Consider the following 104,736-nt stretch of genomic DNA (forward strand, 5'->3'; position numbering starts at 1 on the left):
ATTCGTCTTTTTTCAGAGTTTAATGAGTATTGCGAAATTAATACAGTAAACGATTTTGTTGAAGTTGGTTCCCCAAACGGGAAAGTGACCCGTCTCCCATACTGAGAGCATTTGCAGACGGCAGCGATCTTCTGAGGCTTTCTTCGAAGCACATGCGCGGTAGAGTTTCTGTAGTGTAGTGGTTGTCACGTTTGCTTACCACGCGAGAGATCCTCGGTTCAAAACCGGGCAGAAGCATTTTTGGGCTGGCTCCATGAGTCGATCTCCTTTTTGGTCCCGAATCAGAGTCGGGTTCTTACTACCCGTTTAATGTTTACATGCCTGTGGAAGAGATTTGGATTCGCTTTTATGTTGGCCGCCAGTCGATTCTCATCCTCTCTCTTTGGCCCTCTCATTTCCGCTTTCAGTTCTCCTCTGTCCTTTCTGTATTCTGCCTGGTGAATGAACAAACAAAAGTTAGGATTTCCGTCCGCCTGCAACAGAAAGTTATGAGTTGATTAATGGCGATTTGAACAACTATTCGTCTTTTTTACAGAGTTTAATGAGTATTGCGAAATTAATACAGCAAACTTTTTGGTCGAAGTTAATTCCCTGAACGGGAAAGGAACCGGTCTCCCACACTGAGAGCATTTGCAGACGGCAGCGATCTTCTGAGGGTTTCCTAGAAGTACCTGTACAGCAGAGTTTCTGTAGTGTAGTGGTTATCACGTTCGCCTCACACGCGAAAGGTCCCCGGTTCGAAACCGGGCAGAAACATTTTTGGGCCAACCCCTCCGCCTCCATGAGTCGATCTCCTTTCTGGTCCCGAATCAGAGTCGGGTTCTTCCGACCCGGTTAATGTTTGCATGCCTGTGGAAGACTTTTGGTTTCCCTTTTATGTTGGCCGTTCGTCTCATCTCATACTCTCTATTTGCCCCTCTTATTTCCCCTTTCAGTTCCCCTCTAAACTTTCTATATTCTGCCTGGTGAATGAATTAAAAAAAAGTTAGGATTTCCGTCAGCCTGAAACAGAAAGTTATTAGTTGATTAATGGCGATTTGAACAACTATTCGTCTTTTTCAGAGTTTAATGCGTTTTGCGAAATTAATACAGTAAACGATTTTGTCGAAGTTAATTCCCGAAACGGGAAAGGGACCCATCTCCCAAACTGAGAGCATTTTGCAGACAGCAGCTATCTTCTGAGGGTTTCCTGTAACAACGTGTGCAGCAGAGTTACTGCAGTGTCGTGGTTATCACATTCGCTTCAAGTTATAACGTTCGCGAAAGGTCCCTCGTTTAAAACCGGGCAGAAACAGTTTTGGGCTGCCTCCATGAGTCGGTTTCTTTTCTGGTCCAAATTAGAGTCGGGTTCTCACGACCCGTTTAATGTTTACATGCCTGTGGAAGACTTTGGGATTGCCTTTTATGTTGGCCGCCAGTCTATTCTAATACCCTCTCTTTGGCCCTCTGATTTCCCCTTTCAATTCAAAGAAGTTTAGAATGATAGAAGTTTCCAACATGGAAACAAGCCCTTCGGCCCAACATGTCCATGTCGCCCAGTTTTTACGACTAAACTAGTCCCAGTTGCCTGCACTTGGCCCATATCCCACTGTACCCATCTTACCCATGTAACTGTCCAAATGCTTTTTAATGAAAAAATTGTACCCGCCTCCATTACTGCCTCTGGCAGCTTGTTCCAGACACTCACCACACTTTGAGTGAAAAAATTGCCCCTCTGGACATTTGTATCTCTCCCCTCTCACCTTAAATCTATGCCCCCTCGTTACAGACTCCCCTAAATTCCCCTCTGAACTTTCCATATTCTGCCTGGTGAATGAATGATTAAAAAAAATGTTAGGATTTCTGTCAGCCTGCAACTGAAAATTATTAGTTGATTAATGGCGATTTGAACAACTATTCATCTTTTTTCAGAGTTTAATGAGTATTGCGAAATTAATACAGTAAACAATTTTGTTGAAGTTATTTCCCGAAACGGGAAAGGGACCGGTCTCCCACACTGAGAGCATTTGCAGACGGCAGCGATCTTCTGAGGCTTTCCTCGAAACACATGTGCGGTAGAGTTTCTATAGTGTAGTGGTTATCACGTTTGCTTCCCACGCGAGAATCCTCGGTTCAAAACCGGGCAGGAGCATTTTTGGGCTGGCTCCATGAGTCGATCTCCTTTTTGGTCCCGAATCAGAGTCAGGTTCTTCCTACCCGTTTAATATTTGCATGCCTGTGGAAGACTTTGGGATTGCCTTTTATGTTGGCCGCCAGTCTATTCTCATACCCTCGCTTTGCCCCTCTGATTTCCCCTTTCAATTCTCCTCTGAACTTTCTATATTCTGCCTGGTGAATGAATGATTGAACAAAAAGTTAGGATTTCCGTCCGCCTGCAACAGAAAGTTGTTAGTTGATTAATGGCGATTTGAACAACTATTCGTCTTTTTTCAGAGTTTAATGAGTATTGCGAAATTAATACAGTAAACTATTTTGTAGAAGTTAATCCCCTGAACGGGAAAGGGACCCGTCTCCCACACTGAGAGCATTTGCAGACGGCAGCGATCTTCTGAGGGTTTCCTATAACAATGTGAGCAGTCGAGTTTCTGTAGTGTCGTGGTTATCACATTTGTTTAACACGCAAAAGGTCCGCGTTTCGAAATGAGGCAGTTACGTTTTGGAAACGTTACCCTCTCAAAATCAATAAGTCTGAAAAAAAGCAAGAATTCAGTCTGTGGTTGAATGTGAATAAAATAACACACTTCACAGAACCGATATATTTTCCATTCTCTGTTTAGTTCAACACAAACTCAAACACTACACATATACAGACAGTGTTTCACACTCACTCACGTTTCCTGCACTGACGGTGCAGAAAGTCCCTCTCAAAGCTGCGCATTGCGAATAATTTCAGCTGATTTGTGAGAGATCAATAAAGGCTCCTGCAGTGCAGCTTCGGTTAATAACCACAGTTATGGACAGCATTGCGGCCGCGGCAACAAACATCAGTTTTTCGATGTTCGATATTCCCCAGCTCCCGGATTGATTGAGGCCACGACAGACACAACATTCAGCCCCTCTTTCGGCCCCGCTCTCTCCAATCACACGTTGCTGGCGGGAAGCTGCAATTCCCGCTACAGACAGCGCATTACTGCCCATCCCTGGGAAACAAGGCACCACCGAAGCTTTGACGACACATCACAGGCATCGTCTGTCCCGGAGCTGTTGCTCCGCAACAAAGGCAGAACTTACCAGCTGTTTCAAAATTTATAGCTTGAACACTGGACCCTGATATCACTACCCGCTTTAAAAGTTTGATGCTTTAACGACTGAGCTACCCAGGCTCGCTAGTCGTTAAGTTCCCATCTTACATATTCATAAGAGGGCTCTGAATTATCCCTCGAAGACGTCGAACGGGGGTGAGGGTCACTGTTCTAAAATTTTCAGTCACGTGCTGATGGGTATCCTTGATTTTATTGAACATGATCGAAGAAACATGGACAGCGAACTCGTGAGTTTAAAATCCTTCTTGTTTGTGCCAAATGACTTGTCATTCGTTCGCACCAATTAAAATAACACTTTACCCAGTGGCCCAAAAGCTGAACTTGTCCCACACGGGAGTTGGAAAAGGCCTCTCGATCTTTCAGTCTATTAACATCTGTAAGCTGAATAATTTCACCCGTGACACAGTGACACCAGGCAGCAAATTTCCCTTCCAAATTTTCCACACACGGAACTTCCAACCGATGAATATCCGCTTAACGAAAAGAATAATCGTATGTTTGGTTCCTTCGATTTAAAGATCTCATTCCGGCCCCTTTGCCATATCAGCTGACGCAGAGATCCCCCTCTCCCTCGAAAACAACGAAACTCGCATCTGCTCAAGCAAGACGGAAGGCCAGAGGAACCCAAGTGCCCACATGGGAACACTAAGAAGTAGATGCATCATGGAACATACCAGTTGCACTTTGGACTCCGGTCAAAATGCCCGGAGTGAAATGTTGGATTGTTGAAGGTGAGACTGAAACTCACAACCTGAACACTTCCAGAGCCCATACTGCTTTCATCAGTACCGAAATAACAGTGTTTCTGACAAACAGCTTGATTTTCGGCCTCTCAGTGATCGCTTCGGAATCTTAATCAAAGAGAAGCCGCCAATCAAGAGGCGCTTCGTCAAATATCCACAATGATCTTTAAAAGCCGTGGAATCTGAACAAAACCCCAAAAGATTAGAATTTTTATTTATAATATTATTAACTGAAGGACATTTTTGCATGGTACTTCATGGAGGATTGAGGCAAAGTGGGACCTGAGACTCAGAAACTCTCTCTGGGCTGTCCGTGACTGAAGAAATGGAAGTTATTTCATTTGAAAACTGAGGCACTGAACTTTCTCGTGGAGACGTGTGACACAAGATTGCAGTTGGTTAGTGGTCGTTGCCGGGGAGATATAGAGGAGAGGGAGAAAAGTCAAAGTCACAGCTGTGACTGCTCAAGTGCTCAGCTTAGCTGTAATATTTAAAAAGTAGTGTACAGTACAGGGCAGTGTCCGAGGCCCAACCATCTTCAGTTGCTTCATCAATGGCCTTCCCTCCATCATCAGGCTATAAATGGGGATCTTCGCTGATGATTGCACGGTTCTCAGTTCCATTCGCAACCCCTCAGATAAAGAAGCAGTCCGTGCCCGCATGCAGCAAGACCTGGACAACATCCAGGCTTGGGCTGATAAGTGGCAAGTAACATTCGCGCCAGACAAGTGCCAAGCAATGACTGTCTCCAACAAAAGAGAGTCGAACCATGTCCCCTTGACATTCAACGGCATTACCATCGCCGAATCCCCAACCATCAACATCCTTGGGGTCACATTGACCAGAAACTTAACTGGACCAGCCACATAAATACCGTGGCTACAAGACCAGGTTAGACGCTTGATATTCTGCGGAGAGTGACTCACCTCCTGACTCCCCAGAGTCTCTCCACCATCTACAAGGCACTAGTAACGAGTGCGATGGAATACTCTCCACTTGCCTGGATGAGTGCAGCTCCAACAACACTCAAGAAGCTCGACACCATCCAGAAAAAGCAGCCCGCTTGATTGGCACCCCATCCACCACCCTAAACATTCACTCCCTCCACCACCGGCACACTGTGGCTGCAGTGTGTACCATCCATAGGATGCACTGCAGCAACTCGCCAAGGCTTCTTCGACAGCACCTCCCAAACCCACGATCTCTACCAGCTAGCAGGACAAGAGCAGCAGGCACATGGGAACAATGCCACCTGCACATTCCCCTCCAAGTCACACACCATCCCGACTTGGAAATATATCGCCGTTCCTTCATCGTCGCTGGGTCAAAATCCTAGAACTCACTACCGAACAGCACTCTGGGAGAACCTTCACCACACGGACTGCAGCGGTTCAAGAAGGCGGCTCACCACCACCTTCTCAAGGGCAATTAGGGATAGGCAATAAATGTTGGCCTCGCCAGCGAAGGTCACATCCCACGAACGAATTAAAGAAAAACCTCAAACAAACAAACAGACCTTTTGGATGGGTTCACTAATTGGGAATCGGATTTAACTACTGTGTTTGGGCACACAGTCCCACACTGCTAAACTCCCAGCCCCTTCCATGAGCACTCGCTTTCTTTCACACACCGAATGGATTTCAGCCTGTTGCTGTTCCATCTGAAATCCATCAACGGACTCTCTGCCAAAACATCGAGTGAATCCTAATGCTTGGTATCCTGGCAATTCCCCACGCTCACCATTAGTCTTTGGTCCTTCCAGCATGCTGCATGCAGTGACAAAATCTGTTCTTCCACCGAGGTTTTCTGCTGACTGGATATTTTCAACATTCTCGATTTGGGTGCATGGGCAGGTCATATCGTCCGGTCAGACTTTCTTGTCCTCAGAGTCCAGGGCTTTACATTCAAAAAAAGAAAAAAGAAGCGCTTTTACTCTGACTCAGCTCAGACGAAAGGTCATCGACCTGAAACATTAACTCTCTTTCTGTATCTAAAAATTCTGTCTGACCTGCTGACGATTTCCAGCATCGACTCTTATTATTTCAGATTGGCAACATAGCCAGTATTTTCATTTTGAATAAAAGAGCTTTCCAATTTCTGCCCATGTGACGCGATGGCCCAAAGGTTAAGGCAATGGATTGTTTATATATTGTGCTCTGCACGCGTAGGTTTGAATCCGATTTTTGTGTTAAAGTCTTGTTTCTCTCATTCACTCCATCCAGAAGGTATGGCTGTCAGTCCCATGCTTCTCGAAACGACAGACGGAGCTTTTTGCGTTGTTTGCTGCAATCAGCAACATTTCCTTCCACGAAGGTGTTGAGATTGTGAGATCGCGACGTATCAAACGGACAGCGGTGTCCTGGTAAAAAGAGTCGATCTTATGGTCAACGTAAGAGAAACTAATCGACCATAATTGTGATTTATATCCCGGATCATTCCGGGTCTGTGTCTGTTTAAATGGGATGTGCTGTAAGTCCCGGATCATTCCGTGTCTGTGTCTGTTTAAAAGGGATGTGCCGTAAGACCCAGTTTATTCTGTGTCCGTATCTGTTTGAAAGGGATGTGCTGTCAGTCCCGGATCATTCCGTGTGCATTTCACCCGATTTTCTTGATACCTTTTTCCTTCTGACCTGAAATGACGATCCTCTCTCGAGAAGAAGGTTCACCGCCTGCTTCGGGCAACTGGTAGGAAAATTAACAAAACTGATGAGACCAAGTTCATTCTGCTGGGCTTCCAGTCCAATCTCCGCACTCTATCCCCCATTCAGTCCCACCCCGCCTGGACAGTATAATCTGCGATATTGGTAAGGGAATGGAGAAGCCGAATATCATGGTTATAATTTTCTTGGTTCCTCAACACTGAATAGCATCAATTGTAATGATTCAGAAGGTAATCATAGAATCATAGAATCTTACAGCACAGAAGGAGGCCATTCCGCCGTGATACCTGTGCTTGATCTTTCGAAGACCTGTCCAATTAGACCCACACCCAGATTTTTCCCTGCAAATTAGTCCTCTTCAAGTACATGTCCAATTGCCTTTTGAATGATTCTATGGAATCTGCTTGCACCGCCCTTTCAGGAAGTGCGTTCCTGATCTTAACATCCCTCTGTGTTAAAAAATTCTCCTCAATTCCGCTCTCGTTCTTTTCCCAATTGTTTTAAATCTATGACCTCTACTTACCGACCCACTTGCCAGAGGAAACAGTTTCTCCCTACTTTCTCTTTCAAAACCCCTCATTATTTTGAATATCTCAATTAGGTCTCCCGTTAACCTTCTCTGCTGTAAGGAGAATAATCCCAGCTTCTCCAATCTCTCCATATAACTGAAGTCCATCATCCCTGGTATCATCCAGGTCAACCTGCTCTGAATCCCCTTCAATGCCTTTTCATCCTAAAGTGTGGTGCCCAGAACCCGACATATAGTCCAGCTGAGGCCTAACCACTGACTTGTAAGGATTAGTATGACTTCCTTTTTTTGTACTCAATGCCCCTATTTACAAAGCAAAGTATCCCTTATGCTTTCTAAACCACCTTATCAACTTGCCGTGTTTTGTGAATATGCACCCCAGGTTCCTCTACTCTTGGACCACCCTCCCCCCCATAAATTGTTCCATTTAGATTATACTGCCTCTCCATGTTCTTCTTCCAAAAGTGCATCACTTCACGCTGATCGGCGTTAAATCTGTCACGTGAATGCCCATTTCACCATTCTGTCCATGTCCTCCTGAAGTCTGCTACTATCTTCCTCACTATTTACGACTTTGTCAAGTTTTGTAATGTCCGCAAACTTCGAAATTGTACTCCCTATTCCCACATCCAAGGCATTTATATGTAACAAGAAAATCAATAGTCCTAATACCGAACCCTGGGGGAATCCCACTGCATGCTTCCCTCCAGTCAGAAAAACATCCGTTCACCACTGCTCTCTGCCGCCAATCCCTTCGCCAATTTCGTGCCCGCATTACCACTGGTCCTTTAATCCCACGTGCTTCTAGTTTTCGAATAAATCTGTTCTGCATTAATTTCTAAAATGTGACCTGAAAATACCTGCAATCCCGTTATCTTATTCTTGAGCAATGAGAATACAGATATTAAGACCGAGTGATAGATCAGGTTCATTCCAATTACCCGAAGGTGACGGGACCTGAGGAGGGGAAATCCCATCTGGGTTTATATTTTCCGAAAACGGAGACGGAAAATCGTAAAGATCATCCCGTCGAAATACAACATTTGACTGAAGATCCGTCAGCCACATCCCTTCCAGACCTGGCCGTTCAAGGAAGCCTGATAAGTCCATCAGGGGAAAACACAGAGAGAGCAGAAATGCAGTTAGAGTTAGAGAGTAGCACGCAAAGAAAATAATAGCATAAATCTCCACATTCGGTGATTAAGCTGAATTTAAGGTGCAACTTAAATTAAATCCCATATCGTGAAATCTTATAGGTAAACATTTGGCTGGATTATCTCTTTATCTCTGAGCGAAGTACTGCCTGGTAATTACAGTTCTTATCTATTTGAGCATTTCGCACTATGAGTGTGAGTTGGTTTTGAACGCCCAGTGAATTTCAAAGTCCACGCCTTGCCTCATTCGCTGGTTAACCCACAGGTACCGCGCGGCTGCAAAAGCAGGCTGCACAGGAGCTTTGCAGACTGCATATTCAAGACATATATCACACGCTACACGTGAAACCTGCAGCTGTGTGTGTATTCGCGGTTCAGTGGTGGAACCCTCGTCTGCCGGTGGGAAACCAGCGGTTTGGTTCCAGGCCAATGCAGCATTCTTTACCTTTTCATTCTGCACACATGAGATCGCCTGAATTGGGATAAATTCACGTGCCGGCTTCAATCTGTAAAACTTCTTGAAAGATTATCTTCATTTCGTCTACGTGTGTTACGTGGACAAACCCTCTGCATTCTGCCCTCTGGTGCTCAAACATGCTCTGCTGGAGATAAGTCAAACCTGCCTTCTGCACCGCTGAAAAGATGTGAGAAACCAATTGGTGATTTTTTTATTAAACATGGGGACACAACGGGGCTCATCCGGTTTGAACCAGTGAAACTCCCTGAGCGAGAATCAGACCCAAAGGTAACGGAGACGTTCAGCCAGGGTAAAATTCCGCTCCCATATACCCGATCCGCCATCCTTTCAGAACGCTATGTCCATCCAATCTCGCTTTCTTGTACTATGTACGATGTGGAGCAATATCAGGTTCTGCACCAATTATTTCAAATCAAGAATATTAGTCTCTCTTTAACAAATTCGTGTGGAATGTACGACTTGTAATATCAAGTAACACTTTGCCGAATGAACTGCGGTAAAACGACATTATCGTCTGTCGCTGTATCGTCACAATATGGACTCGACCAGAAGTAAACTTTCCTCAAATTGCTGCTTTCATTCACTATGAGAGCGAAGAGACGTAAGTGGACATTTGCAACTTGCAGGCGTGCCAGCATTGGTGGTTCAGTGGTAGAATTCTCGCTCCCACGCGAGGGACTCGGGTTCGATTCCCGGCCAATGCAGGGTCATTTTGCATTTTGCACCAATGAGCAACTTGGGAACTGGATTCGGCCATTTTGCCCCTCGAGACTGTTCCGCAATTCAATGAGATTATGGCTGATCTGTGACCAACATCCAGACAACCACCTGAGCATCATGTAATTCCTTTTGTTCACAAAAACCTATCAATCTCAGGTTTAAAATTAACAATTAAGCTTGCATCAACTGCTGTTTGCGAAAGAGATTTCCAAACTTCTACCTCCCTTTGCTTGTGGAAGTGTTTCCCAACTTCACTCCTGAAATTACTGACTCCAATGTTTATGCGACGTCCCCTCGTCCCAGGCACCCAACGAGCAGAAATAGTTTCTCGCCATCTACCCCAACAATTCCCCTTAATATATTGAAAACTTCGATAAAATCAGCCCTTAACCTTCCAAATTCCAGGGTAAACAACCCTAGTTTGTGGAATCTCTCGTCGGAATGTAACCCTTGGAGTCCAGGTATCATTTTAGTAAATCTACACTGCACTCCCTCCACAGCCAATATATCCTCCCTCAGGTGCGGTGCATTGAACTGAACACAGGTGTTGTCTAACCAGAGCTTTCATTAGCTGTAGCATAATGTCTATTCTCTAGTATTCTATTCCTCTAAATATAAAGGCCAGCATTACATTAATCTTTTTGATTATTTTCTGCGCCATGACATTCTAATGACTATGTAGCTGGACCGCTCAGTCCCTTTGGACCTCCACAATTTCGAGCATTTCATTATTTAGAAAGTATTCTGAAATAACCTCTTTAGGCCCAAAGTGGATGAACTCACACTGGACGAAATTGAAATCCATTTGTCACAGTTTTGCCCATTCATTTATTATATTAATGTCTCTCTGTAATATTGTTCATCCATCTGCAGTGCGGACAATGCTGCCCATCTTGGTGTTATCGGCTAACTTGGATATGTGGCTTTCTATCCTGTCATCTAATATCAATGAAGCCGCCTGAACGTAAATTCACATCGAGCTTCAATCTCCTCATCAGCTTGAGACATTTAGTTACTTCACACGTGCTTCGCCTTGGAAAGTTCAGCACTCTCTCCTCTGGGTCTTAAAAATGCTCTCGATATAATTCAATTCGACCAACAGCAACACCGAAAAGGTATCAGAATCCAATTGGTGACTTTTCACAAAAAGCCTTGTGGTTGTCAGTGTCGTCGTGGATTCGAACCCGGGACCGTTCGTATCATTAATCAATAAAATCCCCAAAGTGATAATCATACCCCAAGAACAACAAACCACTGTCGCTGACGTCGTGCAGCCAGTTTTAATGTCCACAGCCGATCAGCCATCTTTCTGATCGCTTCTGTCCATCCCATCTCGTTTTCTATTCTGGTGTACAGCAATATCAACTTGTACACTAACTATTTCCAGTCACCAATATTAGTCTCCCTTTACCAAAAGGTTTTGACTGTACGACCTGTATTATCAAGTAAGACGTTTCAGAATTAGTTGCTCTGAAACTACCTTGCTTGGGAGGATACTGAGAGGTGTAGATGAACATAGGGACCTTGAAGTGCATGTCCACAGATCCCTGAAGGTAGAAGGACTGGTAGATAAGGTGGTTAAAAGGCATGCAGGATAGTTTCCTTAATTAGCAGAGGCATAGACTATAATAGCAGTGAGATTATGCTAGAACTGTACATAACATTAGTTAGGCCACAACTTGAGTACTGCGTGCAGTTGTGGTCATCACATTACAGGAAAGGTGTGATTGCACTGGAGACTCGTGATTCCCCAAAACCTTTCTAACATCTACAAGGCAGAAGTCAGGAGTGATGGAATACTCTCCACTTGTCTGGATGAGTGCAGCTCCAACAACACTCAAGAGGCTCGACACAACCCAGGAAAAAGCAGCCCACTTGATTGGTACATCATCCACCACCTGAAACATTCACTCCCTCCACCACCAGCGCACCGTGGCTGCAGTGTGTACCATCCACAAGATGCACCTCCCAAACCCGCGACCTCTACCACCTGGAAGGACAAGGGCATATGAACACCGCAACCTGCACGGCCCCCTCCAAGTCACACACCATCGTTACTTGGAAATATATCGCCGTTCCTTCATCTTCGCTGGTTCAAAATCCTGGAACTCCGTGCATTGCAGCACCGTGGGAGAACCTTCACCACACGGACCGCAGCGGTTCAAGAAGACGGATCACCTCCATCTTCTCAAGGGCAATAAGGATTGGGCAATAAGTGCTGGCCTTTCCACCGAAGCCAACATCCCATGAATGAATAAAAAAAATGTTCGGATTTCCTTCAGTCTGAAACAGAATGTTGCTGGTTGATTAATGACGATTAGAACGAGTATTCATCTTATTTTTACAGAGTTTAATGACACACTAAATGAAATTAATACAATAAACTATTTTGTAAAAGTTAATTCCCTGAACGGGAATCTGACCCTGCTCTCGCACTGAGAGCATTTGTAGACGGCAGCTGTCGTCTGAGTTAAGCATATATGCATTTACACAGTTGATTTTTCGTCGTGTATTATTATCACGTTCGCCTAACACACCAAATAAACCCGGTTTGAAACCAGGCGGAAACATTTTGTAAACGTTATCCACTAACATTTAATTAATATAAATAAAACAAGAATTCACTCTGAAGTTAAATATGAATATTTAACTACATAGAACCTCTGCACAGTTCTGCACAAACTCAAGCATTACAGAGATACCGACAGTGTCTCTCCCACTCACTCCCGTTTCCTGCCCTCACGGTGCAGAAAGCCCCGCTCAAAGCTGCACCTTGCGACTGATTTCAGTTGATTTGTGAGAGATCATTACAGAATCCTGCAGCGCTTCCTCGGTTAATACCGACAGTTCTAAACAGCACTGCGTCTGTCAGTTTTTCGATGTTCGATGTTCCCCAGCTCCCGGATTGAGTGAAGCCACGACAGCAACAACATTCAGGCCGCCTGGCCGGCCCCGCTCTCTCCAATCACACGTTGCTGGCGGAAAGCAGCAAATGCCGACGAAGAAAGCGCATTTCTATCCATCCATGGGAAACAAGATACCACCGAAGCTTTGACAGCACATCGCAGGCCTCGTCTGTCCTGCAGTTGTTGCTCCGCTGCAAAGACAGAACTTGCCAGCTGTTTCAAAATTTACAGCCTGAACCAGACTTTGAACCTTCAGATAATTATCGGGTTTAAAAGTCCGATGTTCGCCCGACTGAGCTACCCGGACTCGCGATTAGAAAAGTTTCCATTATGCAGATTCCTGTACTCGGAATTATCCCCAGTTGACGTCGAACCATGATGAGGATCCCTTTTTGAAAATTCTCAGTAACGTGTTGAGGAGAATCCTTGTTTCTGTTGAACATGATGTGAGAAACATGGACAGTGAACTCGTGAGTTTACAATTCTTCTTGTTTGTGCCAAATATCTTCTCATTGGTTAGCACCAATTAAAATAACACTTTACCCAGCGGCTCAAAAGCTGAACTTGTCCCACACGGGAGCTGGAAAAGGCCTCTCGACCTTTCAGCGTATTAACATCTGTAAGCTGAATAATTTCACCCGTTACACGGTGACATCAGGCAGCAGATTTCCCTTCCAAATTTTCCCCACACGAAACTTCCAAGCGATGAATATCCGCTAAACGAAAAGAAGAATTGTATGTTTAGTTCTTCAGATTTAAAGGTCTCGTACCGACCCCTTTGCCATCTCAGCTGCCGCTAATCGCCCCCTCTCCCACTGTAAACAAGTAAACTCACACCTGCTATTGCAAGACGGGAGGCCAGAGGAACCCAAGTGCCCACATGGGAACACTAAGAAGTAGATGCTTTATGGAACATACCAGTTGTACCTTGAACTAGGTTCAAAATGTTCCACTGTTCGAGATGAGGCTGAAACTCACAACCTGGACATTTCTGGAGCTCATAAAAGTACCGCACACTGACCGCTTGCGGCACAAGAGCAGCGCACAATCGGTAACATCTGTGCTCCCGTCAAACAGCTTCATTTTCCGTCTCCCAATTATCGCTTCGTGATCTTTCTCCGATTTCTCCAAGAAGCTTCCAATCAAGATGCGCTTCGATAAATATCCGCAGTGACCTTTAAAAGTCGTGGAATCTGAAACAAAGCCCCAGAAGATAAGACCTTTTATTTATATTATTATTAACTAAAGGACAATTTTTGATGGTACTTTAAGGAGGATTTGGATAAAGTGTGAAATGAAACTGAGAAACTCTCTCTGAGCTGTCGGTGATTGAAGAGATGGGCGTTATTTCATTTGAAAACCGAGGCTCGGAACTTTCTGATGGAGAAGTGTGACAGAAGATTGTGGTTAGTGACAGTTACCGGGGAGATCCAGAGGAGAGGGAGAAAAGTCAAAGTCACAGCTGTGACAGCTCAAGTGCTCCGCTTATCTGTAATATTTAAAAAGTAATGTACAGTACAGGGCAAACCGATTTGGTATCGGTTATCAAAAATACTGAAGGATACAGGTTCAAAGGGGGATTTGTGAAAAGGGAACGGATTTAACCGTCAGACCGTAATCATTCCACATGAATCTGAAGCGTCTTGAGGAAAACGGCAGCGCGAACTGTTATGTTCGTGTCACGACTTCAAAGACCCTCCAATTAACGACAGTATCTTTGAACGAGTTGTGCAGCAAAACCGTGAGTGAAGCCGCTTTGCATTCATCAAACGTGCAGGTGACGATATTGGCGTTAATAAGGGTCGATTTCAATTATTTGAAATCTCACCATACCTCTTGACCCGAAAATCGACGATAAAATCGGGTTTTTCCTGTAGGTCGTGAATGGAAGGGAAAGCCGCATCAAACAGATCGGAGAAATGAAGAGCAGAAAATGTGGATGAAATTTGCACGAGTGAAAATTCCTGTTTTTCGGAAGACTCTGTCCCCAATGGTGGAGAGGATTGATATTTCGAGCTGTTATTCACCAGCCTTAACGTTAGTAATTTCCTGTTTGCTGACAATGAGATGAGACGGAATGAACAGGTCTAACGAGCCGGTCTGTAACACAGGACAATGATTCAGTGCAGCTCGTTACCCAGTCACTGGGCTCCGTTATAGCCGCTCCTGTCAGTCACACACAAAGATAAATTGTAAATCGGAAACAGAAAGAGTTAATGTATAACACTTAATATCAACCACGAGTTTTTCCCTCTTTCCGGCTTTTAAAACAATCTGTTTCACAGTTTGTCAAACCCAAAACAGCCTCTGGGATTTGCTGATCGAGAATTTCAGTGGAAATTGGGACCGTCACTTAGTATCGGAACAAATATACCCGCTGAGGTTTCGGGGTTGTTACTGGTTTATTTATATCAGTGAGTGACTGGTTTTAAACTAGGTGAGGATCTAAGCCTGAGGTAAGAGCCTGGGATAGACAAGAGATTCTACAATATATCAAATTAAATTACATTGATTCCACCAACACTGTACATCACATCCCTTAAATATTGTTACCTTTTGCTATGTAAAACTGGTGTGGGTGGAAATGGGAAATAACTGAAAAAACCTTCATTGTATCAAACTTATTATTATTATACAAACAACGTACAGCCTATCCCATTAAAAAGACTCAATGTAAAACCAGTCGCCAGTTCCAGAGCTGCTGTGCCGGTTATGTGATTTGCATCCGATTCTGACTGACTGAGTATCAGACGCGCTCCCGTCAACAGTAAACGGATGGGGCCGGATCCTGAAGAGAAAAATGAGGACCGACGTCCGCATAACCTGTCATCATAATTTAACCATTTTAGCCCCGGTATCATTCTGGTGAATCTGCGCTGCAGCCCCTCCAAGGCCAATATTTCCTTCCTGATGTGTGGTGCCCAGAGCTGAATGCAGTACTTTAAATGGGGTCTCAGCAGATATTTCTACATGTAACATTCTCCCCCTTTGAATACCAGCTTCTTTGAGATAAAGGCCAACATCCCATGAGACATTTAAATACATTTTTCGACCATTCCACTGGCTTTTAGCGAGTTCTGTACTTGGACCCCTAAATCTCTCTGCTCCTCCACAGTTCCTAGCTTCTCACCTTTCAGAAAATACTCTGATCTATCTTGCTTCAGTCCAAAGCAGATGAACTCACACTTCTCCATATTGAAAGTTTGAACAGACTGGAACTCTTCTGTATGGAAAAGAGAAGGCTGAGGGGTGACCTGATATAGGACTTTAACATTATGCAAGTGTTTGATAGGTTAGACGTAGATCAGGTGTTTGCATTTGTGGAGGTGGGGACTCCAAATCATTGAGGCAATTAATATAAGGTATTCACAATTTAATTCAATATGGCATTCAAGAGGAACACATTCACCCAGAGAGTGGTTAGAATGTTCAATTCGCTCCCACAAGGAGTAGTTTAGGCTAATAGCATGGATTCGTTTACAGCGAAGCTAGAAAAACAAATGGAGGAGAAAGGAATCTAAGGGTTTGCTCATAGGGTTTGATTAAATGGGGTTGGCGGAGGCTTGTTTGCAGCATAAACACCGGCATTGTCTAGTTGGGCGGAATTGCCTGTTTCCGTGATGTACTTTCCATGTAATTCTATGTTGCTCCATCTGCCACAGTTTTGCCAACTCTCTTAATTTATCAATTTCCCTTTGTAACTTTATGCTTCCATCTACACGACTCACTGCGACACCTATCTTGGTGTCAGCGACACACGTGGATACACGGCTCTCTATTCCTTCGTCTACGTCATTTATATACCGGGTCTCTGTCTCCCACCTTCTAACCAACTCCCTACCAATTTCATTAGGTTGCCTTAAATTCTACGCACTTTCATTGTCGTTAACAGTCTCTTATATGGTACCTTATCGAATACCTCTGGAAGTCAATATCATTTAACAACCATGGACACTCCATTATCTACCACGTTAGGTACATCTTCATAAAGTTCAACTAGTTTTGTTAGACTTGACTTACCCTTTACAAATCCATGCTTGCTCTCTCTGATCAATTCATGTTTATCCAAGTGCTCAATCTTTCTTTCCCTAATAACGGATACTGGCAACTTCCCCACAACGGATGTCAGACTAATGGGTCTATAATTTCCAACATCATCTCTGCTACCCATCCTAAATAATGGAGTGACATTGAAATTGTTTCCATCAAAGGAACAATTCCTGAACCAAGAGAGTTTGAACGATCATGACTGAAGCATGTACAATTTCCTCACCTAGTCCTCTCAGTCCCCTGGGATGGTCACCATCAGGTCCTGGAGATTTGTCTATCTTTAATCTAATTATTTTCTCCATTGCCATTATTTTACTTATACTGAAACCCCTTGATTTATTTACAGTTTTCCTCATATCTCTGATATGTTAGCCTCATTTATTTCTGTGACGAACGAAGCAAAGTAAATATTTAGCAATTCTACATTTCATGATTTTCAATTGCAATATCACCTCCATCTGTCTTTAAGCGGCCCACATTACTCTCAGCCTCCCTTATTTCACTTAATATACTGGTAAAAATCTTGACTGTTGTCCTCATTTTCCCTAACAGGTTTATCTCCTTTTCCCTGTTTGGACCTCTTACGGTTTTTTATTTTCAGCACCAAAATAAACAAAGTAAAGTGCGTCTCAGTAGTTCTTCACTTTCAGAGCGAGAATTGTCTAAACCGGTAATTTATTTAATGTAACAAACATAAGTACACATACTCATCCGCATATCAACGCATTGATGGAGACACAAAGAGAAACAAAACAAGATATGTCGGCAGCATCGGGATGCACAGGTGAACGGACAAACCAAACAGACAAAGATGAAACGGTCTGAACCCCAAACAGACAGTGACGTATCGCTGATAGATATTAGTGAGAGGAGGTAGGGCTGAGCTATCATGAATGGGCGCTGTGGCTTAGTTGGTTAAAGCATCTGTCTTGTAAACAGGAGATCCTGGGTTCAACTCCCAGCAGTGCCTTGCATAGCTAATTATTTTTATCTAATTTGTGGAATTTAGCGACAAAATGGCACTTTGGAATTGGTATTTGTTCAGGTTTGAGGAGGAAACGGATATCAAATTGACTCTTCTAAAACGCCCTTTCATTGTGCAGTCAGACCTCTCATAGAATGTGTCAGCAACGGGTTAACTTAAAGACACGTTCTCGTTTTTGGGCTCGTTGAGGTCAGGGTATAATTCACGATTTGACGTTCAAACCCGGAAGTAGTCCTAATTTGGACCGAGACTTGTGATCTTGACCTGCGGTGAAAATCTTTGCAAAGAGGAAAATGAAGTCCGCAGATCACTCCACCTGAATCTCCAGACCCCGATGAAATATATCCCAGGCTGTTAACAGAAGCAAGGAAGGAAATAACGGAGGCTCTGACCATCATTTTCCAATCCTCTCTGGTTACAGGTGATATGCCGAAGGATTGGAGGACTGCTAAAGTTGTACTGTTGTATAAACAGGGAGAAAAGGATAGATCAAGTAATTACAGGCCGGTCAGGCTGAAGGTATTCTATTAAATCTACTCTGCACTTCCTCCACTGCCAATACACGGAGGAGAGGACTCTTGACTGACAAGCCTCAGCTCTATTAGGAGAGGGAGACTGACCCACGCTCTCTCTTGCTTCTGGGATGTACCACTTTTGAAAAAAGAAGGTGAATTTCTCGATATCTTTAAACGCTCTGTCTCACTGCACATGGTTTAAAGTGTATTGTGGGACGCTGTGAGTGTCTCTGTACCTGTAAACTCTCTGACTCACTGCACGGATGTTTAATGTGTACTGTAGGATAGTATGTAAGTAACTCTGTATCTTTAAACTCTCTGTCTCTCTGCACAGGTATTGAAAGTGTATTTTAGGATGGTGTGTGTGTCTTTATACCTTTAAACTCTCTGTTTCACTGCACAGCATTGACAGTGTATTGAAGGATGGTGTGAATGGGATGAGGGTCTGTGGGGCGAAGTGTAGCCGATTGGGAGCAGCGCCCGTTTGCGGGGTGAGTATTGCACGCTTGATTTTCTCTCTCCCTTCTATCATTCTTTCTCTCTCTCTTTCTTTCTTTCACCTCCCTCTCTCCCATTCTTTCTTTCACTCTCTTTTCATTCCTCTTATTTCGTGCTTTTTCTTTCTGCCCCAGCACCTTTTGTCTTTATCCTGTTTTTGTTCTCCATGTGTCTCTGCTGGATGATCCATAATTCAGACCTGCCGCTTCTTCCAGCTTTTCCTTCCTTCTACGATCATGGTCGATTTCATTGAGACTTTCCTGCGGCCTTGCCTACTCTAACATTCACTTTCACATTCTTCCGGCTTTAAGTTTGCTCTCCATCGACCGCTGTTTCTCGGGGCCACATGTCCCGTTCGCATCAATGTTCATTTGTGCCTTGAAACCAGTCGATACATTTCGATCTGCTCCAGAGACAAGCTCTAAGAAAGCAGGGCTGGCATTCGGTAGGACAGCGCATACTTTTCCGTGAAATTTCCATCTTGTGACACGGGGGATGTTATCTGAAGAACTGGGTTTTGTTTTCATGGTCGTTGGCGCTTTTCCCCGAACAGTTGATGTGCGGGAGAGACGGGCGGCGCTACACAGCTGCGAAAGACGGCTGAAATGTGCATTTTTGGCAAACTGGGCGGTGCAGGAAAGTCGGAAATGTTCCGCTTGATCTTAATAGGTCTGTGGAAATGTCCGATTGAAAAGGAATGAGGAGAAATGAAAAGAGCGGCAATGGTGAAAAGGTGTCGATGACAGGAGGTTGGCCGTGAGCGAAAGGTCCTTTGAAAGCTCGGCGTGGAGGAGATTTAGTTCGGAAACGGCAGACTTTAAGCGCGTGAGGAAAGTAAAGTGCGAGCTGCGTCCTTGGGTCAAATTGGGTGTTTTCAGGAAAACAGCCATTGTGAAATCACAAAAATGAAAATAGAAAATGCTGAAAACGCTGAGCAGGTCAGGCAGCACCTGTGGAGAAAGAACCAGAGGAAACGTTTCAGCTGTATGAGCTTTGTCATCCGATCTCAATGGCTTACCATGTGCGTGAATAACTGCGCTGTTTCAGATGCTGGTTTCCATCTCTGAATTATGAGGGTTCGAATCTCACTGCTGCCAGAATTTGTGCACCCTTCCATTTTCGCCGCCTCACCAAAAACCCTTCATTGATCGGAAGTGCTTTTCCGCATTGCTGGTTTACACCTGTTTGCACAATTCAGCAAAGTCTGGATTGCCACCCAACTGTTTCTTGGACGGAGGTGTTGGGAGTGTGAGGGGTAATCTCGGCGAAGTATCAATCAATGTGCACAATGGCGCCCTGGTGAACCGAGTACCTCTTATAGTCAGTATAATATAAAAGATATGCACCATAATTATGAATTTCTTCTTTGCATCACACAAGGATTTATTATCAGGGAATGTACATGAGCAGGTCGATTTACGTCACGCTCCGGTCGCTTCGCATCGCCTCCCACAAATAGAATAGAATCAGAGAGAGGTCACAGCACGAAAAGAGGCCATTCGGCACATCGAGTCCGTGCCGGCTCTCTGCAAGTGCAATCCAGACAGACCCACTCCCCCACCCTTTCCCTGTAGACCTGTATTATCTTTCGTTTCAAATACTTATCCAGTTCTTTATTGAACACCATGATTGAATCTGCCTCCACCACCCCCGAGGGCGGTGTGTTCCAGATCCTAAACACTCGCTGTGTAGAAAAGTCTTTCCTCATGTCACCTTTGGTTCTTTTGCCAAACACCTTAAATCTATGTTCTCTGGTCCTTGAACCTTCCGCCAATTGGAACAGTTTCTCTCTATCTCCTCTGTCCAGATTCTTCATGATTTTGAATACCTCTATCAAATCTCCTCGTAACCGTCTCTGTTCCAAGCAGAACAACCCCAGCTTCTCCAATCTATTCATGAAACTTATACCCCTCATCCCTGGAATCATTACAGTAAATCTCTTCTGTGGGGATTCGTTAGTAACATCGCCGAGTCCCCCACCATCAACATACTAGTGGTTATCATTAACCAGAAATTTAACTGGACCAGCCACATCCATACTGTGGTTGCAAGAGCAGGTCAGAGGCTGGATATTCTGAGCCAAGTCACTCACCTTCTAATTCCCTAAAGCCGTTCAACCATTTACAAGGCGCAAGTTGAGTGAGTTGGAATACTCATGTGATGGTCATCGACCTGAAACGTTAACTCTGTTTCTGTGTCGAAAGATTCTGCCTGACCTGCTGAGGATATACACATTTACAGTTCTTATTTCAGATTGGCAACATAGCCAGAATTTTAATTTTGAATAAAGGGGGTTTCGCATATTTCTGCATGTGACGAGGTGGCCGAAAGGTTGAGGCGATGGACTGCTAATCCATTGTGCTCTGCACGCGTGGGTTCGAATCCCATCCTCGTCGTTATTGCGTTTAAGTTTTGTTTCTCCCATTAAGTCCACCCAGAAGGTCTGGTGAAAGTCCCATCCTTCTCGAAACGGCAGACGGAGGGTTTTGCATTGTTTGCTGAAATCAGCAACAGTTCCTTCCAGGAAGGTGTTGAGATTGTGAGATTGTGAGATCGCGAAATATCAGAGTGTACATTGGTGTCATTGCAAAATGAGTAAATCTTATGGTCAACGGAAGAGAAACTTACGTCCCATAATTATGATTTATGTCCGGATCATTTCGTGTCTGTGTCTGTTTAAAAGGGATGTGCTGTCAGTCCCGGATCATTCTGTGTGCGTTTTACGCGATTTTCTTGATACCTTTTTCCTTCTGAACTGAAATGACGATCCTCTCTCGAGAAAAAGGTTCACCGCCTGCTTCGGGCAACTGGTCGGAAAAATAACAAAAACTGATGAGACCAAGTTCATTCTGCTGGGCTTCCATTCCAAGCTCCGCACTCTATCCCCCATTCAGACCCACCCCCGCCTGGACATTATAATCTGCGATATTCATAAGGGAATGGAGAAGCAGAATATCACGGTTATAATTTTCTTCGTTGCTCAACACTGAATAGCTTCAATTGTAATGATTCAGAAGGTAATCATAGGATCATAGAATCTTACATCACAGAAGGAGGCCATTCGGCCGTCGTGCCAGTGTCGGCTTTTTCGAAGACCTGTCCAAATTAGACCCACACCCCAGATTTTTCCCAATAATCATGCAAATTAGTCCTCTTCAATTATGTCCAATTGCCTTTTAAATGATCCTATGGACTCTGCTTCCACCATCCTTTCTGGAAGTGCGTTCCTGATCTTAACAACCCTCTGTGTGAAAAAAATTCTCCTCAATTCCCCTCTAGTTATTTTGCCAATTATTTTAAATCTATGATCTCTGGTTACCAACACACATGCCAGAGGAAACAGTTTCTCCCTACTTGCTCTTTCAAAACCCCTCATTATTTTGAATACCTCTATTAGGTCTCCCGTTAACCATCTCTGCTGCAAGGAGAACAATCCCAGCTTCTCCAATCTCTCCAAATAACTGAAGTCCCTCATCCCTGGTATCATCCAGGTCAACCTGCTCTGAATCCTCTTCAATCCCTTTTCATCCTAAAGTGTGGCGCCCAGATCTGTACAATATACTCCAGATGAGACCTAAACACTGATTTGTAAGGATTCGTATGACTTCCTTTTTTGTACTCAATGCCCCTATTTGCAAAGCAAAGTATCCCTTATGCTTTCTAAACCGCCTTATCAACTTGCCCTGTTTTCTGAATATGAACCCCCAGGTTCCTCTGCTCTTGAAACCCCCCATAAATTGTTCCATTTAGATTATACTGCCTCTCCATGTTCTTCTTCTAAAAGTGCATCACTTCACACTGATCGGCGTTAATTCTGTCACGTGACCGCCCATTTCACCAGTCTGTCCATGTCCTCCTGAAGTCTGCTATTATCATGCTCACTATTTACTCCGTTGCCAAGTTCTGTATCATCCGCAAACTTCGAAATTGTATTCCCTATTCCCACATCCAAGACATTTATATATAACAAGAAAAGCAATAGTCCTAATACCGACCCCTGGGGGATTCCACTGCATATTTCTCCCCAGTCAGAAAAACATCCGTTCACCACTACTCTCTGCCTCCTATCCCCCAGCCTATTACTTGCCCACGTTACCAGCGGCCCTTTAATCCCACGTGCTTCTAGTTTTCGAATAAGTCTGAATTTCTAAAATGTGTCCTGAAAATAACTGTAACCCCGTAATTTTATTGTTAAACAATGAGAATACAGATATTAGGACCGGATGATAGATCGGGTTCATTCCCATTATCCGCAGGTGACGGGACCCGAGCAGGGGAAATCCCATCTCGGTTTATATTTTCCGAAAACGGAGACGGAAAATAGCAAAACTCAACCGGTCGAAATCCAACAATTGGACGAAGAACCGACAGCCTTTTCCCATCCCGGGTTTGCAGACCTGGCTGTTGAAGGAAGCCTGATAAGTCCATTAGGGATCAACAGCGAAAGTGAAGAAACGCAGACAGAGATAGACAGATACATGCAAAGAAAAATAGTATAAATCTCCAATTCTGTGATTGAGCAGAATTTAGGTGGCAGCTTAAAGGAAATTCGTCGCATGCCGTGAAATCTTAGACGTGTACATAGGGCTGGATTCTTACATTATTTCTGAAAAAAGTAAACGCTGCCTGGTAACTACAGCTCTTATTTATTTGACCATTTTACAGTGGCGGTTTGAAGTGATTTCGAATCTCAGTGAATTTCAAGACCATGCTTGACCCACTCGTTTGGTCACCCACAGGTAGCACGCGGTTGGAGACTGCGCAGGCTTATCACAGGAACTCTGCCAGACTGCATGTTCCAGACTTGTATCCAACGCTACACGTGCAACCTGCAGCCGTGTGTGGATTGGCGGTTGAGTGTAGAACCCTCGCCTGCCGACGGGAAACCAGGGGTTTGGTTCCAGGCCAAAGCAGCTTCCTTTACCTTTTGTATCTGTACCCATGAGATCGCCTGAATTGGGATAAATTCATGTGCCGGCTTCAATCTGTACAACTTCTTGAAAGATTATCTTCATTTCGTCTCCGTGTCTTTCGTGGACAAACCCTCTGCATTCTCTCCTCTGGTGTTCAAACATGCTCGGCTGGAGATAAGTCAAACCTGCCTTCTGCACTTGCTTCAAAGATGTGAGAAGCCAATTGGTGGTTTTTGACGAAAAATGGGGACGCAAGGGGGCTCATACCGGGATTTGAACCAGTGAAACTCCCTGAGCGAGAATCAGATCCAAAGTCCAACTGGTAACAGAGCCGTGCAGCCACTGTAAAATTTCGCTGCCACGCAGCCGATCCGCCATCCTTTCAGAACACCATGGCCATCCAATCTCGCTTTCTTGTACGATATACGATGTAGAGCAATATCAGGTTCTAAACTAATTATTTCAGATCAACAATATTCGTCTCTCTTTATCAAATTTGTTTTGAATGTACGACTTGTATTATCAAGTAACACTTTACAGAATGAATTACTCTGAAACGACATTGTCGTCTGTCTCGGCATCGTCATAGTTTACACTCCACCATAAGTACACTTTACTCAAATTGCTTCTTTCATTCACTATGAGAACGAAGAGCCACGGATGTGGAAACATTAGCTACGAATTTATCAGCTGGGTTGCACCTTTCCTTTTCCTACTTCCTCAGTCTTTTTTTCTTTACCCTTCTCTGCTATTGTTGCAGGTTAGATCAGCCATCGCCGTTCAAGGAAGCCTGAGAAGTCCATTGTGGACAATACAGAGAGACAAGAGACGGAGACATGGAGAGATAGAGAGATGCAGGCAAAGAAAATAAAGAGTATAAATGTCAGGTTTTGCAAACTAGCAGAATTTATGTTACAGATTGGGAGAGATTCCTTCTTGGGTCTTGAAATCTTGCAAGAGAAGATTGGACACAAGTTAAAAGCTGGAGAATCTCTCATTCTGGGAGAGAGATAAATGCGGACAATTAACTCCAATTAATCTATTTCAGCACTGAAGGGATCTTTAAACAGGAGCTCTGCGAGCAGAATTCAAACCTGGGCAGGAAAACCTCAATTGAATTTTGAGTCCAACGCTTTAAACACTCGGCCACCGCAGCTGTAAACGGCATGTTCGTTCAGATCGGATTCCACATGGACACTTGCTGCTGTTACAAACGCGCGCATTGATGGTGCTTAGAGTCGAATTCTTACTTGTTACGCTGGAGACCTTGGTTCGATTCCCGATACAATGCAGGATCATTCTGTAACAATGAGGAACTGAAGAACAAAAGTATACTATTTCGCCCCTCGAGCCTTATGCGCAATTCAGTGTGATCCTGGTTGATATGTAACCTAACTGCATATTATCGCCTTAGCCCCATGTCCCTTAATGCCTTTGGTTGACAAAAATCTATCAATTTCAGTTTTAAAATTAACAATTGAGTTCGCATCAACTGCCGTTTGCGGAAGAGAATTCCAAACTTCTCCCTCCCTTTGCTTGCAGAGGTGTTTCCCAACTTCACTCCTGAAAGTCCTGACCCCAATGTTTAGGCTGCTTTCCCGAGTCCTGGACACGCTAACGGGCGGAAATGTTTTTTTTTTCTATTTACCCCATCAGTTCCCCTTAATATTTTGAAATGTTCGATCAAATCAGCACTTAATCGACTGAATTCGAGGCAAACCCGAGTTTATGTAATCTCTCCGCGTAATTTAAACTGTGGAGTCCAGGCAACATTCTAGTAAATCGACGCTGCACTCCCTTCATTGCCAATATATCCTTCCTAAGGTGCGTTGCCCAGATCCGAAGGCAATACTCCAGGTGTGGTCCAACCAGAGCTTTGTATAACTGCATCATAATGCCTATCCCCTTGTATTTGAGTCCTCTGGATATAAAGACCAACATTCCATTAACCTTTTTGATTATTTTTTGTACCTGTCCATGACATTTTAATGATGTGTGTTCATGGACCCTTAAGTCTTTTTGGACCTCCACTGTTTCGAGCTTTTCACCATTTGGAAAGTACTCTGATTTATCCTTTTAGGTCCAAAGTGGATGACCTCACACTTGACGAAATTCATATCGATTTGCCACAATTTTGCACATTCATTTATTATATTAATGCCTCTCTGTAATTTTATGCTTTCATCTGCACTGCTTACAATGCTGCCCATCTTGGTGTCATCGGCAAACTTGGATATGTGGCTTTCTATCCCGTCATCTAATGTCCGCCTGAATTGGGAAAAATCCAAATTCAGTTTCAATCGCCTCATCTTCTAGAGACATTTTATTTGATTCATGTGTATTGCGTCGACGAAACTTCGGCATTCAGTCCACTGGAGCTCAAACATCCTCCGGATATAATTCAGTTCCACCAACAGCAAAACTGAAAAGATGTGAGAAGACAATTGGTGACTTTTCACTAAAAGGAGAAACACATGAGGGCTCGTCCGGGACTTGAACCCAGGACCTCTCGCATATCACTCAATGAAACTCCCTAAGCGAGAATCATACCCCTAGACCATCAAGCCGCTGCTGCTTTAGTTGTGCAGCCAGTGTAAATGTTGGTTGCGTCTCACAGCCGATCGGCCATCCTTTCAGACCACTTCGATCCATCCAATCTCGTTTTCTGTTCGGGTGCACAGCAATATCAAGTTGTGCACCAACTATTTCCATTCACCAATATTAGTCTCCCTTTACCAAATTGCTTTCGAGTGCACGACTTGAGTTATCAAGTAAGACGTTTCAGAATTAGTTGCTCTTAAAATACATTGCTTGTGAGGATACTGACAGTCGTGTCGATTTATGGCACGCTCTGTTCCCTTTGCATTGCAACCGACACGTAGAATTGAATCATAGAAAGCTGACAGCACGGAAAGAGGCCATTCGCGCCATCGAGACCGTGCGAGATCTCTGCAAGAGCAATCCAGCTAGAACCACTCCCCCACCGTTCCCCGAAGCCCTGCATTTTTTTTCCTTTCAAGTACTGATCCAGCTCCCCTTTGAAGGCCATGATTGAATCTGCCTCCATCACACCCTCGGGCGGTGCATTGAGATCCGAACCTCTCGCTGTGTAAAAAAGTTTTTCCTCATGTCACCTTTGGTTATTTTGCCAATTACTTTAAATCTATGTCCTCTGGTTCTTGACCCTTCCGCCAATGGGAACAGTTTCTCTCCATCTTCCATGCCAAGATCCTTCATGATTTTGAATACCTCTATCAAATCTCGACAAAACCGTCTCTGTTCCAAGGAGAACAACCTCAGATTCTCCGGTCTATCCACGTAAGTCAAGTCCCTTATCCCTGGAATTATGATAGTATTTTTTTTCTGCACCCCCTCGAAGGCCTTCACGTCTTTCCTGAAGTGCGGTGTCCCGAACCCCACACAAAATTTCAGTTGTGTTCGAACCAGTGTGTTATAAAGTTTCATCCTGACTTCTATACTTTTGTACTTTTGTACTCTATACATCTATTTATAAAGCCCAGGATGCCGTATGCTTTTTAACCGCTTTCTCAACCTGCCCTGCCACATTCAACGATTTGTACACATAAACACCTCTTTGTTCCTCTACCGCTTTTACATTTGTGCCCTGGAGTTTATTTTGCCTCTCCTCGTTTTTCCGACCGAAATGTATCACTTCGCATTTTTTTTGCGTTAAATTTCATCTGCCCCGTCTCCGCCCATGCCACCTGCCTGTCTATATCCTTTGAAGTCTATCACTATCCTTATCACTGTTTACTACCCTTCCAAGTTTTGTTTCATCTGCAAATTTTGAAATTGTGCTCTGTGCACTCAAGTCCAAGTCATTAATATATATCAAGAAAAGCAGTGGTCCCAGCACTGATCCCTGGGGAACACCACTGTACACCTCTGGCCAGTTCGAAAAACAACAGTTCACCAGTAATCTGATTCCTGCTGTTCGTCAATTCAGCATTTATGTTGTTTCTGCCCCGTTTATTCCATGGGCCGCAATCTGAATGATAAGCCTACCATGCGGCACTTTAGCAAACACCTTTTGAAAGTCCTTATACACCACATCAACTAAATTGCCCTCATCTAACCTCTCTGTTACCTCATCAAAAAACTCTAACAGGTCAGTTAACCACGATTTGCCTTTAACAAATCCGTGCTGTCTTTCCCTAATCAATCCACCATCGTCCAAGTGGCTGTTAATTCTGTCCCGGGTTATGGTTTCTAAACGTTTCCCCACCACTGAGCTTAAACTGACTGGCCTATAGTTGCTGGGTTTAATCGGACACCCTTTTTTGGACAAGGGTGTAACCTTTGCAATTCTCCAGTCCTCTGGCACCACACACATATCTAAGGATGTTGGTAGATTATGGCCAATACCTCCGCACTTTCCACCCTTACTTCCCTCAACAACCTAGCATGCATCCCATCCGGACGTGGTGTTTTATCTACTTTAAGTACAGCCAGCCGTTCAAGTGCCTCTTCTTTATAAATTTTTCGACCATCCAGTATCTCAACGATAACTTCCTTTGCTGAGACTCTGTCTTCTTGGTAAAGATAGATGCAAAATACTCATTTGTTACCTCGGCCATCCCCTCTGCCTCCATGAGTAGATCTCCTTTATTGTGCCTAATCGGCCTCACCCCTCCCCTTACTACCCGTTTCCTGTTTACATGCCTGTCGAAGTCTTTTGGATTCCCTTTTATGTTGGCCGTCAGTCAATAGTCATATTTCTCTTTGCCTCTCATTTCCTTTTTCACTTCCCCTCTGAACTCCCTAAATTCTGCCTGGTGAATTAACGCATAAAAAGTTCGCATTTCTTTCAGCCGGAAACAGAAAGTTACTGGTTGATCAATGGCGATTTGAACAAGTATTCGTCTTTTTTACAGAGTTTAATGAGTTTTGCGAAATTAATACAGTGAACTAATACAGTAAAGTTGAATTCCTGATCGGGAACCGCCTCAGACGGCTCATTATTGCCCATCCCTGGGAAACAAGATACCAGCGAAACTTTGACAACACATCTCAGGTCCCCCTACAAAGTCACAGCTTGCCAGCTGTTCCGAAATTTGGAGCCTGGACAGGGAGTTAAACGCTGGACCTTCAGCTCACTGCCCACTTTAAAAGTCTGATACTCTACCGACTGAGCTACCCAGGCTCGATACTACATAAGCTCCCATCGTACATATTCATGGGAGATCTCTGAATTATCATTGCAGCCGTCGAACGAGGGTGAGGTCCGTTTGATAAAATTCTCAGGAACATGTTGAAGAGAATCCTTGTTTCTGTTGAACATGATGTAAGAAACATGGACAGTGAACTCGTGAGTTTACAATTCTTCTTGTTTGTGCGAAATGTCTTGTCATTCGTTAGCAGCAATTAAAAATAACACTTTACCCAGAGGCTCAAAGGCTGAACTTGTCCCACACGGGAGTTGGAAAAGGCCTCCCGACCTTTCAGCGTATTAACATCTGTAAGCTGAATAATTTCACCCGTGACACAGTGAAACCAGGCAGAATATTTATCTTCCAAATTTTCCCAACACGAAACTTGCAACCGATGAATATCGGCTGAAAGAAAAGAATTGTTTTTTGGTTCTTTACATTTAAAGATCTCGTACCGGCCCCTTTGCCATATGAGCTGCCGCTAAAAGCCTCCTCTCCCGCTATGAACAAGTAAACTGACATTTGCTATTGAAAGACGGTAGGCCAGATGAACCCAAATGCCCACATGGGAAAACTAAGAAGTCGATTGTTGACCTCCATACGTTTGTCCCACAAGGGCGTATTGTAAAAACGACTGGTTGTTAACAAGATGCGTTATTGAAGATACCATTTGTACCTTGAACTCCGATCAAAATGTTCGGAGTAAAAGGTTTGATTGTTTTAGGAGACGCTCGAACTCACAACCTGGTCATTTCTGGAGCCCATGCTGCTATAAATAAGTAACGCACGCTTAACAATTGTGCAACACGAGAGCAGCGAACAACCGACAGCATCAGCGCTCCTGCCAAACAGCTTTATTTGCGGTCTCTCAATTATCACTTCGAGATCTTTCTCAAACAGAAGCCTCCAATCAAGATGCGCTTCGTTAAATAACAATTCCTAAATCAAGAGAGTTTTGATCGATCATGACTAAAGTATGTACAATTTCCTCACCTGTTCCATTTCATCCCCTGGGGTGGAAACCATCAGCTCCTGGAGATTTGTATATCTTTCGCCTCCTCTTTTTCTCCATTGCCATTATTTCACTTGTACTGAATCCCCTTGATTTATTAACAGTTTTCCTCGTGTCTCTGGTATGTTAGCGTCATCCATTTCTGTGACGACCGATGCAAAGTAAAAATTTAGCAACTCTGCCATTTCCTGATTTTCAATTACAATATCACCTCCATCTGTCTTTAAGCGGCCCACATTACTCTCAGCCTCCCTTCTTTCTCTGAATATACTCGTAAAAACCTTGAGAGTTGTCCTCATTTTCCCTCACAAGTTTTTCTCTTTTTCCCTTTTTGTTCCTCTTACGATTTTTTTAGTTTCAGCACCACAATAAACAACACTCCGCTGTAAAGTTCGGCTCAATAGTTCTCCAATGTCAGAGCGAGAATTGTCTGAAGCCCTGATTTATTTCATGTCACAAATACAATCACACATAATCATCCATGTATCAACTCACTGAAGGATACACAAAGATAAACTCAGCGAGAAATGCAGTCAGTGTCGGGATGCACAGGTGAACGGACAAGCGAAATGGACAGAGACAAAACGGCCTGAACCCCCAACAGTGAAGTGTCGCTGATCGATATTAGTGAGGAGGTGGGGGCACTATGTTATCAATTGGCGCTGTGGCTTAGTTGGTTAAAGCATCTGTCTAGTAAACAGAAGAACCTGGGTTCAACTCCCAATAGTGCCTTGTGCAGTTCATTATTTTACCTAATTTATGGAAGAAAGCGACAAAATAACATTGTGGTGTTCGTATTTGTTCAGGTTTCAGGACGAAACGGATAACAGAATGACTGTTCAAAAACGCCCTTTCATTCCACAGACAGACCTCTCAGAGAATGTGTCTGTAACACGTTAATTTAAGGACACGTTCTTGTTTCTGGGCTCGTTGGGATCGGGGTATAATTCACGATTTGAGGTTCAAAGCCGGAAGACATCCTAATTTGGACCAAGACTTGTGATCTTGACCTGCGGGACAAACGTTTGCAAAGAGGAAAAAGAAGTCCTCAAATTGCTCGACCTGAATCTCCAAGCCCAGATGAAATAGATCCCAGGTTGTTAACAGAAGCAAGGAAGGAAATAGCGGAGGCTCAAACCATCATTTTCCAATCCACCCTGGCAAAAGGTGTCGTGCAGGAGGATTTGAGGATTGCTAACGTTGTACCATTGCTGAAAAAGGGGTAAAGGGATAGATCGAGTAAATACAGGCCAGTCGGCCTAAACTCGATGGGAAGTATGAATCGTCATTTAGAAAGGCACGGATTAATCAAGGACAGTCAGCGTGGATTTGTTAAGGGATGGTCGTTTGAATTGAATTATTTGAGGAGGTATCAAGGAGGATCGATGAGGGTAGCGCGATTGATGGAGTCAACATGGATTTTAACGATGCTTTGACAAAGTCCTAAAGGGCAGATTTGTCAAAAATGTAAAAGCCCATTGGATCCAAGGGACATTGGCAAGTTGAATCCAAAATTGGCTGAGCAGCAGGAAGCAAGCGGTTGTGGTCGACGGGTGCTTTTGTGACTGGAAGGCTGTTTCGAGTGGGGTTCCATGCGGCTTCGTACTAGGTCCCTGCTTTTCGTGGTACAGATCATTGATTTAGATTTAAATGTAGGGGGCATGATGAAGCAATTTGCAGATGATACAAGAGTTGGTCCTGTGGTTGATAGTGAGGAGGAAAGCTGTCAACTGCAGGAAGATATCCACAGAGCGGACAGGTGGATAGAAAAGTGGCAAATGCAATTCAATCTGAAGAAGTGTGAGGTAATGCATTTAGTTGAGGGGGGGGGGCAAAAGGCAAAGGAGTGTACAATAAACATTGTAATTAATTTGCCATTTACACTCCCATTCTGCAAATTTACTCATGTCTTCCTTTATTATTCGCATTTTTCCTTTGTATTAACTTCAGCTCGCAATTAGGTGTCGTCCCTAAATTTTGAAATTGTACTTCCGATTCCAGTGTACAAATCATAAATGTAAATTGTGAACAGCAGTGGTCCCAGCACCGATAAATTTTGAAAAACAGTCGTCCCAGCACCGATAAATTCTGAAAAACAGTGGTCCCAGCAGCGATAGATTTTGAGCAACAGTGGTCCCAGCACCGATAAATTGTGAACAACAGTGGTCCCAGCACTGATAAATTGTGAACAGTGGTCCCAGCACCGATAAATTGTGAACAGCAGTGGTCCCAGCATGTATAAATTATGAACAACTGTGGTTCCAGGAATTTTGAAATTGAACTGCAGTTGAAACTTTTGCATAAAAGGAAATAACGTCCCCAAATCGCTCGACCTGAATCTCCAGGTCCAGATGAAATATATCCCAGGATGTTAACAGAAGCAAGGAAGGAAATAGCGGAGGCTCTGACCATCATTTTCCAATCCACCCTGGCAAAAGGCGTCGTGCAGGAGGATTTGAGGATTGCTAACGTTGTACCATTGTTTAAAAAGGGAGAAAGGGAAAGATCGAGTAAATATAGGCCAGTCAGCATAAACTCGATGGGGAGTATGAATCGTCATTTCGAAAGGCACGGATTAATCAAGGACAGTCAGCGTGGATTTGTTAAGGGATGGTCGTTTGAATTGAATTATTTGAGGAGGTATCAAGGAGGATCGATGAGGGTATCGCGATTGATGTAGTCAACATGGATTTTAACGAGGCTTTTGACAAAGTCCTACAGGGCATATTTGTCAAAAATGTAAAAGCCCATTGGATGCAAGGGACATTGGCAAGTTGAATCCAAAATTGGCTGAGTAGCAGGAAGCAAGCGGATGTGGTCGACGGGTGCTTTTGTGACTGGAAGGCTGTTTCGAGTGGGGTTCCATGCGGCTTCGTACTAGGTTCCTGCATTTCGTGGTACAGATCATTGATTTAGACTTAAATGTAGGGGGCATGATGAAGAAATTTGCAGCTAATATAAAAATTGTTCCTGTGGTTGATAGTGAGGAGGAAAGCTGTCGACTGCAGGAAGATATCCATAGAGCAGACAGGTGGAAAGAAAAGTGGCAAATGCAATTCAATCTGAAGAAGTGTGAGGTAATGCATTTAGTGGGGGGGGGGGGGCAAAAAGGCAAGGGAGTATATAACAAATATTGCAATTAATTTGCCATTTACACGCCCATTCTGCAAATTTACTAATGTCTTCCTTTATTATTCGCATTTTTCTTTGTATTAACTACAGCTCGCAATTAGGTGTCGTCCCTAAATTTTGAAATTGTACTTCCGATTCCCGTGTCCAAATCATGAATGTAAATTTTGAACAAAAGTGGTCACAGCACCAATAAATTGTGAACAACAGTGGTCCCACCACTGATGAAGTGTTCACAACAGTGGTCCCATCACTGATATATTGTGAACAACAGTTGTGCCAGCATCGATAAATTGTGAACAACCGTGGTCCCAGCACCGATAAATTGTGAACAGCAGTGGTCCCAGCACCGATAAATTGTGAACAACTGTCGTCCCAGGAATTTTGATCTTGAACTGCAGTTGAAACTGTTGCACAAAAGAAAATAACGTCCCCAAATCGTCCCACGTGAATCTCAAATGCTTTGGGAAGAAGTTCAATCGAAACAATCAGGACTTTAAAGGCACCTCAACGACCTGAACTTTCGTTGAATGAATTGTGTTAGCCATTGCATTCGACCGTGAAATCGCTCTTGACTTTCATTTCACTGAAGCAGAGTGTGGCCGCTTTGTATCTGTGATCATGTCGGTGGCGTGTTTAGCTTTGATATTGATCGCTTCCAATTTGTAAGATTTCATCAATCGTCAGGAAAAAGAAACCGAGAATCGAATTGTCCCTCTAAGTGATGAGCTGAAGGGATTGGTGATCCAAGCAGATCTGGAAAATGCGTGGTGCAATCGGTCAGGAGTTCCAAATCCACCCTCCAGGCACTCGGCAATTATATTGAATGAACTTTCCTCTGGCCCAGTGTCGCCGCACTGAAATCGAGTATTTCTCCGGCATGTTTTTCTTCATAGTTGCTGGTGTAAGAGTGAAGACTGGCTGGTTGGATTTTCACTCCTACAAGCTTTAATCATTCATTTTTCACTGACTGTAGACAGTTGTTATATTGGCCGCTGCAATCTCAAAGTTTAGCCCAGTGAATTATTGGTTTAGCAGGTGATCTCTTCACCTGTTCTCGGCGGTGTTATCCGTTAGTGTGAAAGTTTGATTGTTCGAGCCCTTATTTTATTTTTCCTCAGGATTCATCGCCTCAAAGTTCCAGGGTTTCAACGCATGTTTTGGAATCAAGAAAATGTACCGGAATCATTGCCAGCTGAGCAGGGCTGATATTCTACCATTTACCCTGCGGTCGGGAATCAGGCACATGAATCATATAAAGGAATGGAACATTGGCTTCACGGTAATTACAATTCTCCTTGACAGACAAGCCCGCGAAAGGCCCGAAGGGAGGCCGCATTCGCAGCAGGAGAGCTGGTTCGCTGTGACATGGAGATTTCTGTAGTGAGTGAGACCAGACTGTTCCTATGTTCAGAGAATAAATTTCACACCCTTTATTTTGGAAAAGCAAAACGGTGGGGATTTTTGTCATAGCCCGATGCCTCTCCTGTTGCATCAGATGTTCCTCGTTGCGTTACTTTCATCTTGATCGGAGAACCAGTTCGGGCGTCCCTGTGATAAATAGCGACAATTGCCAGTTAATGTTAAATTTAACAACGACTCCACTGCGTTTTTAATCCCACTCTTAAGATGCAGTCTATAAAATGAAAAAAATTCATCACATTCAAAGCATAAAAATCTTATTAAAGTTTTGACTGTCTCTCGGTAACCACGTCAACATCTCCTTCAGTCTGAAATAGAAAGTTATCGATTGATTCATGGTGATTAAAACAGGGATTCAACTACGAACAGGATTTAATTAGCTTCATATAATTAATTTAATAAGTTCATAACTCTTTTTAAAGTTAATTCCCTAACTGAGAATCGAACCTCGCGGCGGTGAGAGTACCGAATTCTCACCACCAGGCCATTGGGGAGCTCCCAAGATTGCGCACGAGACAAAGTGGAACTGATGACATTATTTTTTCTTTCGCTCTTTCATGATTCATTCAGCTCTGTGTTTATTCTCAGGCCTCTTATCTCTCCTTCTTTTCAGCTTCTGACCGCGGATATTCCTGTGGCTAAATATCAATAATATAGAACATCTCACAGCCCCGGTATATTTGCTGTTTCTCTGTGCAGTTCTGTGCAAAATCAAACTGCACGCAAATACCGATAGTGCCTCTCTCTCACTCCCCACAGAAGCAGCAGGAGATGCCACTTTAAACTGCCAGTTGCTTCAAACGATTCATGATGGACCTGCGTGGCCTTGCAGTTTTCCAAGGAACTGTATTCAGTGCGTGAATTTTGGAAATAGGACCATGTCCATCAGCAGCTTGTGGGAGTATTTTACCTCACTTTCCATTTCATGTACATGCCTACTTGCACTTGGTGATGTCATTGCCTGAACATCACCTCTGTCGCGATATTATTTCGAACAGAAAATGCCATTTTGTGCGAGCAGTTTGTCTGGCAGGAAAATGACCTGAATTACAAAGGGCCAAGTAGGAAAGGCTGCGTTGCTCTGCTTGTTCGCAGCAAAGAATTTTCAGCGTTTCCTTGGGGTTTAGTGTTTAGGATTCGGCGCTTTCATCATCACGGCAATGGTTCGATTGTCGGTCTCAACATCCGCATATTATACACTCTATCATAAGTGTACTGTACTCAAATTGCTGTTTTTTCATTGTGAGGGGAAGAAACATAAATGTGTGGACATTAATTACGAATTCATCAGCTGGGTTGCACCTTTTCTTTTCCTACCGTCTCAGTCTTTCCATCTTTACCCTTCTCTGCTGGTGTTGCAGGTTCCATCATTCTTCGCTGTTCACGATGCCTGAGAAGTCCATCAGGAGAAAACAGGCAAAGTCAAGAGACAGAGACAGGGAGAGATTAAAACACAGAAATAAATTGTATAAATGTCAAGTTCTGCGAACGAGCAGAACTTAGAATGGAGCTTGGGAGAGATTCCTTCACGTGTCTTGCAATTTTGCAAGAGATCATTGGGCTCCGAGTTAAAAGCGTCGTTGGCGATGGAGCACCTCTCTGAGGGAGCGAACAAGGTCCGTTCGTTCAAGTTCATATTCATTTGAACACTGAACAAACTTTAAAAAGTAGCGCTGCGAACAGGATTCGAACCTGTGCAGGGAAACCCCATTGGATTTCAAGTCCAACGCCTTAACCACTCGGCCATCGCAGCTGCAAACATCGCTGATGCACAGCTATAAATCAGAATGCGTAGGGTTATCACAAGAGATCTGTGACACTTTGTTCTCTCAGACAGGTTTCCAATTGGAAACTTACAGCTTGTTCATGTGCTGACTTTGCTGTCTCGGTGATAGAATTCTCATTTATCACGTGAGAAACCGGGGTTCGATTTCCGGTTCGTTTCAGATTATTTTCATTCTCCATTCATAAGATCGCGTGAATTGTGCGACATTCGCCCTCAGCTTAAATCTGCGCACCATTTCGAGACATTTTCCATTCTCCACGTGTGTTGCGTCGAAGCTGGGTGGGAAAATCACATTGCAAGTCTAACGCCTTAATCATTGGGTCATCGCTGCTGCAAGCGACAAATCCGACACGGCTGCAGAAGAGAATGAAGAAAGTTATGACAGGAGAATTCTGAGACTGTATGTTCTTTTAGACAGGTTTCGAACTGAGCGCATACCACCGGCTGCTGTGCGGACTTTGTTATTTCAGTGATCAAATTCTTGCTTTCTGCGCGGGAGGCCCGAGTTCGACCACCGCTCAATCGAGGAGCATTTTTCATTCTCCATTCATGTGGTCCTGTGAATTGGGATACGTTTACATTAAACTGCAATTTGAACACCATCTTGTGACATTTTCCTTTCTCCATGTGTGTTGTCGTCGACAGAACCTCTGCATTCTGTCCTCCATGCACTGGAATTAAGACAATCCTGCCGACTGCACAGCTGACAAGACGTGAGAAGCCAATTAGTGATTTTGAACTAAAAATGTTAACACCGCAGGGCTCGTCCGGGATCTCTCACATAACAATCAGCAAATCCCCAAAGCGAGATATCATACCCGAAGACCAACGAGCCACTGATAACAGAGGTGTGAAACCAATGCAGAATTCTGTGCCACCCACAGCCGATCGGCCACCATTCTGTCCATCCTACCACTTTTTCTATTCCGATGTACGGCAATGTGAAGACGTACATTAACTATTTCATATCAACAATATGAGCCTCTCTTTACCACATTCGTTTCGAATGTGCGAGTTGTATTATCAAGTGAGACTGCAGAATTAATTGATCTAAAGCTACATTGTTGTCTGTCTCGGCATCCGCAGATTATCCACTCTCCCACAAGTATAACAGTGACCACACTTCAAAAATACTTCATTGGCTGTAAAGCGCTTTGGGAAGTCTTGAGGTCGTGAAAAGCGCTTTCTAAATACAAGACTTTGTTTTTATACTGGGCTAAAAGTACTGATGTTTTCACTATGAGGACGAAGAGACATCAATATGTGGACATTGGCTACGAATTCATCATCTGGGTTGGTCCTTTACTTTTCCGACCATCTCAGTCTTTCGATCTTTACCGTTCTCTGCTGGTGTCGCAGGTTCGATGAGCTTTGGCCGTTCAACGAAGCCTGAGAAGTCCATCAGGGGAAAACAGAGAGGGACAGAGACAGGGAGAGATAGAGAGATCTAAGTATAGAAAAAAAGCTTGATTATCAAGTTAGCAGAATTTGAAACGAAGCTTGAGCGAGATGGAATCATACATTCATAGAATCGTTACTGCACAGAAGGAGGCCATTCGGCCCATTGAGCCTTCCCCGGCTCCCTTTAAGAGCAATCCAGTTCGTCCCATTCCCCGTTCTTTCCCTGTAGACCCGCTAATATGTTTCCTTCAAATACTTATCCAATTCCTTTTAGAGAGTCACGATTAAATCTGCTTCCACCACCCTTTCAGGCGATGCATTCCAGATTATAACTACTCGCTGATTTAAAACGTTTTTCCTCATATCGCCTTTGGTTCTTTTGTCAACCACCGTAAATCTGTGCCCTCTAGTTCTCGACCATTCCGCCAACGGGAGCAGTTTCTCAATATTTACTTTATCTGAACCCGTCATGATTTTGAACACTTCTATCAAATCTCCTCTCAACCTTCCTGCCCAAAGGAGAATAAGCCCAGCTTCTCCAGTCTATCCACGTAACTGAAGTCCCTCATCCCTGAAACCATTCCAGTAAATCTTTTCTGCGCCACCTCTAAGGCCTTCACATCCTTCCTAAAGTGCGGTGCCCAGAATTGGACACAATTCTCCAGTTGTGGATTATTGTGAAGTTTCCTTCACGCACCTTGAAGTTTTGCAAGAGACCACTGGGCTCCCAATTAAAAGGTCTGCCGCGGTGGAGGATCTGTCTGAGAGAAGGAAATGCGGCCCGTTATCTCCAGTTCATATTTATTTGAGCATTGAACAAAACTGTAAAAAATGGCCCCGTGAGCAGGATTCCAATGATTCACCGAAAGACCCCGTCGAGTTTTAGATGTAACGGCTTAACCACTCGGCCATCACAAGCAGTGAGTGCTAGGAATGCACGGCTGTAAATCAGAATGCGCAAGGTACTCAGAGGAGATTTGTGAAATTATATGTTGTTTCAAACAGGTTTCCAACTGGACACAGAGAGCCCGATGCCATGAAAACGTTGCTGTTTCACTGGTAGAATTTGCACTTACCACGCGAGGGAACAGGGTTCGTATTCCCGACCAATTCAGGCGCATTTTTATTCTGCACCTCTGAGATCGCCTGAATTGGGATAAATTCACCTTCAATTTCAATCTGCACACCGCCGTGAGGCATTTTACTCTCTCCGTGTGTGTTGCGTCGACAAGCCGGCTGCATTTTGGCCACTGGACCTCAAACATGCTCGAGGATTAAATCAATCCTGCTTTCTGCAACGCTGAAAAGATGTGAGAAAGAAATGAGTGAATCTTCACTGGAAATAGTGAAACAGGAGGGTTCTGGGATTTGAACTGGGGACCTCTCGCATATCAAACATTGAAACGCCCAAAATGAAAACCATAATCCGAGAACAAGGAGCCGTCAGTAACACAACCGGACAACCAGTTAAAATATCCCTGCGACCCACAACCGATCGCCCATTCATTCAGACCGCTTCTGTCCATCGAATCATAGAATGGTTACAGCACAGAAGGAGGCTGTTCGGCTCATCGAGCCCGTGGCGGCTTCATACAAGAGCAATCCAATTAGTCCCCTTTCCCGGTGCTCTGTATTTTTCCCCTTCAAATTCCTTTTTTAAGTCACGATTGAATCTGCTTCCACCACCCTTTCAAGCAGCGCGTTCCAGATCAGAACTTCTCGCCGCGTAATTAAGTTTTTCCTCATATCGCCTTTGGTTCTTTTGCAATCACTTCAAATCTGTGTCCTCTGGTTCCCGACCATTCCGCCAATTAAAACAGCTTCTCTTTATTTACTTTGTCTAAACCCTTCATGACTTTGAACACTTCCAGCAAATCTCTTCTGAACCTTCTCTGCTCGAAGGGGAACAACCCCAGCACGAGGCAAATGCGGTCAATCAGCTTGAATTAATTTGTTTGATCATTAAACAGACCTTTAAAGACTGGCCCTGTTTTGTGGCAGTGTGAGCTGGTGGTTTAAATCGCTGGTTTCAATGTCTGGTGCGTTTCTCGATTCGAATTTTACCATTGACAGAATTTCTGCAAATATCCATTTTGACCTGTTCACAGAAAACCCGATTACAGTGCGATGGAGCAGAGGATGCGAAAGAAGCTGAACGTGGAAGTGCAGATATTATTTTCATCACGGGGACAGGTCACGTTTCCACAGGTAAGGACCTCTCAACTTAAGATTCTTTCCAGCAGAGTGGGACAGGTGATCAGAGTGACCGGGCTCTAGCGGCGCAATCGGTCCTTATATGAGTTACAGGCTCGGGAAATGCCGAGGTTTTTTAATTCGAGTCTCACCGAGATCAAACAATCCTTTTACTTGTGAACATTTCGAACGGAGTTGAAGGCACAATTGGTGTGTTCCAAAATTCATTTAATTATCTGAATTGCCATGTGGTTCCTCCGGTCCATTGTTGCAATAGCAGATGAGATGTTTAGTATTACTTGTTTACAGGAGGGAGGCTGCAGTTTTGTAGAAACAAACTATGATTTTGATCCATCTTCAAATCGTGGGATTTAACTGGAGCTTTAAACCAGCGCCAGAGGCCGCTCAGCCACGATACTTTCCATCTTACACTTCAGGAGCTAGTTTTACAGGAATAGAATTACTGCAAGCAAGAATTCTACCCCTGAAGCACCAATGCTGCCACGGCAGCAGGATGAATGTGTCCAGTTAGAAACGTGTCTGAAGGAACATGCAGTCTGAGAGAGCCGGAAGTCCAGCAGATTGACTTTCGGTCTGAGCAGGTGTTGAGTCTCCTTCTTGAGAGAGTTTCGCCAATCCAGCTCAGAGTGGTTTAAGAATCATAAATTCGGATGTGACTGGAGCCACTTGTGTAAGATGAAGTGTAGGGGGCAGTTTCACATCCTTGACAGACATTAATGATCCTGTTGCGGTTTTGCTGCAAAATTTCACTTCCCAGCTCCCGAACTAAAATCCAACGCCGTTGCAACTCGAATCCACAACCTTTGAATGGCTTATCAAACAAAACAAGGAGAAGTCCAACACACTCGCCATTGCGTTACAGGGTCAGTTACGAAAAAACCCGAATTTAAAGAAAGACGTGTTTCTCCGGTCCAGGGGCAAAGTGACAATGGATGTTATTCAAAAAACTGTCCCCGCGAATCTGTCTTTACTTATTTTTTTGTAAAGCTTCGATTTTTAAAGTTATCAAAAGCCGAAATAAATAAAGTAAATTATAAGAATCGAATCGGTGATTAAGGCGTTACAATACACTCTAAGCAATTGAGTTAACCGGCCGTACTGACGGTCCATTAGACATTTTAATTAATTTCTGTACCTGTATGCTAGTTGGCAGCGCTTTCTGCACTTTGGACCCCTAAATCTCTCTGCTCCTCCATAGTTCCCAGTTTCCCACCATTTAGAAAACATTCTGATTTACCTTTCTTAGATTTAAAGTGGATGACCTCGCTCTCCCCCACATTGAACTATATTTGCCGCAGTTTTGCCCACTCACTGAATCAATCAATTCCCACTTTTCAACTTCCTGCTTCAATCTTCATGAATTATTGCGTCACCAGAAGGCTGCGTGTTCAAATCACGGGGTAACCGTTACTTTTCGAGCTGATCAGATTCTGGATCGTTCCGGAAAGAATATTTTATCTGCTTTTTCTCAATAAACAGAACCTTGCTCTAAAATCTGCTTCCCTGGCTCTCAAATTTCAGGAAGGCGTCTCATTCCGCCCTCGACTTTTGATTTTGACCTGCGGTTGAAACTTTTGCAAAGAGGGAAAAGAAGTCCCCAAATCGCTCCACGTGAATCTCAAACGCTTTGGGAAGAAGTTCAGTGCAAACAATCAGGAATTTAAAGGCAGCTCAATGACCTGCACTTTCATTGAATGAGTTTTGTTCGCCATTGTATTCGACCGTGAAATCGCTCCCGGCTTTCATCTCACTGAAGTGAAGAGTGTGACCGCGTTACATCTGTCAGAGTGTCAGTGACGAGTTTGGGGTCGGTATGGGTCGTTTACAACTTTTGAAATCTCACCAAGCAGCAGAGAAAAAGAAACTTGGAATCAAATTGTCCCTGTCAGTGATGAATTGAAGTGAATATCGCTCCAAGCAGATCTGGACAACTCGCGGTGCAGCCGCACAGGAGTTCCAAATCCACCTTCTCGCCACTCGGCAATCGCATGAACTGAACTTTCCTCTGACCCAGTGTCACCGCGCTGAAATCGAGTATTTCTCGGCCACACTTTTTCTGAACATCATTGTTACTGGTTTAAGAGTGAAAACTGCCGTCCGCTTCACTGTCAGTGCAAGAGACAACTTTGTAAACACCGAGTCGTGTCACAGACCTGCTCGTCGGACCTGCTCATTTCATCTCATCTCATTTTCAGCAAACCTGAATATTACTGGAATAGAGAATGGCGAATCACAGCTCGAGAAATCAATCCTCTCGACCACGAGGGGACTGAGTCTTCCAACATCCAGGTGTTTAATGGCAAAGTGAGTTTAATGTTCAGGAATAATAGAGCACAGATTTTCGGTCGTGCAAACTTCACACACTTTATTTTGGAAAAGTAAACTGATAGCAGAGAGAATTTATTTTGATCGCTGCAACCTGAATTTTTAGTTCGTTGAATCAATAGTTCAACAGCAAACGTGTGTTGTCTCTGTGGCGCAATCGGTTAGCGCGTTCGGCTGTTAACCGAAAGGTTGGTGGTTCGATCCCACCCAGGGACGGTAGGGAAACTTTTATCTTCATGGTCTCGCATTTCCTGGTTCTGATGTTTGTTTTGGCTGCAAAACAAATGCCCGCTTTCGATGGACAGCTGAGTGCGGCCGATCTTCCATCATTTCACCTGTGATTGGCTTCGCCGAAATCTGAATTCTTCTTGACAGACAAGGTCTGACATCGATATTTCTGCAGTGACCGACACCAGACTGTTTCCACAATGAATGTCACTCCCTTTTGTTTTGGAAACGCAAAATTGTATTCACATTCCGAACGGTTTCAGTTGATTTGTGAGAGATCATGAAAGGATCCTGCAGCGCTGCCTTGGATAATAACAACAGTTCTAAGCCGCATTTCAGTCGCGGCAACAAATCCTCACATCCGAGTATCTGCACCCTTAAATCGGAGTATCTGCACTTTTGCAGCAGAGTATCTGTACCCTCACACAGGAGTATCTGCACCGTTGCACCGGAGTATCTGCGCCCTTGCAACCATTAACTCATCAACTGTCCCCAATCATCTTTATCAGCGTCAGGAGCCCGAAACAAAACCCAACAGTGAAGAAATTGGCTTTATGATTCTTCACTAATGCACGGACACATTTTTATTAACGGAACTTTGAAGGAGATTTGGGGAAAGTGGCCGCTGATACTCAGAAACTACTGCTTGTTTTTTTTGCTCAGCGGGCTCGTTGGTCCAGGGGTATGATTCTCGCTTCGGGTTTGTTGTTTGAAATATGTGAGAAATCCCGGACAAGCCCTCATTTTTTCCACCCCGACTTTTGATCTTGAGCTGCTGTTCAAACTGGCAGGGTGTTTGGACGTATCTCAATGATCTCACGTCCTCTGAACGCATTCTACTTGCAATTGCAATTGACCTTGAAACCGCTCTCGGATTTCATCTCACTGAAGCAGAATGTGGCCGCTTTTTGTTTCAGCGTGGAGGTGACGAGGTTGTGGTTGATAACCGCGGGCACACCTGTCCGGACATTGGTATTCAGAATGTACAAAATGCTGTCTCAAATATTCTGTTGTCATCCAGGGAGCTCTAGTTTTGCATGCCCAACCTTTCCCCGAGTAAGAATGTGTCCAGTCTGCACCCGAACTATCTCCTCACTCAAAGCCTCCCATTGCTCATTTAATGTTTTGCCTGCCAATCTTTGATTCCAATGCACCTGGACCCGATCACTTTTCAACTCGCTGAAATTCGCTCTTCCCAGTTCAGTATTTTCATGCTTGATATTTCCTTGCATTTTCCATAACTATACTAAACCTGCTGCAAATGCTCCCCCACTGAATCATGCTCCACTTGCCCCACTTCTTTCCCCTAAATAAATCCAGCACTGCTTCCTTCCTCGTTGGGCTGAAAACATACAGATTAAGAAAGTTCTCTTGGACACATTTCAGGAATTGCTCGCCCTCTTTGAATTTTGCACTGCTCTTTCCCAGTCTATACTCGGATAAATGAAGTTCCCTTTTATCAATGCTCTAAAATTATTGCATCTTTCTGCAATTTGCTGCCAATTTGCTCCTCCATCTCCTTCCCACAAGTTGGCCCCCTATAGTCTGCAAACAGCAGCGTAATAGCTCCTCAATTGTTCCTTAATTCTAAACAAATAGATTCTGCCTTTGAACCTTTAAGCATGGCGACCCTTTCTACCGCTGTAACAGTATTTTTGATCAATAGTGCCTGGCCCACAACCCCCCCCCCCCCAACTTTTTTCCCCTGCCTTTCCTGAATACGTTGTAGCCAGGAATATGTAAGTGGCCACTCCTCCGCTTGTTTGAGCCAGGTCTCCATTGTTGACACTATAACATAATCCCATGTTACCACTTGTGTCTGCAGCTCACCAACCTTATTTACCAAGTATGTTAAACACAACATCAGGGCATAAGTGTAGGACAAGTTCTAATGCCCAATTAAATCTTCTATACACTAATGTCCGTAGCATAAGAAATAAAACAAGGGAATTAGAAGCGTAAATTGAGCTTATAGTGCATGACTTAGTGCTCATCACTGAGACCTGGCTGCAAACTGGGCATGACTGGGAGATAAATATTTCAAGTTATAAGCCGTTTAGAAAGGATAGTGACATTGGAAAAGGCGGTGGAGTAGCGATATTGAGGATGGATACTATTACTGCATGAGAAAGAAGACATATCAGTAAAGGTGAGCACGCAGTAGAAAGGCTTTGCGTGGAAATGAGTAACAGAATAGAATGCAAGACTTTTGTGGGAGTTGTTCATAGACTTCTGGACAGCAGTGAAAAAGTAACAGGATACACAGAAGCGGACAGGATGTTAGGGGTCTGGAACTCACTGTCTGAAAGGGTGGTCGAGGCGGAAAACCTCAACTCATTTAAAAAGTACTTACATGTGCATTTGAAGTGCCGTAACCTACAGGGCTATGACCAAGTGTTGGAAAGTGCGATTAAGTTGGATAGCTCTTTTTCGGCCGTCATAGACACGATAGGCCGAATGGCTTCCTTCTGTTCTGTAACTTTCTATGATTCTATGTGTGTGAAGGGACTCGTTCAGTCATCACACGTGCTGAGACACCAGCGAGTTCACAAGTGACTGCAGGGGTTGGATTCTGCTGTTAATCCCATCCAGGACTGAACCATATTCATTCTGACATTTGGGGTTTGTTTCTGCTGATGTTAATAACCGCTATAACTGGGCTGGAGTTTAAGATTCTGGATATGTTAAATAAATCAGCTATGTTTTAAACACCTTGTTGTCGATTTTGGTCTTTCCCACCTGAGTGTTTAGCATCACCTGACTGGAGCTCAGAAAGCACAATCTGGGGGGAGGATCATCCGGTGGGAACAGAACTTCAGCCTGGACACAGTCCTTCACGGCCACAGTGAGAGGGGCAAATGGCACTTTGGTCTTTCCCGTCGCTCGTCACTGACATCAAAGTCACCGTGCGGCGTCCAGTCTAAAAATGACTGTGGTAATTATTCTATGTTTGTTTGACAGTCCTCAGTCTACCATTTAAAGCAGGCGTTAACTGATTTAAAGTAAACCCGCTTAAAAAAAATGGGTTATCAGTTGTGATATCCCTGAAGCCAATGTTCCATTCCTTTGTATGATTGATGTGCCTGATTTCCGACCGCAGGGTAAATGGTGGAATATCAGCACTGCTCAGCCGGCTGTGATCACGGTACATTTTCTTGCAAACCAAACACAGATTGAAACCCTGGAACTTTGAGGCGATGAATCCTTAGAGAAAAAATAAATAAGGGTTCGAACCATCAAACTTTCTCGCTAAATGAGAGCACCACCGAAACATACAAAGAGGTCACCTGCTAAACCAGCAATTCACTGAGCGAAACTATGAGATTGCAGCCACCAATATAACAGTTGTCTACTGTCAGTTTACTTCTCCAAAATGACTGGATTTTTACTCCTGCAAGCTTCAACCAACGAGCTGGTCTTCACTCCGGAAACAGCAACTGTGAAGTTCAGAGAAACGTGTTCGATTTCAGCGCGGTGACACAAGACCAGTGTAAAGCTCAGTTAATGAGATCGCCGAGTGGCGAGAGGGTGGATTTGGAATGCCTGAGCGCCTGCACTGCGCACTTTTCAGATCTGCATGGAGCACCAATCCCTTCAATTCATCACTTACAGGGACAGGTCGATTCTCTGTTTCTTTTCCTTGAGGCTTGGTGAAATTTTAAAAATTGATAGAGACCAATGTTAAAGCGAACCTCGTCAGTGACATGCTCACAGATACAAAGCGGCCAGACTCTGCTTCAGTGAGATGAAAGCCCAGAGCGGTTTCAAGGTCGAATGCAATTGCAAGCAAAGCTCGTTCAATGAAAGTGGAAGTCATTGAGGTGCCTTTAAGGTCCTGATTGTTTGAAATGAACTTCTTCTGAAAGCGTTTGAGATTGAGGTGGAGTGATTTGGGGATTTCTTTTCCCTCTTTGCAAAAGTCTGAACCGCCACTAAAGATAAAAAGTCAAGGGCTAAATTGGGGATTCTACGGGATATGGACCTCGAATCGAGAATTATACCCCGACCTCAACGAGCCCAGAAACAAGAACGTGTCCTTACATTAACGTGTTACGCTCACATTCTCTGAGGGGTCTGTCCGCAAAATAAAAGGGCATTTTGAAGAGATATTCTGAGCAGTTCCGTATTGGACCCCGAACAAAGTACAAACACCGCACGATGCTTTTGCTGGTCAAATTCACTAAACATCATAAATTCCACAAAAGCACCACGGGGAGTTGAATCTGTGACCGGAGTACTTTAAGCAATTAAGCCACGGAGCCAATTCACGGGCACGCTTCTCACTTCCTCATTAATATCTGTGCTACACATTCTGTTGGGGGTTCAGACCGTTTTATCTTTGTCAATTTCATAGAAAATAAAAGCAAGAGTCGATCATTCTGCTCTGCCATTCAAAATGATCATGGCTGATCGTCTAATTCAGTACCCTGTTCCCGCTTTTTCCCCATATCCCTTGAGCATTAAGAAATATATCTATCTGCTTATTGAATAAGTCTAATGACTTGGCCTCCACTGCCTTCTGTGGTAGTGAATTCCACAGGTTCACCACCCACTGAGTGAATAAATTTCTCCTCATCTCGGTTCTAAATGACATACCCCGTATCCTGAGACTGTGACCCCTGGTTCTGGACTCCCCAGCCACCGGGAACATCCTCCCTGCATCTAGTCTGTCTCGTCCTGTTAGAATTTTATATGTTTCGATGAGATCACCCCTCATTCTTCTAAACTCGAGCGAATATAGTCCTGGTCGACCCAATCTCTCCTCATACGTCAGTCCTGCCATCCTCGGAACAAGTCTGCAAAACCTTCGTTGCACTCCCTCCATGGCAATGACATCTTTCCTCAGATAAGGAGACCAAAACTGCACACAATACTCCAGATGGGGTCTCACCAAGGCCCCGTACAACTGCAGTAAGACATTCCCTGTTCCTGTACTCAAATCCTCTTGCACTGAACGCCAACATACCATTCGCCTTCCTAACTGCTTGCTGCATCTGAATGCTCGCTTTCAGCGACTGGTGTACAAGGACACCCAGGTCTCGTTGCACCTCCCCATTTTCCCAATCTATCACCATTCAGATAATAAACTGCCTTTCTGTTTTGACAAAAAAAGTAGATAACCTCACATTTATCCACGTTATACTGCATCTGCCATGTTCTTGCCCACTCACCCAACTTGTCGAAGTCACATTGGACCCTCTTTGCATCTTCCTCACAGCTCGCATTCCACCCCAGCTTTGCGTCGTCTGCAAACTTGGAAATGTTACATTCCGTTCCGTTCCCTCATCCAAATCATTGACATATATTGTGAATAGCTGGGGTCCCAAGCACTGACCCCTGCCGTGCCCCACTAGTCACTGCCTGCCACCCGGGAAAAGACCAGTTTATTCCCACTCTTTCCAGTCTGTCAACCAATTCTGAATCCAGGCCAGTCTATTCCCCGAATCCCATGTGCTTTAATTTTGCACACGGTCCTCTTCTGTGGGACCATATCAAAGGCCTTCTGAAAATCCATGTATACCACACCCACTGGTTCTCACCTATCTAATCTACTAGTTATATCCTCAAAAAACTCCAGTAGATTTGTTAAGCATGATTTCCCTGTCATAAACCTATGCTGACTTTATCAAATCCCATTAATGCCTTCTAATTGTTCTGTTATCACATCTTTTAAAATAGACTCGAGCATTTTCCCCACTACTGATGTGAGGCTAACTGGTCTTTAATTCCTGTTTTTTCTCCCCCTCCTTTTTTAAAAAAAAAAGTGCGGTTACATTTGCAACCCTCCAATCTGTAGGAATTGTGCCAGAGTATAGAATTTTGGAAGATGATCACCAATGCAGGCATTCTTTCCAGGGCCACTTCGTTTGGTACTCTGATGTAGATTATCAGGCCCTGGGGATTTGTCAACCTTTAACACCATTAATTTCCCAAGAATTTTTTCTTTAAAAGTAATACTGGATTCCTTCAGTAGAAACTTGGTTCCTGACATTTCTGGAAGGTTGTTTGTGTCCTACTTTGAGAACAGAACCAAAGTATGTTTTTAATTGTCTTCACTAATCTTTTTCTCTTGACATTTAGAGAAACTTTTACAGTCAGTTTTTATGTTCCTGCTTGTTTACTCTCATACTCTAATTTTTCCCTCTTAGTCAATCTCTGTCCTCCTTTGCTGAATTTTAAACTGCTTCCAATCCTCAGGCTTGTTGCTTTTTCTAGCAATTTTATATGTCTCCTCTTTGGATAAATACTATCCCTAATTTCTTTTGTAAGCCACCATTGCTGTTTTATTTTTGTGCCAGACTGGAATCAATAATTGTTGTAATTCCTGCATATGTTCTTTAAATATTAGCCATTGCCTATCCACCGTCATCCCTTTGTGAAGTTCCCCAATCCATCCTAGCCAACTCACACTTTCATAATTTCCTTCATTTAGATTCAGGACCCCAGTTTCGGATTCAACTACTTCAGTCTCCATCGGAAATAAGGAATTCTATCATGTTATGGTCGCTCTTCTCTAAGGGAGCACGCAAAAGATTGTTAATCAATCCTTTCTCATCGCACAATACCCAATCTAGGATCGCCTGTTCTCTAGTCGGTTCCTCAAAGTATTGGTCTAGAAATCAATCATGTGCACTCCAGGAATTCCTTCCCCACAGTATTATTGCTAATTTGGTTTGACCAAACTACATGTTAAATTAAGTCAGCGTGATTACAGTTGTACCCTTCTTACATGCGTCTCCTATTTCCTGTTTAATGCCCTCTCCTACATCACTACTGTTTGGGGGGCAATAGACAACCCCCACCGTTTTCTGCCCCTTGGTATTTTAGCTCCACCCATACAGATTCCATATCGTGATTTTCTGAGCCAATATCCTTCCTCACTATTGCGTTGATTTCCTCCTTCACTAACAACGCTACCTCACATCATTTCACTTTTTGCCTGTCCTTCCTAAATATTGACTACCCCTGGATGTTCAGTTCCTATCCTTGGTCACCCTGCAGCCATGTCGCCCAAATCGTAACTTTTTCATACCCATTAATCTCTGCTGTTAATTCATCGACCTTATTGCAAATGCTCCACACATTCAGACAATGCCTTCAGACTGGTCTTCAAGATTGCTAGTTATCTAGTATTTTTTTTGCACTATGGCCCTATTTGTTTTTTTGCTCTGGTTTTCTCCGCCTGCCACTATTGCTTCCTCCCTTTGTCTTGTTTCTATCCTTGTTTTCCCCTCCTGTCTCCCTGCTCAGGTTCCCATCCCCCTGCCATTCCAGTTTAAACCTTCCCCAACAGCACGAACAAACTCCCCTGCGAGGACATCGGTCCTGGTCCGGCTCCGGTGTAACCCATCCCACTTGTACAGGTCCCACCTTCTGCAGAACGGTCCCAATGTCCCATGAATTTAAATCCCTCCCTCCGACACCATCCCTGCAGCCACACATTCATCTGGTCTATTCTCCTGTTTCGATAGCCGGAGAGACCAGCAGCCAGTGGTCATGCGAGGAGAGCCCAACACTCGCCAGGCTTGGCAAATTGGTCAATCGATGCAGTCAGGGAAGAGCCAATTCCGGCGACATGTGCCCAGGACCAGTGTTCGAGGCAAATGAACCAGTCATTCCTGACCGACACCATTTTGCTACAAACCCACCACAGCTTTGCCCTGGATCTCAATGCGAATCGTTGGGTGGGGGGGGGGGGGCGGATTGTTTGCTGCAAAAACAATTCTCAAACCAGATACCAAATTAACTCACTGCAAACAGTACAATCCAGCGAGCATTTGAAAGATAATGAGACCAGCAAAGGTCTATAACAGGAGTTTATTATCCAACAGACACATCTACAGTTCCATGGAGCTGCACTCGGAGCCCACCCTGCGGCCCTGCTCCATTTTCCACAAAGCAACAGTCCCGACCAACAGGGCCACGGAGAGCAACGCTACCCCAACCGCTAATCCAGGAACACGGGAGGGGGAATCAACAGCAGTATCTGTGGGGAGAAGCCAGGGTTAGATGGGCACCAGTTACTCCATCACGAGACACAGGTGGAAGCTCCCTGTTTACCTTTCTCATCCTGTCGGATCCGAGCAGCCAATCTCTACTCACCTTCCAGGAAAAGGATGGGTCCACCAGCGGTCACCAAGGCCCCAGACCGGTTATCGGCGCTTCTTCGCCTCTCTGGGGGCGAAGGAGAACAAGAGACAAGAGTTGATGGTGAATAATTAAATCTTCAGTTGTCTGCAAATCCTGAATCAGATGGCCTCATGCAAAAAACCATCAGGGCCCTGGGTACCGGACAGAATTTAGAATTCCGGCTATAATTGCATCTGGTTCTCACCAAACCGATTCTCAGAAGGACGCACCAACTGAGCAGAGTTTGCAATTGCTGCCGCTACAATGGCCAGTCTGGTCTCCTGGTGAAGGAGACACTGTTTGATGCATTACTTTGACCCGCAATTGGCCGGGTGTCCGGCCCCGGGACATCCTTTCAGTTGCACCCTGAATTCCCAGTGTCAGAAAGAGGACAATTAGATGCTGGTTAAACGTTCTCCAATGCCAAGGGTGGACTGTTCCGAACCGGATGCGGAACACACCCGTGCCAACAATGGGAGGATTCTGCTCTTCAGCGGTCGGCAAGTAGGGCAGCTCAGCATCCGGGCAAGTAGCAAGAGCCAAAAATACTTCATTCATCCCAGCTCAAGGGTCAGAGCATCCTTCACAATTGCTGACCTGGTGCAAGATGCGCTCAGACCCGCTGCCCTACATTGACATTCTAAATGGAAACCTGCACCGAATGCAACTGGGCAAGTTCCCAGAACCGCCAGATTCAGGACACTCCTCCTGTTCCCAGTGTTCGGCCTCTTGCTGAGGGATCCCCGTGTCCAGATGTCCCACACCCACCCCTCCCCATCAGGAATTAATTTCTGGTCAGATCAGAGGTACTTACTGGAGCTGCAGGGAGCAGTGCAGTTCTCTCGGGTGGAAGGGTAGCAAACCTCAGCACTGCAATGGAAATAAACCTGCAAAGGGACAGTGCGGTACAGTCAGTCACACAGTTACCAGTCAGGAGATTAATGCTTCTAGTCAACCGACCAACAGGGGGCCTACTCACTTATTAAGAGCCAGGGAACAAGTGACACCAAGTGACCGGGAAAGAAGCACTGAAGGAAACTCACCTCCCCGGTCAGAGCCCGGCCCAAAACTCGGTCCCAGAAAGCGAATGTGCTGACTACAAAACGATTATGGTGAGTTGGGAACAGCAAATGGGAAGCAGCGGTTACCGGGAGGAGGCGGCTTTTGTAGTTATCACCAGCAAAGGGGCACCTGGAACAGAGAGGGAGTCACACGGTTATAGATTTACATCAAACCAATTATACCAGCGTCTGGAACACAATATCAACTTCGAAGGACTATTTCCCCCCGTCATTAACTCGGACTCCAGTAACGATTTCTGTATTAATCCCCGCCGATGTCGCACGCTCCCCAATCCCCACACGGCCTCAAGCTCCCTCGCTCCCTGACCTGTCCACCAGGAGGTCCCATCGGAGCCCCGAATACGGCTCGGCGGTGGGGGTCGCCCAGCAGTCATTGAGCACCAGCACAAGGGACGGATCGTTCCGGTTCAGAACACGAACCTCCACAAACACGGGCTCCCGGAGCACACTCAGGATCGGGTAGTCACTGGCCACGTACCAGCTCCGGTAACCACCATCTGAAAAGAGAAAGATGACGGGTGGGCACTATTTGGAGAGCCTGAAGTTGGACACTAGCCATCAGCGAGCACTCGTTACCTCGCTATTCTCAGCTCCAGAAGCAGGATCCCGGCCTCAGTGGCAGGCAGTGGTGGAGAAAGGGTGTAAACTCTGGGCTTCACCTGCAGATCAGACTCCTGGCTTCCCTTGTAACTGCACTGGACATGGAGCCTGCAAGAGAACGGACACGGCTGGAGAATTCAGCTCCTCACTGTCTCTGCCCGCTGAATGTGCTCCTATTCTCACCTGAAAGGGCTGTCCCGGGTCACCGATCCCAAAGCGCCATCCAAGATCTCAAACTCACCCAACACATCCGTTTCATACAGAATGTTCACCCCGTCCAGCTACAAGAGAAAAGACCATCAGTCCCGAACTGAGCAATTGATGGGACTCCCAGCCCGCAATACCGACCCGCTGAGTAGCGCCACATTCAGTGACTGCGAACTGAAAGAGCACAGTGTCTGCAGAGGCCACGATCGGATTGCACTCAGCTCCGTCTCCATTCTTCAGATGGACCGTTGTTAGGTATACAGGAGGCAGAGTCAAATCCTTGGAGATGGCGATCAGGACCCGCCCATCCTTGGTGCAGACTGCAAGAGAGGCAATGAAAGGCGGTTAGTTGCCCCACGGAGAGGGTCAAGGGAACCGTTATCGGGAGGGGGACAAACCCCATCCATGTTTCAGTTTCTATCCCGTCCCATTATCTGTCTAATGAAGACCAGTGGACCAATCAGAGCTCATCACCACGATGGTCGGATTTAAATTGCTTGTATCTCCGATCGAAATTAAATATCAAATCCAAATGGTCAGTGGCAGCTCTTCCTCAGTGTGACTCCCAAGTCACCGAACAACAGTAGAATGATTCGAACTGCAGATATTGGATCAAAGGGGGATTAACTATTGCCCTTTCTGTATCTGATTAACAGCACCCCCAATCCCACCATCAAATCTACTCTGCGGGATTGGAAGCTCAATCCCACCAGCGGTTCCACTCTCCGGACTGGAAAAGTTTGAATCTCCAACTGGCGTTGTAGGACAGGAAGGAAAGAGATGAAACTGTCCATGGAAACCGCGTGCAGCTTGGTGGCGGGTGACCCTGGAAAGTCCTGGCCCAGAATATAGACAGACCAAGAATACACCCACCTGGCAGATTGTTCAGTGAATAGAAACACGGCGGCGCATCCCGGTTCACCGCATCGAAGCAGCAGCCTCTCTGCACACACTCACTGGCTTCAATTCCCGGAAATCCGCAGTCTTTGCGGTTTTTAGGAGACAACCAACATTTATCGGCGGGGAAAAGAAGAGAGGGCGGCTGAGCTGAACAGATTACAACAAATGACAAAACAAGAATCCCCAACTCCTCCATTATAACAAGCGAACTCTCCTAAGGAAGTAATAATGGAAAGCCGACTCCCCCTTTTTATAGCAGCGCTGTTCAACCCGCAGTAACGGAATGTCCCAATCAGCCTGAGGCAGAGTCCGTGGCCCACGGGCTCCCGAACATCAACCCGCATTCGCACGGCTCACACGGATGGGCCTGTTTTTAATGGCAGAATAAAGGTGAGACTGGGTCCAACGACAACTTTATTTCTTCATCACAACCAAACTGGAACCAAATCGCATTATTTGGGGTTTTTTTTGCTTTTTTAGTCACCTTTATTCTTTAGACCCAACGTCACCTTTAATAGTTTATTAAAAATAGGCCCCATCTCCGTGTGACCGGTGGGAATGCGGGTTTTTTAATACGAATTAATAAACAGAGTGAAATCAATATGTTGTTGTCCACATACGGTACGGTAGCAGAGTGGTTATGTTACTGAAATAGTAATCTCACAGTCCTGGCTGAATAATCTCCAAGTCATAAGTTCAAATCCCGCCACGGCAGCTGAGGAATTTAATTTCAATTAATTAAATAAAATCTGGAATTAAAATACTGGTATCAGTCATGGGTTGCCATGAAACTACCGGATTGTCGTGAAAACACATCTGGTTCACGAATATCCTTCAAAGAAGGAAACCTGCCGTCCTTACCCGGTCTGGCCTAAATGTGACTCCAGACCCACAGCAATGTGATTGATTCTTAATTGCCCTCTGAAATGGCCGAGCAAGCAACTCAGCTGTGTAAATCTCGCTTAAAAAAAGTCATAATAAGAATAAAACCGGACGGACCACTCGGCACGGGACACGACAAAGGTCAAAACAAGCCCAGTTGACCCCGCAAAGTCCTCCTCACGAACATCTAGAGACTTGTGCCAAAATTGGGGGAGCTGTCCCACAGACGAGTTAAGCAACAGCCTGACACAGCCATGCTCACAGAATCATGCTTTTCAGCCAACGTCCCAGACTCTTCCATCACCATCCCTGGGGATGTCCTGTCCCACCGGCAGGACAGATCCGACCAGAGGTGGCGGTACAGTGATATACAGTCAGGAGGGAGTGGCCCTGGGTGGTCATCAACATTGAATCTGGACCCCATGAAAACTCATGGCATAAGGTCAAACATGGGCAAGGAAACCTCCTGCTGATTACCAGCTACTGTCCTCTCTCAGCTGATGATATCAGTCTTCCTCCATGTTGAGCACCACTTGGAGGAAGCACTGAGGATAGCAAGGGCACAGAATGTACTCTGGGTGGGGGACTTCAATGTCCACGACTGACCGAGCTGGTCGAGTCCTGAAGAATATAGCTGCGAGACTGGGCCTGCATTCGGTGTTGAGCGAACCAACACGAGGGATAAACTGACTTGACCTCGTCCTCACCAATCTACCTGTCGCAAATGCATCTGTTCCATGACACCACTGCACAGTCCTCATGGAGACGAAGTCCCGTCTTCGCACTGAGGATACCATCCAACGTGTTGTGTGACACTACCATTGTGCTAAATGGGGAAGATGCAGAACAGATCGAGCAGCTCAAAACTGGGCATCCATGAGTTGCTGTGGGCCATCAGCAGCAGCACAATCTGTAATCTCATGGATCAGCATATCCCTCACTCTACCATTACCAACAAGCCAGTGGATCAACCCTGGTTCAATGAGGAATGTAGAAGAGCATGCCAGGAGCAACACCAGTCCAAATAATGAGGTGTGAACCTGGTGAAGCGACAACTCAGGACTACATGCATGCTAAACAGCGGAAGCAACATGCTATAGACAGAGCTAAGCGATTCCACAACCAACGGATCAGATCAAAGCTCTGCAATCCTGCCACATCCAGTCGTGAATGGTGGTGGATAATTAAACAAGTCATGGGAGGAGCAGGCCCTGTAAACCTCCCGATCCTCAATGATGGCAGAGCCCAGCACGTGAGTGCAAAAGACAAGGCTGAAGCGGTTGCAACCATCTGCGGCCAGAAGTGCCGTGTTGATGATACATCTGGGCCTCCTTCCGATATCCCGAAAATCACAGAAGCCAATCTTCAGCCAACTCGATTCACTCCACGTGATATCAAGGAACGGCTGGAGTGCACTGGATACAGCAAAGGCGATGGGCCCGGACAACATCCCGGCTGACGTGCTGAAGTCTTGTGCTCCATAACGAGCCGCCCCTCTCGCCAAGCTGTTCCAGTACAGCTACAAGACTGGCATCTACCCGACAATGTGGAAAATTGCCCAGGTATGTCCTGTCCAAAAAAGCAGGACAAATCCAATCCGGCCGATTACCGCCCCATTAGTCTACTCTCGATCATCAGCAAAGTGTTGGAAGGTGTCGTCGACAATGCTATCAAGCGGCACTTACTCACCAATAACCTGCTCACCGATGCTCAGTTTGGGTTCCGCCAGGACCACTCAGCTCCAGAACTCATTACAGCCTTGGTCCAAACATGGACAAAAGAGCTGAATTCCAGAGGTGAGGTGAGAGTTACAGACCCTTGATATCAAGGCAGCATTTGACCGAGTGTGGCACCAAGGAACCCTAGTAAAATTGAAGTCAATGGGAATCAGGGGAAAACTCTCGAGTGGCTGGATTTATACCTAGCACAAAGGAAGATGGTAGTGGTTGTTGGAGGCCAATCATCTCAGCCCCAAGACATTGTTGCAGGAGTTCTTCAGGGCAGTGCACTAGGCCCAACCACCTTCAGCTGCTTCATCAATGACCTTCCCTCCATCATAAGGTCAGAAATGGTGACGTTCGCTGATGATTGCACAGTGTTCAGTTCCATTCGCAATCCCTCAAATAATGAAGCAGTCCGAGACCGCATTCAGCAAGACCTCGACAACATCCAGGCTTAGGCTGATAAGTGCCAAGTAACATTGGCGCCAGACAAGTGCCAGGCAATGACCATCTCCAACAAGCGAGAATCGAACCACCTCCCCTTGACATTAAACGGCATTTCCATCGCCGAATCCCCCATCATCAACATCCTGGGTTCACCATTGATCAGAAACTTAACTGGACCATCCATATAAATAGTGCGGCTACAAGAGCAGGTCAGAGGCTGAGTATTCTGCGGCGAGCGACTCACCTCCTGACTCCCAAAGCCTTTCCCCATATACAAGGCACAAGTCAGGAGTGTGATGGAATACTGTCCACTGGCCTGCATGAGTGGAGCTCCAACAACACTCAAGAAGCTCGACACCATCCAGGACAAAGCCGCCCGCTTGATTGGCACCCATCCACCACCCTAAACATTCACTCCCTTCACCACCGACCCACAGTGGCTGCAGTGTGTACAATCTTTGGGATGCACTGCAGCAATTCGCCAAGGCTTCTTCGACAGCACCTCCCAAACCTACGACCTTTTCCACCAAGAATGACAATGGCAGCAGGCACATGGGAACAATACCACCTGCACGTTCCCCTCCAAGTCACACACCATCCCGAATTCGAAATATATCGCCGTTCCTTCATCACTGCTGGGTGAAAATACTGGAACTCCCTACCTAACAGCACTGTGGGAGAACCTTCACCACACGGACTGCAGCGGTTCAAGAAAGCGGCTCACCACCACCACTCAAGGGTGATTAGGGATGGGCAATAAATGCTGGCCTCGCCAGCGACGCCCACATCCCATGAACGAATATATATTAAAATACTTAAATACTGTGGCTACAATAGCAGGTCAGAGGCTGGGCATTCTACGGCGAGTGAATCAGCTCATGACTCTCCAAAATCTTTCTACCATCTACAAGGCACAAGTCAGGAGTGTGATGGAATACCCTCCACATGCCTGGACGAATGCATCTTCAACAACAATCAAGAAGCTAGGCACCATCCAGGACAAAGCAGCCCGATTAATTGGCACCCCATCCACCATCTTTAACATTCACTCCCTCCAGCGCACCGTGGCTGCAGTGTGTACCATCTACAAGATGCACTGTAGCAATGCAATTCGCCAATGCTTCTTCGACAGCACCACCCAAACCCGCCACCTCTACCAGCTAGAAGGACAAGAGCAGCAGGCGCATGGGAACAACACCACCTGCACGTTCCCCTCCAAGTCACACACCATGCTCACGTGACGCTGGGTCAAAATCCTAGAACTCCCTGCCGAACAGCACTGTGAGAGAACCTTCAGCACACGGACTTCAGCGGTTCAGGAAGGCGGCTCACCGCCACCTTCTCAAGGCCAATTAGGGATACACAATAAATGCTGGCATTGCCAGCGACGGTCACTTCCCATGAAATCATAGATTTCGGAGAAAGGTTGCAGCACGGAAGGAGGCCATTCGGCTCTAATATAACAGCAATCCAGCTCGTCCCACTCCCCCACCGTTTCCCCTAAGCCGTGCAATTCTTTTCCTTTCATTTAATTATCTAGTTCCTCTTTGAAGGCCATAATTGAATCTGCCTCCACCACCCCCTCGGGCAGTGCATTCCAGGTCCTAACCATTCGCTGTGTAAAGAAATTTTTCGTCATGTCACCTTTGGTTCTTTTGCCAGTCACCTGAAATCTATGTCCTCTGGTTCTCGACCCTTCTGCCAATGAGAACAGTTTCTCTCCATCTACTCTGTCTAGACCCATCATCATTTTGAATAACTTGATTAATTCTCCTCGCAACCGTCTCTGTTCCAAGGAGAACAACGCAACTTCTCCAGTCTATCCAAGTAACTAAAGTCCCTCATCCCTGGAATCATTCCAGTAAATCTCTTCTGCACCCTCTCGAAGGCCTTCACATTTTTCCTAAAGTGCGGTGCACAGAACTGGACACAATACTCCAGTTGTGGCCGAATCAGTGTTTGATTATGGTTCATCATAACGTCCATGCTTTTTTACTCTATGCCTCTATTTATAAAGCCCAGGATCCCGTATGATTTTTAACGGCTTTCTCAACCTGCTCTGCCACCTTCAAAGATTTGTGCACATAAACCCACAGAACTCTCTGAACCTGTGCCCCTTTTAGATTTGTGCCCTCTAGTTTATATTGCCTCTCCTCGTTCTTCCTACCGAAATGTATCACTATTCATGTTTCTGCGTTAAATTTCATCTGCCGTGTGTCCGCCATGCAGCCAGTCTGTCTATCACCTCTGGAGGTGAATCACTATCCGTCACAGTGTTTACCGCCATTCCAAATTTTGTGTCATCTGCAAATTTTGAAGTTGTGCCCAGTACACCCAAGTCCAAGTCATTAATATATATGAAGAAAAGCAGTGGTCCCATCACTAACCCCTGGGGAACAACACTGTACACCTCCCTCCAGTCCACAAAACAACCGCTCACCACTACTTTCTGTTTCCTGTCCCTTAGCCAATTCTGTATCCATGTTTCTATTGCCCCCTTTATCCATGGGCCGCAATCTTACTGATAAGCCTACAGTGGGGCACTTTATTAAATGCCTTTTTAAAGTCCATATACACCGTATCAACTGCATTGCCTTCATCTACCCTCTCTGTTATCTCATCAAAATATTCCATCAGGTTAGTTAAACTCGTTTTGCCTTTAACTAATCAATCCACACTCGTTCAAGTGATTGTGAATTCTGTCCCGGATTATCGTTTCTAAAAGTTTCCCCAATACTGAGGTTACCTGACTGGCCTCTTGTTTCTGGGTTCACCCTTGCACTCTTTCTTGAACTAGGGTGTAACATTTGCAATTCTACGCTCCTCTCCACCACCGCCGTATCTTTGGATATTTGGATGATTATGGCCAGTACCTCTGCAATTTCCCCTCTTACTTTTATCAGCAACCTAAGATGCATCCCATCCGGATCGGGTGACTTATCGACTTTAAGTGCAGATAGCCTTTCAAGTACCTCTTTTTTATCAATGTTTCGCCCATCTGGTATCTCAACTATATCTTCCTGTACTGAGACTCTGGCAGCATCTTCATCTTTGTTAAAGACAAATGCAAAGTATTCATTTAGTCCCTGAGCCACCCACTCTGCCTCCATGAGTAGATCTGCTTTATGGTCACTAATCAGAGTAGGGCTCTTACGACCCGTTTAATGTTTACATGCCTGTGGAAGACTTTTGGATTCCCTTTTATGTTGGCCTCCAGTCTATTCTTATTCTCTCTCTTTGACCCCCTTATTTCCTCTTTCACATCCCCTCTGAACTTTCTATATTCTGCCTGGTGAATGAAGACATTAAAAAAAGTTAGGATTTCCGTCAGCCTGAAACAAAAAGTTGTTAGTTGATTAATGGCGATTTGAACAACTATTCGTCTTTTTTCAGAGTTTAATGAGTATTGCGAAATTAATACAGTAAACTATTTTGTAGAAGTTAATCCCCTGAACGGGAAAGGGACCCGTCTCCCACACTGAGAGCATTTGCAGACGGCAGCTATCTTCTGAGGGCTTCCCATACGCTCGTGTGCAACAGCGTTTCTGTAGTGTAGTGGTTATCACGTTCGCTTAACACGCGAAAGGTCCCCGGTTCAAAACCGGGCAGAAACATTTTGAAAACGTGACCCACGAAAATTCAATAAGTGTGAAAAAAGCAAGAATTCAGTCTGTGGTTAAATGTGAATAAAATACCACACCTCACAGAACAGGTATATTTTCCATTCTCTGTATAGTTCAATACAAACTCAAACACTACACATATACAGACAGTGTTTCACACTCACTCACGTTTCCTGCACTGACGGTGCAGAAAGCCCCTCTCAAAGCTGCACATTGCGAATAATTTCAGCTGATTTGTGAGAGATCATTGAAGGCTCCTGCAGTGCAGCTTCGGTTAATAACCACAGTTATAGACAGCATTGCGGCCGCGGCAACAAACATCAGTTTTTCGATGTTTGATGTTCCCCAGCTCCCGGATTGATTGAGGCCACGACAGAAACAACATTAAGCCCCTCTTTCGGCCCCGCTCTCTCCAATCACACGTTGCTGGCGGGAAGCTGCAATTCCCGCTACAGACAGCGCATTAGTGCCCATCCCTGGGAAACAAGACACCACCGAAGCTTTGACAACACATCACAGGCATCGTCTGTCCCGGAGCTGTTGCTTCGCAACAAAGGCAGAACTTACCAGCTGTTTCAAAATGTATACCTTGAACACTGGACCCTGATATCACTACCCGCTTTAAAAGTTTGATGCTTTAACGACTGAGCTACCCAGGCTCGCTAGTCGTTAAGTTCCCGTCTTACATATTCATAAGAGGACTCTGAATTATCCCTCGAAGACGTCGAACGGGGGTGAGGGTCACTGTTCTAAAATTTTCAGTCACGTGCTGAGGGGTATCCTTGATTTTATTGAACATGATCGAAGAAACATGGACAGCGAACTCGTGAGTTTAAAATTCTTCTTGTTTGTGCCAAATGGCTTGTCATTCGGTGGCACGAATGAAAATAACACTTTACCCAGTGGCCCAAAAGCTGAACTTGTCCCACACGGGAGTTGGAAAAGGCCTCTCGACCTTTCAGCGTATTAACATCTGTAAGCTGAATAATTTCACCCGTTACACAGTGACACCAGGCAGCATATTTCCCTTCCAAATTTTCCTTACACGAAAATTGCAACCGATGAATATCCGTTTAACGAAAAGAATAATCGTATGTTTGGTTCCTTCGATTTAAAGATCTCATCCCGGCCCCTTTGCCATATCAGCTGACGCTAAGATCCCCCTCTCCCTCGAAAACAACGAAACTCGCATCTGCTCAAGCAAGACGGAAGGCCAGAGGAACCCAAGTTCCCACATGGGAACACTAAGAAGTAGATGCATCATGGAACATACCAGTTGTACTTTGAACTCCGGTCAAAATGCCCGGAGTGAAAAGTTGGATTGTTGAAGGTGAGACTGAAACTCACAACCTGAGCACTTCCAGAACCCATACTGCTTATTTAAGTACCGAAATAACAGTGTTTCTGGCAAACAGCTTGCTTTTCGGCCTCTCATTGATCGCTTCGGAATCTTAATCAAAGAGAAGCCACCAATCAAGAGGCGCTTCGTCAAATATCTGCAATGATCTTTAAAAGCCGTGGAATCTGAACAAAACCCCAAAAGATAAGAACTTTTATTTATATTATTATTAACTGAAGGACATATTTGCATGGTACTTCATGGAGGATTGAGGCAAAGTGGGACCTGAGACTCAGAAACTCTCTCTGGGCTGTCCGTGACTGAAGAGATGGAAGTTATTTCATTTGAAAACTGAGGCACGGAACTTTCTCGTGGAGAATTGTGACACAAGATTGCGGTTGGTTAGTGGCAGTTGCCGGGAAGATCTAGAGGAGAGGGAGAAAATACAAAGTCACAGCTGTGACTGCTCAAGTGCTCTGCTTAGCTGTAATATTTAAAAAGTAGTGTACAGTACAGGGTAGTGTCCGAGGCCCAATCATCTTCAGCTGCTTCATCAATGATCTTCCCTCCATCATAAGGCCATAAATGGGGATGTTCGCTGACGATTGCACAGTGTTCAGTTCCATTCGCAACCCCTCAGATAAAGAAGCAGTCTGTGCCCGCATGCAGCAAGGCCTGGACAACATCCAGGCTTGGGCTGATAAGTGGCAAGTAACATTCGCGCCAGACAAGTGCCAGGCAATGACTGTCTCCAACAAGAGAGAGTCGAACCATTTCCCCTTGACATTCAACGGCATTACCATCGTCGAATCCCCAGCCATCAACATCCTTGTGGTCACATTGAACAGAAACTTAACTAGACCAGCCACATAAACACTGTGGCTAAAAGAGCAGGTTCGACGCTGGATATTCTGCGGCGAGTGACTCACCTCCTGACTCCCCAAAGCCTTTCCACCACCTACAAGGCACTAGTCAGGAGTGTGATGGAATACTCTCCACTTGCCTGGATGAGTGCAGCTCCAACAACACTCAAGAAGCTCGACACCATCCAGAACAAAGCAGCCCGCTTGATTGGCACCCCATCCACCACCCTTAACATTCACTCCCTCCAACACCGGCGCACAGTGGCTGTAATGTGTACCATGCATAGGATGCACTGCAGCAACTCGCCAAGGCTTCTTCGACACCACCTCCCAAACCCACGATCTCTACCAGCCAGCAGGACAAGGGCAGCAGGCACATGGGAACAATACCACCTGCACATTCCCCTCCAAGTCACACACCATCCCGACTTGGAAATATATCGCCGTTCCTTCATCATCGCTGGGTCAAAATCCTGGAACTCACTACCGAACAGCACTCTGGGAGAACCTTCACCACAAGGACTGCAGCGGTTCAAGAAGGCGGCTCACCACCACCTTCTCAAGGGCAATTAGGGATAGGCAATAAATCCCGGCCTCGCCAGCGACGCCCACATCCCATGAACGAATAAAAAAAAAACCTCAACCAAACAAACAGACGTTTTGGATGGGTTCACTAATTGGGAATCGGATTTAACTGCTGTGTTTGGGCACACGGTCCCACACTGCTGAACTCCCAGCCCCTTCCATCAGCACTCGCTTTCTTTCACACACCGACTGGATTTCAATATGTTGCTGTTCCATCTGAAATTCATCAACGGACTACCTGCCAAAATATCGAGTGAATCCTAATGCTTGGTATCCTGGCAATTCCCCACGCTCACCATTAGTCTTTGGTCCTTCCAGCACGCTGCATGCAGTGACAAAATCTGTTCTTCCACCGAAGTTTTCTGCTGACTGGATATTTTCAACATTCTCGAGCGGAGGAAGGAGATCCAGAGGTTCGCAGGCCCGCAGGCAACATCACGGCGAGGGGCACGGTGTGGCAGGCTCAACCGAAGACAACAAGGCCGCAACCGCAGCCCTCCACGAAGATCGACCACCCACAACAGCGCCTTACCGCATCAGCGAACTCCACCCAACTGAAGAACCGAGCCGAGCGGAGGGAGCGTCCGATAAAAGGCGGGATTTCAGAGCGCTGAGAGGAGCCGAGCGGAGGGAGCGTCCGATAAAAGGCGGGATTTCAGAGCGCTGAGAGGAGCCGAGCCGAGCGGAGGGAGCGTCCGATAAAAGGCGGGATTTCAGAGCGCTGAGAGGAGCCGAGCCGAGCGGAGGGAGCGTCCGATAAAAGGCGGGATTTCAGAGCGCTGAGAGGAGCCGAGCGGAGGGAGCGTCCGATAAAAGGCGGGATTTCAGAGCGCTGAGAGGAGCCGAGCCGAGCGGAGGGAGCGTCCGATAAAAGGCGGGATTTCAGAGCGCTGAGAGGAGCCGAGCGGAGGGAGCGTCCGATAAAAGGCGGGATTTCAGAGCGCTGAGAGGAGCCGAGCCGAGCGGAGGGAGCGTCCGATAAAAGGCGGGATTTCAGAGCGCTGATAGGAGCCGAGCGGAGGGAGCGTCCGATAAAAGGCGGGATTTCAGAGCGCTGAGAGGAGCCGAGCCGAGCGGAGGGAGCGTCCGATAAAAGGCGGGATTTCAGAGCGCTGAGAGGAGCCGAGCCGAGCGGAGGGAGCGTCCGATAAAAGGCGGGATTTCAGAGCGCTGAGAGGAGCCGAGCGGAGCTGCGACCGAGTTCGAAGTGACGTCAGGAATCAGATCGGGACGCGACACAGGGGAGGCACCTGATTGGTGAGTAGGTTCAGGTGAGTATTTCTCCTTATCTACAGTAACTGAAGTAAAAGGAAAGGGAAGGTCTGCAGGTCTTATAGGAAGTAGCGTTTATTTTTTAGTGAATCAAGGTCCCTAGTGTAGTTAACATTCTCTAAATTGAGAACAATTTAAAGGAGTAAACTCCTTAAAGGGAGTGGTAAGTAGTTTTTCTTTCCTTTTTTTTTCTCTTGACACTGTAGTTGTTCTTAAGCTAATTTAAGGGTTAAGTCATGGCAGGAGATCCCAGCGCCGTGTCATGTTCCTCTTGTGGGATGTGGGAATTCAGGGCTCCTTCCTGTATCCCTGATTCCTTCACCTGCGGGAAGTGTGTCCAGCTGCAGCTATTGTTTGACCGCTTGACGGCTCTGGAGCTGCGGATGGACTCACTTTGGAGCATCCGCGATGCTGAGAAAGTCGTGGATAGCACGTTCAGTGAGTTGGTCACACCGCAGATAAAAATTACTGAGGGAGATAGTGAATGGGTGACCAACAGACAGAGGAAGAGTAGGAAGGCAGTGCAGGGGTCCCCTGCGGTCATCTCCCTCCAAAACAGGTATACCGTTTTGGATACTGTTGGCGGAGATGGCTCACCAGGGGAAGGTGGCAGTGGCCAGGTTCATGGCACCGTGGCTGGCTCTGCTGCACAGGAGGGCAGGAAAAAGAGTGGCAGAGCTATAGTGATAGGGGACTCGATTGTAAGGGGAATAGACAGGCGTTTCTGCGGACGCAACCGAGACTCCAGGATGGTATGTTGCCTCCCTGGTGCAAGGGTCAAGGATGTCTCGGAGCGGCTGCAGGACATTCTGGAGGGGGAGGGTGAACAGCCAGTTGTCGTGGTGCATATAGGCACCAACGATATAGGTAAAAAACAGGATGAGGTCCTACAAGCTGAATTTAGGGAGTTAGGAGTTAAACTAAAGAGTAGGACCTCAAAGGTAGTAATCTCAGGATTGCTACCAGTGCCACGGGCTAGTCAGAGTAGGAATGACAGGATAGCTAAGATGAATACGTGGCTTGAGAGATGGTGCAAGAGGGAGGGATTCAAATTCCTGGGCCATTGGAACCGGTTCTGGGGGAGGTGGGACCAGTACAAATTGGACGGTCTGCATCTGGGCAGGACTGGAACCAATGTCCTAGGGGGAGTGTTTGCCAGTGCTGTTGGGGAGGGTTTAAACTAATGTGGCAGGGGGATGGGAACCGATGCAGGAAGTCAGTGGGAAATAAAGTGGTGACAGAAACAAAAGGCAGTAAGGGAGAGTGTACAGAACATGACCGGACAGATGGTCTGAGAAAGCAGGGCAAAGACCAAGGGAAGACTAGATTAAACTGCATTTATTTCAATGCAAGAAGTCTGATGGGCAAGGCAGATGAACTCAGGGCATGGATGGGTACATGGGACTGGGATGTTATAGCTATTACTGAAACATGGCTAAGGGAGGGGCAGGACTGGCAGCTCAATGTTCCAGGGTACAGATGCTATAGGAAAGATAGAGCAGGAGGTAAGAGAGGAGGGGGAGTTGCGTTCTTGATTAGGGAGAACATCACGGCAGTAGTGAGAGGGGATATATCCGAGGGTTCGCCCACTGAGTCCATATGGGTAGAACTGAAAAATAAGAAGGGAGAGATCACTTTGATAGGATTGTACTACAGACCCCCAAATAGTCAACGGGAAATTGAGGAGCAAATATGTAAGGAGATTACAGACAGCTGCAAGAAAAATAGGGTGGTAATAGTAGGGGACTTTAACTTTCCCAACATTGACTGGGACAGCCATAGCATTAGGGGCTTGGATGGAGAGAAATTTGTTGAGTGTATTCAGGAGGAATTTCTCATTCAGTATGTGGATGGCCCGACTAGAGAGGGGGCAAAACTTGACCTCCTCTTGGGAAATAAGGAAGGGCAGGTGACAGAAGTGTTAGTGAGGGATCACTTTGGGACCAGTGATCATAATTCCATTAGTTTTAAGATAGCTATGGAGAAGGATAGGTCTGGCCCAAAAGTTAAAATTCTAAATTGGGGAAAGGCCAATTTTGATGGTATTAGACAGGAACTTTCAGAAGTTGATTGGGAGAGTCTGTTGGCAGGCAAAGGGACGTCTGGTAAGTGGGAGGCTTTCAAAAGTGTGTTAACCAGGGTTCAGTGTAAGCACATTCCTTATAAAGTGAAGGGCAAGGCTGGTAGAAGTAGGGAACCTTGGATGACTCGGGAGATTGAGGCACTAGTCAAAAATAAGAAGGAGGCATATGACATGCATAGGCAGCTGGGATCAAGTGGATCCCTTGAAGAGTATAGAGATTGCCGGAGTAGAGTTAAGAGAGAAATCAGGAGGGCAAAAAGGGGATATGAGATTGCTTTGGCAGATCAGGCAAAGGTGAATCCAAAGAGCTTCTACAAATACATAAAGGGCAAAAGGGTAACTAGGGAGAGAGTAGGGCCTCTTAAGGATCAACAAGGTCATCTATGTGCGGAACCACAAGAGATGGGTGAGATCCTGAATGAATATTTCACATCGGTATTTACGGTTGAGAAAGGCATGGATGTTAGGGAACTTGGGGAAATAAATAGTGATGTCTTGAGGAGTGTACATATTACAGAGAGGGAGGTGCTGGAAGTCTTAACGCGCATCAAGGTAGATAAATCTCCGGGACCTGATGAAATGTATCCCAGGACGTTATGGGAGGTTAGGGAGGAAATTGCGGGTCCCCTAGCAGAGATATTTGAATCATCCACCGCTACAGGTGAGGTGCCTGAAGATTGGAGGGTAGCAAATGTTGTGCCTTTGTTTAAGAAGGGCGGCAGGGAAAAGCCTGGGAACTACAGACCAGTGAGCCTGACATCTGTAGTGGGTAAGTTGTTAGAGGGTATTCTGAGGGACAGAATCTACAGGCATTTGGAGAGGCAGGGACTAATTAGGAACAGTCAGCATGGTTTTGTGAGAGGAAAATCATGTCTCACGAATTTGATTGAGTTTTTTGAAGGGGTAACCAAGAAGATAGATGAGGGCTGTGCAGTAGACGTGGTCTACATGGACTTCAGCAAAGCATTTGACAAGGTACCGCATGGTAGGTTGTTACATAAGGTTAAATCTCATGGGATCCAAGGTGAGGTAGCCAATTGGATACAAAATTGGCTTGACGACAGAAGACAGAGGGTGGTTGTCGAGGGTTGTTTTTCAAACTGGATGCCTGTGTCCAGCGGTGTGCCTCAGGGATCGGTGCTGGGTCCGCTGTTATTTGTTATTTATATTAATGATTTGGATGAGAATTTAGGAGGCATGGTTAGTAAGTTTGCAGATGACACCAAGATTGGTGGCATTGTGGACAGTGAAGAAGGTTATCTAGGATTGCAACGGGATCTTGATAAATTGGGCCAGTGGGCCGATGAATGGCAGATGGAGTTTAATTTAGATAAATGTGAGGTGATGCATTTTGGTAGATCGAATCGGGCCAGGACCTACTCCGTTAATGGTAGGGCGTTGGGGAGAGTTATAGAACAAAGAGATCTAGGAGTACAGATTCATAGCTCCTTGAAAGTGGAGTCACAGGTGGATAGGGTGGTGAAGAAGGCATTCAGCATGCTTGGTTTCATTGGTCAGAACATTGAATGCAGGAGTTGGGATGTCTTGTTGAAGTTGTACAGGGCATTGGTGAGGCCACACTTGGAGTACTGTGTACAATTCTGGTCACCCTATTATAGAAAGGATATTATTAAACTGGAAAGAGTGCAGAAAAGATTTACTAGGATGCTACCGGGACTTGATGGTTTGACTTACAGGGAGAGGTTAGACAGACTGGGACTTTATTCCCTGGAGAGTAGGAGGTTAAGGGGTGATCTTATAGAAGTCTATAAAATAATGAGGGGCATAGATAAGGTCGATAGTCAAAATCTTTTCCCAAAGGTAGGGGAGTCTATAACGAGGGGGCATAGATTTAAGGTGAGAGGGGAGAGATACAAAAGGATCCAGAGGGGCAATTTTTTCACTCAAAGGGTGGTGAGTGTCTGGAACGAGCTGCCAGAGGCAGTAGTAGAGGCGGGTACAATTTTGTCTTTTAAAAAGCATTTGGACAGTTACATGGGGAAGATGGGTATCGAGGGATATGGGCCAAGTGCAGGCAATTGGGACTAGCTTAGTGGTATAAACTGGGCGACATGGACATGTTGGGCCGAAGGGCCTGTTTCCATGTTGTAACTTCTATGATTCTATGATTCTATGATACTTCTATGATTTGGATGCATGGGCAGGTCATATTGTACGGTCAGACTTTCTTGTCCTCAGAGTCCAGGGCTTTGCATTCAAAAACAGAAAATAAAAACGCTTTTATTCTCACCCAGCTCAGACGAAAGGTCACCGACCTAAAACATTAACTCTCTTTCCATATCTAAAGATTCTGTCTGACCTGCTGACGATTTCCAGCATCTACTGTTATTATTTCAGATTGGCAACATAGCCAGTATTTTCATTTTGAATAAAAGGGCTTTTAAAGTTCTGCTTATGTGACGCGGTGGCCCAGAGAGTAAGGCAAAGGATTGTTAATCTATTGTGCTCTGCACGCGTAGGTTTGAGTCCGATCAATGTCGATTTTTGTGTCTAAGTCTTGTTTCTCTCATTCACTCCATCCAGAAGGTGTGGCTGTCAGTCCCATGCTTCTCGAAACGACAGACGGAGCTTTTTGCGTTGTTTGCTGCAATCAGCAACATTTCCTTCCAAGAAGGTGTTGAGATTGTGAGATCGCGACGTATCAAACGTACAGCGGTGTCCTGGTAAAAAGAGTCGATCTTATGGTCAACGAAAGAGAAACTAATCAACCATAATTTGATTTATATCCCGGATCATTCCGTGTCTGTGTCTGTTTAAAAGGGATGTGCTGTAAGTACCGGATCATTGCGTGTGCGTTTCTCCCGATTTTCATGACACCTTTTTCCTTCAGAACTGAAATGACGTTTCTCTCTCTCGAGAAGTTTCACCGCCTGCTTCGGGCAACTGGTAGGAAAAATAACAAAAACTGATGAGACCAAGTTCATTCTGCTGGGCTTCCATTCCAATCTCCGCACTCTATCCCCCATTCAGTCCCACCCCGCCTGGACATTATAATCTGCGATATTCATAAGGGAATGGAGAAGCCGAAAATCACGGTTATAATTTTCTTGGTTCCTCAACACTGAATATTATCAATTGTAATGATTCAGAAGGTAATCATAGAATCATGGAAGCTCACAGCACAGAAGGAGGCCATTCCGCCGTGGTACCTGTGCTGGATCTTTCGAAGACCTGTCCAATTAGACCCACACCCCAGATTTTTCCCTGCAAATTAGTCCTCTTCAAGTACATGTCCAATTGCCTTTTGAATGATTCTCTGGAATCTGCTTCCACCGCCCTTTCAGGAAGTGCGTTCCTGATCTTAAAAAATCCTCAGTGTGAAAAAATTCTCCTCAATTCCGGGCTAGTTCTTATCCCAATTATTTTAAATCTGTGACCTCTGGTTACCGACCCACTTGCCAGAGGAAACAGTTTCTCCCCACTTGCTCTTTCAAAACCCCTCATTATTTTGAATATCTCTATTAGGTCTCCCATTAACCTTCTCTGCTGTAAGGAGAATAATCCCAGCTTCTCCAATCTCTCCACATAACTGAAGTCCCTCATCCCTGGTATCATCCAGGTCAACCTGCTCTGAATCCCCTTCAATGCCTTTTCATCCTAAAGTGTGGTGCCCAGAACCGGACATACACTCCAGCTGAGGCCTAAACACTGATTTGTAAGGATTAGTATGACTTCCTTTTTTTGTACTCAATGCCCCTATTTACAAAGCAAAGTATCCCTTATGCTGACTGAACCGCCTCATCAACTTTCTTGTTTTGTGAATATGCACCCCCAGGTTCTTCTGCTCTTGCACCCCCCGCCCCCCCCCCGCCCCCCATAAATTGTTCCATTTAGGTTATACTGCCTCTCCATGTTCGTCTTTAAAAAGTGCATCACTTCACACTGATCTGCATTTAATCGATCACGTGACTGCCCATTTCACCATTCTGTCCATGTCCTCCTGAATTCTGCTACTATCTTCCTCACTATTTACTACTTTGTCAAGTTTTGTAATGTCCGCAAACTTCGAAATTGTACTCCCTATTCCCACATCCAAGGCATTTATATATAACAAGAAAAGCAATAGTCCGAGTACCGACCCCTGGGGGATCCCACTGCATGTTTCCCTCCAGTCAGAAAAACATCCGGTCACCACTACTCTCTGTCTCCTATCCCTCAGCCAATTACGTGCCCGCATTACCACTGCTCCTTTAACCCCACGTGCTTCTAGTTTTCGAATAAATCTGTTATGTATTAATATCTAAAATGTGACCTGAAAATAGCTGTAACCCCGTTATCTTATTCTTGAGCAATGAGAATACAGATATTAAGACCGAGTGATCGATCAGGCTCATTCCCATTACCCGCAGGTGACGGGACCTGAGGAGGGGGAATCCCATCTGGGTTTATATTTTCCGAAAACAGAGACGGAAAATCGCAAAGATCATCCCGTCGAAATACAACATTTGACTGAAGATCCGACAGCCATATCCCATCCAGACCTGGCCGTTCAAGGAAGCCTGATAAGTCCATTAGGGGAAAACACAGAGAGAGAAGAAATGCAGACAGAGATAGAGAGAAGCACGCAAAGAAAATAATAGTATAAATCTCCACATTCGGTGATCAAACTGAATTTAAGGTGCAACTTAAATTAAATCCCATATCGTGAAATCTTATAGGTAAACATTTGGCTGGATTATCTCTTTATCTCTGAGAGAAGCACTGCCTGGTAATTACAGCTCTTATTTATTTGAGCATTTTGCACCATGATTGTCAGTTGGTTTTGAACGCCCAGTGAATTTCAAAGTCTATGCCTTACCTTTTCGCTCGTTAACCCACAGGTACCGGGCGGCTGTAAAAGCAGGCTGCACAGGAGCTTTGCAGACTGCATATTCAAGACATATATCACACGCTACACGTGCAACCTGCAGCTGTGTGTACATTAGCGGTTCAGTGGTGGAACCCTCGTCTGCCGGTGGGAAACCAGGGGTTTGGTTCCAGACCAATGCAGCATCCTTTACCTTTTCATTCTGCACACATGAGATCGACTGAATTGGGATAAATTCACGTGCCGGCTTCAATCTGTAAAACTTCTTGAAAGATTATCTTAATTTCGTCCACGTGTGTTGCGTGGACAAACCCTCTGCATTCTGTCCTCTGGTGCTCAAACATGCTCTGCTGGAGATAAGTCAAACCTGCCTTCTGCACCGCTGAAAAGATGTGAGAAACCAATTGGTGATTTTTGATTAAAAATGGGGACACAACGGGGTTCATCCGGTTTGAACCAATGAAACTACCTGAGCAAAAATCAGACCCAAAGGCAACGGAGATGTTCAGCCAGGGTAAAATTCCGTTCCCATATACCCGATCCGCCATCCTTTCAGAACGCTGTGTCCATCCAATCTCTCTTTCTTGTACCAAATACGATGTCGAGCAATATCAGGTTCTACACCAATTATTTCAAATCAACAATATTAGAGTGTCTTTATCAAAATCGTTTTGAATGTACGACTTGTAATATCAAGCAACAATTTGCAGAATCAACTGCGCTGAATATTGTCGACTGTCTCGATATCGTCACAACGCACACTCGACCATCAGTCAACTTTACTCAAATTGCTGCTTCCATTCACTATGAGAGCGAAGAGACCTAAGTGGACATTTGCAGATAGTAGATGTGCCAGCATTGGTGGTTCAGTGGTAGAATTCTCGCCTCCCACGCGAGGGACTCGGGTTCGATTCCCGGTCAATGCAGAATCATTTTGCATTCTGCACCAATGAGCAACTTGGGAACTGGAGTCGGCCATTTTGCACCTCGAGACTGTTCCGCAATTCAATGAGATTATGGCTGTTCTGTGACCTCCCTCCATAAAACCGCCTGAGCATCATATACCTCAATTCCTTTGGTTCAAAAAAACCTATCAATCTCAGGTTTAAGATTAACAATTAAGCTCGCATCAACTGCTGTTTGCGAAAGAGAGTTCCAAACTTCTACCTCCCTTTGCTTGTGGAAGTGTTTCCCAACTTCATTCTTGAAATTGCTGACTCTAATGTTTAAGCGATGTCCCCTCGTCCCAGGCACCCAACGAGCAGAAATAGTTTCTTTCGAACTACCACAACAATTCCCCTTAATATCTTGAAAACTTCGACAAAATCAGCCCTTAACCTACCAAATTCCAGGGTAAACAACCCTAGTTTTTGTAATCTCTCGTTGGAATTTAACCCTTGGAGTCCAGGTATCATTGTAGTAAATCTACACTGCACTCCCTCCACCGTCAATATATCCTTCCTCAGGTGCGGTGCCCAGAACTGAACACAGTACTCCAGGTGTTGTCAAACCAGATCTTTGATTAGCTGTAGCATAATGTCGATTCTCTAGTATTCTATTTCTCTAAATAAAAAAGGCCAGCATTACATTAACCTTTTTGATTATTTTCTGCACCTGTCCATGACCTTCTAATGATCTATGTAGCTGGACCCCTGAGTCCCTTTGGACCTCCACAGTTTCGAGCATTTCATCATTTAGAAAGTATTCTGAAATATCCTCCTCAGGTCCAAAGTGGATGACCTCACACTGGACTAAATTGAAATCCATTTGTCAGTTTTGCCCATTCATTTATTATATTAATGTCTCTGTAATATTGTTCTTCCATCTGCACTGCGTACAATGCTGCCCATCTTGGTGTTATCGGCTAACTTGGATATGTGGCGTTCTATCCTGTCATCTAATGTCAATGAGGCCGCCTGAAGGTAAATTCACATCGAGCTTCAATCTCCTCATCAGCTTGAGACATTTATTTACTTCACATGCGTTTCGCCTTGGAAAGTTCCGCACTCTCTCCTCTGGATCTTAAAAATGCTCTCGATATAATTCAATTCGACCAACAGCAACACTGAAAAGGTATCAGAAGCCAATTGGTGACTTTTCACAAAAAGCCTTGTGGTTGTCAGGTTCGTCGTGGATTCGAACCCGGGACCATTCGTATCATTAATCAATATAATCCCCCAAGTGAGAATCATACCCCGAGAAAAACAAACCACTGGCTGTGATGCAGCCAGGATAAATGTCCGCTGCCTCCCACAGCCGAGCAGCCAACTTTCAGACCGTTTCTGTCCATCCCATCTCGTTTTCTATTCTGGTGTACAGCAATATCAACTTGTGCACTTACTATTTTCAGTCACTAATATTAGTCTCCCTTTACCAAATGGTTTTGACTGTACGACCTGTATTATCAAGTAAGACGTTTCAGAATTAGTTGCTCTGAAACTACCTTGCTTGGGAGGATACTGAGAGGTGTAGATGAACACAGGGACGTTTGAAGTGCATGTCCACAGATCGCTGAAGGTAGATGGACAGGTAGATAAGGTGGTTAAAAGGCATACCGGATACTTTCCTCAATTAGCCGAGGCATAGACTGTAATAGCAGTGAGATTACGCTTGAACTGTACATAACATTAGTTAGGCCACAACTTGAGTACTGCGTGCAGTTGTGGTCATCACATTACAGAAAAGGTGTGATTGCACTGGAGACTCGTGACTCCCCGAAACCTTTCTAACATCTACAAGGCATAAGTCAGGAGTGTGATGGAATGCTCTCCACTTGCCTGGATGAGTGCAGCTCCAACAACACTCAGGAGGCTCGACACAACCCAGGAAAAAGCAGCCCACTTGATTGGCACATCATCCACCACCTTAAACATTCACTCCCTCCACCACCAGCGCACCGTGGCTGCAGTGTGTACCATCCACAAGATGCACCTCCCAAACCCGCGACCTCTACCACCTGGAAGGACAAGGGCAGAAGGCACATATGAACACCGCAACCTGCACGCCCCCTCCAAGTCACACACCATAGTTACTTGGAAATATATCGCCGTTCCTTCATCGTCGCTGGGTCAAAATCCTGGAACTCCCTTCCGAACAGCACCGTGGGAGAACCTTCACCACACGGACTGCAGCGGTTCAAGAAGACGGATCACCTCCATCTTCTCAAGGGCAATTAGGATTGGGCAATAAGTGCTGGCCTTTCCACCGACGCTGACATCCCATGAATGATTAAAAAAATGTTAGGATTTCCTTCAGTCTGAAACAGAATGTTGCTGGTTGATTAATGGCGATTAGAACGAGTATTCGTCTTTTTTACAGAGTTTAATGAGTTTTGCGAAATTAATACAATAAACTATTTTGTAAAACTTAATTCCCTGAACGGGAATCTGACCCGGCTCTCGCACTGAGAGCATTTGTAGACGGCAGCTATCATCTGAGTTATGCCAATATGCATTCACACAGTGAACTTTTCGTCGTGCAGTAATTATCACGCACTAAATAACTCCGGTTCGAAACCGAGCGGAAACATTTTGAAAACGTTATCCACCAACAATTAGTGAATATAAATGAAGCAAGAATTCACTCTGTAGTTAAATATGAAAAAAACACAACACCTCATCGAACCTCTGCACAGTTCTACACAAACTCAAGCATTACAGAGATACCGACAGTGTCTCTCCCTCACTCCCGTTTCCTGCCCTAACGGTGCAGAAAGCCCCTCTCAAAGCTGCACATTGCGACTGTTTTCAGTTGATTTGTGAGAGATCATTAAAGAATCCTGCAGCGCTGCGTCGGTTAATAACTGTAGTTCTAAACAGCACTGCATCCATCAGTTTTTCGATGTTCGATGTTCCCCAGCTCCCGGATTGAGTGAAGCCACGACAGCAACAACATTCAGGCCGCCTGTCCGGCCCCGCTCTCTCCAATCACACGTTGCTGGCGGAAAGCAGCGAATGCCGCCGAAGAAAGCGCATTTCTGTCCATCCCTGGGAAACAGGATACCACCGAAGCTTTGACAGCACATCGCAGGCATCGTCTGTCCAGCAGTTGTTGCTCTGCTGCAAAGACAGAACTTGCCAGCTGTTTCAAAATTTACAGCCTGAACCAGACTTTGAACCTTCAGATCATTATCGGTTTTTAAAGTCCGATGTTCTCCCGATTGAACTACCCGGACTCGCGATTAGAAAAGTTTCCATTATGCAGATTCCTGCACTATGAATTATCCATCGTTGACGTCGAACCATGATGAGGATCCCTTTTTGAAAATTCTCAGTGACGTGTTGAGGGGATTCCTTGTTTCTGTTGAACGTGATGTGAGAAACATGGGCAGTGAACTCGTGAGTTTACAATTATGTTTGTTTGTGCCAAATGTCTTGTCAATCGTTAGCACCAATTAAAATAACACTTTATATAGTGGCTCAAAAGCTAAACTTGTCCCACACGGGAGTTGGAAATAACCTCTCGACCTTTCAGCGTATTAACATCTGTAAATTGAATAGTTTCACCCGTTACACAGTGACACCAGGCAGCAGATTTCCCTTCCAAATTTTCCTCACACGAAACTTCCAATCGACGAATATCCACTCAACGAAAAGAAGAATTGTGTGTTTGGTTCTTTAGATTTAAGGACCTCGTGTCGGCCGCTTTGCCATATCAGCTGTCGCTAATCGCCCCCTCTTCCCTTATAAACAAGTAAACTCGCACCTGCTATTGCAAGACGGTCGGCCAGAGGAACTCAAGTACCCACAAGTGCCTACATAGGAACACTGAGAAGTAGATGCCTTATGGAACATGCCAGTTGCACCTTGAACTCCGGTCAAAATGCTCGGATTGGAAGGTTTGTCTATCCAAGGTGCGACTCGAATTCATAACCTGGGTATTTCTAGAGTCCTCTAATTACCGCAGGCTGACCGATTGCACCACAACCTTATACACCCGGAAACGCTACTCACTGTGATATCTAATTTGATGCTAGCGACAAACGTGGCGATACGGCTTCCTATTCCTTCACCTCCGTTATTTATACATATAGTCAAAAGCTAATGCCCCAGCACTGATCACATCCTGCCAATTTGAGTACATACCTTATTATTCTGGTTCTCTGTCTCCCACCTTCTAACCAACTCCGAACCCATTTCATTAGGTTGCCTTAAATTCTACGCACTCTCATTGTTGTTCACAGCTTCTTATGTGGTACCTTATCGAATGCATCTGGAAGTGAATATTATATAACACCCAAGGAAACTCCATTATCTACCACGTTAGTTACACCTTCAAAAAGTTCAACTAGTTCTGTTAGACTTGACTTACCCTTTACAAATCCATGCTGGCTCTCGCTGATGACTTCATATTTATCCAAGTGTTCAGTCATTATTTCCCTAATAACAGATACTGGTAACTCCCCCACAACAGACTTCAGACTAATGGGTCTTTAATTTCTAACTTTATCTCTCCTACCCATCCTAAATAATGGAGTGAGATTGACAATGTTTCAATCAAAGGAACAATTCCTGAATCAAGAGACTTTTGAAAGATCATGACTAAAACATGTACCATTTCCTCGCCTAATCCTCTCAGTCCCCTGGGATGGTAACCATCAGGTCCTGGAGATTTGTCTATCTTTCGTCTCATTATTATCTCCATTACCATTATTTTACTTATACGAATCCCCTTGATTTATTTTCAGTTTTCCTCGTGTCTCTGGTATGTTAGCTCCATCCATTTCTGTGAAGACTGATAAAAAGTAAATATTTAGCAACTCTGGCATTTCCTGATTTTCAATTACAATATCACCTCCATCTGTCTTTAAGGGGCCCACGTTACTCTTAGTCACCCTTCTTTCTCTTAATATACGTGTAAAAACCTTGATTGTTGTCAATAATTTCCCTCACAAGTTTATCTCCTTTTCCCTTTTTGGACCTCTTACGATTTTTTAGTTTCGGCACCATAATAAACAACACTTCGCTGTAAAGTTTGGGTCAATAGTTGTCCAATGTCAGAGCGAGAATTGTCTGAACCCCTAATTTATTTAATGTAACAAACACAAGCACACATAATCATCCGTGTATCAACGCACTGAGGGATACACAAAGTTGAACACAGAGAGAAATGCAGGCGAAATTGGGATGCACAGGTAAACGGACAAGCGAAATAGACAAAGATAAAACGGTCTGAACCCCAAACAGACAGTAACGTGTCGCTGATAGATATTAGTGAGAGGAGGTGGGCGCACAATGGTATCAAGTGGCGCTGTGGCTTAGTTGGTTAAAGCATCTGTCTTGTAAACAGGAGATCCTGGGTTCAACTCCCAGCAGTGCCTTCCGTAATTTGTTATTTTCACCTAATTTGTGGAATTAAACGACAAAATAAGAGTGTGGAATTTGTGTTTATTCAAGTTTCAGGAGGAAACGGATATCAGAATGACTGATCAAAAACGCCCTTTCATTGGACAGACAGACCTCTCATGGAATGTGTCTGTAACACGTTAATTTATTTGTTTTTGGGCTCGTTGGGGTTGTGGTATAATTCACGATTTGAGGTTTAAACCCAGAAGTGGTCCTAATTTTGACCGAGACTTGTGATCTTGACCTGCGGTGCAAACTTTTGCAAACAGAAAATAGAAAGTACCCAAATCATTCCACCTGAATCCCCAGGCCCGGATGAAATATATCCCAGGTTGTTAATAGAAGCAAGAAAGGAAATAACGGATGCCCTGACCATCATTTTCCAATCATCTCTGGTTACAGATGTGATGCCGGAGGATTGGAGGACTGCTAAAGATGTACCGTTATTTAAAAAGGGAGAAAGGGATAGATCGAGTAATAACTGGCCAGTCAGCCTAACCTCGGTCAGGCTGAAGGTATTCCATTAAATCTACACTGTACTTCCTCCACAGCCAATAATGGGAGGAGGGGACTCTTGACTGACAAGCCTCAGCTACATCAGGAGAGGGAAACTGACCCTCGGTCTCTAATATTCCTGGGATGTGCTACTTTTGAACAAAAAGGTGAGTGTCTCCATACCTTTAAACTCGCTGTCTCACTGCACATGTATTGAAAGTGTATCGTAGGACGGTGTGTGAGTGTCTCTATACCTTTAAACTCGCTGTCTCACTGCACAGGTATTGAAAGTGTATCGTAGGACGGTGTGTGAGTGTCTCTCTACCTTTAAACTCGCTGTCTCACTGCACAGGTATTGAAAGTGTATCGTAGGACGGTGTGTGAGTGTCTCTATACCTTGAAACTCGCTGTCTCACTGCACATGTATTGAAAGTGTATCGTAGGACGGTGTGTGAGTGTCTCTATACCTTGAAACTCGCTGTCTCACTGCACAGGTATTGAAAGTGTATCGTAGGACGGTGTGTGAGTGTCTTTATACTTTTAAATTCTCTGTTTCACTGCACAGCATTGACAGTATATTGTAGGATGTTGTGAATGGGACGAGGGTCAGTGGGGCGAAGTGTAGCCGATTGGGAGCAGCGCCCGTTTGCTGGATGAGTATTGCACGGTTGTCTTTCTTTCTCCCGTCTTTCTTTCTTTCTTTCTTTCTTTCTTTCATCGCCTTCTATCCCATCCTTTCTTTCACTCTCTTTTCATTCCTCTTAATTCGTTCTTTTTCTTTCTGACTCTAGCACCTTTGTCTGTGTCCTGTCTTTGTTCTCTCATGTGTCTCTGCTGAAAGATCCAAAATTCAGACCCGCCGCTTCTTCCAGAATTTTTTCCTTCCACAATCATGGTCCATTTCATTGAGACTTTACTGCGGCCTTACCGACTCTAACATTCACTTTCACATTCTGATGTCTTTAAGTTTGCTCCACATCGACCGCTGTTTCTCGGGGGCACATGTCCCGTTCGCACCAATGTTCATTTGTGCCTTGAAACATTCCCACCTGCGAGACTGCTCCAGAGACAAGAACGAAGAAAGCAGGGCTGGCAATCGGAAGGACAGAGGCATACTTCTCCGTGAAATTTCCATCGGGTATCTTGTGACACGGGGGATGTTAACTGAAGAACTGGGTTTTGTTTCCATGGTCGTTGGCGCTTTTCCCCGAGCAGTTGATGTGTGGGAGAGACGGGCGGCGCTGCATCGCTGCGAATGACGTCTGAAATGTGCACTTTTGGCAATCTGGGCGGTGCAGGAAGATCGGAAATGTTCCACTTGATTTTAACAGGTCTGTGGAAATGTACGATTGAAAAGGAATGAGGAGAAATGCAAAGAGCGGCAATGGCGAAAAAGAGTCGATTACAGGAGGTTGGCCGTGAGTGAAAGGTCCTTTGAATGTCCGGCGCGGAGGGGATTTTGTTCCGAAACGACAGACTTTAAAGCGCGTGGGGAAAGTAAAGTGCGAGCTGAGTCCTTGAGTCAAATTGGGTGTTTTCAGGAAAACAGCCATTGTGAAATCACAAAAATGAAACCAGAAAATGCTGAAAACACTCAGCAGGTCAGGCAGAACCTGTGGAGAAAGAGCCAGAGGTAACGTTTCAGCTCTATGACATCTTTCAGCCGCAACGAATCGATTGCCATGTGGGACAGTGGCTTAGTTTTCGAAAATGTTAGATTTGATCTCTGAGTTACAAGGTTTCGAATTCCACCGCTGTAAGAATTTGCTGGCGCTGTTCAGTTTGGTCTCTTCACCAAAAATCCTTCTTTTCTAAGAAGTGCCTTTCCGCATTGCTGGCGAACATCTGTTTGCTCAAATCAGCAAAGTCAAATTAGCACCCGAACTGTTTCTTGCACGGAGGTGTTGGGAGTGTAAGGTGTGATCTCGGTGAATTATCAATCAAAGTGCACAATGGCCCCCTGGTAAACCGAGTATCTCTTATGGTCAGCATAATATAAAAAATATGTACAATAATTATGAATTCCTTCTTTCCCTCACTCGAGGATTTATTATCAGGGAATGTACATGACCAGGTCGATTGACGTCACGCTCCGGTCGTTTAGCATCGTCTCCTACAAATAGAATAGAATCATAGAAATGTTACAGCACGGAAAGAGGCCATTCGGCACATTGAGTCCTTGCCGGCACCCTGCAAGTGCAATCCAGCTGGACCCCACCGCCCCAACGTTTCCCTGTAGCCCTGTATTATTTTTTCCTTTCAAATACTTATCCAGTTCCCTTTTGAAGGCCATGATTGAATCTGCCTCCAAGACCCCCTCGGGCGTTGTATTCCACATCATAACCACTCGCTGTGTAAAAAAAGTTTTTCCTTCAACTTTGGTTCTTTTGCCAAAGACCTGAGATCTATGTGCTCTGGTCCTTGACCCTTCCGCCAACGGGATCAGTTTCTCTCTATCTGCACTCTTCATGATTTTGAAGACTTCTATCAAATCTCCTCGCAACCGTCTCTGTTCGAAGGAGAACAACTTCAGCTTCTCCAGTCTATCCATGTAACTAAAGACCCTCATCCCTGGAATCTTTCCAGTAAATCTCTTCTGCGGGAGATTACCATTACCATGGCATTACCATCGCCGAGTCGCCCCGAGTAACATCCTGGGGATCACCATTGACCAGAAACTTAACTGGGCCAGCCACATAAATACTGTGGCTGCAAGAGCAGGTCAGAGGCGTGGTATTCTGCGGTGAGTGACTCACCTCGTGACTCTCCAAAGCTGTTCTACGATCTGCAAGGTGCAAGTCAGGAGTGTGATGTAATACTCATGTGATGGTCATCGACCTGAAACGTTAACTCTGTTTCTATATCTAAAGATTCTGCCTGACCTGATGAGGATATCCACATGCACTGTTTTTATTTCAGATTGGCAACATAGCCAGTATTTTCATTTTGAATAAAAGGGATTTCGCAGGTTTCCTCATGTGACGAGGTGGCCGAGAGGTTAATCCATTGTGCTCTGAACGCGTGCGTTCGAATCCCACCCTCGTCCTTATTGTGTTTAAGTCTTCTTTCCCTCATTCAGATGGTCTCGTTAAAGTCCCATCCTTCTCGGGGCGGATGTTTTTGCGTTGTTTGCTGAAATCTGCAAAAGTTCCTTCCACGAACGTGTTGAAATGAGAATGGTCGCGAAGTATCAAAGAGAAAAGCGGAGTCATTGCAAAAAGGAGCAAATCTTATGGTCAACGTAAGAAAAACTTATGCACCATAAAGATGATTTATGTCCGGATCATTCCGTGCCTGTGTCTGTTTAAAAGGGATGTGCTGTAAGTCCCGGATCATTCCGTGCCTGTGTCTGTTTAAAAGGGATGTGCTGTTAGTCCCGGATCATTCCGCGTCTGTGTCAGTTTAAATGGGAATTGCTGTCAGTCTCGGATCATTCCGTGTCTGTCACCCGATTTTCTTGATACCTTTTTCCTTCTGAACTGAAATGACGATCCTCTCTCGAGAAGAAGGTTCACCGCCTGCTTCGGGAAACTGGTAGGAAAAATAACAAAAACTGATGAGACCAAGTTCAATCTGATGAGCTTCCATTCCAAGCTCCGCACTCTATCCCCCATTCAGTCCCACCCCGCCTGGACATTATAATCTGCGATATTCATAAGGGAATAGAAAAGCCGAATTTCACGGTTAAAATTCTCCTCAATTCCCCTCTAGTTCTTTTGCCAATTAATTTAAATCTATGACGTCTGGTTACTGACCCACTTGCCAGAGGAAGCAATTCCTACCTACTTGATCTTTCAAAACCCCTCATTGCTTCTCTGCTGCAAGGAGAATATTTCCAGCTTCTCCAATCTCTCCACATAACTGAAGTTCCTCAACCCTGGTATTATCCAGGTCAACCTGCTCTGAATCCTCTTCAATGCCTTTTCATTCTAAAGTGTGGTGCCCAGAACCGTACAATATATTCCAGCTGAGGCCTAACCACTGATTTGTAATGGTTTAGTATGACTTCCTTGTTTCTATATTCAATGTCCTATTTACAAAGCCAAGTACCCCATTCGCTTGCTTAACCGCCTTATCAACTTGCCCTGTTTTGTGAATATGCACCCCAGATCGCTCTGCTCTTGCAACCCGCCATAAATTGTTCCATTTAGATTATACTGCCTCTCCATGTTCTTCTTCCGAAAGTGCATCACTTCACACTGATCGGCGTTAAATCTGTCACGTGACTTCCCGTTTCACCAGCCTGTCCATGTCCTCCTGAAATCTGCTATTACCTTCCTCACTATTTGCTCCGTTACCAAGTTTTGTATCATCCGCAAACTTCGAAATCGTACTCCCTATTCCCACATCCAAGTCATTTATATATAACAAGAAAAGCAATAGTCCTAATACCGACCCCTGGGGGATCACACTGCATATTTCTCTCCAGTCAGAAAAACATCCGTTCACCACTGCTCTCTGCCTCCTTCCCTTTAGCCAATTATGTGCCCAGGTTATCACCTGCCCTTTAATCCCACGTTTCCGAGTAAGTCTGTTATGTGTTAATTTCTAAAATGTGTCCTGAGAATAGCTGTAGCCCCGTAATTTTATTCTTAAGCAATGAGAATACAGATATTAAGACCGAGTGATAGATCGGGTTCATTTCCATTACCGGGAGGTGACGGGACCCGAGGAGGGGAATTTCCATCTGGGTTTATATTTTCCGAAAGCGGAGACGAAAAATAGCAAAGCTCATCCCGTCGAAATAAAGCAACTGGACTGAAGATCCGACAGCCTTGTCCCATCCCGGGTTTCCAGACCTGGCCGTTCAAGGAAGCCTGATAAGTCCATCAGGGGAAACAGAGAGAAAGAAGAAACACAGACAGAGATAGAGAGATGCATGCAAAGAAAAATAGTATAAATCTCCAAATTCTGTGATTGAGCAGAATTTAAAGTACAGGTTAAAATAAATTCAGTCTCATGTCGTGAAATATTTTAGTTGAACAATGGGCTGGATTATCCTTTATGCTCTGAGGGAGTAAACACTGCCTGGTAAATACAGCTCTTATTTATTTGAGCATTTCACAGTGGCGGTGTGCGGTGGTTTCAAGCCCCCATTGAATTACACGGCTATGTTTGACCCACTCCTGACGTAACCCACAGGAACTGCACGGCAGTGGAGCAGACTGCGTAGTGTTATCACGGGAACTCTGCCAGACTGCATGTTCTGGACATGTACCCAACGCTACACGTGCAGCCAGCAGTTGTGTGTGCATTAGTATTTCAGTGTTAGTATCTTCGCCTGCCGGTGGGAAATCAGGGATTTGGTTCCAGTCCAATTCAGCATCCTTTACCTTTTGTATTCTGTACCCGTGAGATGGCCTGAGTTGGGATAAATTAATTTGCCGGCTTCAGTCAGTCCAACTTCGAGAAAACTTGTCTTCATTTCGTCTCAGTGTGTTGCGTGGACAAACCCTCTGCATTCTGTCCTCTGGCGCTCAAACATTCTCTGCTGGAGATAAGTCAAAACCGCTGAAAAGCTGTGAGAAGCCAATTGGTGATTTTTGACCAAAAATGGGGACACAACGGGACTGATCCGGCACTTGAACCAGTGAAACTCCCTGAGCGAGAATCAGACCCTAAGACCAACTGGCAACAGAGCCGTGCAGCCACTGTAAAATTTCGCTGCCTTGAAGCCGATCCACCATCCTTTCAGAACGCTCTGTCCCTCCAATCTCGCTTTCTTGTACGATGTACGATGTAGAGCAACATCAGGTTGTACACGAATTATTTCACATCGACAATATTAGCCTCTCTTTATCAAATTCGTTTTGAATGTACGACTTGTATTTTCAAGTAACAATTTACAGAACGAATTGCTCCGAAACGACATTGTCATCTGTCTCGGCATCGTCACAGTTTACACTCTACCATAAGTATACTTCACTCAAATTGCTGCTTCCATTCACTATGAGGGCGAAGAGACATAAATGTGGGTACATTAGCTCCGAATTTATCAGCTGAGTTCCACCTTTACTTGTCCAACCGCCTCAATCTTTTTATTCTTTCCCCTTCTCTGCTGGTTTTGCAGTTTAGATCAGAATTACATCGGGGACAACACAGAGAGACAAGAGTCAGAGACAGGGGAGATAGAGAGATGCACGAAAAGAAAATAAAGAGTATAAATGTCAGGTCTTGTAAACTAGCAGAATTTAAGTTACAGATTGGGAGAGATTCCTTCTCGGGTCTTGAAATCTTTCAAGAGAAGTTTGGGCACCCAATCAAAAGCACCGGCCACGCTGAAATATCTGTCATGCTGAGCGAGAAATAAATGCGGTCAACTAACTCCAATTTTTCTATTTCAGCATTGAAGAGATCTTTAAACAGTGACGCTGCGAGCAGAATTCAAATCGAGGGAGAAAAACACCATTGGAATTTTGAGACCAACGCTTCAATCACTCGGCCATCCCAACAGCAAACGGCATGTTCGTTCAGAGATCATTTCAAATGGAAACAAGCAAGGCATCCTTTATGAGCATTGGTGGTTCAGGGGTAGAATTCTCGCCTGCCACGTCGGAGACCCGGGTTCGATTCCCGGCCAATGCAGTAAGTTTTTGCATTCTGGAACTTGGGAACAGGAGTGGGCCATTTGGGCACCTCGAGCCTGTTCCACAATTCAATGAGATCATGGCTGATCTGTGACGTAACTCCATATATGGGCCTCAGCCGCGTATCTCTTAACACCTTTGGTGAACAAAATAATTTCAATCTCAGCTTTAAAATCAACAATTGAGCTCGCATCAACTGCCGTTTGCGAAAAAGATTTTCAAACTTCCACCTCCTTTTGCTGATAGAAGTGTTTCCTAACTTCAATCCTGAAAGTCCTGACTCTAATGTTTCGGCCGTGTCCCCCCATCCTGGACTCCCCAACCAGCGGAAATGGTTTCTCTCCATCAACCCCATCAGTTCTCATTAATATCTTGAAAACTTCGATCAAATCAGCCCTTAATCTACTAAATTTCGGGGAATATAGCCCTAGTTTATGTAATCTCTCCTCGTAATTTAACCCCTGGAGTCCAGGTATCATTCTAGTAAATCTACGCTGCACTCCATTCACGGCCAATATATCCTTCCTAAGATGCGGTGCTAGAACTGAACACAGTACTCCAGGTGTGGTCTAACAAGAGGTTTGTATAGCTGTAGCATAATGTCTATCCCCTTGTCGTCATTCCTCGAGATATAAAGGCCAGCATTCCATTAGCCTTTTCGGTTATTTTCTGTACCTGTCCATGATATTTAATGATTTATGTACATGGACCCTATGTCCTTTTGGAACTCCACAGTTTCGAGTTTTTCTCTATTTAGAACGTATTCTGATCTATCCTTTTTAGGTCCAAAGTGGATGACCTCACACTTGCGTCAATTCAAATCCACTTGCCACAGTTTTGCCCATTCATTTATTATATTACTGTCTCTCTGTAATTTTATGCCTCTATCTACTCTGCTTACAATGCTGCCCATCTTGGTGTCATCAGCAAACTTGGATATGTGGCTCTCTATCCCATCATCCAATATCAATGAGACCGTCTGAATTGAGATAAATTCACAGTCAGCTTCAATCTCCTCATCATCTTGAGACATTTTATTTACTTCACGTGTGTTGTGACATGGAAACTTCCGAACTCTGTCCTCTGGAGCTCAAACATGCTCTGGATGTAATTCAATTTTACCAACAGCAACACTGGAAAGATGTCAGAATCCAATTGGAGACTTTTCACTGAAAGCAGCGAGACAGCAGGGCTCGTCCGCGATTTCAACCCAGGATCTCTCGCATATCAATCAATAAAACCCCCGAAGCGAGAATCATATCCCGAGACCAACGAGCCGCTCTCACTGTGCAGCCAGTGTAAACGTTCACTGCCTCCGACAACCGCTCGGCCATCCTGTCAGACCTCTTCTGTCCATCCAATCTCGTTTTCTATTCCGGTGTGCAGCAATATCAAGTTGTACACTAACTATTTCCAGTCACCAATATTAGTCTCCCTTCACCAAATTGGTTTCGACTTATGACTTGTATTATCAAGTGAGACGTTCCAGAATTAGTTGCTCTGAAACCACATTATTGGGAGGATACGGAGAGGTGGAGACGAACAGCGGGACCTTGGAGTGCATGTCCACAGATCACTGAAGGCAGCAGGACAGGTAGATAAGGTGGTTAAGAAGACATTCGGGATACTTTCCTTTATTAGCCTAGGCTTAGGATATAATTGCAGGGAGGTGATCTGACAACTACATAAAACACCAGTACTGCGTACAGTTCTGGTCACCACATTAGGGGAAAGATGTGATTGCTCGAGAGAGGGCCATGATGTGGAAATGCCGGTGATGGACTGGGATGGACAAATGTAAGGAATCTTACAACACCAGGTTATAGTCCAACAATTTTATTTTAAAATCACAAGCTTTCGGAGATTATCCCCTTCGTCAGGTGAATGTGTGAAAGGTTCTCAAATTGCATATCTTATATTAGGCTGGGACAGCATCACACCAATCAAAAGGTGTCGTTGTTGTTCAAACAGGCCAGTCACGGAGAACAGTACGTCCCAGTACACTGAATAAACATTGTGTCAATTACACAGACAGAGAGAAAGAGACCCAAATGGCAGAGAGAGAGAGAGAGAGAGAATATTAAAGGGTACAGAGGAGATTTACGACGACGTTGCCAGGAGTTGAGAATTTTAGCTATGATGAAAGATTGGATAGGCTGGGATTGTTTTCTTTGGAACCAAGGACATTTAGACTCTTATTGTCCAAGTAGCATGCGGCCTCCTTGTTCTTTCTACCAAAATGCTCCACTTCACCCGCATCTGCATTTAGATTCATTTGCTAATTATACACCCATTTTGCCAGTTTATTAATGTTTTCTTGTATTTGGTCGCAATCTTCATCAATATTATCTATACCCCACCCCACCCACCCACAGCCCCCCGCCCCGCTAATCTGGTGTCATCCGTAAATTTTGAAATTGTACTTCCGATTCCCGAGTCCAAATCGTTTATGTAAATTGTGAACAGTGTCCCAGAACCGACCCTTGTGGAACACCTCATTCCACCTTATACAGTCTGAGTAGCGACCCTTAACCCCTGCTGTCTGTTATAGAGCAGTGATCAAGAGCAACTTCTTTACGTAGGGAGTTGTGAGACTGTGAAATTCACTTCCACGGTTAGTGTTTGGGGCACAAAGTACTGTAATGACAAGTGGTCGTCATGTTTTTATCCAAGACAGGCCTCAGCCCAGTCATTTACTCCAAATGTTGATGCAATGGTTCAAGCTAAGAGGTGCCAGGTATCGGGAGCCGCAGTAGCAGTAAATGAAACCCAAATGCAAGCAAGCACCAATATAGTCCATCTTCATCTATTTCTAGTTTACAACTTTTGTTGAATGTGGCCCAGGCCAAGTGCCAGGATATCGGATCAGGCCCACCATAGAAAATGAGTTTCGCACCCCTGAGACAGACAATGTGAACCGGATTACCCTCATCCACTAATCCGGTAACTTCTTCAAAAAACTCAAGCAAGTTTTTGAGACACGACCTTCTTTCCCGGAAGCCGTGTTGAGTATCTCTAATGGCTCCTTCTTTTTCCCTGTGATAATAAATAGCATCTCTTAGGATCCCTTCAAGCATCTTCCCTCTGATCGAGGTCACACTGATGGGCCTGTCATTCCCTGGCTATGATTTGTCCCCGTTAATGAAAATGGGAACTACGTGAGCTGCCTTGCAATCTCAGGGAACAACCCCTGACTCTATTGAGCAGTTGCAGATACAGGCAAGGGGCTCACAGAGCACCCGTCCCATCTCTTTAAACACCCGGGGGTGGATATCATCTGGACCCGGAGCACAAAGTATTTTGAGATTTCATATTTTATCCAAGATCACATCCCTTTCTATTTTAATATTTATGATGCTATTGTCGACAGCACATCCCACAGCTGGAATCTGAGCATCATCCCCAGGAGTGTCGGCTGAATGCGAAATAGTCATTTAACAGCTCTGCCATAGCCCGGGAATCTGTCCTGAACTGTCTTTCAGTGGCCCTAAACCATCTTTAATGGTCTTCTGACTCCTGACGCAGCTGGAAAAGCTTTTACTATTATTAAAATTGTGCACTATCTTCTTTTCCAAAGATCTCTGAGCTTCTCTAATGGCTGCTTTTGTCTCCCTTGATTGTGGGTGATATTTGTCCCAATTCTCCTGTCAACTGAATTCATCCTGGCCTGACCTGAGTTAAATGTAAGACAGTTCGGGGAGTCAGGATTCATTCACCACAAGACCTCCACTGACAGGTAAAACCCCAGACGGTTCCTTGGTAAGGATTCCTCTGGTTCCTCGGCATATATTTGTCAGGATACTGAAACCCAGCTTTCTTACAGTCCACTCCTGGAGGCCCCACTCCCTGAGCCTGCAACCTTCAGCAGGGTCAGTGGTAGAGTTCCGCAGCAGGAGTGATCCCAGAGTAACTGTCGGGATCGCCCCCACCCTGTGGATGGTCAGGGTCGAGTATCTTTCGTTATCCTGGTGTCTAACACAAAGACATCAATAAAACAGGGAATTCTGGAAACACACTGCAGATCCTTCTTTACCTACAGATCAAATGACTGTTGTATAATTGTACCAGCAGTGAACAGGCTCATGTGAATTACCTCTTCTGCTATTTTATTGCACGCTTTAACCCACTGATTTTAAATGGGTTCATTTTCGCCTGCCTTAATTGGTGGACTCAGGACTGTCACACAAACAATTTAAATCTTCATAGAATAATTACCAGTTATTTTTAGACTGGAGACTTAAACCTGCCGTTTCACTTCCAGTCAGGAATCGATCACAGTTTTACACCAATCTCTGATTTGACAGCACTTTTCCAGCATTCACCATTGTCCTTCTTGACTCCATTGGAAAGGACATTTCTGTTCCATTCCTAGGAGATCTGAACCATGAAAGAGAACGGCTGGGACACATTTCTTACACGCAAGATAAACCCGCACGGCGACTTTACTGTCAGTGAAGAGAGACGAGAAAGACCAAAGTGCCGTTTGCCCCTTTCAGTGTGGCCCTGAAGGACTGTGTCCAGGCTGAAGTTCAGTTCTCACCGGACGATCCTCCCCCCAGATTGTCCTTTCTGGGATCCAGCCAGGTGATGCGAAACACTCAGGTGGGAAAGACCAAAATCAACAATAAAGTGTTTAAAACAAAGCTAATTTATTTAACAGATATCCAGAATATTAAACTCCAGCCCAGTTATAGGGGTTATTGACATCAGCAGAAACAAACCCCAACTGTCAGAATGAACATGGTTCAGTCCAGGATGGGATTAACAGCAGAATCCAACCCCTGCAGTCATATGTGAACTCGCTGGTGTCTCAGCACGTGTGATGACTGAGTGAATCCCTTCCCACACACGGAGCAGGTGAACAGTCTCTCCCCAATAGGTGTGAGTTGATGTGTCAGCAGTTCATTTCTGCTTTTGAAGCTCTTCTCACAGTCACTGAGTTTAAAGGTCACTCAATAGTGTGAACAAGTTGATGTCTCAGAAGGTGGGATGAATTAGTGAATCCCTTCCCACACACGGAGCAGGTGAACAGTCTCTCTCCAGTGTGAGTGCGTTGGTGTTTCAGCAGCTCATTTGTGCTTTTAAAGTCCTTCTCACAGTCAGAACATTTAAAAAGTCTCTCCCCAGGGTGAGTATGTTGGTGTGTCAGCAGATTCCTTTTGATTTTATATCTCTTCCCACAGTCAGAACATTTAAAAGGTTTCTCATCAGTGTGAACTCGCTGGTGTGCCAGCAGGTTGGATGACTCAGTGAATCTCTTCCCACACACAGAGCAGGAGAATGGCCTCTCCCCAGTGTGAACTCGCTGGTGTATCAGCAGGGTGGATGACTGAGTGAATCTCTTCTTACACACGGAGCAGGAGAATGGCCTCTCCCCAGTGTGAACTCGCTGGTGTTTCAGCAGGTTGGATGACTGAATGAATCTCTTCTTACATACGGAACAGGAGAATGGCCTCTCCCCAGTGTGAATTCGCTGGTGTCTCAGCAGGGTGGACGAACGAGTAAATATCTTCTTACACACAGAGCAGATGAACGGCCTCTCCCCAGTGTCACCGTGCTGATGTCTCAGAAGTTTGTTTCTGCTTTTAAAGCTCTTCCCACAGTCAGAGCATGGAAAAGATCTCTCATCAGAGTGAACTCGTTGGTGTGTCAGCAGGTTGGATGACTCAGTGAATCCCTTCTTACACACGGAGCAGGTGAACGGCCTCTCCCCGGTGTGTCTGCGTCGATGAATTTCCAGCTGTGACGGGTAATTGAATCCCTTCCCACAGTCCCCACATTTCCACGGTTTCTCCATGGTCCGGGTGTCCTTGTGTCTCTCCAGGTTGGATGATCAGTCGAAGCCTCGTCCACACACAGAACACGTGTACAGTTTCTCCCCGCTTTGAATGGTGTGATGTCTTTTCAGGCTTTGGAACTGGTTAAAGCTCTTTCCACAGTCAGTGCACTGGAACACTCTCACTCGGGTGTGTGTGTCTCGGTGATTTTCCACTCACACTGATGTTTCAAATCTTTTCCCAAAGACAGAACAGACAAACATTTCTCCTTCCACATTCAAAGGCCGATGATATTCTGGTCCTGATGAATCGAGTGACTCTGTCAGATCTTGACGTGGTCTTTGGTTTGAGTTTCCTGTCTGCAAATCCACCCCTTCAAATACCCTGTAAAAGGAGTTTATAAAAGTTATCACTGTAAGTACAGGATAAAAATTTAGAACAGACAATTCTAGTTTCTATGGAACATTCTTTCCTCTCTTGTTCCTCAAAGCTATAAATCCCCATCCCACACAATCTCCCTCCTCCCTGAGCTGAAATCCAAACTCATCGCATCATCTTTCAGTGGTGCGAAACCATGAGTGAAAGGGTGAGAGAGTGAATGTGAGAGAGTGAATGTGAGAGAGTGTGAAAGAGTGAATGTGAGAGTGAGCGTGAGAGAGTGACTGTGAAAGAGTGAATGTGAGAGAGTGAATGTGAGTACAGCAGTGGGCTCGGTGCAGAGAATGAAGTGGGGCAGGTGGAGCATGTTTCAGTGGGGCAGCAGTGATCATAATCTCATTAGGTTTAGAACAGTTATGGAAAAGGACAAGGGACAGTCAAATGTGAAAATTCCTATCTGAATGAGGGCGAATTTCAGTGAGTTAAAAAGGGATCTTGTCCAGGTGGATTGGAATCAAAAATTGGCAACAAAACAGTAATTGAACAATGGGAGGCCTTCAAGGAGGAGTTGGTTTGAGCACAGAGCAGACAGATTCCCACGAGGAGGAAGGGAACGGCCTCCAAAGCTGGAGATCCCTGGATGACGAAAGGTGTCGAGATCGTTATTTTTCCTTCATTTTTAGACGCTCCCTGACCGATCACTATTTCTCCTTCATTTGCAGACGCTCCCTGACCCACGATTTTTTCTCCTTTATTGATAGACACTCCCTAACGGATCAGCATTTCTACTTCATTTACAGACGCTCCCTGACCGATCACCTTTCCTCCTCCATTCACAGACGCTCCCTGACCAATCACCATTTCTCCTTCATTTACAGACGCTCCCTGACCCACCATTATTTCTCCTTCATTTATAGACACTCCCTGACGCATCAGCATTTCTCCTTCATTTGCAGACGCTCCCATTCCCAATAACCATTTCTCCTTCATTTACAGACGCTCCCTGACCAATCACCATTTCTCCTTCATTTACAGACGCTCCCTGACCGATCACCATTTCTACTTCATTTACAGACGCTCCCTGACCAATCACCATTTCTCCTTCATTTACAGACGCTCCCTGGGAATTCCCAGTTTATTCCGCGCATGCGCGGGGCCGCGGCCTTTTGTTGAGAGTTGGTCCGGAGCGAAACGGGAGAAACCGGAAACCGGCGGGTAGTGAGGGGGGATAATGTTCACTGTTTTATATTCGGGTCTGGGGCCGCACTCGGGGTTTGTGAAGCCTGAGCCTGGGCCTGAGCCCGGACCCGGGCCCCGGAGTTTATTGATCCTCTTGCTCCGATCCTCTCACCTGCACCGAACGCGCTCCTCCCGCAGCCTCGACTGACCGCGCATGCTCAGGACACGCTGCCTGATCATGAGTCACTATTGCGCCTGCGCACTGTGCTCCTCTCATTCAGATAGGGCACAATCTCGACCGCGCTGCATGCTGGGTGCTACAGCCGCCATTGCTTATCGTAATGTCTGTACGAAAAGCAAAAACATTTGAAGCAGGGAGAGCGCGTTTGGATCAAGGATAATGAAATAAACTGAAAGCCCAGCCCTTCGTGCCATTTAAACCGGCACAAATACACGGCATAGAAGCCCCCCCCCCCCCCCCCCCCACACACACACACTTTGGTGAACTCCAGAAAATATTTTATTCGGTAACTTGTATTAATTTCGTTTTATTAATTGTTGCAACTGACGGGTTCAATTAATGTTTATTTTCCAACTGCACCTCAGAACCGTCAGTTTCTCCATTAATCCCGCCATGGTGATCAACGAGATATCCGGACCAAAAGGAGCAACAGGAATTTATTGCAATTTCCTGTAACGAGTGGGGTGCCACAGCGATCAGTGCTGGGGCCTCAACTTTTTACAGTATATAATAATGGCTTGGATGAAGGAACAGAGTGTCTTGTGTCCAAATTTGTTGATGATACAAAGATATGTGGAAAAGCAAGTTGCGATAAGGACACAAAGTGACTGTAAAAAGATATTGACAGGTGAAGCGGATGGGCAAAAGTTTGGTCGATGGAATATAATGTGGGAAAATATGAAGTCATGCACTTTGGGAGGAAAAATAAAAAAGCAAAATATTATTTGAATGGAGAAATACTACAAAATGCTGCGGTACAGAGGAATCTGGGTGTCCTCGTACATGAAACACAAAAAGTCAACATACAAGTGCAGCAGGTAATCCGGAAGGCAAACGGAATATTGGCCTTTATTTCGAGTGGGTTGGAGTGTTAAAGCAGGGAAGTCATGCTACAACTGTACAGGGTGCTGGTAAGACCACATCTGGAGTACTGCGTACAGTTCTGGTGACCTTATTTAAGGAAGGGCATACTTGCATTGGAGGCAGTTCAGAGAAGGTTCACTCGGTTGATTCCGGGTATGGAAGGGCTGTCTTTTGAGGAAAGATTGATCAGGTTGGGTCTATAATCATTGGAGTTGAGAAGAATGAGAGGAGATCTTATTGAAACATACAAGATTCTGAGGGGACTCGACAGGGTAGATACTGAGAGGTTGTTACCCCTCATGGGGGAATCTAAAACTAGGAGGCATAGTCTCAGAATAAGTGGTCGCCCGGTTAAGACGGAAATTAGGAGGAATTTCTTCTCCCAGAGGGTTGTGAATCTTTGCAATTCTTTACCCCTAAAAGCTGTGGAGGCTGAGTCATTGAATACATTCAAGGCTGAGTTCGACAAATTTTTGATTCGCAAGGGAGTCAAAAGATATGGGGAAAGGGCGGGTAAGTGGAGTTGAAGTAAACATCAGATCAGCCATGATCTCATTAAATGGCGGAGCAGGCTCGAGGGGCCGAATGGCCTACTCCTGCTACTATCTCTTATGATCTTATGGTCTTATGGTAAATTGACTGGAGGGATGAGAGAACAGTTGGTCCTCCAACCAATCGGAGTGTGTGAGGGGCGTGAGTTGCGGCACTGAATGGGCGGGTCTCAGCCCAGATGTCCCCATTGTCTGAAGCATCATCGGAAAAAAATAATTTATCTTAAGCTCCAGGAGCAAACTCGACCTTTCTGTTGTGGCTTGAAACAGATGAAACCAGATGAGGTGGAGCAAACATTTCAACATTTGTTGGATAAACACATTAATTAAGAATAGCCAACATGGATAATTTGAGATAACTCGAGTCTTCTGATAAAGGGAATGTACTGGATGTTGTGCAGATCGATTGTGAAAAGCTATTTGATAAGATGCCGGACAGGAGGCTTGTTGATAAAATTAATAATCACGGTATTAAAATGAATGCGGCAGTGTGGATAGGAAGTTGTGTAAAGGGCAGAAAACAGAGAGTAGTTGTTAATGGATGTTCTTCAGACAGGACAGATGTAAACAGTGGTGTCCCCCAGGGTCAGTGTTGAGACCATTGCTCTTCTCAATATAGAGAATGTTCTGAGCTTGGGTATGTGGGACACAAGGTGAAAATCTCTCGATGACGCCAAAATTGGCAGCGTGGTGAACTGTGAAGAGGAGTCAGTGACGTCATTGTGATGACCCCAGGTTCGGAAACAGGCAGCTGAAGTTTAATGGAGAGAAATGTGACGTGATACATTTTGAGAGAAAGAAAAATGAGATGAAATGCACACTAAATGGTCAAAGTTTTAAAGTAGAGCAGCAGAGAGACTTAGGGGTGGAAGGTTCTAACTAATGCATTGTCTTATTAATTAACAAGTCTGAGAGTCAGCAACTTTAATACCTTATTAAGAAATATATGAGCAAATTCTCTTTCCTCTACCATACCGGAGTAAACATGCAAGTCCCCCGTGTAGACGAGATGAACCCTCTGGATGGAACATCAGGCACCCTGAGCTTGATCTCCGGTGCCTCCACTCCCGACTGCCCCTTACATCAGTATCCCATCACTTTTATACACTGTAGTGACCCAACCCTGTCACTGGAGCTGGAACTTCCCTTGTCTGTGGTTTACAAGGACACATTGCTTGGTTCCTAGCAGTTATTTTTATTCAGTAGCATTCTCATGACCCCTGAACTACCTTGCTTACTGTTAATTAGAATCATGGAATCAAAGGAATTTACGGCACAGAAAGAGACCGTTCGGCCCATCGCGTCTGTGCCAGCCGAAAAAGAGATATCCAGCTTAATCCCACTGTCCAGCTCTTGGTCTGTCGCCTTACAGTTTACAGCACTTCAAGTACATACCCACGTACTCTTTAAATGCGATGAGAGTGTCCGCCTCTACCATCCTTTCAGGCAGTGAGTTGCAGACCCCACAACAATTGGGCGAAATAATTTCTCCTCAGCTCCCCAATAATCCTCCCATCAATCACTTTAAATCTATGCCCCTGGTTACTATCCTATCTGTGAATGGATATGGGTCCTTCCAATCCACACTAGGACCCTCATAATTTTGTACACCTCAATTAAATCTGCATTAAGCCTCTTCTGTTCCAAAGAAAACATCCCCAGCCTATCCAATCTTTCCTCTGAGCTAAAATTCTACAGTCCAGGCAACATCCTTGTAAATCTTTCTTGCCTTGCATAAAATGTCTGCTATTTGAAAGTCGTAACATTGATCAAAGTCTGCGTTAAGTTTTCTTGCCATTTGTGTCAAGATTTGGAAAAGATCTGTTACCTGACTCTTTTAATGTTGCCGACCTTTAACTGTAACTCACAGTGTCTGAGCAGTTACCGTTATCATTGGACTTTTATGTATCTTCTTGTGCTCCATCTTCTTAACAACACAAGCTGATCACAGCAATGTTTTCTTCAAATGGAATCCCAGTGTGAAAAAATGCACAATTTCAGAGCGAAGCAACATATGCAAGATTGGTGGGAGATGCGACTGGAGATAATGGGCCTGGGGCAGTGAGAACATCTCTTGAGCATTAAGATATTCATTATCCGAAGAAGCTGGGAGATGAGGTCGTTGTGTGTATTTATCCTGGTGTCTGCAAAATCCATCGTCTCTCAATACCCAGCATCATTCTCCCCCTTTCCTGCTTTCCAGTTAAGGTTTTTTACTCGTTGAGTCGCAGTATTTGCTTTGAACATCTATTTCACCGGCATCTGGAGGAGCAGAGGAAGCTGGAGATAAAGTAATGACAGAAACAGAAGGAGATGGCTCGTGATGGCAGAATCTTGTGTGTGTCAATTGCTTCAAGTGAGGCATGACAGCCCTGCGTTGCCTTGCACCTTTCCCAGGAGCTGCACTGATTCGGTGCGTGCGTTTTGGAAATGGAAACAGTTCCACCAGCAGCTTGAGGTAATATTTCCCCTCACTGTCCATTTCATGTCCCTGCCGACCCGCACTTGGTGCTGTCGTTGTCTGAACAAGTCTTTCATGTTCGAACAGTAAATTCCATTTTGTGCGAGCAACTTGTCTGGGGCGAAAGTGACGTGAGTTTCAAAGGGGCAAGTCGGAAAGACAGCGTTGGTCTGCTTGCTTGAATGAAAATTGCAGCAGATTCGCTGGTGGTCTTGTGCTGAGGATTCGGCGCTGTCGCCGCCGCGGCACCATATTTGATTCCCGATCAGGGAACTTCACTTTCCTGGTGTTGTTCAAAATAGCACCAACCAAATTCCCCCGACTGAGCACAAAGCTCGCTCCTGATCAACATGAGTAATTTCACCGCTCCTGCCTGAACAGCCAGCAGCCCATCATTCTTCAATTTGACAACACATAAGAACGATTCACAATGCACTTTCTTGCCTTCTGTAAAATGCCTCCTGTTCGAAAGTCGTGCCGCTCATCAAAGTCTGCATGAAGTTTTCTTGCATTTCTGTCATGATTTGGAAAAGATCTGCTGCCTGACACTTTAAATGTTGGCGACCTTTAACTGTATCTCACAGTGTTCGAACAGTCACTGTTACAATTAACATTTTATGTATCTTCTTGCACTCTATTTCCTGAACAACACCAGCTGATCACAGCTTCGTTTTCTTCAAATTGAATCCCAGTGTGAAAAAATAAACAACTTTAAAGCTAAGCAACGTGTGCAAGATTGGAAGGAGAGTGCGAGTGGAGATAATTGGCTTGGATCAGTGATCTCTTGAGCATCAAGACATTCATTATCTGAAAGAAGCACAGAGGTGAGATTTTTGTCTAGATTTATCAGTGTAGAAAAGAAGCAGGGAGTTGAGATCCTTTTGTCCATTCATCCTGCAACATACAAAATCCTTCCCCTCTCAATACCCAGCATCTTTCTTTCCAACTCCTTGCTCTGCAGGGAAGTCTTGGTTTCATTAATTCTCCCTGTTTGCAGCAAACATCTAATTCACATGGCAGATCTGGCCTTGTCTTCCAGTCATAATACGTCCCATCGTGTTGACATCATGTTAGCAACTCAAGATCAGCTGTCTGATGTTCATGGAATGCATTCGCGCCTGTTTTCTCGATCAATATGTCGAGGAACCAACAAGGGAACAGGTTATTTTAGATCTCGTATTGTGCAATGAGACAAGTTTAATTAGTAATCTAATAGTAAATGATCCCATGGGGAAGAATGATCATAATATGATAGAATTTCATATTGAATTTGAGAGTGATGTCGTTAAGTCCGAAACTAGGGTCTTAAATATAAACAAAACCAATAACGTTGTTATGAGGGGTGAGTTGGCTCAGGTAGTTTGGGAAATTAGATTAAAAATATGATGGTAGATCGGCAATGGCGAACATTTAAAGACATAATTCATAATTTCTCAACAAAATTACATTCGCTTGAGGATTAAAAACACCACCGGAAAAGTAGCCCAACCTTGGCTAACTGGAGAAATTAATGATAGAATTAGGTTAAAAGAGGCTTATATTGTTGCCAAAAAGAGTAGTCAGCCTGAGGATTCGGTGGGTTTTGGAAATCAGCAAAGGATGACCAAGAAATTGCTAAAATGGGAGAAAATAGATTGAGGGTAAACCAGGAAGAAATATTAAAATGGATTGTAAGAGCTTCTACAAGTATGTATAAAGGAAGAGATTACGCGTAAGTAAACATGGGTCCCTTGGGGGCAGAGACAGGAGAATTTATATTGGAGAATAAGGAAATGGCAGAGACGTTAAACAAGTATTTTGTATCTGTCGTCATAGTAGAAGACAGAAAAATCACACCAGAACTATTGGGGAACCAAGGTTCTAATGAGAGTGAGGAACCTAAAGCAATTAAGATTAGTAATGAAAAAGTACTGGAGGAATTAATGGGACGAAAAGCTGACAAATTCATTGGCCCTGGTGGCCTACATCCAGGGTTTTAAAAGAGGTGGCTGCAGAGATAATGGATGCATTGGTTTTATCTTCCAGAGTTCCCATGATTCGAGAAAGGTCCCCATGGATTGGAAGGTACCAAAATAACCCCGCTATTCAAGAAAGGAGGGAGAGAGGAATCAGGGAGCTACAAGCCATTTAGCCTGACAATAGTAGGAGGGAAATGTTAGAATCTATTACTAGGGACTTAATAACAGGACACTTAGATAATCATAACATGATTAGGCACATGCAACACGGTTTTGTGAAAGGGAAATCCTGTTTGACAACTCTATTAGAGGTTTTGAGGGTGCAGATAGCAGGGTAGATATGGGAGAACCAGTCGATATAGAATATTTGGATTTTCAAAAGGCAATCGATAAGGTGCCACACAAAAGTTTGTTGGACAAGATTAGGGCTCATGGGATAGGGGGTAATATATTAACATGGATTGAGGATTTGTTGATGTACATAAAATAGAAAGTCAGAATGAACAGGTCATTTTCGGGTTGGCAGGTTGTAACTAGTGGGGTGCCGTGAATATCAGTGCTTGGGCCTCAGATATTTACAATCGATATTAATGACTGAGATGAGGGGACCGAGTGTAATGTATCCAAGTTTGCTGACGATACAAAACTAGGTGGGAAAGTAAGCTGTGAGGAGGACGCAAAGAGGATGCAAAGTGATACAGACAGGTTAAGTGAGTGGGCGAGAAGTTGGCAGATGAATTATAACGTGGGGAAATGTGAGGTTATTCACTTTGGTAGGAAGAATAGAAAAGCAGAATATCTTTTTAAAGGTGAGAGACTGCGAAATGTTGGTATTCAGAGGGATTTGTGTGTCCTTGTACACGGATCACAGAAATTTAACATGCAGATGCAGCAAGCAATTAGAAAAGCAAATGGTATGTTGGTCTTTATTGCGAGGTGGTTGGAGTACAAAGATAAGGAAGCCTTGCTGTAATTATATAGGGTTTGGTGAGACCGCATCTGGAGTACTGTGTACAGTTTTGATCCCTTACCTGCGGAACGATACACTTGCCTTAGAGTGGATGCAACAAAGGTTCACTGGATTGATTCCTGGAATGAGAGGGTTGTCTTGTGAGGAGAGATTGAGCAGAATGGGCCTATATTCTCTGCAGTTTTCAATATTCAGGTGATCTCATTCAAACATATAAAATTCTTAGAGGGCTTGACAGGGTAGATGCTGGGATGCTGTTTCCCCGAGCTGGACAGTCTAGAACTAATGTTTATAATCTCAAGATAAGGGGCCGGTCATTTAGTACAGAGATGAGGAATAATTTCTTCACTGAGAAGGCTGTGAACCATTGGAATTCTCAACCCCAGAGGGCTGTGGATGCTGAGCCATTGAATACATTCAAAACTGAGAGAGAGAGAATGTTGGACACGAAGGAACTGAAGGGACATGGGGATAGGTCGGGAAAGTGAAGTTGAGGTCGAAAATCAGCGATGACCTTATCAAATTGGCGAAGCAGGCTCGAGGGACTGAATGGCCAACTCTTGCTCCTTTCGCTGATTTTGGTCCGCTGGAAAAGCAGAACTTGCCAGCTGTTTTAAAAGTTTCCGCCTGAACAGGGACTTGAACCCTGGACCCTCAGATCACTACCTGTTCTTAAAAGTCTGATGCTCTACCGACTGAGCTATCCAGGCTCGCTGTTGGCTTGATTTCCATCATACAGATTCATGGTCGGACTCTGAATTATCCCTGTCGATGTCGAATTCGGGGGAGTCTCCCTTTTATACAATTTTCAGCAACGTATTGAGGAGAATCGTTGTTTCTGTTAAATATGATGTAAGAAACATGGACAGTGAACTCGTGATTTTGCAATTCTTCTTGTTTGTACAAAATGTCTTTTCATAGGTTAGCAGCAATTAAAAAAAATACTTTACCCAATGGCTCCAAAGTTAAACTTGTTCCACACGGGAGCTGGAAAAGGCCTCTCGATCTTTCAGCCGATCAACAATTGAAAGCGGAATAATTTCACCCGTTACACCGTGACACCAGGCAGCAGACTTACCTCCCGAATTTTCCATACACGACACTTCAAACCGATGAATACCTGCTTCACGGAAAGAAGAATTGTGTTTTTGGTTCTTTCGATTTAAAGATGTCGTGCCGGCCACTTTACCATTTCAGTTGTCGCCAATTGCCTCCTCTCCCTCTATAAACAAATAAACTCTCACCTGCCATTGTAAGACGGGAGGCCAGAGGAGCCTCAGTGCCCACATGGGGACATGAAGAAGTCGATGCGTTTTGGAACCGGTTGCACCTTGAACTCCAGTCAAAATGTTGAGAAGTTTCAACTACTTCAGATGGCGCTGGAGCTCACAACCCCAGCATTTCTCGAGCGTATAATTATTGTAGAAGTAACGCGCGCTGGGCGATTGCGCCACTGGAGCCGCGCACGGTCTGTGTCACCAGTGCTCCCATCAAACAGCTTCATCCTCGGTCTCTCAATTATCGCTTCGTGATCTTTCCCACACAGAAGCCTCCAACCAAGAGGCGATTCGTTAAACATCCGCAGTGACCGTTAAAAGCCGTGGCATCGAAAAAAAAACCCAGACCATAAGAACTTTTAATTATATTATTATTATTGTTAATAACTTAAGGACAATTATTTTCATGCTACTTTGAGGATTTGGGGAAATTGGGAGCTGAAACTAGGAAACTCTCTCAGGGCTGTCGTTATTTCATTTGAAAACCGAGGCTCGGAACTTCCTGATGGAGAAGTGTGACAGAAGGTTGTGGTGAGTGGCAGTTGTCGGGGAGATCCAGACGAGAGGGAGAAAAGTCAAAGTCACAGCTGTGACAACTCAAGTGCTCTGCTTATCTGTAATATTTAGAAAGTAATGTAAAATACAGGACAAACCATTTTCGCATAGGTTATCAGAAATACCAAAAGTCCCGGGTTCAAAGGCGGGACTTTTAATATTTTTAGTAACGAGGGAACTGATTTAACCGCCAGACCGTAATCATTCCCCATGAATCTGAAGCGTCTTGCGGAAAACGGCAGTGCGAACTGTTATGTTTGTGTCATGACTTGAAAGACCCTCCAATTACCGACAGTATCTTTGAACAAGTTGTGCAGCCAAACCGCGATAGAAGCCGCTTTGCATTCGTCAAACGTGGAGGTGACGATATTGGGGTTGATAAGGGTCGATTTCAATTATTTGAAATATCAACATGTGACCCGAAGATTGACCGCAGAATCGAGTTTTTCCAGTAAGTCCTGAAATGAAGGGAAAGGCGGAACAAGCAGGTCGGAGAAATGAAGAGCATAAAATGTGGATGAAACTTGCACGAGTGAAAATCCCTGTATGTTGGAAGACTCAGTCCACAGTGGTGGAGAGGATTGGGATTTCAAGCTGTCTCACAGCTCACACACGCACCATTGGCTCATTTAATCACCTTCAACAACTCGATTACATCATCACTTTATCTTCTATACACAAGGAAATACAAACTTTGTCGATGCAACTTGTCCTCATAATTTAACCATTTTCGCCCCGGTATCATTCTGGTGAATCTGCGCTGCACCCCCTCCAAGGCCAATCTATCCTCCCTGAGGTGTGGTGCCCAGAACTGAATGCAGTGCTAGAAATGTGGTCTCAGCAGAGTTTATATAACTGTAACATAACTTCCACCCCTTTGAATTCCAGCTCCCTTAAGATAAAGACCAATGGTCCATTTGCCTTTTTTATTATTTTTTGTAACTGTCCACTGACTTTTCATGATTTCTGCACTTGGACCCGTCAACATCTTTCCTCCTCCACAGTTCCTGGCTTCTCACCAGTTAGAAAATATTCTGATCTATCTTGCTTAGGTCCAAAGTTTGAAAAGACTGGGTCTCTTTTCCAAAGGAAAGAGTAGGCTGAAGGGTGACCTGATGTGGGACTTTCAGATTATGCAAGGATTTGATAGATCAGATGTAGATAAGGTGTTTGCACTTTTGGGGGTGAGCACTCCAAAACTTGGGGCCATGAATATAAGATAGTCACTTATAAATCCAATATGGCATTCAAGAGAACCATATTTAACCAGAGATTCGTTAGAATGTGCAACACGCTACCTCAAGGAGTAGTTAAGGCGAATAGCTTGGATACATTTACGGGGAATCTAGATAAACACATGGGGGAGAAAGGAATATAAGGGTTTGCTCATAGGATTAGATGAAGAGGTGTTGAGAATGCTCGTCTCAGCATAAACACCGACATAGACTAGTTGGGCCGCATTGTCTGTTTCTGTGATGTACATTCGATGTAATTCTATGTAAGCTCCATCTGCCACAGTTTTACCAACTCACGTAATCCATCAATTTCCCTTTGTAACTTTATGCTCCCATCTAAACTACTCACTGTGCCACCTAACTTGATGTCGTCGACAAACTTGGATATACGGCTTTCTATTCATTCATCTACGTCATTTATACACATAGTAAAAAGCTGATGCCCCGGTACAGATCCCTGGGGGACACCACTAATCACATCCTGTCAATTTGAGCACAGATCCATTATCCCTACTCTCTGTCTCCTACCTCCTAACCAACTCCCTACCCAGTTCAATAGGTTGCTTTAATTTCCATGTGCTCTCATTTGTGTTCACAGTCTCTTGTGTGGTACCTTATCGAATGCCTCTGGAAGTCAAATATTACATAACATCCATGGACACTCCATTATCTACCACGTTAGTTACAGCTTCAAAAAGTTCAACTAGTTTTGTTCGGCTTCAGTTACCCTTTACAAATCCATGCTGGCTCTCTCTGATCAATTCATATTTATCCAAGTGCTCAGTCATTCTTTCACTAATAACAGATACTGGTAACTACTCACAACAGACATCAGACTAAAAGGTCTATAATTTCTTACTTTATCTCTCCAACCCTTCCGAATTAATGGAATGACATTGGCAATTTTTCAATCAATGGAACAATTCCTGAAACAAGAGAGTATGAAAGATCATGAATAAAGCATGTACAATTTCCTCACTTATTCCACTTGGTCTCCTGGGGTGGTCCACATCAGGTCCTGGAGATTTGTTTATCTTTGGTCCAGTTATTTTGACCAATACCATTATTTTACTTGCACTGAATCCCCTTGAAGTATTTTCAGTTTTCCTCGTGTCTCTGTTATATTATCTTCAACCCTTTCTGTGAGTATTTAGCAAGTCTGCCATTTCCTGATTTTCAATTACAATATCGCCGCCATCTGTCTTTAAGGGGACTCTTAGTCACCCTTCTTTCTCTTAATATACTTGTAAAAACCTTAAGAGTTATTTTCCGTCACAAGATTTTCTCGTTTTCCCTTTTTGCACCTCTTACGATTATTTTAGTTTCAGCACCACAATAAACAACACTTCGCTGTGAAATTTGCTTAATTAGTTCTTCAGTGTCAGAGCGAGAATTGTCTGATCCCCTAATTTATTTAATGTAACAAACACAAGCTCACATATTCATCCGTGTATCAACGCACTGATGGACACACGAAGATAAACACAGCCAGAAACGCTGTCAGTATCGGGATACACAGGGAAACGGGCAAGCGAAATAGACAAAGATAAACGAGTTTGAACCCCCAACAGAATGAGACGTGTAGCTGATAGATATTAATGAGAGGAGGTGCGAAACATTTCCGTGCATTGGCTCCGTGGCCTAGTTGAATGAATTACCGGTTTAATAAACAGGCGATCTTAAATTCAACTCCCAGCAGCGCCTTTGTATAATTTATGATGTTTAGTGAATTTGACTCGCAAAAACACGCACTGCGGTGTTTCTACTTTGTTCAGGATCCAACACGGAACTGCTGATGATTGTCTCTTCAAAAATGCCCTTTCATTATACAGACAGACGTCTCATAGAATGTGCCGGTAACACGTTCTATTTTTCTGGGCTGGTTGACGTCGGGGTATAATTCTCGATTCGAGGTTCATACCCCGGAGAAACCCTAATTTAGCCCGAGACTTTTGTCCATGACCTGCGGTTCAAACTTTTGCAAAGAGGGAAAAGAATTCCCCAAATCACTCCACCTGAATCTCCAGCGCTTTCGGAAGAAGTTCAGTTCAAACAATCAGCAATTTAAAGGCACCTCAATGACCTGCACTTTCATTGAACGAGCTTTGCTTGCAATTGCCTTCCGCCTTGAAACCGCTCTGGGCTTTCATCTCACTGAAGCAGAGTGTGGCCGCTTTGTATCTGCGAGCATATCGGTGACAAGGTTACCTCTCTTTAAACTTTTAAAATTTCACCAAGCCCCAGGGAAAAGAAACCGAGAATCGAATTGTCCCTGTAAGTAATGAATTGAAGGGATTGGTGCTCCAAGCAGATCTGGAAAATGCGCAGTGCATTCGCTCAGGAGTTCCAAATCCACCCTCTCGCCACTCGGCGATCATATTAACTGAGCTTTAGTGTCACCGCACTGAAATCGAGTATTTCTCCGGCACGTTTCTCTTAACTTCACAGTTGCTGGTTTAAGAGTAAAGACCGGCTGGTTAGATTTTCACTCCTGCAAGCTTCAACCATTCATTTTGGAAAAGTGAACTGACAGCAGACAGCTGTTATACTGGTGGCTGCAACCTCAAGGTTCAGCTCAGTGAATTACTGGTTTAGCAGGTGACCTCTTCACCTGTCTCCGTCGTGCTATCGGTGAGCGCGAATGTTTGATGGTTCAAGCCCTTATTTTATTTTCCCTAAGGATTCATGGCCTCAAAGTTTGAGGGTTTCAAGGTGTGTTTGGTCTGCAAGAAAATGTATCGTGATCATTGCCGGCTGAGCAGGCCTGATATTCCACCAATAACACTGCGGTCGGAAATCAGGCACATCAATCATACAAAGGAATAGAACATTGGCTTCACGGAAATCACAATTCATAACCCATTTATTTTAAGCGGGTTTATTTTAAATGAGTTAACGCCTGCCTTAAATGGTCGACTCAGGACTGTCAGACAAAGAGGTTAAATCTTCAGAGAATAATTACCACAGTCATTTTTAGACTGGATGCCGCACGGCCACTTTGCTATCAGTGAACAGAGCCAAGAAAGACCAAAGTGCCGTTTGCCCCTCTCAGTGTGGCCCTGAAGGACTGTGTCCAGGTTGAAGTTCTGTTCCCATCGGACGATCCTGCCCCCAGATTGTCCTTTCTGAGCTCCAGTCAGGTGATGCTAAACACTCAGGTGGGAAAGACCAAAATCTACAACAAGATGTTTAAAACAAAG

General features: G+C 44.8%; 1 protein-coding gene and 11 non-coding genes across 12 annotated transcripts; 9 read left to right on the forward strand and 3 right to left on the reverse strand.

Annotated features, from left to right (window-relative positions):
- Window positions 1-683: 683 nt before the first annotated feature.
- Window positions 684-756, forward strand: trnav-cac (transfer RNA valine (anticodon CAC)). The gene has a single exon. It is a non-coding gene; the product is annotated as a tRNA-Val (tRNA).
- A 16,643-nt stretch (window positions 757-17,399) lies between these two features.
- On the forward strand, window positions 17,400-17,473 carry trnat-ugu (transfer RNA threonine (anticodon UGU)). Its single transcript has one exon. It is a non-coding gene; the product is annotated as a tRNA-Thr (tRNA).
- Window positions 17,474-20,815: 3,342 nt separating this feature from the next.
- trnas-gcu (transfer RNA serine (anticodon GCU)) lies at window positions 20,816-20,897 on the forward strand. Its single transcript has one exon. It is a non-coding gene; the product is annotated as a tRNA-Ser (tRNA).
- Window positions 20,898-30,255: 9,358 nt separating this feature from the next.
- Window positions 30,256-30,329, forward strand: trnat-agu (transfer RNA threonine (anticodon AGU)). Its single transcript has one exon. It is a non-coding gene; the product is annotated as a tRNA-Thr (tRNA).
- A 5,490-nt stretch (window positions 30,330-35,819) lies between these two features.
- On the reverse strand, window positions 35,820-35,901 carry trnas-uga (transfer RNA serine (anticodon UGA)). The gene has a single exon. It is a non-coding gene; the product is annotated as a tRNA-Ser (tRNA).
- A 6,115-nt stretch (window positions 35,902-42,016) lies between these two features.
- On the forward strand, window positions 42,017-42,090 carry trnan-guu (transfer RNA asparagine (anticodon GUU)). The gene has a single exon. It is a non-coding gene; the product is annotated as a tRNA-Asn (tRNA).
- A 7,850-nt stretch (window positions 42,091-49,940) lies between these two features.
- On the reverse strand, window positions 49,941-71,212 carry LOC137335590 (zona pellucida sperm-binding protein 4-like). Its single transcript, XM_068000898.1, has 11 exons — window positions 71,134-71,212; window positions 70,656-70,805; window positions 52,995-53,168; window positions 52,263-52,441; window positions 52,098-52,195; window positions 51,894-52,022; window positions 51,622-51,816; window positions 51,276-51,423; window positions 51,047-51,119; window positions 50,206-50,277; window positions 49,941-50,089 (listed from the first exon to the last, which is right to left on the reverse strand). Exons 1-11 carry the CDS (start codon window positions 71,210-71,212, stop codon window positions 49,941-49,943), a joined length of 1,446 nt encoding a protein of 481 aa, XP_067856999.1.
- trnav-aac (transfer RNA valine (anticodon AAC)) lies at window positions 59,613-59,685 on the forward strand. The gene has a single exon. It is a non-coding gene; the product is annotated as a tRNA-Val (tRNA).
- Window positions 71,213-71,519: 307 nt separating the features above from the next.
- On the forward strand, window positions 71,520-71,590 carry trnag-ccc (transfer RNA glycine (anticodon CCC)). The gene has a single exon. It is a non-coding gene; the product is annotated as a tRNA-Gly (tRNA).
- A 5,319-nt stretch (window positions 71,591-76,909) lies between these two features.
- Window positions 76,910-76,983, forward strand: trnat-ugu (transfer RNA threonine (anticodon UGU)). The gene has a single exon. It is a non-coding gene; the product is annotated as a tRNA-Thr (tRNA).
- Window positions 76,984-84,017: 7,034 nt separating this feature from the next.
- On the forward strand, window positions 84,018-84,088 carry trnag-gcc (transfer RNA glycine (anticodon GCC)). The gene has a single exon. It is a non-coding gene; the product is annotated as a tRNA-Gly (tRNA).
- Window positions 84,089-99,093: 15,005 nt separating this feature from the next.
- On the reverse strand, window positions 99,094-99,179 carry trnak-uuu (transfer RNA lysine (anticodon UUU)). The gene is given in 2 exon segments: window positions 99,094-99,129; window positions 99,143-99,179. It is a non-coding gene; the product is annotated as a tRNA-Lys (tRNA).
- Between the last annotated feature and the right edge of the window lie 5,557 nt (window positions 99,180-104,736).

This window comes from Heptranchias perlo, chromosome 20 (genome assembly GCF_035084215.1).
Source record: "Heptranchias perlo isolate sHepPer1 chromosome 20, sHepPer1.hap1, whole genome shotgun sequence".
Classification (NCBI taxonomy): Eukaryota; Metazoa; Chordata; class Chondrichthyes; order Hexanchiformes; family Hexanchidae; genus Heptranchias; species Heptranchias perlo.

Excerpts from the sequence above, each read along its gene's own strand:
- LOC137335590 (XM_068000898.1), bottom strand. The coding sequence starts at position 71,212 with ATGGCGGATCGGGTATATGGGAACGGAATTTTACCCTGGCTGAACATC. Across the intron at positions 52,023-52,097 it reads ACCCGGGACAGCCCTTTCAG|GCTCCATGTCCAGTGCAGTT; the intron begins GTGAGAATAGGA and ends GTTCTCTTGCAG. Across the intron at positions 51,424-51,621 it reads TGGGACCTCCTGGTGGACAG|GTGCCCCTTTGCTGGTGATA; the intron begins GTCAGGGAGCGA and ends TCTCTGTTCCAG.